The sequence below is a fragment of the Varanus komodoensis genome, unplaced genomic scaffold, assembly GCF_004798865.1.
Source record: "Varanus komodoensis strain SLA01 unplaced genomic scaffold, ASM479886v1 scaffold73, whole genome shotgun sequence".
NCBI lineage: Eukaryota > Metazoa > Chordata > Lepidosauria > Squamata > Varanidae > Varanus > Varanus komodoensis.
Window position 1 is genome coordinate 2,098,371 of NW_025336386.1, and position 105,646 is coordinate 2,204,016.

Consider the following 105,646-nt stretch of genomic DNA (forward strand, 5'->3'; position numbering starts at 1 on the left):
GCAGGATGATGGGGATGCTAGGCTGAAAGGTCTGCATCACCCCAAGCTCTCCACTCTTGGATTGGCAAACACGGGGGGGGGGGGGGGGGGGGGGGCAGAGCAGCTTTTATTCCAGAAGTGCAGTGTGAGGTTCCCCTCCAGTGAAAGGGTGGTGATGGGTGCAAGGTGTCCAAAACCGGTGCCATTCCGTGCAACCCCATTTTAAACCCTGAACTGCTGGGAAAGGTTTTCTCACATTTGGATTTTGCAAAGAAAATACATTTTGAAAGAACTGAAGGATGTGTTCCTCTGCAGCAGATCCAAAAGATGGCCATTAGGCATGCGAGAAAGCAGGAGAACATAGATTGATAGTAGCGTCTCATGCAGGTCTAAGCAGAAGTCCCGCTGAGTTCCGTGGGGAACTCTCAAGGAAATGTGCTGAAGAACCAGCAAAATGATCCTATGCATGTTTAGGTATGCATGTTTCCCAGAGCAGCTGGCTGGGAAATGCCGGAAGTTGTAGGATTGCCTAGGACTACATTGTAAAGGGGGCCATCCCATAGCACTGCTTCTGAATTAGTCTGGTGGTGTCCCAGATTTGGGGTCAGAGCTGCGTTTCTCCTGATCTTGGTGGGATGTGCAGAATTGGACTGGAAGCACTCTTGGCTTTTGCTTCTTTTTCTCATTTCCCACGGATTTGTTTGCAGCTTTGGAAGCCTGGACCGAGTCTACTCAGAGTTACCACAGAAGACATCCCTTCATATCTACAAGCTGATGAAAGCAATCATGGAAAAGCAACTCAATATCTCGGGTGATGATTTCACACTATTCAGGCCATAATACAACATCTCTCCTTGGAAGAGAGTTTGTGGCTGTGACTCAATTGTTCCGTTGGGAACTAGGAAAGGGGAAATTTTCAGTGTTCCTTGAAGGGCTGTTCTCTTGGTCAGAAATGGCCTCAGAGGTGATTGCCCAATGAGAAGGTCTACTCGTGAGCCAAATTGCACATGTTTGTTCTTGCACACATGTGCGCTAGATCCGAGCAGGCCATCGCCCCACTTATGGGGGAGCAGTGACTGGCTGCACAAGGCAAACTCTTGAGGTTCGGTTGTGCCATGAGGGTGGGGCATGATGTTCAGCTAAGGGGGCTTTCCGGCGAGCCCTTTGGGGCCCCCACTTATGCTTCCATGCTTTCGCGTGGCTTCTTCCATCTTCTTGCTTACCACAGAAAATCTTTTGAGAAAGAAAAGCTGGAATGGCTGCAAAACACTCATCACTGATTGATAATCTTCCCATGTTCTCAAAGCACTTCCCTAGATTTTTTCATGCCAGGAAAGAGGAAAATCTGGAATCGCTATAAATTGACTTAACTGGAATTGACAGAAGTCCTTCTGTCTGGAAGCATCTCCTACATAGTTTATTAATTTATTTTCAAATTTATAGGCCTCTGCAATGGCCCTGCTTTCTAAGCAGCTAACAACATTACGAAAACACACTGTTGTGGATAATGCATGTGCAATATGTATATTATGCATTTATTTATTATATTTATATCCTGCAATATTCCCAATACCCAGGACTCACTTGGACGCTCCCTGTGAAAACAGAGTATCTGTTCTTGCATGTAACTGTCTTGTGTAGTTTTTCCACACATTGTTTGCTACATAGAATATTTCTGAATTTCTGCTTTTCAGGAACACTGTTCCCCGGTACTTACAACAACAGCCAAAGTTTCCTGCAGCGACTCTTTTACAGATTCATACATTTTGCTACTTATGCTGAATTCCTTGCATTATATAAGGATTTTAATGGGGTAGGTAAATACAAGCAGTCTGCAGGAAACTATTTACATATCACTGGAAATGATTTTTCAAACATCCAACTTCCTCTTACTTTCTAGAGCACCCTTCAGTCTAAAAAGCAGATTGTAAAGAGCAGAATAGTTGTTGCTGTTGCCTTAGATCAGCCTTCCCCAACCTGCTGTCTTCTGGAGGACTCTCAACAGCCCTGGCTATTGGCCAATGCCGGCTGGACTGAGGGGAGCTGAAATCCAAAGCATGTAGAGGGCGCCAGGTTGGAGGATGCCCCAGATTGTTTTGTCGCTCGTGGTACTAATTTGAGTGTTTTGACTCTATTTCCAATCTGCCAAATTAAGATGTTTTGTTATTCCAACTGTTATTCAATTGAAATTGTTTCAATTTCTTTATACAAATTCATACAGGAGAATATGCTCCTCTTCTTCCTGCCTTCTATCCCCTGCAAAGTGAATTTATCTTTGTAATCCATTTATGCACTTTTTTCCCCCAGTATGAAGTCCTTTCCTTGCTGTCTCCGAAGCAAATGGGGGAGATGTTCGTTCTGACCGGTGCATTCAAAGATGAGCTCCGCGGTGTTCAGATCTTGGTAGAATTAGAGAAACGGCCATCACCTGGAATGAGGGACTTCACTATTGCATTCAACACTGCGGCAAAACAGGTAATGTTACTACATAGTCTGCATGCACAATGTACAAGCATGTCCCGTCTGAGGCTCCAGGCATGGGCGTGTGTGATTAGCACATGGTTAAACGCACGCTCATGTTTGCCTTGTTTCTAACTCCCAGTGCAATTTGCACGGATTTCCTAATTTGAGCCAATTTCCTCAGCAGACTGAATCTGCTCTGCGTTCACCTGTGGATGGAATTTGTGTGGATTTGGGGGGCCTGCATACATGTGCTCATCTCACATTCCTTGGCTGCTTAGTTTGCCTAAGTTTCCCAGTCACGCGGAGCGAGCAGGACTGCACACGCAAAGCAGGCGTGGCTCATGCGGCGAGTGGCTGCTCAGCAGCCCGTGGGGTTGGCCTGCTCCCTCACTGATCCCCCTGCCCTGGTCCTTCCTCCCACTTGGGCTTCCTTGAGCGGAGGCTTTCCAGCTCTACCCCCCCCCCCCCCCCCCCCCCCCCCCCCCCCCCCTGTTTGTTCCCCCCCCGGGGCCTCCTTGGGGGGGGCCCTTCCCCCCCCCCCCCCCCCCCCCCGCAAGGCTTCCTCTACCCCCATCTTTTGGATGCTGTCACGGGACAACTGCGTTTCCTAGCAAACTCATTTCCACTGCACTCACTGAACATGGGGAGAGGCTGCAGCTCAGTGGGGGGCATTTGCAGAAGGTTCTGACTTCAATCCCTAGCATTTCTCTGGCCAACAGTCAGGAACTCTGGGATTTGTAGTCTAAAATATCCAGGAGGTACCACCATGGGAAAGGCCAGAGGAGGCCATCTTGTGCGAGGTGGACCAATGAGGTGACGCAGTTCCCATGTCAGGGACCCCAGATTCTGGGCATACTTGGAGTTTTGAGAGGAGGCTCTGGGCACCGCGTCGGAGCAGTCCCGTGCTCTTCCTGACGGAAGATATGAGGGCCGTTCCGCTGGACGTGCTCCGCGATGGGTTTGCGCTACACAACACGCAACCGATCCCAGGCAAAGAGAAGGGGATTGCTTGCGGTGCTGCCTGAATCTTGTCCTGCTGGTTGCCGCTGGTGGCTCCTGGTTGTCGCCCGCCCCAGTGAGACACGGCGGTCTGTTCGAGGGCATCTTTCCCTGCGATGGCTGGCTGTGTCGCCCGAACTCAGACAACCCAACGACTTGTGGCAGAGGCAAGAGCTGGCTCCAGCGCGGGGGGCTCCCGGGCCATGCCTCCTTGCTCCTGCAGGGGAGAGCGGGGGGGGGGGGCAGCAGGTGAGGTGGGGGCCCTCTTCTCAGCCCTTCGCAGCCTCGTCCCTTTTGCCGCTCCTGCCTGAAGCACGGCCGGGCTCGGCGGGGAAGGGAGCATCCTTGCCTGGCCCACGCCGGCTTGAGACAGGAGTGGGGAATCAGTGGCCTGGTGCGGCGGGGGCTCCTCGGGGGCCGCAGTGGGGAAATTGGCCGATCGGCACCCCTCCTGCCTGAGAGCGGCTCCAGCGGTCCCCACCCCAACTCCCAGGGGCTCCTCGGAAGCGGGTGAGGGGCCTGTTGAGCTCCCCTGCCCTCTTTGCTGTGCTTTGGGGTGTCAGTCCTGCTTGCCCCACAGAGACTGCCTGACAGCCTCGGTGAGCCAAGCTCAGCCTGTGGCCGCGGGTGTCCAAGAGAGGAGGCGCGTTCCTCGCCGCAGTGTCCCCAGGATGGCCCTGTGTGAGGGAGGCGGCCGGGAGGAAGGACTCAGCGATGATGAGCCCGGCCGTCCGCAGGCTCGTTGCAGCTGCTCAGCACTTCCAGGCAACCCTTGGTGGCCGCTGGCCGGGCTGGAAGGCTGTGATGTGCAAAGCCCCTCTGTGTCCAGCCAAATTGGCACGGGGCCGTTCTGTAGGAAGATGCCAGCACCACACCGGCTGTGTCCTTTTAGCCTGGCAGAAAAGAGCAGGCCTCCTTCCTCGGTCTGGCAGTGAGTTGCGCGGTTTGCATTTTGGTAGCTGTGAGGATGGTCCTCTCCTCTCCTCTCCTCTCCTCTCCTCTCCTCTGCAGAAGCGCCTGACAGTCCTGCCGGACCGTCATCTCCGTGACCTGATGCTCAGGACGGTCTTCCGGGCCCTCCAGTTCCGCACATTCTCGGCCGAGCAGTACTCCTTCTGGTTTGGCACTCAGCTCCGGCTTTTCCTGGCCGGGCTCACCTCCAGGGACCTGCAATTGATTCCGCACGATATCGACTGCCAGTCTCACCAAAACCTGTAAGTGTGGGGAAAGTGCTTCTCTAGCCATGCAGATGATTTTGGGGTCCCGGGTTTTCTTATCTATTTGAATTGTTCAGTCGCTGCCTTTCGCTAACCAGCTGGTGGTGCACAAAATTAGTTAAAGCAACAATTAAAGGTGAAATTAAAGTCCACAGTTAAAGAAATAGTCTCACCCAGCTAGGCCTTCCACCCAGCCAATGGCTGATGCACAAGCTAGGCTTCATCACAGCCCCCTCAGAGAGGGCACCTGCCTGCTGGGGAGGGGAGGCACTTGCCCCGGTGCCCATCAAAAGCGCATGGGGACTTTGCTGCTCCGCTGGCGCAGCGTGGGCTTCGAGAGGCCCCTCTGCTCCCCATGAGGCCGTGCAGTCCAAGCTCTGCCAGCAGCTGGCTGCCTGCTGGTCCTGGGGGTTCTGTGCAGGCCACCCAGAAGCCTTGCAGGCGCTGCAGTGGGCTGGGCCGGAGGGCTTTCCTTCATATGTCTTTCCTCCACCAAGAGGGCATTTTTGAGCAGCTTCAGGTGGATCGGGACCTCTGCCTGGGGTTGCAGAGCTGCCTTTTGTGTGGCAGCAGGCTTAAGGCTCCCCAGCATGCTGCAGTCCTCCAGCGGAGTTGGGCCAAAGAGGCTTCCTAGCCCAGGCTTCATATCGCTCCAGATCGTCGTTCAAGCCCTGGCCTTTAATTTTGATGCAGGAGAGCCGAGAGGATGCACCTGAAGGCACATTCGATACATGCCAAAGGCGTCAGTGCCACCAGTGACAGGAATCGGGCTCCCTTTATATTCCTTCCAAGCATCAGGGGTCCTTATAATTACACGTTTGCAGCACAAGCACTAGTGAAAATCCTTTCCCAGTCCTGTGCATAGTGCTCAGGCCAGAAGTGCCACAGAAAGCCACCAGCTTGCTGTTCAGAAAAGCATCCCCTCCCTGCCTCTGCCCCTGCACACACATCCATCTTTACTGGTTGTGTCCAGCTGGGGGATTCCTAATTCTACCAATCAAAAGGCCGTGCATTGAGAGGAGACCAGGCGATTGCATTCAAAAGTTACTTCCTGGAAGCACCCTCCATCTCAGTTGTTGTTTAGTTGTGCCCAGCCCATCATGACCCCATGGACAACATTCCTCCAGTCTCTCCTGTCCTCCACCATCCCTTGGAGTCCAGAGAGTCCTTCCTTCTCATTAGGTGGCCAAAGTATTTGAGTTTCATCTTCAGGATCTGGCCTTCTAAAGAGCAGTCAGGGTTGATCTCCTCTAGGACTGACCGGTTTGATCGCCTTGCGGTCCAAGGGACTCGCAGGAGTCTCCTTCAGCACCGCAATTCAGAGGCCTCAATCCTTTTGCGCTCAGTCTTCCTTACGGTCCAGCTTTCACAGCCATTCATTGCAACTGGGAAAACCATAGCCTTGATTGTACACACTTTTGTTGGCAGGGTGATGTCTCTGCTTTTTAGTATGCTGTCTAGATTTGCCATAGCTTTCCTCCCCAGGAGCAAGCGTCTTTCAATTTCTTGGCTGCAGTCCCCGTCTGTGGTGATCTTGGAGCCCAGGAAAATAAAATCACGACCTCCATCTCAGTAGCGAGAAGCTTAACCCCTTGGTTCTTTTTGGCTTTGCAGGGGTATTCTTGTGTTGCACATCTGCATTCCAGTAAAACCCTTTCTCTTTAAAAGGGCATGAAGAATATTGGGATTTGAGAATGTTTTTTCATGCAAGCCACCCACTTTCTCTCCCTGCTTCAGGGTGAAAGCCTTGGATCAAGTGTATGACCATTTCACAGAAGAGCAGAAGGCAGCTATCCATGAGAGAATATTTAGCTACTTGGAATCTTATCAGATGGAACAAGGTATGGGGCAAGGAGGTATTTGCTCTGGAACTAAAGAATGAAAGGAAGAGCCATGATGAAATAGGATTTTGCAAAAACTGGCTTGTCTGCATTTATGAAAATACGGGGTTCCACAAGTTTGCTTTCCTGCAGTTGTGCAAATCCCCCCAGTACACATATCCCCCCAAATGTGCATTTTCACACTCAGACCATGGGGGAAATGTGCGTTTGTAGTCTGTTTTACATATTTGTTATGACTAAAATTGTGTAAAAAAAAAAAAAAGCTCCATGTGGAAACTTCCTGATTTGGGAAAAGCTGATCCACTGTGGGATCCTTGGGCTGGATGCTCAGAAGGCTGAACTCATCCGATTCCACTGTGGGTTTCTCTCTGTCCCTCACTGTGTTCTGCTGGAGCCCTTCCAAGTGTCTCTGCCGACACGCACAGGAGGCAGCAGCCTTCCTGCCAGAAGCAAGATGCCCAGATGCCTCTCCTTGCATCTGAGGTCCGAGAACCTTCCGGAGAGGTGCGCACGCTTCCAGCCACCTCCTCCCAGAAGCCATTCTCCCGGTGCTGCTGCACGGAAAGGCCAGGCTGGCTCCGCAGCGGTCCAACGCCTGTGTGGATGCCTTTCAGGTGCGACCTGCTCTCCGAATGCCAGCAGCAGCGAGTGGCTGCTCGACAACTACGGCCGTTTCAGTGCCTTTGGCAGCATTGCTGAGTTTTTGGCGGTGAATGCACGTTTCAGTGGGGTGAGTGAGCCGGCTGGGGCTTTGCTTTGGCTGCTGCCAGGCTGGGCACCTCTCGGGCCAGCGGCTGCGGACACGGCGGGGCCCGTCAGGAGGGAGGGAGTGTGGCTGGGGAACGCGGATGCTTCTCTGTCCTGCCCTGAGAGCGAAGCTAGGCTAGTGTCCTCTGAGCCGCTCACTCCTTGTGTTGCGGACCCTGCGCACACAGCAGCTTTTCCGCCTTGGAAGGGGATCCGCGTGTCAGTGCGCACTTAGCAAAGCGGCCTGTCCTGAACCTGAACACACATATATTTATTCAGCTATTTAGTTTTGTGTTTCTCTGCTGCCCTCTAATGGATACTCCTGGCGGCTTTCTTTTAAAAGTAACACTCTCATCAAAAAGTAAAAACTATCCAATGTAATAAAAGCTTTATGTAGTTAATATCACAACAACAATAAACAGGTTGTTACCATAAAATACTAAGACCACTGAGGGGGCAACCAAAATGGACAATTAATAGAAACATTGAAACTAGCTGGTAAAAATTTTATTGATTAAAATACCCAGAAAAGAAATGTTTTCACCTAGCCCTGGAAAGAGTAATGTTGGTGCCAGGCAAATTTCTCTTGGGAGTTCATTCCAGAAGTGGGGGTAGCCACTGAGAAGGTCCTTCTTATTTGCCATCTCTTTGAAGGATGGCTCCTTTAGAAGTACCTCCTGCCCAGATTTATTGGTCGGGCAGGCATATATAGGAGAAGGTATCCTTTAGGTAGCCAGGTCCTAAGCTGAGTGGATGTGCATTTCAAAAAATGCACTAGAGAAAGCACCTGTCTTTCCAAATGTAAATAAAACAAATGCATACACCTGGGGAAAGACACAGAAATGCAGATTTAAAAATAAAACAGCACAAAAAGGCACATGAGCTTTTGCATGGCCTTAAAGCAGCACTCATAGTCCTAGGCAGAACTTACATGGTAAAAATAAAAGCTTGCGCATAATCAAGCTTGGCAGGTTCAGCCTTTGGGAACGAACACTACAGCCCTTTCCAGATAAAGGGGTGAGGCACAGCTCTCCTGGCATCACCTGGGAGCCGGGTCCGTGGCTACGTGCCTGCTCCTGGGTAGCCATTCCCACCCTGGGGCTCTCCGGGGGTCGTTGTGCTGCAGCCCCTCCCTTCCCAGCCAGTGTGAGGACCCCCCTTGCCAGTTACAGCAAGCCAGTTCGCCCTGTAAAAGCAGCAGTCCCTAGTGAACGTAAGATGTGACTGTACATAACCAGCAAAATATGCCTGTTCAGATTTCAGCAATGGCAGAACTGTCTGCAGACCAGCTGGCGGATTTGGCAGTGGAGTCGGGAGCGCTGGCTGATGGGAGGGCCATTGCGACAATCATGAGCCACCTGGACACGGTGGTGGACCTGGGCAAATTCCTGGACCGGCTAAATGCGGTGGCTGCGGTTTGTGACTTTGCTGCTCCCTGGGAGCTTGCGGGAGGGATAAGAGCCATACAGAGAAGGCTGCCGCTCGAAGATCTAGGGTAGGGGTCCTCAAACTATGGCCTGCGGGCTGGATATGGCCTGCCATGGTCATTTATCCAGCCCACCTCAGAGCTTTCAGACTCATTCAGAGAAAACAATCTTTGAGCAAGTCTGAAAGCTCTGAGCCGGTGCGTGCATTCTCCGAAATTCTTTCGGTTTCGGAGATTAGCAGAGAGCCGGCGCACGTACCAAATTGTAACAGCTCCGTTCAACTGTGCTTGTGCCAGCTCTTCCCCCTATTGCACACATGTGTTAGCTCTGAATACAGAGTAGGAATATTGTTGTTGTTGTTGTTAGTCGCGAAGTCATGTCCGACCCATTGCAACCCCATGGACAACATTCCTCCAGGCCTTCCTGTCCTCCACCATCCACCGGAGTCCACTTAAGCTCACACCAACTGCTTCAGTGACTCCATCTAGCCACCTGATCCTCTGCTGTCCCCTTCTTCTTTTGCCCTCAATTGTTCACAGCATCAGGGTCTTCTCCAGGGAGTCCTTCCTTCTCATTAGGTGGCCAAAGTATTTGAGTTTCATCTTCAGGAACTGGCCTTCTAAAGAGCAGTCAGCGTTGATCTCCTCTAGGACTGACCGGTTTGATCACCTTGCTGTCCAAGGGACTTGCAGGAGTCTCCTCTAGCACCACAGTTCAAAGGCCTCAATTCTTTGGCGCTCAGCCTTCCTTATGGTCCAGCTTTCACAGCCATACATTGCAACTGGGAAAACCATCGCCTTGGCTATACGCACTTTTGTGGGCAGGGTGATGTCTCTGCTTTTTAGTATACTGTCTAGATTTGCCATAGCTTTCCTCCCCAGGAGCAAGCGTCTCTTAATTTCTTGGCTGCAGTCCCCGTCTGCGGTGATCTTGGAGCCCAAGAAAATGAAATCTGTCACTACCTCCATTTTTTCCCCATCTATTTGCCAGGAAGTGAGAGGACTGGATGCCATTATCTTAGTTTTCTTAATGTTGAGTTTCAAGCCAACTTTTGTGCTCTCCTCCTTCACCCGCATCAAGAGGCTCTTCAGTTCCTCTTCACTTTCTGCCATTTAGAGTGGTATCATCTGCATATCTGAGGTTGTTGATATTTCTCCCAGCAATCTTAATTCCAACTGGAGATTCATCTAGCCCCACCTTTCTTATGATGTGCTCTGCATATAAGTTAAATAGGCAGGGCAACAGTATACAGCCTTGCCGAACTCCCTTCTCAATTTTGAACCAATCAGTGGTTTTGTGTCCAGTTCTCACTGATGTTCTTGACCCACTTACAGGCTTCTCAAGAGACAAATAAGATGGTCTGGTACTCCAATCTCTTTAAGAACTTGCCACAATTTGTTGTGATCCACACAATCAAAGGCTTTAGCATAGTCAATGAAGCAGAAGTAGATGTTTTTCTGGAACTCCCTAGCTTTCTCCATGATCCAGCATATGTTGGCAATTTGATCTCTAGTTCCTCTGCCTCTTCGAAATCCTGCCTGTACTTCTGGTAGTTCTCGGTCCACAAACTGCTGGAACCTAGCTTGTAGGATTTTGAGCATAATTTTGCTAGCATGTGAAATGAGTGCAATGGTGCTGTAGTTTGAACATTCTTTGGCATTGCCCTTCTTTGGGATCGGAATGCAAACTGACCTTTTCCAATCCTGTGGCCACTGTTGAGTTTTCCAGGTTTGCTGGCATATTGAGTGTAGCACTTCTACTGCATCATCTTTTAAGATTTTGAATAGCTCAGCTGGAATACTGTCACCTCCACTAGCTTTGTTGTTGCTCAGACTTCCTAAGGCCCATTTGACTTCACATTCCAGGACGTCTGGCTCGAGGTCAGTGACCACCCCATCGTGGTTAACGGGGATGTTAAGCTCTTTCTTGTATAGTTCTTCTGTGTAATCTTGCCACCTCTTCTTAATCTCTGCTGCCTCTGTTAGGTCCCTGCCATTTTGGTCCTTTATCATGCCCATCTTTGCATGAAACATTGCCTTCATATCTCCAATTTTCTTGAAGAGATCTCTGGTCCTCCCTATTCTATTGTTTTCTTCTATTTCTTTGCACTGTTCATTTAAGAAGGCCTTCTTATCTCTTCTAGCTTTTCTCCGGAATTCTGCATTCAATTGGGTGTATCTTTCTCTTTCTCCCTTGCCTTTCACTTCCCTTCTTTCCTCAGCTATTTGTAAAGCTTCCTCAGACAGTCATTTTGCTTTCTTGCATTTCTTTTTCTTTGGGATGGTTTTAGTTGCTGCCTCTTGTACAATGTTGCGAACCTCCATCCATAGTTCTTCAGGCACTCAGATCTATTTCCTTAAATCTATTTGTCACCTCTACTGTATATTCATCAGGGATATGATTTAGGTCATACCTGAGTGGCCTAGTGCATTTTCCTACTTTCTTCAATTTAAGCCTAAATTTTGCAACAAGAAGCTCATGATCTGAGTCACAGTCAGCTCCTGGTCTAGTTTTTACTGACTGTATAGAGCTTCTCCATCTTTGGCTGCAGAGCACATAGTCAATCTGATTTCTGTGTTGACCATCTGGTGATGTCCATATGTAGAGTTGTCTCTTGGGTTGTTGGAAAAGAGTGTTTGCTATGACCATCGTATTCTCTTGACAAAATTCTATCAGCCTGTGCCCTGCTTCATTTTGTACTCCAAGGCCAAACTTTCCATTATTCCGGTTATCTTTTGGTTTCCTACTTTAGCATTTTAATCCCCCATGATTTGTTGGACATCATTTTTTGGTGTTAATTCTAGAAGGTGTTGTAGGCCCTCATAGAACTGGTCAACTTCAGCCTCTTCAGCACCAGTGGTTGGGGCATAGACTTGGGCTACTGTGATGCTGAATGGTTTGCCTTGGATTCGAACTGAGATCATTCTGTCATTTTGGAGATTGTATCCCAGTACTGCTTTTCCTACTCTTTTATTGACTGTGAAGGCTACTCCATTTCTTCTGAGGGATTCTTGCCCGCAGTAGTATACCTGATGGTCATCTGAATTAAATTCACCCATTCCTGTCCATTTTAGTTCACTGATTCCTCAGATGTCGATGTTCAGTCTTGTCATCTCTTGTTTACCACATCCAGCTTCCCTTGATTCATAGATCTTACATTCCAGGTTCCTACAGAGTATAGACCTTTACAGCATCGGACTCTCTTTTCACCACCAGATACATCAGCAACTGAGTGTCCTTTCGGCTTTGACCCAGTCGCTTCATTCTTTCTGGCGCTACTAGTACTAGCCCTCCGCTCTTCCCCTTCCCCAGTAGCATATTGGACACCTTCCGACCTGAGGGACTCATCTTCCAGCGTCATATCTTTCTGCCTTTTGGTGCTGTCCATGGGGTTTTCATGGCAAAGATACTGGAGTGGGTTGCCATTTCCTTCTCCAGTGGAATACAGAGTAGGAATATAGAGTGGGCATACAGAAGAGAGGAGGGCAGTGGGAAGAGAGTGAGACGAAGACACTAAAAAAAGATAGAAGCTAAGTAAAATATGATCAAATTTCCCCATAACGTTAAATGTAATAAGGGTAATCTATTTTTTTAACCACAAAAATGTAAGCCATATCCCTGGGCTGCAGGCCCTGCTGTGGCCCCCTCGCCAAGCCCAGGGCGGACGGGCCGCGGTGGAGAGGGCCACGGCCCCCGTGCCTCCGCCGTGGCCTTCTCTGGGCAAGCTGCCACTGCCGTCGAGCAACCGCCATGCTTCTTCCCCCCATGGCGGGGAGAGGTGGGATGCGCACTGCTCGGCCAGCCATGGCCCCATCCCACGCCCGCCCTCGCCTCGGCCCGCAGAAAGCGGCCACGACCTCCCTCCTCACTGCCCTGTCCCGGCTGGGGGAGCCGCCCCGCGCCCGCCTCTCTGGCCTCCCGCCCCTGCCCCCAGAGCCGGCAAGTGCCTGCGAGGGGCCCTTCCTCCGGCTGGGCAGTGCGGCTGCGAGGAGCCGGGAAGGCCCAGCGAGGCGAGCGCGCCCTCGTGGCTCCCCGTCGTGCCGTGCACTCCCTTTTGGCGGGCAGTGTGGCATCATCTTGGGCTTCTGCTGCAGCCCGAGCAAGCGGAGCAACTGTTTTTAGATTTTTAATTAATTTTTAATTTAGTTTTTAGATTGTAATTAATTTTGAAATTATTTTTTTAATTTTAATTAATGTTTAAATTATTTTTTACAATTTTAATTAATTTTTAATGTGCCACATGCATAGTAGTTCGTTCATATTTTGTTCAAAGAGTCTGAGGGACAGTGAACTGGCCCCCTGTTTAAAAAGTTTGAGGACCCCTGATCTGGGGCTGCTGCAGCTCAGCACAGTACCACCCTCCTCCCCTGTGCTGTGCCCTTGGACGCCAGGCCCCGGCCCTGCCCCTGCTTACTCCCACCAGCAGGTGGGCCCTTGACCAGGGGGCAGCAGATGAGCCTTCCGGGCTCCTCGCCACACTGGGCGGCGGGAGCGGACTCGGCAGGTCCCCTGCACATGTGCAGGAGCCGCCCTGCTCTGGGTTGAGCCCTGGCTGGCAGCAGCTCTCCGGGGTCGCAGGGAGGGCCCTCCATCCTCGGGCCGTCTGCGTGCAGAGCGTGCCTGCTGCCACCGAGCTGCGGCCTCGCCTTGAGCAGCACGGGGCTTGCTGGGGCTTCGCAGGCGAGCGCTGCTCCTCCACAGCAGCACCTCCTGCGCGGGAGGCAGCTCAGCCAAGGGGTCCCTGCCAGGAGCAGGCTGTTTCCTCCCCGATCTCCTCTGCGTGGATGTCGCCCCACCTCAGCTGCGCCTCCCTTTCCTGGAGTGCCTCCTCTCCAGGCCACCTGCCTGCTCTCCTGGGCCCCACGACCTGCGGAGCCTTGGCTCTGTCTCTCCCACTGCCCTTGCAGTAGGTCCTCTCACCCCCAGCCTCCCAACTTGGGCCTGCGATCTTAAATAAGGGCAGCAAGGGAGAAAGATCCTTGTTTAACGAATACTGAATGCCCCTTCTGTTTGCAGCTGGAATTGCAGAGCGGTGGGCTTCCCCTTGCTATCCTGAGCACGGCCTTCCAAAGGATAGCGGTTCATTTCCCCACGTTTAAAGCCAGCGACTTTGCGTATTGGTTCCAAGTGGCCTTCCGAAACGTGCTGCATGCCATGAACGAGACCCTTGTGGCCGAGCTCCCGCTCAGGATACCGTGCAGCTCCTACTGGCAGATGTGAGTGCCTCCTGCGCGTGGCAGCTGTGGCTGTCGTCCTGAGGCCCCGATCTACTCACGCGGTGGGCAAAGGCTGGGCACGTCTGCCCAGCCTAAAGGCAGGCGTGGACCCAGAATGGGAGCAAAGGGGGCAGCGGCCCGCGGGGGGAGCTGGTCTCCGGCCCACGTGTTGCCTTCCGGTAGGGGAAGTGAGCCGGGTTTCCTTCAAGCACAGCATCTCCGGTGCTCATTTGAAAAATGCACCCAGACCTGCTTCAGCTGACTGGAGAAAGATGCGTGTATTTCAGAAATGTGCACAAGCCATGCAGAAGCGTGCATGAAAATAGCTGCATTTTTGCTGTGGAAAAGAAACCCTGCACCTCAGCCTGGGGCAGACGCAAGGTGGAATGAGTTTCAAGGTGGAAACTGACTGACAGGCTGAAACATCCATTCCTCCTGGTTACCCTCTGAGCCTCTGCAGAAGCCAGGGAGCCAGGAAGGCCTTGCCATGGCAAGAGGGCAGAATGGCACAAGGGGCAAAATGCCTGATCACCACAGATGGGACCGCCCCCCCCCCCGGTTTGAGCACTGTCCCCACCCCACTGTAGATTTGCTGAGGTCTGTTACTTCTGAACAGGGTAAAACACCCCCTTATGAGTTCCAGGTGCATCTGTCTGTCTTCAAAGGCAGGCAGAAGCTCTAAAACCCCCTCAGGCAAAGCAGGTCGCCCCATCAGCTGCCCTCTGCATAAAAGAGGAAGAGTTCTGTGAAACTCCAAAGTCTGCCCAGTCTTTGGAGTACTGATTCCACTCACCTGTCATGGGGAAGCCCATCTGCTGGGCAGCTGCCTGGGTGCGTGTCACATTTTTCTGTCTCTTATATTCCCCAGACTGAAAGGTTTCAACAACGTCTTCATCAGCATCCTGCCCCAAACTGGCCCATCCATTTTTGGATTCAGCAAAGCTTTCCTGACATCAAACGTCAAGTCAGGTAATTGCCACCGTAAAGAAATTCAAGCCTGTTTTTTAAGAATACTTACCTTGCAGAACCGAGGTTGTGCAGCTGGCACGGTTCTTCCACATCAGGTGCAGCAGCCCAAATGGAAGGGGGTTGCTGCTTGCAGACGCGTCGGGCTCAGTCCCTTGGGGAGCACCCGCAAAAGCTGGAGCTCAGGCGCAGGGTTGCTGCCAAGTGGACTAGAAACCGGGAAGCCGGGCCCGGGGCATCCAGTGGATTCCCTCCCGCAAACGGGTTCCGCACACGTCCCTAGTGTGAAGCGCTTTCCGTGTTTGGAAGTGTTCTACAAGTCAGTTGCAGCCTTCCCGAGAGGGTGGGGTGGACGTAGACACACTCATACGGAGCAGAATGGCCAAGAGAAACGCACGCCAGGAGGTCAAAGGAAAGGCCTATCGAGTCAGGCTTTCCGGTCACTCAGAGGCCAACTGGATGCCCACGGGAAGCCCACGGCAGGCATGCTTGCCCCAGTGCGACCCAGCTCGTGTTCTCCGGCAGTGCCAGCACCAATACGGAGAGGCCTTTGGGCAGCCCAGTTCCACAATGGTGGCGAAAGAGTCACAGGAGCATGGCTTTCTCCCTCTTTCCAGGTACCGCGTGTGGGCAGGCAGCTCAGAGTGTTCAGGGCTGGCTGCAAAGCAATCTGGGTAACTTTAGCAGATACGCTGAGTACCAGGAGCTGCTCCGGTGGAACCAGCGTTTTGACGGAGTGAGTATTGGTTCAACGCCTCACCATTTTTCATGGTGATCATTGATGGGGACTTGCATTAAAGTTTGTGCGGCTAAAAGGGAAGAAGAAAGGAAGTTGCCCAAAACAACACCCAGAGTCCAAGACATCTGGAGTGAACCAGGCTGGGGGAGGCTGACCTGAGCCTTGGCTGAGCGTTTGACCTTGCAAAGCCAACATCCCACATATTTGAGAGTCCCACACATATTGTGCACGTTCCCTTGGTGACAGCTTTCCCTTGAACATTCGCATTCCTGGCATTCTGACCCACACTTTTTATTGCATACCATGGGCTCTAAACAAGACACGGGAAGCCAATGCGTCGCTATCACTTAATTTGCCCTTTGCTTTGTGCCCTTCCCTTCCCTGCAGATGGCTGTATTGGAGTATTTGTCTCCGTCACAACTTGCATCCCTCACTCTTGAATCTGATGCAATCAATGAGGAGCAGAAGATGTGCCAGATCCTCGCAAGACTGCAGAACAAGCCACTAGAAGAGGTCTATCAGTATCTGGACCGTTTTAATGCAGTGGCCCAGAAGGTATCACCTTCAAACACTCATGAAGAACAAATAAAACTTGGTTAATTTTCCCCAGCCAAACTGACCCTTCTGTTCTCTCAGAGAGCCAACATTGTGCTGGCAGTTTTTCCGGAGCAGTTAGAATGTTCATATATATTCTATGTATCCAAAGAGGAAAGCTGGGGAAGGGAAACACAGAATTAAGTCAGCAGTTCTTATAAAAAGATAAATCCAAAAAATTAAAGACATGCTATTCCTTCTTCCTGCCTGCAATCTGTAGCTTGCCATAACATCTCTCAAGGAGGAAGGCATACGGAAGAACATGCTCTCGCAGTTTCTCGAGGCGATTGGAACTGCGTTCTCAGCCTTCAGCCCTGGCAACTGGACCCACCTGCTGTCATCAAGGCTGGCCCTGCTCCTCCCAAGCGTCGGTGCAAAGGAAGCTGCAAAGATCTTGTCTGGCGTCTCCGGCTGCAACAGCTTCAGCGCTGTGTGAGTTGAGCTGCCCCTGGCACCTAGGTGTGCATCCCGGGTGGGTGAGAACCAGAACCCTGGCCCCGCAGTCCCCGGCTCAGGGCTCCACCCACCAGGCCACGTTGCCTCTCCTTGCCATGTTTACTTAAAGTAACACTCCCCTCACGCTACTCAGCAAGGAAAAAGCAGCCGGGGCTGCCGCTCTTGGTGGCGTTTGCATGCGCTGCGCTCCTGCAAGTGGGCTGGCTGGACTCGCGAAGCCTCCCCTGCTGTGCCCGGGCATGTGCCTTCTTCTGCTCCCTGAAATCTTCTGCGGGTATTCCAGGCTCCTTGATCTCGTGCTGCTTTCTCCAGCGCCAGGATGCTGCCAGGTGGGCATTTCTGACACGGTCCTTTTTGTTCAGGGTCTCCTCGCTGAGCCAGGTGTACCATGCCTTGCCACTGGCCGGCCAAGAAGCCGTCTATCGAGCCTTGTTTACCTTCCTTGACAACCAGCGCAAGGCCACAGGTAACTCTGGGGCCCTTTAAAGTTAGCTGGTCAGGAGCACATGTTGGAAAGCTGGGATGAGGGCAGCGCCAGAGGATGCTGGGGAAGGAAGGAGATGGCAGAGGTCCCTGGCACCAGACTCGGGGGGCGTCCAGCCAGCAGCCCGTAGAGCAAAGGCTTCTGTGAGCAGGAGCCAAGCAGCAAAGATCAGGGCTGAGCACAGGTAGCAGCAGAGCACAGCTCCAGAGCAGAATGGAGCCTGAAGTCCCGTGCTGTCATTTTCTTCCTTGTGTGAGATGAAAGAGAGAAAGAGAAATCCGGTGTGCTTGACCTGATGTGACGCCACCTGCAAATCTGCAGGCCCGCTCTTCACGGAGGTCTTTTCTGAATGTGCATTTTGTTTTGTCCTCTGGCGTTGCAGGCTCGGCATGTGCCTCTCGCGCTGGGGGAACTGAGGCTTGGCTGTGGGACAACCTGGGGGCATTTGCAGCCCAAGCTCCTTATGAGGACTTCACCACACTGATGGCTGATTTTGATGGGGTGTGTACCAGCAGCTACTCCGCATGTGACTCGCATTTTCAGGCTCTGACTTCATCCCTCGCACCTCCACATGTCCAAACTCCTGGCTGTGGGCCTAGGATGTTCACTGTCCATCGGCCTCCTCCTGGCAGGCCAATCCCGTGGAATTCCCTCCATCCCTCACCTGCAACAATTATTGCTCATTGGAGTGGGTGGGAGGAAGGAAGCAAATTCCCCGGTCCGCTGCAGTTGCGCGGTGAAGGAGGCCTGTCCCAGTTTGGGAAAGACCCTTCTCAAGACCCCTCTCTGCCCTCTTCTGTGTTGTAGCTCAGCATCCAAGGAAATCTTACCTCCACCCAGCTGGCTCATCTCTTTTTTGCCTCTGACATCTGGAATGACCCCGACATGGTCAGTACCCTTTTGAAGCCCTTGGAAGACAGACCTCTGGGCGACACGGTGGCTTTTGTGACAGAGTTTGCAGCGCTTGCCTCTCAGGTGAGTTACCTGCCACAAATCACACCCCTTTGCCAGCCCCTGGTCCAGCTCTAGGATGCAAAATGGGGGGGGGCTGTGCAATGCCCCCAGAAAAGGCATTTGCCCAGCCCCCTGCAAGTCATCGCCTGCAGCTAGCAATGGAGTTGGTTGGACCAGAACTCCTGCAAGTTTGGAGGGGCTGCCCAGGGACAAATCCGGCGCGGTTGCAGCTCAGCATTCTGAGCCACCTTGTGAGGACTTCTGGTCCATGGGTCACATCCTGCCCCCACCGCGGGCCAGCCATTACTGTTGGTGGCCAAGAGAGTCCCTTTTTAAAAGGTAAAGGTGCTGTTCTGCCTCCAAGAAACTTGGGGCAGTGACAGTGAAAGGGGCTCTTTTAAATTGTTCACTGTTCTGAGAGCTGTTGCTAAAGCTTGAGAGGGAGGGAGGGAGGGTGAATGCAGGTAGTGCAGCCTCCTGGCAGTTGCCCACCTGTGCTAGAAGAGCTGTGTGGGGTGGACCTCTCAGGTTTGGCAGTGTGGCAGCGTTTGCGGCTCACTATTTTTGTAAGCCCTAACGGAGCGCTGCGCAGTGGCGTGTTGCGTCGGCCCCCCTCTGCCGCCTTTTGCTGCTTGTGCCACTTCTCCATGGGGTTTTCATGGCAAAGATACTGGAGTGGGTTGCCATTTCCTTCTCCAGCTTTTACAACCCAGCCATCGTTGGCCTTTGTGTGTGTTTGGTCAGCAGAATGGTGTGACATTCCTGGCAAACAGCAAGGTGAGGGACACAATGTTTGAAGCTATCTTCAGCAAAGTGCAGATCTTGCTCCGTACCGCCAGTCCCTCCCAGTACAAGGACTGGTTCCAGAACAAGCTCACCCTGTGGCTTCCCAGCATCAGTGCATCTGCTCTGGCAGCCTTCCCGACGTCAGTGCCCTGCAGCGTCTTCAGAATCATGTGAGTGTGTGCCTGCAGATTTGCTGGGGAGAAGGTGTGGCACGAGCGACTCGGAGGATGGAAAGCATGCTTCCGGCAGGCATGTGGGAAAGAGGAGGTGGGGAGGTCCTGGAGTGCTAGAGGAGCTGAGCGCCTCAGTCCTGGTGCTCAGCCACAGGAGACCCTCTGCAGAGAGTACCGCAGTGGGAGGGAATCCTCTGCTCGATGCTTGTCCTGCCGAGGCCGGTCCTTGCCTGCCTGCTGCAGGGGCTTTTTAACTGAGCAGAAGGGGCCATCCAGAACACGGAGGAGGCAAGCCTGCTGCAGCCCCTCGTTCCGCCACCCATGGCACCACAGCGTTGGGAGTTTGTGGGGGACTAAGGGCACGATCCCATGCGTGCTTACACCCCCATGATGCTGGCTGGGGCCCGCTGGGAGGAGGGGCCTTTCACCTGTCTCAGCATGCCCAGGAGTGCACCTGCGAGAGCCCATGTGGTGCGGTGATCCAGGTTCTAGCCCACGCCCATCCATGGTGCTCCCAGGGTGGCTTTGGGCCAGTCACCGACTCGCAGCCCAACCCACCTCCCAGGGTCGATGTTGTCAGGAGAAGGTGGAGAGGAGGGGGAGCATTATGCAAGTTGCCTTGAGCTCCTTAGAAGGAAACAAGGCGGGATATAAATCTAATAAGTCACTAAATTAAAGAAATGAATGGACCACACCTGGTTTTGGCTACTCAGGGCAAAGTCTCACATAATGTTTGCCAGATTATTTTCCAGATGGGCTTATCACACCCCCTGTGGAGTGTCTGGAATGAGGCAAGCACGGCTTCTTGTCAAACTAACGCTTAATTGCCAGACTGGGTTTCCTGTCAAGCAAAGATTGGAAAGGCCTTAATCTTTGTGGTTTTTCTCCTCTTTGCCTTTTCCCCATCATGCAGAATCGCCAGCCTGGATGCCAGTTTTCAACGGATGCCACCCAAGAGCCGCCAAGATGTGTACAACTTTGCCAAAGACTACCTGGCCACCAAGCTGTCTCAGGGGGGTAAGCCTTGAAGCCGAAGAGCAGAACCTCTTACTACCCTGCTGTCCAATTCCATCTCAGAGAAGCTGGCAGGGGCACGTTCCAGCAATGGGTGGGGCAAAAGGGAAACAGGCGGGGCAGAGGGGAAGGAGGTGGAGCTGAGGCAAAAGAGCCCCAAGGTCCAGCATGTGAGAGCCTTCCCCTCCTTTGCTCATGGCCTCTGAGACGCTTCGCTGGCGCAGGTGGACCGTTGCAAGATGTGCCCACGGGGGAAGGATGCATCGATTGCGATTCTGCCCGTCACTTACAGCAAAAGAGGAGCTGACAGATCCGTCCTGCCCACTTAGATGCAGCTCTGATTCATTATGGCAATCTGCAGATTTGTGGCAGAAAAGGAGGCTGTTTTAAAAAGGAAAGGGGCCCCGGGACACAGGAAGCAGCTTCCCATGGCACCCTTCTTGCCTCCAGGTGACTCCTGCACTGAGAACACACAGGGCAGCTTGGCTTGGCTGCGCAGCACCCTCGGATCCTTCAGTTCATTGGCCAGCGTCGCAGACCTGGTTGGCATGAACGCGCATTTCAGCGCCGTGAGTAGCCCTGCTGGAAGGGAGCTGGCTTGGGGCGTGGCCGGCGCTTCCTGCGTCAAGACCCACTTCTGCTTGTGCCCTAGATGGATGCCGTGGCAGCGCTCACTCCCTCCCAGCTGGCTGACTGCACGCTGGCGAGCGGTGCTCTTCGGGACACTGAGAAGGCTGCGAAGGTCTTTGGCGCCCTCAGTTCACACGACATCGGAGAGTTCATGGATGCTTTCAACGCTGCTGCTGAGCAGGTGTGCAAGATGTCCCACGCTTCCTCTCCCCCTTCCTCTTTCCTTCCCCTGCCTCTTCCTATTGATCCACACCATTTGTGCTCCCTTAAATGCATAGATCTAGCCACAGATTAAACCAGGGGAACTTCGGAGGGCTGCTGATGAATCTGCAGTGGATGCCATGGTCGGCTTAAGCAGCAAAAGGCCAAGGTGGCACTGGACACAGATTTCAATATTCTTTTTAAAGTTTTAAAGTTCCTTTCTTTAATCAGGTGCTAGGTTTATTGCCACCTTTTGTACTCCTTTCAGTCATGTTTGCAAGCAGCCCTGAAGACCGAAATAGTGGCAGGGCAGGGCAGGGCAGGGACCTCTCAAACGCAGAGTGGCCCTGCCTTGGCAGGAGTCAGCCCTCATGCCCTGGGCTCTGCTTGGCAGCTGCTGGTGCAGGGCATGCATCTGAGGCGGGCATGGCTTGGCTTTCTCTTCCCCTCTCCCACAGCGCCACCTCACTCAGCTGCCCCACACAGAAACAAAGCGATTCATCCTGGGTGAGATCTTCTGCCACCTGAGCAGGACGCTCCAGCACTTTGCCGCGGAGGACTACGCCACGTGGTTTGGGCGACGGCTCCACCTCTTCCTGGGCAGCCTGGATGCCCGGAGCCTCAGCTACCTGCCCAGCGAGATGGCCTGCGACTCCCTGGCAGCCGTGTACGTGCCGGCTCCACGTATCTCCCGGCCTGCGGCTCGGGGTACTCTGAGCGCCACAGGCCGGGCAGCCACGCTGGCCGCCTCTCCCAAGGGTGGGTGAGCAGGCGGGAGGAGGGAGGCGGGCCCCTGCCTGGGGCCCAGCACGCCTGTCCTCCACGCCAGCCCCAGCCCGGGGGCGCTCGCCTCTGCCCACACAGAGAGTGGGCCACGCAGCCTTCGAGGGGAGGTGTGTTGAGCCACAGTGCTGCCCCACGCGTCTGCCCCACATTTCCCCTGGCTGCACTGCATTATTATCTGACTTGCAAGCCTCTCCGTGCTTTTGCAGGGTGAAGGCTTTAAAGGATCACCAGGCCAACAGCACATTTGAAAACCCCGAAGAGATCGTAACTTTTATAAAGAGGGTTCTGCATTTTCAGGTTGAAAATTCAGGTAAAAAAGCAACCCCCCCCCCCATCCCACGTCTCCAGCCCTGGTGATCGCCTTTTTTGACTCCAAATATCTGAGGAATCAGGCAGTCTCTGGTCACCCTAAGACAGGAGTCCTCAAACTTTTCCACCAGGGGGCCAGTTGAAAGGTGCAGTGCTGGGAAGGTGGTGCTGGCGGGGGGTGCGGGCCGGCGGGGGGAGGCGGGGGTGGGCACGTGCTGCAAGGCAGGTGCGCGAGGCACCAGCTTGCTTGCTTGGAGATCATTTTCTCCGAGTGTGTTCAAAATGATCTCCGGGTGAGCAAGCTGCCGCCTCCCCATGTGCATCTGCAAAACACCTGAGGCGGGCCAGATAAATGGGCGTGGTGGGCCAGATATAGCCCACGGGCCAGTTTGAGGACCCGTGGCCTAAGAGATGCCCTGAATGTGGGCATCAAAGGGATTGCGGTTAAGTCACGCGGGCAGTGCAGAATGCAGCGCTGACAGAATGATTTGGTAACTAACAACACATTGGTTTTAAGGAGGGAGGGTGACAAGAAGAAGGGCCTTTTCGGGAGTGGCACCCCAACTTTGGAAAGAGCTCCCCAAAGAGGTTTGTCTGGTGTCCTCTTTATATTCTTTTTGGCACCAGGCAAAACCTTTTTATTTTGCCAGAATTTTAATTGCAAACTCATTTTTAATTGTGTATATTTTAATGTGTTGTGTCTTTTCCACTGGTTCTGTTAAGATTGGATAGGGTGCACTTTTACTGTTATTTATCTGATTGTTTTTAAGGTTTTATATTGTTTTTATAATGTTTTTATTGCTTGTAATGCGCCCTGGGAGCCATGTGACTAATGGGTGGGCTAGAATTCAAATAATAAAATAAGCACATCCGCTGTGGGTGGAGTCCTGCATCCGACAATTGGGAGGTTAAGAGCTCCATCCACTTTAAGTTTGGACAGGAAAAAAGGGCCCACGACTCCTTGCATGTCTGTCTTGCTTCTTTGCAAGGCACGTTTAATGGATGTGCAAATCAGTAAACTCCAGCAGGACAAAGTTACACCTCAAAGTTTGTTCTGGCTCATATCTTACCAGATTGTAAGCTGGGGTTGCGGGGGGGGGGGGGGATTGCAAGTACTTTCCAAGTGTGTGCACTTTGCAGAACCATTTGATATGGCATGAACTGGATCGAGTGCTCAGGCGCTGGGTTGTGTCTTGGTCAGCACTGGGTTCCAGGGTGTGAATGGATGAATCCAGTGCAATGATTCAAGAACTGAACAAATTCTGGTGAAGCCGATGACCGGGAGCAAACGTTTCGGCCCTTCCTAGCACAGATCGATGCACCAGAAGAGCTGTCCCTGGTGCTGAACTGGCCTAGCCGGCGGCGGCATTTCGGCAGCCACCCCCGGCAGAGAGGCGCTCCTTTCTGCATGCGTGCCTCTCTAACCACTCTGTCTTTGCCACAGGCTCTGCCTGCACTCGCGGCGTCTCCACAGACAGAGAGTGGCTGGCGAAATATTTCGGACCCCTCGCGGCTCATGGCTCGTATGCCGATTTCGTTGCACTGAAGAGCAACTTCCAAGGGGTGAGAACTTCACGGGCTTCGGGTGCCGCTTCTGTACCGTTCTTGCTTGCAGAGCAAGCCTGGCTGATGCCACCTCTGCAGTGGGCCGGCTCCAGTCATGCTTGGACTGCTGCCACCTCTTAGCTGGGGTTCCTGGGTCTACCTGCATGTTTAGTGGGCAAACCAAGGATCCCCACGCCCAAGATCCCTGAAGGGTTGCAAGCGGATTCAGTCCGAGGAGCTGGGGAGCCTGAGTCTGGAAGGGTTCTATGCACCATCTGCTTTCTAGTGCCTTTTTGTTCTCTGTTCTCAAATGCAGAAAGATTCCCTTGACCTCCTGTCGGCTGCAGCCTTGGCTCATTTGACCATACAAAGCCACACTGTGTACAGCAGCTCAGCCGTAACACGGGTCTTCCAAGCCATTGGGGGAAAGGAGGATCCGGACCAGTTCCTCAGCACATACCTGGATGAGTTCAACGCCCTTCTGCTGAAGGTAATGGCAGCCACTTTGGCGAAACGGGCTTCCCCGTGGCTGGAGAGAGCCTAGATTCTGCTTGTGTGGCTTGGCCACTGAGGGCCCTTACAAAAAGGGGCTGACCCCACTGAGAAGAGGGTTTTCTCGGTGGAATCTATGACATGAAAAGACATGCAGATTCTTCTGGGGAAATCTTTTTCTCTTTCTGGTTCACCATTTATGACATTTGACCTCCAGTACAGTAGTCGAAAGGTGGAAATTCATACCTCCACTTCTGCTTTCCACTGCTTGAGCCATCTAGAAATGACTCTTCAGCAGTGGATTACAAACAGTGGATCCCTGCAGATCCCTTGGAAACTGATGAGGCTGCTCATGGAGAAGACCCATCAGAGAAGCTGGCCTTGCCTTGCTCTCTTACACATGACCATGCGGGAATCCTTGGGGCAGAATGAGACAGATGGTGAAAGGTGTGCCTGAAATTGCAATTGGGTTTGGTGTGTTTCAGGCTAATGCCTGCTGGGAGACATGATGGGCACTGCAGCCCCGGGGAGGGGAGGGGAGGGGAGGGGAGGAGCTTTTTCCCTCTCTGCTGGGGTCCTGGAAAGCACCTTGCTCCCAAGCAGCCGTTAGCCCCGCAAAGGGAAGCTGCCAGCACAGGCTTCCCCACTCCAGGGCCAGCAGCATCCTGTGCACACACACATCACTGTCATGGCACACACGCGTCAGGACGGCACATTGTGGCACCGTGATGGGCCACCGCGAGGTGCCGGGCAGCCGCGCTCGGGCTCACCCCAGTTGCCTCCCTCCAGGCTCTTCCCGGCGGCCTTCCAGGGAAGCACGGCTTCTCTCTGACAGCCAGGATCTTGTGCTGGCAGTCTCCGAGAGCATGGCCCTGATGTTCCGTGTTGCTCAGCAGCTCCTTGGCAGGAAAGCTGTTCTGGAAAAGCAGAAAGTTTGTAAATGGCTGCCCTGAGCCCATCAACCCTGCGAAACCTTTACCTCTGTCGCAGGGGCTCTCGGGGCTGCCAGCTGCAAACATCTCATTCAGAGGAACATCAGTAACCACCCTGGATATTAATTTTCTACTGAGGAGGGAAGATGGTGAATGGTGAATTATGTGACTCAATTACTTACATGCAAAAAAATGGGTGGATCACCACAGCCTCTTTACAGGTGGTTTAAAGCCACCCAGGCCGATGCCCTTCAAATACCCCAACCTCTCAAGGGATCCAGTTATTAGCCCATCATCCTCAGCTGTGTGAAAGGGAGTGAATTATTCTGCAACCCATTCGATACGTTCTTCTACCATCTCCCCATAAGTGCGGCTGCTTCCAGTTCTGCCTCTTCTTCCAGAACCAGGGCTTGCTGAATAGCATCAAAGTGCGGGACACGATGCTTCTGCTCTCGGCAGAGATCCTCTTCCCACAATTTGCTGCGCTCACCCTTGAAGAGGCAACCACCTGGTTGCAGAAGCTCAGCCCGCTGCTGCCGGGGACAAACGCAACCGTGCTGGAGCTGCTGCCCCCTGCCCTGCCCTGCCCGTATTACCAAGCAATGTAAGTACAGCAGCTCACTCGCCCCACCATCTCCCTAGTGGAAAGCACATCCAGGCAGCTTTCCGGTGGGTTTATGTCCTGGTGGGCACCTGCCCTGGCTCCAGCCCAACCCAGGCCTGCCTCCGAGAAGCGGCTCTTCCCTCCAGCAGTGCCGCCTGCTTGGCCGCTGCTTCTCCACGGTGGGGGCAGGAAGGAGCAGCAGCAGAAGCCGTCCTCTGCGGCACCTGATGCTCTACCACAAACGTGGAAAACTTCCTCGGCTGCACGCCAAGCTGCACGTCGGAGCCAAGGTTCACAAACGCCTGCCCAGCTCATTTTCTAGTACACGCCTGAACTCACAGTCTCTGCTGCTCACCATGGGGCCAGCCGGGTGACTTAGGGCCAGTCGCAGCCTCTCGGCCCAGCCTACCTCACAGGGCTGTTGTTGTGGGGATAAGATGGAGGGCAGCAGGAGGGAAATGATGCAAGCCCCTTGAGTTCTTTAAAAAAGAGAAAGGCCGGATATAAGTCTAAGGACAGACAAACTAACAGGAGTGAGTCTGCTGGTGCCAAACAGAAAGTTCACACCCCACACACTCCAGCACAGGCACACTCCAGAGGCCTTTCCCAGGCAGGCGGCGGCTTAGACTGTGAACCCGATCAACCCAGTTCAAACGTTACTTTGGCCACGGAGTCCCTCGACCATTGAGGCTGCCGCCCTGTGATGCCACGTAACTGGGAGCAGGTCCCACTGAATTCAGTGGACTGACTCCTCAGCCAGTGCATGGAGGACGGTGCTGCTGCTCAGCCCTTTCTCCTCAGGCCACTTCCACAGCTCCTGGGCAAGAACAGTGCCCGCTCGGCAGAGCTGAGATGCAGGTTGCTGTGGAGCCTCTGCAGAGCTGCTCAAACATCCGCCCTGGGTTGCATGAGGCCATTCACATTTGGGCTGGGCAAAGCGGGTGCGTGCAGCAGGCGGTGAGGGAGAGCGCGAGCAGCACCTGCGGCACGGATTCCTCGCACCGAGTGGCTCTGAGACGTGTTGTGGCTTTTCCAGCGTGAACGCTTTGGACAACGTCTATGCAGCGCTCTCGGCCCCGAAGAAGCAGGCTGTGTTTGAGTTTCAGAAGGCTTACCTGGCCACACAGTTTGCTGACTCAGGTGAGTAGCAGAGGGATCAGGGTCTCTGGATCATTTGTCGCAATGCAGAACACCAAGGAATCCTTACAGCTGGAGCAGGGCTCTGCCTCACGGGGTCCAGGATCCTAAAGGAGTGGCTGCCCAGTTCTGCTCATTTGTTTTATGGGAAGAATGTTGAGCCTTGGCCCCAGTAAGATTCAAATCCCAGCTCAGCCAGACATCCTCTAGATGTCCTTGGACAGGTCCTCTCTGTACAGACTCGGATCCTTGGCTGGAAAATGGGACTAAGAAGGAGGCCAAAGCAGCACTGCAGCTACAGAAAATATTTCTAAATATTGTTTCCAGAAAAGTTCACTCACTGGTTCTGCTTCTTGCAGGGTCGGCTTGTGGCCAAGGGACCATGGGCATCCGAGACTGGCTGATGAAGAATTTGGGGAGGTTTTGCTCAGGGGCTAAACTAAGTGAACTACAAGCATTTTACCCACAGCTCGATGGTGTAAGTTTTCCTGCTCAGTGTGCGTGAGACACCACTTGCTTGTTCCAAATTCCTGAGAATCCAGATGACTTTCCCACATTCCCAGCTTTCTCAAGCTTTATTCCACTGATGTTTTAAGTACTGGCTTGTAGCAATTGTGGAGTGGGGTGGGGGGTGGCCACACAGGAAGGCGGCTTCAATTAACAGCTTCGTTGCCCAGCCTGATAGCACGCAGCCTCAGCTGGCTGCAGGCAGGTCTCCCTACCGCTCCGCCCCACTTTCCCCTGCCCAGCCCGGCCCCAGCGCCACCGTCCCTCCCCTGCTTTGCCGGTCTTGGAGAAACCCCTTGTTGGCTGCAGCCGGCAGAGAATCCATGTGGCCCCACGCCCTGCAAATGTACCTGGAGAGCCTGTCCGGGCCGCCGCGCCTTACCTGGTCCAGAGCAGGACTGAGGAGGCGCTCCCGGACAGCTGCTCTCGCTTTCCTGAACCCAGGCGTCTTCCCTCACTACCAGCCGGGCGGCATCCCATCTGCCTTCCCGAAGAAAGCCCTCCCTCTGTGCGCACCTTCCCGCCCGCACGAGCGTGTGCCTGCACCCTCCTAAAGCAGGTGATGGTGGGCTTCCGAGAAGCAACGGGCAGGTGACCAGAGCCGCTCGCCCCAGACTGCCCCACAGGGAAGGCTCGCTTTCTTGGCTAGCGCTCATACAGAACTAGACCCACATCCCCCTTTCAGCTGATGGTTTGCAAGCGCAGGGAAAATGTGGAGTGCCTCCTGAATGTGGACAGTGGCTTCGAGCAGCTGACCGTCCAGGCAGGAAGGTGGCTGGTGTTCTTCCCCATCTCTGTGTTTGCCAGTTTGATTCTTCATTCCTCTGGAGTTTGCAATGTACAGCTTGCTTTAGAATGTGCATAGCGGAGGGACCAGGTGGAGGTCCTCAGCTCACACACTGAGCCAATTGACAACCAAATTCTCTTTCTTGTGTTTCGTTTAATCAGTAGCAAATTTCTTTCAAGGAGATTCAAATGACATGGAACAATAAAAAAAGAAAGGGCAAATACAAAAATGGGGAAACAGGCGAATGGAGCTGTGCATTTTTTTTCTAAAGCAAACATAAAATTGGACATAGACTGAGAAATGGTCTCATTCATAGTGTTGACCTCAAAACCCATGAATTTTGCCAACATTTCCAAGAGAAGGAAAAAAGAAGGCTTTTGTTTCTTCTTCTTCTTCTTCTCCTCTTTTTTTAAAAAGAAGATTGTACTTTAACAATGTAACTACTGTCTGTGTTACAGAAACTATTGCTGGCATGCACTTCTTGGTGTCTCCACAATTCTGTGATTGTACTCATCAATAAACATAGCATTAAAAATAGCTGACTTTGTCTATTTCATGGTGGTGTTTTCAGTAAACACACACACCTACACGCAATCATTTTAACTTCCCTCCAGTCCCCCCTCCCCAAAGGTGGCAAATGGCACAACAGTCAGAAAATCTGCTTGCTACTGGTTGAACTAAACCGTAATGGATTTTTCCACCTGCTTTGACATCATTTTGGAGACAATGTCTACCTCTTAAACTTAAGTTGGACCACCATCTGCTTCCTTGGGTCAGAGGCATTCTCAGAAATAAGATGGAGAGATGGTCTGTAAATAGTTTGGGTTAAGAAAAGAAGGGAAATAGAATCGGATGAGCATGGGTTTTGTTGTGACGGCTGCCTGAAATGGTACCTGCTGGAATCGGCAGCCACTCTCTTTCTTCCTGAGATCACAGGTAGTCAGTGTGTCTGTGTGAGCGCAGGAACATCCTTCTCGAGAATAAAAACCATTACCGGCATCATTCACGTATCTCTGTCACTCACCTTGCAAGGGCATAATGAGACCGTTGGCCTCAGTTGCCACCTTGGAAATCAGATGAAAACAGAAACATAGCAGGAGTGATGGAGGCCTCTAAGGCTGAAAGTGCTGAATTAGAAAGGAGCAGGCAGTCCAGACACAGCTGAGATCTGCATCTCTCTGTAAATGCCGTCCGAGATGGAAGATCAACATGGTCCTGTTAGCTGGGAGATTTGTTTTGTTTTGTTTTTTTTTTTGCTTAAGACCTTTGTGGGTGCTTCTATTAGAGCTGAATTAAAATGGCAAGGGTCATTTTTCAGCTGACTCACCCACTTAAAATGCTGTTTTCTTTCAGTTCCTTTTGGGAGTGAGGCAAAATTCTTCTGTCAGGGAAGGACATCCCAGTGGCTGACGGTTTTCCCAGAGAGTCATGTTCTCATCCCATTTTGTTGATTTGTCTAATAGCCAAAGCTCCCTGGGTGGTTGACAAATGTTAAAAGCTTAAAATACATCATAAAGCCTGCATATATACAAACATTGAAACATACAACAGAAAGCGAGGGAGAGAGTCTGAAAAGCATTTTTGACATGCTGCTTCTACGTATTTTGGGCTATCCAGAGCACTTGCTGCTATAAAATAAATGGCCACTGCCTTTGCCATTAATGGGGGGGGGCACCATTACCATGGGCAAGAGTTGGAAATCTACGCAAGACTCTGTGTTGTTCTTTTAAGAGCCTGTTTTATCTGAGAGGTGCAGAACAAAGCCAGTCCTCTGAAGAAACACCACTGGTGGAGGCAGGCTTGTAAAAATATGCAGTCATATCGAACTGTTCTGGGCAACTGTTTTTTTAAAATCCCAACCGCTAGGATATTTTTAGCCTTTTAAGAAGAAGGATGTCTTCAAAAGCCCCAAAGATGCTTTATTTAAAAGAAGATCCAAATGTTTTAAAGATGGCCCGTGCAGTTTTTGGGTGTGCTGGGTACGGGCGAGATGGACAACCCTACGAGTGTCGAACCAGGAGTGAGTTGCACACACGTGCAAGCTGCTGAACTGGCAAAATGGCAGGTGAAACGAGCTTCCCCCCTTGCAATTGCTGGCTGATTTCAAGAAAATCTAGTGAAAGTGCTGTTTCTCTGCCACTGGCTCAAAATATGCCCCCAGGAGCTATAACCATAGTATCTTTGAAGTTTGGTACTTATCTAATCAAAGACACCCTGAGTACCAAAGAAGACTGATGAGGGGGCATTTCTGCATCAAAATAAGAGCTCAAAGTGTCTCCCCAAATAATGAAAGAACTCCTAAAGCACAACCTTTGTTCTGTGCGCGCACACGTGCCAGAGGGGCGCGTCCCATCGCCCATGCCTGATGCTCTCCTGTGCAGTGGCGTCCCAGGCACGGAGGGGCCCGTGGACAGGCTGAACTGCTGCCAACGGTCTCCTCTCACGTGCTGCATCATCACTGGATGCGGCAGCCCCTCTTCTTCCAGCCTGAGGGCCAAACTGAATTTTAGGGAAGCTCTTGGGGGGCATCCCAGTGGTGGGTGGGCCCCAGGCAAAGGGGGCGGTCTGAAGCTTAGAGCCCCTCCTGCCAGCCTTAGGAGAGGCACTGAAGCCTTTCAGATATCTGGGGCGGGGGGCCTGTGCAAAACCAGTAAGCCCCAAACGATCCATGGTTGGGGAAAAGAGGCGGGGTCAGATAAAGGGTGGGGCCCACTGGGAGAGCGATGAGCATGTCTTCGTGACCTGAAGCTGCCTCGCACCATGAAAGCCGAGAGAGAATCTCTCCCTTGCCCTTCATCCACAGATGGAGAACCCTCGTGCCCTCAGCCCGGCCAAAGCGGCAGACCTGACCCTCGCTGCCCAGGCACTGCACAATGCCACCCTCACCAGCATGGCTGTTGGGCTGATCAAGGACTTTGACGGCTACGCCTCCCTGCGGGAGTATTTGTCCAGGCTGAGAGCGGCTTCTTGCCGGGTAAGCTTGAGCTGCGCTGACCCTGCTCCCCGCGCTCCCCCCAGAAGTGCCGCCTGGCACCTTCCCCTCAGCTCACGGCATTCCTGCCCCCCCCCCCCCACCCACAGGGCTCCAGGCCTGTGGCAACCCAGCCTGGGTGCGACGCCACCACTCCTTCAGCCGCTGCCCTCTCCCCCGAGACGCAGCGAGCGCTCTTGGAGAACGTGCTGCTCTTCCTCAAGAAAGAAGGGGGCGCCCTGAGCACCTCCCAGTGGGCAGAAGCCCTCCGCCTCTTGCTCGCCACCTTCATGCCAGCGCTCGAGACCTCCTCCGACGGGACGTGCGCGGCGTTCCAAGCGGCGTGAGTAGTTCTAATCAGATGGTCCGGTGGGTGTGGCGCGAGGGGTTGCTGATCTGCAGGAGAAGGCCTGCAATACGGCATATGAACGCATCCGGATTTACTCTTTTGGCAACCGCGTGGTACTGTGTTTCGGTATGAAGTGGAGGGCTGGAGGATTGTTAAGGTTTGCCAGGTAAAAAAAAAAAATCAAAGAGCATCCTCTGGCCTTCTCTAAACATCTGGCACCCTCCAGATGTTTTGGCCTATAACCCCATTTGTGACTTCTCATAAAGTCTCAACAAAAAAGAAAGGCAATTACATTCTCAGCAGCCAGACTGGGCAAATTCAGTCGCACAGCAGCTTTTCCCACCATGAAGAAGACCACTCTGAGCCAGATGGGTGTGCAGCTCTTAAAGGTAAGAAGCTGGCCAGAAAGAGAGACATGGCAACCTTGTTTCGGCACCAGAATCCTGGCTGTTCCACACAAGACTCTGAAGCTCCGAGTCCTCAAAGCCTCTGCCTAGGTGAACAAACCTTCCACATTTGTATTTTTTAACCAGAAGTTCTGCCCTGTTTATGGAGAAATTTGAAGATTTGGGTATAAATGATCCAAACAAATTAGCAAAAGTACATTTCACATTCTTATTTTTCCCCCAGAATGGAGATCATTGTGCTTCAACCCGGTCTTACAGAAGGGCAAGGAGAACTCGCGGAGTTGAACAGCTTCTGCATCCGCCACTGGAATCGCCAACTCAATTCCACAGGTAACTCTCGCACTTTCTGTTGTAAACCCTGTGCCAATGTTAGGAAAAACAAACAAACAAGTCCGAGAAGCTTTCTTGCAGAAGGCAAGTGGGAGAGTTTCAGATCTCCAACAGTAAAGATTTATGGAGGACAAATGAAACAAAGAAGAAATGTTGGGTTTCAGTAAAAATCAAAGTGCCAAAAGAGCAAAGAGTTACTAGCACAGGGAGGTGCAAAGAAAAAGCAGTGATAAGTGAGTGCAGCAGAATGATGAAACTGCTATTTGGGGCGCAGGTTAGAGTCACCCCCTAGAAGTCGAGTGCCCCTCAGGGCACTGGACATTACCAGGGTGCTGGGCCCTGACGGGTTACACCTGAGGGTACTTTGGAAGTTGGCGGGGGTACTCTTGTGCCCGCTGGCCTCCATTTTTGGGGCCTTGTGGAGAACAGGGGACGTTCCAGAGGACTGGAGGGAGGCGTCAGGGGTCCCGGTCTTCATAAAGGGTAGCAAAAGGGACATGGGGAATTACAGGCCAGCTAGCCTTACGTCCACTGTAGGAAAGACAATGGAAAGGCTCATAATAGGAAATGCTTTGGAGTCCCTAGGTAGGGAAGGGGGGTTGGTCTGCAGAGCATGAGCTTTGTAATCAGTTAATTAATCACTCAATCATTGCGGTCCAGTATGCACAGGTAACACCATTTGTACAACTGTCTTCTCAGCGAGCAGCAAGTCTCACTGAGTCTTAAGTTCAAGTCCAATCAAGATGCATGATGTGACTTTTGAAAGGATACAGACAGGATGCCCACTTAGGAACTTCCTCCTAATGTTTTACTCTGGCTCCGCTGTAAACTGCCCAGATACTTCAGCTAAGGGCCCGTATAGGAATGAAGTTATATACGTATGAACATACATACATAGCCTCATAACGGCTATATTTTTGAGGTGGCATTTTTCACATTACCAGGAGGCGTTTCTGCCCCGTGGCTAATGCTGGCTGTGTGACTGAGTTCTTCTGCGGCAGAAACACCCCTTTTGGCATTTCCAAACTGAATTTCTTCATTCTCATGTGCAGCGCCAGCTCAGGTCACCAGAGGAACCACAGAACACATTCCTGAAGGTGCCACACCAGACTCCCGTGGGAGCACGACGACACACATCACAGAACCGACTGCAGGCATGGCGGGGGGCTCCGCTACTCAAACCCTGGGAAGGGGCACACCCAGCACCCCAGAAAGTACCCACGGAGGCACCTTCACCATCCACACTGCTGGGAGCACCATTGGTGGCCTCCTTGGAAGTGCTGTGAGCTCCCCCACAGGAGGCAGAGCCACTCGCGTTCCTGGAGGTGCTACAAGCGACAGCTCTGCAGGTGCTGCTGCACATCGCCCTGGAGATGTGCCCTCCACCCAGGGCAGACCCGGAAACACCACAGGTGGCTCTCCTGGAAGTGCTGCAACAGATACTGCAGGAGAGGCCACAGGGGAGATCCCTGGAGGCACTGCAACGCTGATGCCTGGGGGTTCCACGGGAGACACCTCCAGTGGTTCTGCAGCAGACAACCCGGGAGGGACCATACGGCGCATCCCTCCAAGCACGCCCAGCAGCATCCCTGCAAGCTACGTATCTGCTAGTGCCACCACACACACCTCCAGAACAGCTGCAACTCACAGCTCTGGAGGGTCAGGCAGGGAGATCCCAGGAGGAACTGAGACGCACAGGCCAGGAGGCACCGCAGCTCACACACCTGGAAGTGTTCCTGGCAATATACTGGAAGGTACAGCAGATTATGTCCTTGGAAGGACCACTAGAAATATATTGGGAGGAGCCTCATATAGTATCCCCAAAGGCACCACTGGAAAATTTCCTGAAGATGGCACTGGCAGCATCCCTGGAGATGCTGCAGATGTCAGGCCTCAAAGCCCCGCAGGTGTTCCATCTCCAATGCCCCGAGTTTCCCCTGGCAACATCTCCAGAAGCACCTCTGGCAACTTCCCTGGAAGAACCACAGTCAACATTTCTAGAGGATCCATGGGCGACATTCCCAGAAGTATCACTGGCAACATCTCTGTGGGAGTCATGGTCAACGTCTCTGCAGGCCCCGCAGTCAACATCCCTGTTACCACACCTGGAAACATTCCTGGAGATGCCACTCAAAGCATCCCTGGACATGCTGCTCAAAGTACTGCTGGGGGTGTCACGACTCACAGCCCTGCAAATGTTCCATCCCCAATGCCCAGAGATACCACTGGCAACATTTCCAGAAGTAGCTCTGACAACTCCCCTAGAAGAACCACAGTCAACATCTCTGGTGGCACCATGGGCCCAATTCCCAAAGGCACAATTAGCAATGTTCCTGGAGGCCCCACAGCCAACATCCCCAGGGACATCACTGGAAACATCCCTGGAGAAGCCTCTGGAAGTATCACTGGAGGTATTAGAACTCTCAGCCCTGCAGATGTTCCAACTCCAATGCCCAGACATACCACTGGCAACATTGCTGGGATCATAGCTGGCAGCTTCTCCAGAAGTACCTCTGGCAACTTCCCCGGAAGATCTGCAGACCACATTCCCAGAGGCACAACTGGCAAAATTCCCAGAGGCATTACTGGTGACATCTCTGCAGGAACTATGGCCAACATCCCTGGAGGCACCACTGGCAGTGTCCCCAGGGGGTCTAATGGAAACACTGCTGGAGATCTCATGACTCACATCCCTAGGAATGTTCCCTCTCAACACCCTGGAGGTGCCACTGGCAACTTCTCTGCAGGCGTCCCTGGCAATATCCCTGGAGCTAGCCCTGGCAATGTTCCGAAAGGCACCATGGTCAGCATTGTGAGGGGATCCACATTCACTGTCCCCGGAGGGACTAAGGCCAACATCCCCAGGAGCACCACTAACAACGCCTTCACTGGCAAGGTCCCTGGAGGCACTGCTGAGCACATCCTTGGGCATGCCACAGTCAATCATCTGGAAGGTGCTGCAGCTCACATCCTTGGAAATGGCACCAGCGATACTCCAGGGGACGCCTCAAGTAACAGTCCTGAAGGCACCAGCAGCAGCATTGCCAGTGGCTTGCCAGGCAACAACCCTGATGGCAGTGCAACCAGTGTCCCTGGCGTCGCAAACCACAGCCCCACTGCTGGGGTGGGAACCAGTATGGCTGGTGCCACTACAGGTCCTAGCACTGGAAATGCCACCAATTCTATTCCTGGAGGTGCCATGACATTGACAAGAAACTGTCCGTTCCGGTTTACCTGCTGCATGCTCCTGATGTCTTTTTTTTGCAACATTCTTATCCTAGACGGCTGCCTTTTTTGTAATACCTAAGTAAATATGCCTAAATGACTTACACTGTTCAACATGGGACAGCAAATTTGCACATCCATTTATTTCCACATGGCTGATAGCAACCTGCCACCATGTTTCTCTTCTGGCATATTCGATTTCTATTTGATGCCACAGAGAACTAATCATCCAATGGCCTGTCCAGCCAGTGGTGCGCGCTGAAGGACTGAGAGCTCCTGAGAACTCCAGCTATTTGTGCATAGTGACTGGAAACTGTTACGTGGCACCAGCCCCTGTCTTTAAAAAGATTTGGTCCTTCCGTCCTTCCTTTGTTCCTGCTCAACAATTTTATCTTCCTGAGGATATTAGAAAAAGCAAGCAAGGCTAGCAGAAGTAGAGTATTGCTCCTAGAAGGGGAATACAACTGGAGAAGTTATTATAACATATTTAATAATTCTTGGCAAACTTCTGCTGAGCAGCTCATTGGCAGGGCAGGTGGATGTCTCTTGGTGTTGTTTCCTCCACTCCCTGGGCACAGGCTGGGTTCTTTGTGCTTTTGATCTGAATACCTGCTGAGTGAAGCTTTCCATTTGTGCCAAACTTAATAGGTTGATCTATGTCCTACACATCAGATCTGCAATGTGACTGTCAGGTGGGTGAGAGGCACTTAGTGGAATCAGTAACCTGGGATTTCCAGCTTGAGCCAGGCTTGAGAACAAGCAAAAAGTAAAATTTAAAAATGCAATTTTATTTCCCTACCATTCCTCTATCCTTTTAAAAATATGAAAGAAACAGTCATTCTTCATATGCCCAGAGACACATTCTCTTTGTTTAAATTACCATTTGCCATCCAAAAAAGGCACTGTCTGCACTGAGAATAAATGTCCTTGGGCCCTTAAAACCTGCTTGGGAAAAGGTACTTTGCAAATGTTCAGGAAGAGCTTCCTTTAGGTCCTTATGAGCGAATTGTTCCTTCACTGCTTCAGAAACAGGCTTGAAGTGGCAGCTTGAAGAAGTGGCAGCGTGATATCCCCAGGAATATGTTAACGCCGCGGCAGATTCTTGGTTTACTTGGCAAAAGCAGCCTGGACAAATAGCCGTTCTGGTCCATTTGCCTGGCATGGCCCGTATCATTCTCCACAGTCATCTGGAGCTGTTTTCAGAGAAAGGCAGCCTTGCACCTGTGGCTGCTTGCCACGTGGAACCGGCCCTTGCCGGGTGAAACAATGTGATGATTCTCACTTAAAATGTCAATAAAAATCTGTCTGGCAAAAAGAGTATGTGATCTGTAGTTTCTGCCATTTCCGCCATTCACACTGCTCCGGCTACAGGAATTGCAGGGGGCTGCTATTTATGTGGGTGAAAACGGGGAATCCTTCTGGCCCAAACCTTCATTTTTCAAGGTTCCCACCGGTGCAACGCACTGCTTACTTGGTTGCAAGCGCTTTTCCACGTCAGGGTTTTACTGTTTTCACCTGCCACCTTACCGAGGCTCCTTTGTGGCTCCTGTACACACTGCCCGCCCCCCGCCGCCGCTTCTTCATCTGCCCTTTTACGGACCTCCTCGTGAGGCACCGAGGGAGTGCTTGCGATTCCTCCCTCATCCTTCAGGGCTATGAAAAGCCCCGGAACCGCCGGGTCTCGCCTGATGGGGCGCACAAAAAGGCAGAGGAGCCTCGCGAGGGAAGCGGCGCGGCGGGGTCCCGCGAAGAGGCTGCGGGCCGGGGGCGCCCTGCCGGCTCGGGCTCTGCGGGGGCCGGAGCGCCCCGGGGCCTCCAGCGGCGGGCGCGCGCCGGCTCGCAGCCTCCCCTTGCGGCCGCCGCCCGGGCAGGCAAGGGCCCCGTCTCGGAGGGCCCGCACAGCGCCTGCCCCGCCGGAGAGCGCCGCCTGCGGAACTGACTCGCAAACGGAACTCGACCGACGGCGGGCGCGGCAGGAAAGCGGCCGTGGATCCGGCGCCGCTGCGCCCGGCCTGCCCCAGGAAGACGCCGCCTGGGTGAAGCTGGCTGCGGCGGCAGCTCGGCTTGCCCTCCAGGCCTGGCAGGCTCGCGGGGGCCCGGCCGCTCGTTCTGCGCCCGGGCTGGTCGCCGCCTCCTCAGAAGGGCCGCGGAGCGGGGAGCCCGCAGAGAAGGCGGCCGCCAGCCCCCCTCGCCCTCCCTCGCATTCGGGAGCTGCACGTGCCCGCGGCCGCGCCCGCGCGCGCTCTCCCGCCCCAGCATGGCGGCTCTGGCATCGGCGCCGAGGAAGCCGCGGGCTGCCAGCGGCCCCTCCCCACGGCCTGACACGAGGGGCCGGGCTCCGCCCTCTCGCCGCGCGGCACCAGCTGCGGCGTCGCTTTGCGGCAGGAAGGCGGGCCGTGGGCGGCGCGCTGCGGCCTTTCGCGGCAGTGCGGCCTGGCGCGCTCGCCCCGGCGCTTTACGGGAGTGTTGCGCGGGGGTGCCGGGCGCTCCGAGATGGCGTCGCCCTTCAGCGGGGCGCTGCAATTGACGGACCTGGACGACTATATCGGTCCCTCGCAGGTGGGCGCCGGGGGCCAAGCGGGACGCTCCGCTCCAGGCCGGCTTGCCTGAGATGCCCTGGCGAATTTGTGGCAGAGGCGATATTCTAACGGGGGCTTTTCTCCTGCGCCCCTCGACTGCATTCGTCCTGAGGACAGCAGCGCCTCTGGGCATGTGCAGAATGTGTCGATTACTTTCTGTTGGCTAACCGTTGCTAACCAAGACAATCCAGGCTTGGAGCAAAGGGGCGGGGAATTCAGAGAGCCCTTGTGAGTTCCCTTGGGAAGGGCTGATGACACGGCCGTGCAGATGGGGAGGTGGCAACTTCTTTCACGTTTTTAAAAAATTCCACCCTGCCCCCCATTTTTAGAGTGGCATTGCTTCTCCTCCTCCTCCCCTTCCCGTCAACAGGTGGGTCAGGCTGGGAGGGAGAGACTCACCCCATGAGTTTCATTGCTGAAGATTTCAATGCGTATCTCTGGAGCCCAGGGGTGGGAAAGTACACCCGTGGATTGATTCCAACATTCCAGGGTTCCTTAGTTGACCACACCTGTTTCCACCTCCTTTATTTATAAATCAGATTTATACCCTGCCATTTTTCCTTTCGAGGAACTCAAAGCATAATTCTCCTCCTCCTGGCAGTCATCCTAACAACAATCCTGTGAGGTGGACTGAGAGTCTGTGACTGGCCCAAGACCACCCAGTGAGCTCTGTGGCAGAGAGGGGACTAGGCCCCAGATCTGCAGTGCTCTTAACCACCACACCTCAGTGGTCTTTCCCCAGACTGTTAAGTGTTTGCTAGCTCCCCAGCTTTTGTGGTTTTCTTCTCAGTCTAAAAGGCTGAAATGCCCCCCCTGAAGTTTCATTTCTGGCAGCAAGAGCTTTAAGCTAACATTTGCTGGTCGCTTCCCTGGCTTTGGCCCTGCCCAGTTTTCAGTCGGCCCCACCCATGGCAGCTCCAGAGAGTTTCCGTGACATGGCATCTGGCCCTTGGGCTGAAAGAGGCTCCCCACACCTGGCTTAGTCCCTGGCCAACACTATCCATGTGCCACACTGGTTTTCCATAGGCTGCAGAGTATTTGGAAGTGTTGGGGGTGGGGGTGTTCTGTGAGCTTTGACCCAGTGTGCAGATTTGGAATGTCCTTTAATTCATACTCAAAATGGGCAGCCGCTGCACTAGATAGACCCCTCCTCCCCCCATCTGTTTTGGGAGTAGCTGATGGGTAGTCACAGAAAAGCAATATTTGCAACCCCATGCAAGAGCTGTACGGAGCTGTGCAGGTTGAGGCTTGAGGTGCCTATTTCTGTCAAAAGCCAGAGGGCAACTCATTGGGATTAATCATGGTCTACCGTGCCTTTGTAGGTAAGGGTAGGTACCTCTGTGGCTCACGTATCAGGATTTTTCCTAAAGAACTAAATAGCAGGCTGGAGGGAAGGCTGAGCATCACTCCAGTCTCTTGAGATGTCTGATGCAGGAATTTCAGGACTGTCAGGTGACTTCAGAGTGATGCAGCCTGGCAAAAAACCCCAAAAGCCTTTTTGCCTGGGTGCAGTTTGTCTGCAAGGTTTGCTTGCGCTGTTTCTTACGGGGGTTTTGCTGTGTTTGCCTTTGTCACCCGGTTTCTGTTTCAGGATTGCATAAAACCCATCAAGGTTGATAAGAAGCCTGGGCAAGGAGCAGCCAAGATCCGCATTGAAGATGACGGGACTTATGTTCAGATCAATCAGGTGAAGCTTTCTTCCTCCGTCAGATCATGCCATCGGTACAGAGTAAGGCTGCATCCCGCAGTTATGTCTCTGTTGGGGCCAGCCGTTCTGCAGCACCGCCCCAGTTTTGGCAGCCCTGAAAGGGAAGGGAGGCTGGGGTTGGAGAGCAGCTTTGCGGATGCCCTTTCAGGCACCGGGAGAAGTGCACCGTTGCTGTGGCTGTGTTGCTTCACCAAAAGGCAAGGCTTCTCTCCCACCCTCTTCCCTGTGGACCTCCTGTGTGTGGTCCTGTGGCGTGGAACCAAAGGACAGGACAGCAGGCCAGTGTTTCCAGTGTCCACACACTTACACAGCCTTCCTCGGCCTTGTGCCTTCCAGGTGTGCTTGAACTGCAGCACCCAGAATTCCCAGGTAGTGGCCATGCAGGATGGGGATTCTGGGAGTTGTGGTCCAATGCCTCTGAAGGCCACCAGGTTGGTGAAAGCTGATCTAACAGAAAGCGCTTTGTGAGACAGGATGAACGTTTCTTATTGTCTCCAATAAGTTTCAGGAGTAGGGACTGCCAGGAAAAGTTAAAGTGATTTTTCCCAATGGTTGCAGACTGGTCTGTCTCTCCCTTAGGATGGAGCATCACAAAAACTCGAGAAGGCCAAAATTACTCTGAATGATTGCTTGGCTTGTAGTGGCTGCATCACATCGGCTGAGAGTATCTTAATCACTCAGCAGAGCCATGAAGAATTCTCCAGAGCGTTAGACACCAAGATGGTAAGGGAGCCATGGATGGGCGTCAGCATATGAGTAGCAAGGGCTGAGGTCCTGGGTGGGGACTTTCTCATCCAGTTTCTGCAGGGGAAATCTGCAGTCGTGAGTCTGATCTCCCATTTTTCTGGGGATCCTGGAAGACTTGACTTTTTCTTTTGCCTAGGTTGTTTTTGTCTATTCCCTGCCAGGGAGGCTATAAGTGGTTCAGAGCAAATCATAGCGGAGTTTTTTAAAAGCTAGGTGTCACATGTTCAAAACATTTCTTCTGCTTTTCATCAGATTAGATCCCCAACATAATATATTCAAAAATAATCCAACCATCTTAGGCTACAAAATGCTGTTGAGCAGCCCAAGAAAGGTGCCAACAAATATTAATGTAATATGGGTGGTATTTTTTAAGTCCTCAGGTTCTGCTCAGAAGAAGTTGGTCGTCGTGTCGGTGTCTCCACAGTCCAGAGCTTCACTTGCTGCAAGATTTAAACTGACTCCATTAGACACGGCTAAGAAATTGACGGCGTTCTTGAAAGGGTTAGGTAAGCCATGCTTCCTCTGAAGCAGGTAGCTGAAGGAACCCAGACCTCCGCAGAGACTTTCCCTTCTCCTGCCAACAGGTTTATCTTTTGGATGCAAGTCCCAGTCTTTTCCCTCAGCATTTAGAAGCCTATGAGGCGGTTTTAATCATGTTTTCATTTTTCTTGCTGTTCAAAATTGCTTTTAGAGATGTGTGTGTCTTTCTGAGGGCTGTTTATTCCCATGTCCGTATGCATATGGTTCAGGGTTTTATAATGCATCTTTCTGGTTTTAATCTTTGTAGAGAGCTTTGGCGGTTGGGCAAGACAGAACAGTGAGACATGGGATGGTGGCTCAGTGGCTCGCCTCCCCAGGCCTGGCTGGGAAGGATTCTTGCCGGAGACGCTGGAGAGTTGTGGGGTTAGCAGGCTAGGTGGACCCAAGGCCCAACTTGGCACACGGCGGCTGCGGTGGGTGTCAGTCCAGACTGCCGACAGCTGCCTCTGCTTCCAGCCGGAAGGGCTCGGTATTTCTGCTGGCCAGTCCCCGTGTCCAGCGAACAGATGATCAGGACACACCCACCAGTGACCAGGTTTGCTTTCCCATCCAGCCACCTTCTTCTCTCACTTTTCAGTCTAGCCGTTCCAGTACTTGCGCCGGTTTTTCTTCTTTTCTGAGGAATATTTGGGGGTGGGGGGTTGTTCTGTGTGCAGAAGATATAAACATAGAAACAGAGCAAGTCGGAAGGGGCCTATTGGGCCATCTAGACTGACCCCAGCTCCAGCCGGCTCCACTCATGACATGCCCACCATGGGCATGTCTAGCCCATCCTTGAACACCCGCACCGATGGGGCCTCACAAGATGTGTGTTTGTTGTGGCGTGTCTTGTGGCATGCCTGTCAAGCCGAGCGTGGCATGTGAATTGGAGGAGTGGCTCTAGAGGACTGACGGGAGCTGGCCCCAGCCTCAGCGACCCCTGAGCAAGCCGCAGGCCATGCCTGACACCCGGGCAGTTGGCCTCTCCCACTCTTCCTTGCTAGGGGTGGACTTCGTCTTCGACACGACATTCTCGCGGAGCTTCAGCCTGCTCGAGAGCCAGCGCGAGTTTGTGAGGCGCTTTCGGAGGCAGGCGCAGGATAAGCAGGCCTTGCCTATGTTGGCAGCCGCCTGCCCAGGTGAGGCGTCCAGAGAGCGGGGCGGGATTGCCACCCGGGCCATGGCGGCGCATAGCGTCCCGCTCAGCTCAGGCGGTGCCTTGGGAGGGAGCTGCGGCACTGTGCTGAGCCCCCCCGATCGGCGCCCCTGGCGCGGGCAGTGCCAAGCTTGATGGGCCAGAGCTGGCTCCCGCTGCCCTCGGAGATGCTCCCCCCACTTCCGTTGGGATTGGGAGGCCTGGCCCGACCCGCCAAGTCGCAGTCTTTGTGGCGGTCGCTCCTGCAGCCGGCCTGGTGCTTGGCACCCCTCCCCGCCCCCCAGCTTTGCCGTGACCGGGCAGGCCCGCGGGAGGCTCCTGGGCTCCGCGCACTGGTGGGCGGTGGTGCTAGATGGTGGACCTGCACGAAGGACGGCCTTCCTCGCTCTCCTTCAGGCTGGATCTGCTATGCTGAGAAAACCCACGGGAGCTTCATCATTCCACACCTCAGCACGGCCAAGTCACCCCAGCAGGTTATGGGGTCCCTCGTCAAGGGCCACTTTGCCAGGCAGCACGTGAGTCTGTTTCTCAGTCTACCGGGGGGTGGGGTGCTTGACTGGAAGGTCTGGAGGCCAAAGCCGCTGCCGCAGGAGCTGGCGAAGGGCCGCCCGTCCCCTCCTCGCCCAGTGAGGCGCAGAGGCCCTGCCCCCCGCCCGCAGGAGGGCAGGGGACCTTGTCTGACAGGGCCGCTGAGCCAAACCGTAGCAGCTGCCCCGTGCTGTGGGAGTGCTGGCCGTGGCTGCGGGAGGAGCAGAGCCGCAGGGCAGCGGGCCGGGGGAGCGTCCGTTGTGCAGAGCGGTGGGGGCAGCTCTCGGCCACTCTTCGCATCGGTTGTTCGTGGCACCTCCCTGCCGCTCGCTCCAGGTCCTGGGCCAGTGCTGCTGGAGACTGCGCCTGCCCTGGCGGCTCGCTTGTGCGGTCTGGGGCAAAAGCGCTCACTGTTAAGGGAACAGGGATTTGGGCTGGAAGGCCTCTTGCTCGCTTCAGCGAAGCAGCCGTCCTTGCTAGCCAGGACTAGGGCGGGAGATGGCAAACTGAAGCTGCAGGAAGGCGAGTTTCAGTTGTCCCTCAGGTGGGTCCAGATGGTCCAACTGGGACCGGGGGAAGGGACCCCCTGTGCTGGGGGCGTTCACGCAGGGACGCCTTCAGCGGGATTCTGGCTCACAGCCGGGTTCAAGTTTCTGCAGTTCTTCTCTTCTAATTCTCGCTCCTAGCATGTGACGCCTGACCAGATTTACCACGCGACCATAATGCCTTGTTACGACAAAAAGCTAGAGGCTTCCAGGCCAGATTTCTTCCTCCAGGCACACCAGACACGGGAGGTGGACTGCGTGATCACCACAGGTGAGGCACGCTGGGAGCGGAGGCTTGGCCAGGGGCTGGATTAGATCTGCTTCCCTGGCCCCTTCTCTGCAGGGAGTGCTCGCTTGCAGTGCAGCCCTGCCCCCGGAGGAGCGTGGGGGGCTCAGGCCTGGGGGGCACAGCTGGCCTGCCAAGGGGCACGTGCTGAAGAGGAAGTCGGCCTCGCCACCTGATACAACCTCTAGGGTGGGGGGAAAGTTCCCCCATTCTTATTTGCCCCCTGCCTTATCCCAGCAGCGCAGGGCAGCTGAATGAGATTTTTCACAGCCAGAGTAGTGGACTTGTGGCATTCCAGCGATTCAGAAGGTGGCAAAATGGAAGCGTGGCCGGTATTTTTTTCCGCTGCTGTGCACTACAGCCCCATGAGAGGATCACGTGACTGCTGGTTATTGTTTGATGCTTCCTTTCTGGCACTTTCTCTTGCCTTCCTTTGGCTGCCGGAAGCAACATCTTGGCACGTGTGTTGTGTTTCAGGAGAGGTACTGAAGCTGCTGGACAAGAAGGGTGCTTCCCTTTCTGAAGTGGATCCTGCCCCTTTGGACAGCATGTGAGTTTCAAGTCTGGCTGAACTTGCACCTGGCCACTTGCTCAGTGTCTGGAGTTAGAGGGAGCCCTCTGCTCCCTCCCCGCCAGGGAGAAGGCACTGCTCTTGGTGGCGCTTGCCCAACAAAGGCCCCAGGTGGCTCGAATAAGTGAGCCAAGCCCTATGCCGCAGGAAGGGGAAGGCAGAAAATGCTCCTAGGGATTATCTAGGCTGATGGGTGGGGCAGATTTTTGCCTCAGATATGGCAGTAATGGACAGAAGTCTCCCCACACTTAAGTGCTTTGAAATGCTTGGCTGGCCCTTCCAAGCTTGGCAAGTTCTGCTTGAGAGGGGAGCATCTCTTGGGCCCAGCAGTGGGCCAGAGCGGCTGCTCATTTCTGGGGAAAGCACAGGATTGTGCACTGAATGCAACATGCCGAGCAAGTTCAGCTGCTTTGCTCTCTCTGGGGCCTGCTGCGACCCCAGAGTGCAGGTGAGGCGAGGGCTGAGCAGGCTCCTTGTGAGGGGTGGCAGTGCCTGCGTCCCCCGGGGGGCCGCAGTTCCGCTGGTGCGGTGCCTTCCTGCACGCACGTTCAGTGGCTGCGGGGCTCGCCTTGGCAGGCGCACCGCTGGGCCTCTGCTCTCCAGGCTGCTGGGCAACCTTCCTTCCCCTGCTCCTAGGTTCGGCAGCCTTCCTGCAGAGCAGCTGGCGGGGCATTCTGGGGGAGGTTCTGGGGGCTACCTGGAGCACACCTATAGGTATGCGGCGAGGGAGCTCTTTGGCGTGCAGGTGGAGCAGCTGCAGTACAAGGCGCTCAGGTAAGGCGCTTGGGACCCCATCCAGGCGAGCTGCTGCTCCCTTCTAAATGAGGACGCCACAAAGGCCGGCTTGTTCGCGTGGGGGGGAGCCTTGGCGGTGCCTGGCAGCAGTTCAGGCTGCAGTGCGGTTGCTGACACCCCGTTCCTCAGGGCCATGACGAAAAGCATTGGCAGCAGGGTGAGAAGCCAAGGGGGCTTGTGGTCAAGCGAAATCGGACCTGTTGGCCATTCTGCAGTGGCGGAGCTTTGCTTGCTTGCTTTTGTGTGGCTCCTGTGAATGGACAAAACAAGATCTAAATTGGCCTGCGCTGCTTCCAGGAGGTACTTTGATGATGCTAGCTCCCTGCCTCACTCCCAGAATTTTATGGTGGAGGCCCAGGTGCTCATACTCCTTTCGTAGCCCTTTCGAGGTTTCCCACAGCTTCTTCCAACCTTTTTTGTTACTGTGGAAAATTCATCAAGGAGGAAGAGCTTGAAGGACTGGTGGAATACATTTTGTGGGGCCATGGTCCATCCGGAAGCGTCTCAGGTGCAGGTGCTATGGGGACAGCTTGGGCCCCTGGACCTCATGGGCCTGGCATCACTGGAACCCGCAAACAAGTCTTTTCTCCCCCAGAAATTATGCGGGCCGTCCCATTCTGCCGCCACCCCCCACACCCCACGCTGAGGGCGCCTTTCAGGCTGCAGTGGCATAGCCGGCAGCTCGTGTCTGGGGGAAGAATTGGTGGTTTCATGTTACCGATTCCTTGTTGTGAGGGTTCCTTAATCTCCCCTCCCTGCAGAAACAAGGATTTTCAGGAAGTGATGCTGGAGAAGGATGGGGAAACAGTCTTGCATTTCGCTTTGGCATATGGATTTCGGAACATTCAGAACTTAGTGCAAAAACTGAAGCGGGGGAAACTGCCATATCACTACGTCGAGGTGATGGCCTGTCCTTCAGGTGAGAGTGCAGGTGGGCCTGGAAGGGTGGGCTGGAAAAAGGGGGGATGAAGAGGCCGTGTGCCGCACGGAGCTGCTCCAGGGCCTAGCACGTGTGTTCCCCCTGACTTCAGCCGCCACCCTTTTATTTTCCAGGGTGCCTAAATGGAGGAGGCCAGATCAAGGCTGAAGGGGAACCTGCTAAGGATCTGCTCCAGCGGGTGGAGCAGCTGTATGAATCCGTCCTGCCTGAAAACCCCGAGACGAGCAGGGCCACGGCAGAGCTTTACCAGCAGTGGCTGAACGGCCCCACCTCCGAGCAGGCGCGAGAAGCGCTGCACACACGGTACCACGCGGTGGAGAGGATCGGCACGGGTCTGAGCATCAAGTGGTGACCAGGGGCCAGTGCGGCTTGGAGCCAAAGGTGCTGAGGTGCCTCCAGCCCAGTCGTGTTTTTACACTTACAACTTTTAAAGGAGAGAACTTTTATACTTCGCAAATCTGTTGCAAACACACATTCGTACCAAAGATCTGAATAAAAATGATTGCGAGCTGTCCTTTTGCTCTGTGGAGGTCAATGTGTGCCCAGGGAGATGGCCTAGTTTGAGGTCGGCTAGCTGACCGAGTTTGTTGATCAGTGGGAGAGCTCAGTTTTGCACAGAAAACATTACAAATTCAATTCCTGGCATCTCGAGGCAGGATGGCAAAAAGCCGGCACTGGCAATACCGACCCAGTCTAAGCCCACTTCAAGTTTAACTTGTCTTGGGAAAAGCTGGACTTGCTGCCTCTTGGAAACAGGTGAGAGTCACAAAAAAGGTGCACGGGCTCTTGGCGCTGCCATCTGCCTTGGCTTGGGGCTTTCTGCAGGGCGGGGCTGTGGGGGGGTGGCAGAGCCCCTGCTCTGTTTCGAGAAGGTCCCTGACTCGCAGTTTCCCCACCTCTTTCTCCAGGCAGGGAAGGAAGAACCAGAAAGTCTGGAATCAGTGCCAGTAGCACCGGGCCAGGTAGAAGAGCAGGCCTGACTCACCGCCTCCCTTTCTGGCCCCTGTGCCGGCCCTTCCTTGTGGAGGACGCACTCCCTTGAACCACAGCTTACACAGTTCTCGGTTGTGCATAAAAGCTCTTTTAATTAAACTGACAGAAAACCAGGGCAGCTCTCCGAGGGCCTTGTGAGTGGACAACCCTGCACTGCCCCCCGCTTTCCCTCCGTGTGGCTCGTCGGGGTGCTCAGCCCCGGGCAGCTGCAGCTTGTGCACTGCGCCGCATCCAACACTCCCTCTGGAATCTCCTGGCCAGATTTTTTCGCCCAGCCCCGTTTGTTCTCCCTCCCACGTCACGGAATGCGGGGCCATGGCTCGGCTCGGCTCTGCACTGCGCTGGCCCGAGCTGCTCCTGGTGCAGGCGGTGCTGCTCATCACAGAAGACTGGCCGGGGGGCTGCCCCTCCTTGCCACAGGCAGGCAGCCAGCATGGCAGGAGGGGCACGTTCCAGCCAGAGCAGCCCGGTTCAGAGGTGCTGGAACGACTGGGCGACAGGTGGCCTGCAGCCCTGCCGGCTCTAGCTGCTGGGAGCTGGAGACCAAGACGGGGAGACTCCGCGATGCCCCCCAGTGTTAGGAGCCAAAATAGTTCTGGTAGCTGCGCAACTGGCCCTGCTTTGCCCAGAACCCCCTGCAGCTGCGGGGCACCATGCAGCCCTCCCTGTTGGCATAAAAGACCAGGCTCCCGCCGGACACACACGCTCTCCTCCAGCAGCTTCACTTCTCCAGGAGCGGATCAAAGAGCCCAAGTTTCAGTGCCAGCGTGGCCTGCGGGCTCAGCCTATCCTTGGGCTTCCGGGAGCTGTCCCTGGCCTAGCAGAGAGCCGCAATGACCTCGGTCGGGTCCATCTTGCCGGTGAACCTCTGGACGGGTTCTTCCCTGGAGTCAGATCACACGCAGATGTGAGAGGGGAACTGCGGGGCCACCTCAGGCCACCCTCCCTGGCCTGGGGCCACAGGTGCACTGCAGCTCCACCACCGGCACCTCCCCTCAGCTGCAGCAGCTCCCGGGACAAGGCCCCGTGAGGCCCTTTCCCAGGCGGGAGGGCCTTTCAGGCTGGCACCTGCTCCGTGGGACACTCTCCCCAGACACCTGCCGTCTGCCTGTGCAGCTCCACACAAACACCCCTTCATTCTCCCAGGCATTTAATAGCCACTTTTCGGGCTGGTTTTAACCCGCTTTTACACACCGGAATGGCTTTGTTCTCCAATACTGCATTGTATTTCATTTTCCTCTGCTTTATTGTTCTGTTTTATTTTTTCAACGTGTTGTGTACTGCCTGGTGAACTTCGATGAGGGATGGTCTGCGAGTCCAGCGACAAAGCCAGGCAGCAGGCTGCGCTCAGCCCTTGGAGCGCCAGCAGAGCCCAGGCAAGCACAGAACGCCGGGCCTGCACAGCCCAGCTGCCTCCCACGGCTCCCTCGATGCTGGCGCCTTATCTTCACAGAGTGCTTGGGGCTTATCCCCACATAGCTCGGTGTGGTGCTGCACATTTCTGCCCTGCCCTGCCCTGCCCTGCCCTGCCCGGGAAGTCTCTGGCTTGCCGCATGCTTCAAATGCTGCGCCTCTTGTGTCAGCACTGGATGCCGAAAAGATCAGAGGGGAGGCTCCTGCTTGCCTCCCGCCAACCTGACGGGCGCAGCATTTTACATGCAAGCCGAGGGCCCAATCCCATGCACGTTGAGGCAGAAAAGGTCCTACAACTCCCGCCGTGCCCCAGCCGGCCCTGCTTGTTGAGGAGCGCTGCAGACTGCAGGACTTTCTTACGTGTAAACATGAACTGGATTGCACCCTTGAAACAGAAAGGAAGCTAGACAGAGGCCATTTAGTTCCCACCTTTCCCCCACAAGACTTCCCAGAACACCAGTCCCAGCAACTGGGAACACAGGGCTGGGCTAGAAGGGAAGACAGTCCTTCGATTCCCAATAGCTGCAACCTGGACGCCGTTTGACAGACAGATGCTTGACAGACGGACTTTGCCTTAGCACTGGTGCGTCTGCTGTAAGGTTTAAGGCCCAGGTTTAAATCTGATCCGGGAAGCTGGCTGCTGTGGAAGCGAGTTGCGATGCCGGACTCATGCCCGCGGCGACGAAGGCAGGTAGAGCAGAGGCAGCCGGGGGGAGCTGGCCAGGCCTGACTGCACCAGGCGGAGGAATGTTTCTGGCTCAGAAACGGCCCATCTCGGGCTGAGGACGCGCAGCGCCCGGGGGCGGTGTTGCCACAGGCTGGCACAGGCAATCTGGCGCCACTGATTTGGTACCTGCATCCAAAGGAGCACAGGAAGCTGCCTTCTGCTAGGACCAGGCTACTGGTCCATCTAACCGAGTGCAGTCCACATGCGGATGACTCTCCAGCATCCCAAGTAGAGAGTGGTCTTTCAGTCACTTCCTGCCTGGTCCCTCTTTACCTGAAGGTGCTGCCAGGGACCTGGGACCTTGGCCAGGCAAAGCAGGTGCCCCCACCCACCGCACCCTGGATGTGCAGTGACTCTCCACAGCTTCAGACAGGGCTCCTTCTCAGCAGGGCTCTATCACAGTGGCATAGTCCTGCCACTGGAGTTTCCACTCTTCCCACAATTCCTAGGAGCCAAGGATATCCACCCAGCTGGGGACAAAACAGGTATGGTGAGTGCGGAGCGTCTCGTTCCATCCCTTTGCCGCTTCTTACCTTTAGCTCCTCGTTGTGGCTCATCAGATGGGTCAGCGCCCCCCCCGTTTGCCCCCCCCCCCATGGACTTCCAGGTTGGGATACAACTTTGCCAGCTCCTCATTGCCTCGGGCATGATCCCTTGAGAGAAAGCGTGGGGGGGGGGGGGCTCTGTTAAAAACGCCACGGAAGAACTGACACCTGTCCCTCTTCTTGGGATTGCAAGAATGACCAGGCCCGGGGCCCCAGCACCCCCGCCTGGAGCACCCCTTCCCCACCGAGGCTCCGCTCACCAGTGGCGGCCAGTTGTCAGGGTTGCTCTCAGTGACCCCTTCTTTTCGGGGGATTTCCACTAGCTGAACAGGGGAAGGACCGGTGGAGAAAGCGGTTAGGTGCAGCTGCGGGTCAGGTGGCGTGCCTGCCTAGGACCACGCTTCTCTTGAAAGTAAGAGGGCTGCCGGCAGGATGAGCTCCTGCACGCGAGAACCATCCCTCAGCGGCCGCCTCCCCGCAGGGGCGCCCGCTCGTCGGGGCGGAGGAGCCGTTCCTCAAAAGGTCGTCGCAGTTGCCGCCGTCTCCGGAAAAGCCCCTTTTCGGTAGGCAGCCGGTGCACGGGGCGGGGGGGCGCCGCGCGGGGAAGCGGCCCTCGGTACTGCTGCGCCACGAACGATGCCGTATTGGCCACTGGTTAATGATACGAAGGTCCGGGGGGAAATACCCCCCCCATTTTTCTGGAACAATCCGTTTCCTTAGGAATTTTCTGGGGGAAATCCCCGCCCCCCGCCCCCGCCCTCACAGCTCCGGCACGGCGTGCGGCATGCGGAGGGCCTTCCGGGACGGCCTGCTCCGCGGGACTCCTGGCCGCGGAGCGCAGGGCAAGGGGAAGGCGTCGCGGCCACGGCTGCTCCGGGCACAGGCGCCGGCGCCCCGTCGCTCGACTCGGCGCTTCGGGGGCTTGGGACGGCGACCTTCCCCACTGGCCCGAGACGATGGCTGGAATCGGAGCCCAGAATATCGGAAAGGTGCATAAAGGAGCCTGATGGCTAATGGGGCGGAATCAAAGGCTAACGGGTGAAGAACTATTTCTCAGGGCGGGTCTGCGGTGGAGCAAGGAGGCATTTGCGATGTAGCGCCACAGATGAGTAAGTGCGGCCTGCAAATCGCACAGAGAAGCAGGTTTAGGAGCTGGGGAGAGAAAGGGGCCTTCTCCCAGCGCTGGAACGACTCAGAATAGCCCTGGCCAGCCTTTCTGGGGAGGAGCGCGCAAAGGCAGGGTCGCCTCCCTTGCCCAAAGAGCTCGAGCGGGACGACCGGAGGGGCTCAGGCGTCCCTTGAGAGGACTGCCCATGTGGAGACTGGGGAGAGCGCAGCAGACGACACAGGCTTGTTCGCCAACGCTTCAAAAGGAGGGTTGAGAAATTCCTCCGAGGACAGGGATAGAAAAGGGCGGGCTCAGGCCGTTGCTGAACCCTGACTGCCGCCGGCCCAGCAAGGGGCGCTGGCGGGCAGAGGGAAACAAGGCTGGGCTCCCTTGTCCGGAAGATGCTGGACCACGGGGACCAGGGTCCGCTCTGCTTGCAGCACTTCCTCTCCGGCTGGTTACTTGCTCCAGATCAAAGGGCAGCGAAAACACGCCCCTCCTGGATTGTTCCTTCTTCAGGCTGATATTACAGGAAGGAGGACCAACAGAATGGAAAGTGACCTTCCATTGTAACTTGCAAGATTAAAGGCTGCAGCAATTTTATGTGCAACAAAGCCAGCCACGCTCGCGCCTTCCTAACTGCCTTGCATCCTTCTCTCTGGGGCTTTTCCAACTTTCAAAGCCACAGGAAGGCCAGCCTTTCCCCAGGAAGAGGGGCGAAGGCAAGGCCAAACCCTGCCACTGCCCCAGATGCCGACGGCGCGCGCGCGTGTGTGTACCCATGTGTGCACAGTCTTACAGCAGACAGGCTCATCCGAGAGGTGCTGTTCCCAACTCCCTCTGCCGTGTTACAAGGACTCCTGAACTGTGCTTGTGCCAAGGCAGGAAAAGGCCTGAGAGCGAAACAGTGGCTCCATTTAAAAATAAAGTGCAAAGCTGCAGACTGCTTTCTGCTTGTGCATATATTTGCAGAACAGTTCCCGCGTCCTTTGGGGGCAAATCGGCAGGTGATTGCAGGCATCTCTGGATGCGGCAAAAACTAGAATTGCAGAACAGACACACATCTGGCAACTCTGAGTTGCGCAATGTGGGGTTGTATGCTTGCTTTCTTCAAACAATTCAAATGCACACCTTTCAGCACAGTCTATCTAAATCAGGAATCCATATAGGATCAGGTCAGCCTTCCAGATGCTCTCCAGCTGTATTAGAACTGCCGTCCCCAGCATCAGCCAGCCATGGAGGATGCTAGGTTGGGGAAGGCGGTTTCAGTGAAAAGCCGCTGTCTTCTTACAGGAATATCTGATGATAAATACCTGATGCTGTAAACAAAAGAAGAATGCACAAATATTCCTATAATGCAAGAACATTTTCTTCTCGGCTCGGCCAGCGTAGACACCAGCCACTTGGCAGAAGTCATAACTCCATGGATCAGAGGCAGAACCGCAGTTTAGTGCAAGATATGTTTATTGACCACAGAGCGGACACAATCCTCTATTTAAAACAAAATCTGCACAATGGAGGCCAGCAGCAGTTTTGTTTTTGAAGTCCCTCTCTGGGCAGAGAAGCGTCACTGCAACAGGCCCACCCGCTTCTTGCTGCCTTGGCACCCGCACATGGCTGCAGAGTGCGCAAAAGCGTACTGGCAGCACGAGCTGTTTCATGCCAGGTGCAGCACGAAGCGGCTACTTCCGGTTCCTGCCATTTCAGCCTGCAAACGGGCCAAGTATCTGTTAAGAAGTTCTCCCACCAAAGCAAAACAATCCTCCTTTCTGGCAGCAAACAAGACTCAAAAAGGGCGACACGGAAACGTCCTCCCCATGCACTGCTCCAGCACCTTCTGTGCAAAGTGCAAGAAAGAGGCAGGCAGGGGCTAAGGCCCCACGCAACTGCAGTGGGGAGGGGGGGAAGGGCCCCCACACGCTGCCTTTCCTTTTGCGATCGGCGCAAGCCTCAGCTGTGTTCCGTGGCACTTCCGGAATCCCTCCCAGGTCTGGAGCACTGCGAGGCTGCGCTGAAAGTTGCGTGCTGGGGCCCCTCCCCCTTCCACAGAGCCCTGCTCCGGGGGCCCCAGGGCCAGGTGTGGAAGCCAAGGCGGTCTCAAAGCCCGCTGAAGCTTGGGACTCCTCCGTGCTCTGGCCCCGTCAGTCGCTCTTTTGCACTCTTGCATGTCTGCACGAAGGCATTAGCTGAATCAGCAGGGAATGACCATTCCAGCAGGTTATTAAACACTTGTTCATGCTGAAGGGTTAATAAGCAATAGTGGCCTTCAGACAGAGAAGGGACATGTCTAACTTTACATCCCTTTCAAGTTTCAGTCCACTCCCTACATCTACAGATCCCAGAGTTCCTTGGTTGGGAGCCATGACACTTAAAAAGGGCTGAAACTTATTTTTCAAAAGTGCATGTCTAAATAAACTCTACTGCTATCAGAAATTGCATCTTTCCTCTGCACAGAGATAAGGGGACAAAGGGCGAAGGGGTGGTCAGTTCATCCCCAGGCTCCAAAATCTCTGCAGCCATCCGTGTGCACAGCGCAACGGCCGTGCTTAGGCAGACAGAGAAACCCCCAGAACTCCCAGTATATCCCAGCCCGGCTGCAGGGCACCTGCCTGTCCAAGCGTGCAAAGTTCTGTGCCCTAAATTCGCTTGCTTGTTACGTCACGAGAAGCAATGGAGAAAGCAAGGGGCTCTGCTCAGCTTTCCAGCTAAAGCCCAGATTTGCATTCAGAGACACCCCAAATGCGGGGGCAGAGCTCATCCAGATTTTGTCCCAGCAAGAGAATTAGGGCAACTCTTCCAAATTCACATCCACAGTCGTTTTTCATGTATTACTGAAAAATAAAGAGAGCCAGTCCTACATCCTGGTTGAAATTCAGATTACAAGAATAATTAGATTTTAACATCTTTTAAATAGCATAAAGAACATCTCCATTAAGAGCAAAGAAAGTGCTTTGTTGGTTTGTTTTTCCTTTTAGGACAAAAATAAAATTACTTAACAAAATTTTAACAAAACACAGCAATGCATCTTCAGCTTCCTTAACTGAATCAGTTACGGACAAAAGCAGCTGAGCATCATGGTGGAGCTTACTCCTTTGGAACTCTGAAGTGGTCTTTTTCTTTCCGGAGGGCTCCCATGGTCCGGATGGGGTCTGTTTCCCTGGCATGCTGCTGCACCGTTGCCTCTCTGCCAACAGAGGGGTTGTGGGGGACAGGTTATATGGTACCCTGGAAATGGAGCCCCTACACCAACACCGCCTGCATCCTAGGGACCGTGCCCGTCCGCCTCCGTCTCGGACACACAACACACCCCACGCGGCAGACAAGGGTGCAGGAGAAAAATGAGGCAGCACCTGAATTCGCAGCAATTAGGACCACAAAAGGTGACCGAGTTGGTGCTTTCAGGTAAAGTGGTTCTCGTGGAATTTTGGCCAAGAACGCAAGCCTATTTTCCTACCACTTCTGTCAACCTTTTTCCACCATAAAGGAGGAAGAGGAGGAGGAGTGGCACTAACAGGGTCTGCAAGTACCCAGCCTATTGTTTCTATGGTGCTAAGAAGGTTTTTGCAAAGGGAGAGGCAAGCTATGCTATCCAATGGCATGAATTGCCTTCCCTCAGCAGTGGGGGGAGTCCCTGGTTAAGGTAGCATAACCAGAGCAGACTTTTAAACGGGTTTGCTCAAATTCTGGAACCTTTCTAAGAACTGTTCTGTGCACTTGATCAAAATGTTTCTCAATGCATATGCTTAGTTTTATGCAATGCGATCAACAGTTTTCAAAACGATCGGTAACCTAATTGTTGCATGTGAGCCCAAGCAATGAGGGAGCAGCTCCTCTCAGAAGCTGAACGCTCGTGTCACGAGGACACCACCCCGGGTCATCCACACACAACTGTTACCTCACTCTCATGAATGGGTTGTACGTGAACTCTTCGCCAATGGTTGATGGGATGGTCGGCTCCCCACTGTCATATTTTGCCTGGTGAAATAAGATAAGCGTGTCTAGAAATGCTTTGGATACTGAAATCCGCCAGCCCCACTTCCTTAAATGTTTGCCTTCCATTTACCAGAGAGGGAGAGGGAGAGGGAGAGCACCTCTCTCTCATTTGCGGGCCTGCCTGCCTCTAAGTTTTTGTTGCTCTTCATCAACTGAAGAAAGGGGGAGGCAACCCAAGGCCTTCCAGATTTTGGACTGCCACTCCTATCAGCCCCATCCAGCATGGCCAATACCCGTGTCTCATGGGAGTTGCGGTCCAACACAATATGTGGTCCCATATTTAGAGGCTGACCCCAAGTAAGGAGGCCCCCACTGTCCCCATAGCAGACCAACATTCCCCCACAAGGGGCAGGGGACTTTGCTCCCATGGAAGGATGCAGTAACCAGTCGGGAGCTGCACGGATCGCCCTGGCCGTCCTGCTTCCTTCTTTCTCTCGTCTTCCCTAAGCAGCAGCCTGCTGGGAAAGCAGCAGGTAGCTCCTGGGAGAAGTCCAAACTGCTCCCTTGCAGGGGGCTTCTGGAAGGGGCCAAAGGCCCCTTGGGCTGCAGGGGGTTCCCCCACGTACTGATGCCACTGGGGCAAGATCAAGCTCTCAGTGGAAAGCAGGATGTGGAAGGACATGGGGACTCCCCGGAAACCCTGATCTTGCCTTTGACCATGCGAGTTTTTGCTGGATCGCACTGCTGTTGGGTTCCACGTGCCGGGCAAACTTTAAATTGTTGATGGTATATTCGTGGCCACAGTAGACTTTCTAGGAAGGAAATAAGCAGAAGGAGAGTTACGAGTCCCTGAAATCAAAGCACGACTGCTCAAAGCCCAGTCCTGAGGTTTTGGGTAGGCTGCAAAGCTGAAGGTTAAGGAAATGGCAGGGATCGCGGGGGCCAAGTGGCCGCCCCCCCTGTGCACCAGTCCCCGCCCCAGGGACAGCACTCTCCTCCTCAGCATCAGCTGCGGCAGTGCTAGTTGGTGCACCATCCAGACGAGATGCCCTTCAGGGCACGTGCTGGGCCACCGGGGCATCTCGCACCTCCAGGTGAGCCAGGCTTGCCTCGCTCACAAGCCCAGGGACTCTCCAGCAGGGAGCCAACATCCCTGGCTGTGCGGGGAAGGGCTTTCCAGGAAACGCCGTCCGGCGGCATCTTTGTAATGACTTTGTTGCTTGCAGGGGAAAAGATCCCAGGTCTTTAACTTGTGCTATTTTAGCCAACGTGGCAAGATCCCCTAAATGCGTTCTAAGATGCATCCATTCATTCAACTTATATTCCACTATTAACTAGTCTGAGGACTCTTGAAGAAGATACATTTCACATTTTAAGCAGAAGAAGAGGCAAACTTAATCATAAACAGCTAGCGCTGGCTGCTGTGACCCCCGACTTGAATCACAGATGCATCTGGGTTAAAAGAGGTAAGGGGGGGTCACACGGCTCCCAGGTTCCTGCAGCCCATCTGCCACCCAGAGTGGGGAAACAGCGCTGTCTCCTCTGCATTCACCGTAAAGGCCGGAAGAGGGTCATGCCGGGGACGGGGAACGTGTCGACAACTACAGCAGACGGAAGCAATGGGTCCATGCATGTCTCCTGCCTGTATTCTGCCACAAAAGTTTCTTTTACTGGGAAAAGACAGGCACTTTTGCATTTGCCAGTTTGGAATTAACCGACATGTGCAAGGAACAAGGGCTGGGAAAGACTGCCAGACACCAAGGGTTTCACCACAGCTTGACCTCCCTCAAAACTCCTGAGAATCCTGCAGATGAACAAGTGTCAAGAGAGTTGTTGGTTACCGATCCCGAGCTGCCCCCCTCGCCCCCACAACGATTTCCAGGGCCTCCTGTGGAAATGGAATGATGGTGGAACCTGCAGTGAGCTGTCTTCTGCCAGCCCTGCCCCACCAAACCCGTTGGTGCAGTACCGTTTCAGGAGGGAGACGCCCCAAGATCTCAATCAGGGCTCTGTACATCTCCTCGGGGGTTCCTTCAAAGAACTTTCCACAGCCAGCCACAAACAGGGTGTCCCCTAAATTGGTGAGGGAGGAACATACCATGTTAGAAATGGAAAGCGGCAAGCTGCATTGCAGGCAGCCTTGGACTGAAAGTAAAGAGCAGTGAAGCCGTGGCCCTGCGTGTTTATCCGGCACTTGGAATGTGGTAGGTGCTGCACCAGGCATCCAAAGGGATGAGACACCAGCAAAAGGAGTTCTTGCTGTGTGCAAGGCAGAGGGTTAGTGGCCAAGGAAGTGCTCAGAAGCAGGGCTATGGTGGCTGAGGGGATGGCTTTGCTCAGGAGTACGTGTGAATGAGTACCTGTATAGCCTGGGGGAGGACAGGGGTAGGTCTTCACCTGAATCCTGGAGAAGGTGTGGGTGGGAGGGCGGGGGACTGACGAAAGAAGGGAGCCCTTGTGAGGGGTGATATGGACACAGATTTGTTTAGGGTAGCATTTCTGGTATACCTGCAAAAGGACTATGAAATGCAGCAGAGTTCCAAGACTGCTGGAGAGCACCCTCTTGAGAAAGCGGCATGAAAATCCAGTAAGAAAGTCATGAAGCCAACTGACAAATCAGAAAGTTAGGCAGGCACCAAACCAGTTGAACGCATTTGATGAAGCCCAAAGGGCAGAGGGAACAGCCCCGCCCTACAAAGCCACACCGCTGCACGATTTGTGGGATCTGGGCGTCTCAGAAGCTCCCTCACTGGAGCAGCAGCAGCAAGCCTAAGAGGAGCAGCGGGCGGAGGAGGCGGACGCCTGTGCGTGCAGCGCTGCACCCGCCTGTGAGCCCCCACAGCCCGCCCGAAGCCTCACCTGTGAACACAGCCGGGGGCTCCGAGCTGTTCGGCTTAGTCACAAAGTAGCAGATGTGTCCCGAGGTGTGGCAGGGGGTTGCAAGGCATTTCACATTCAGGGAGCCCACCTAGCAAAGGGAGAAAAGCTCCAGTCATTGGCTAAAGCAGCTGCAGCAGCCCGGCCGGAATGTGCTGCAGGTGCACCCTTTTCCAGCACACCGCGAAGCCCCACTGGCTGGGTGACCAAGAAGTGTGAGAAAGATCCTCCACAGCGGCCCGCTGAGCCGTCGGGCACCAATCTCATGGCCCGGGCTCTTTTCCACCGGCAGCCTATCACGCCGCAAAACCTCATCATCAAGTCACTCCTCTAAAAAGCAGCCATTCTAAGGCGGCAGCCTGATACTTGTCCGAACAGAAAGAGAACAGGCAACCCGGGGAGCAGCTGGGGAGAAGAGTGCCTCATTTCTGGGACAAACTACCAGAGTGTTTTGTCCGGGTGCATGGAAAACCTACGGAGAAACTATCCCAAAGGGCTTTGAAGGATGAAATGTAGTTCTAGAAAATAGCCAGGCATGCTTCAGACCTCACAGTTCCTTTCCAAGGGTGCTGATATTACAGAAATAGTTTTCATAAATGCACACAAAATGGAGATGAAATACGCATTCCCATTACCTTGATATAAAATTAAGTCGACAGGTGTATACACACAGTACAAACTGTTTATTCTCAAAAAATAAACACCCTGTGCCCACGTTCTCTAACCTGGCACACACATGAAATAATCAGGAGGTGCTTGCAGCCAGCCATGGCCGCGGTGGGCGAGCCAGAATCGGCATTCCAGGTGGACGCTTTTGCACTGGGCCCTGCTGGGGCCAATCTCTTCGTTACGGCTGGGGGCCAAACTAGCTGCACAGGTAACTGGGCAACTGGCCCCTTTCCGCCTGCTTTTTCTTCATTAAGTCGCAGTGTGATCTGAATGAGGACTAAGCAGTGTGTATGTGCACGTCTGTGTTCACACGTGTGCGTGTGTGTGCAGGGTGGGGTGGATCTAACTCTGCCCCTGCAGCAATCTGGTCCAGATTCTCTCCCTCCCGCTGGCACCCAGCTGCTCTCAGGGGATCAAAATAAGCACGCGAGGGCCAGCTGCATGAGCGGCGTGTCCCCCTGCCAAAAATACCAGCCTGCACACACACAGAATCATTTTCCTGCTCCTTCTGGAAATTCTGGCAGAAGCCGGGACCAAAGAGGGCCGCAGCATATTCCGCGCTTTGCTTGCAGGGGAGCGAGCACAAGACACACATCAGGTCTCTCTGAGGGCTTCCATTTGATGGTGCAAAATTATTTGCAGGAAAGCAATTTATGGGCAGAAAGGATAAAGCCGGCACAGTGAAGGCACTGGGATCACGGGGGAGTTTTCCCCTACTCTGATGCGTCGCACAGTTCCTACAGGAGGTGCTGGCCACCACCCGTCTTCACAAAGGCCTCGCGGCAGGACTGCCCAGCTCCCCGCGGATGCTCCCCGCTCTCTTCCCTGTGGCAGCTCCATGCAGGTGGCAGACTGGTCTGGCAAAGCGGTGGTTTGGAGCAGAACCAGAAACCCCTTCCATGTGCAGGATGTGGTCACGTGCTTGAGCAAAGGTCTCGGATGTTAAGCCAGATGGATGATGTGCCCCAAGCAGAGAGCTGCCACACGCAAGGGGCTGGGGGTGGCCATGCACTGGGCACTCATGTGCTGCAATGCTTGGATGGAGCACGCATGTCAGAGGGGGGTTGGGTGGATAGGTTGCTCCCACTTTTTTTTTTTACCTGAAATGACATAAGATGAGAGACTTTCTGGGTGAGGGCTCCAACCCTGCTATCTCCCCCGTACACTTGTAACCCCGGCGCCATCTTTACAAGTTTCTCATTGCCACCAGCATGGTCCCTAGAAAGGCCAAAATGTCAGACTTTGGAGGCTATGCAAACACACCAGATGCATTCTCTTTCATGCAGACCTGTCACTCCACTCCAGTTTCTTTCAAACCTATCATTCCATGAACTTTTGTTTTCACTGAATGCAACTCGTTCAGCTTTACCCTGCAGTCTGTTGCACGAAACAATCAAATAGTTTCCAGTGGAAATGGATTCTTGCACCATGTCCTATCTGGGTGTCTAAGATCAACTTCCTGCTATGTAGACCATGGCATGAGCCAGTAATAGAGAACAGGTGCAGAGCAAAACGAGGCAGGTGCAGGTGCTGTGATTGCTGAGCAAAAGGCTCAGGTGGAGGTGAGAAAATTAAGAGCACCCCTGTACAGTTTGACTCAAGAGGAAAACCCATCCTTAATTCCAAAAATATGCGGAAAGCACACAAAACTTGGCCATGGGTCCCATGTAGACTACAAGTTTGGTTCCAGAACAACTTCTACTCCAAGCTGCTTCATCTGCCACAACTTCCTCCAAACCCTCTGAATAACTGTTGATCTTCAGGGGGCCAACCATTTTTTCTTAGAACCTCATTTCACTCCAAAGAAGGCAAATTCTTAGGGTTCTTTGAATGGGAAGCCATGGCAGGTGAATAGGAAGGTAACTGGTTGAACTTTGTTGTGCAAATAGTTCCCAAATCATCCCAAATAAAATGTTACAGCCCTTGACCTCTGACTCTGGTTGGCACCCTAGAGGGAGGAGGAAACCTCTTCTTGATCCCACAACATCGTTTTCATATCCCAGGCTCAAGTCATTGGTTGACTGAATGGAAAAAGGGTTACCAGTGATGGTGTGTCGTGAGAACTGTGGTCAATTTCACACCGTGCTTTCTGACAGCGTCCAGAACCTGTACAAGTGGAGAAGAAAGGGAAAATACTAACCCTGATGCCAATTGACCTGGAGCAGGGCAGCTTGCCAAAACATGTCCCCAAAAGAAGAACAAGTCAACCACTAGTTCATAAGACAAGATTATCCCAACTGTGCTGGTGATAAGGATAAATGAGAGGTAACACCGCTGATGTACAGACACGTAGTCTCAGTACAATCTAGGAGACTAGGCTGCAACTAGAGATCAGCTCCCTTCCATGAATTCTAAAGTTTCACATTCTAATTACTTTCCTTGCTTCCTATTTTTTGACTAGGCATGCCTGCCTCTCCACAAATAAACCTGCTGCCACATTCCAACTTTCTTAGCCATCTCCTATAAGAAAAAAATAAATAGATGTCAGGGATTCAGTAGTGAATTTTGATTTCCAAAAATCTGAAGAGCTGAATTCAAATTCTCCGGATATGAACCTGAGACGTTAAATAGTGTTGTGCACAGATGACAAACCGCTGGAACAAGCAGAAAGGAAGACATCTGCGAAGAGTACCTTCTGGGGCTGCACAGGATCAATTATAGCAGCCTCCCTGGTTTCTTCGTCAACGAGGAGGTACATGTAGTTGTCCGTGAGGGCTGGAAGGAGCTCCACCTTCATGCTGGTGTGCAGGACTACCTTAGATGGTCGTCTGTCAAACTGTGTATGGACAAAGCTGGTCTGAAGGTGCAGAAAACCTTCAGAAGGCAAACAACAACACAAATGTTAGCCAAGATGAGGCAACAGGTGGAGCACCGAGGACCAAACTGTGGCGGTATCCACAATGCTTTGGGTCTGGTCACAGCTAGAATGTTTGTACGAGCCAATAAAAGACCAGCTTAGATAGTACAGAATTTTGGAAATGCATGGCAGTTGAACAGTCAAAAGACAGGCATGGATGCCTTGGAATTGATGACACGTTAGGAGATAAATTTCCAGTTTTAACAAAGATTAAAGAGGCCAGATTTCTTTCCTCCCAGAAACTCAAAAGATCAGTGTTCAAACTTTGGTTTTGGTTGGCCCAATTACAATTTAGGCAAGACAGGCACATTCTCAATGGACCAGGTGCTGAGGGTGACCAAGATGAGTTTCTTATTTCAAGCTATTGTGACAACCAGTGTAGTGGATTATCGTTGGTTTCCAAAAACTTTCCAGCTAGTGCAATCGTTCTGTGAAGGTCTTAGAACAGACAGTAAGGATCAGCTCTTGGTATTAAAAATGTCAGCTTGGCAGATTGGGGTGCACTTAACCCAGTCTCACCAAATTAATTCTGTAACAGAAAGCCCACTGACAGAGAACTCTTCTGTTACGGTGCCCTCTGGCTGTAGCAACTACTGGCTAGGTGATCTCTGCTGATCCCACTGCCTCAGACAACATCAATTCCAACCCTGAACTGCAAAAGCCAGGTAGCCACACAGCCCAGTATAGATTAACTGGCAGGAGGCAAAACAGCTATAAACCATTAACCACTCAGACGATCTGTTGACTGCAAGTATTTAACGATCTGAGCATGTCTGCATGCATAAGCAGACTCCTGCGGTCACAAGGGTTGTAGGAACTGGCCTCCTTCCAGGTGCCTCTTCACACAGGCAAGATAAATCACCTTGTTGGACAAGTGCAAACATTCTTGTGTTTCTGCTTGAAGAGTTACTCCATAATTAACCAAGTCAGGACTTTGGTCCCCAAGCCCAGGACTGTTGACCACTGACAATGACAACAGTTTTGTCCATCGACATTCCCTAGGACAAGAATTGCTAACTACAGATTGTTGCTGTCATGTAGAGTTGCGGCCTCCAGACTGTGGCGACCCCATGAGCGGAAGCCTCTGAAATGTGCTGTCCATGACAGCTCGCTCGGCTATTCTAAATCCAAGGCTGCTGCCTCCTCTATGCAATCCATCCGTCTCGGGGTCAGTCTTGCCCTTGTCCTAACAACAGCTTCTTAGTCCTGCTTTACCAGGACAATCAGACGCTGAGGCACCCCCACTTCTTTCAGGACTATCCATAGTTTCTTGCAATCCTGAGAGCCAAAGGCTTTCCTGCACTCTGTAAAGCACAGCCTGAGCTGCTTCTGACATTCTTTGATGTCCTCCAATGTGTATTTGTGATACCTGGAGTGCCTCCTGCTTACGGTCAGGATGACCCCTACAGGAATCCATCCTTCTAGCATCCCTGCACTTCTTCTCATGCTCGGCCTGGTGTTGCAAAGTAAGCAGAGTCCAGAGAACTGTTTATTATGTTTTCATATGACGTTTTTGTTGTTTTAAAGAATTGTGTTCTGATTACTGTTGCAAGGCACCTAGTGATCCCTGTTGGGGTAATTGCCGGCATATGAGGGCAAAACTAAATAACATAACATAACATACTACTCAAAGCATAAATTCAGGCTTGGACTTTGAGAAGCAAATCAGGCACATTTGTCTAGTTCCTAATCTTTGCAAATATTTGCTGCTGCTCGAGGAGTTTTGGAACATTAACCCCTTGACAGCAATTCATTTCAGGAGGGGGCAGGGGGAGGCACAGCATGCCTCATCTTGCTGCCTTACTGACGCAGTCAAGTGGTGCGTGCTTGCAGGGGAAAACCTGGCCCATAGGCCTTCAGCGTGGCCCCCAAATCCATCCATCCATTGGTGGACCAGTCTCACGTGGATGAGTGGCACCACCACATTTGTTATATGCAAACCGAGAGGTGGAAAGGCAGGGAAGGGAGGAGGAGAACGGTGGGGCCATGCCAACAACAGTTTTGTGGGGCCTCCTGGCAAGCCTCCCTCAGTGGGTCAACCTTCTCCATGCCGGTGTGACAGCTGCCCTTGCTCCTCAGCCTCCTCCTCACCCTTGCCGAGCCATGCAACCTGCTGCCCCTGCTTCTCAACAGCCCTGTGGTCTGGACCAGGGCGAAAGGCTGGGAAGAAGCAGGTGGCCATCCTGAGCAGGCCGGACCCCTGCAGAAGCGAGGGTCGTCGGGAAGCCCCCAACCATGCCAATCTTCGTCGCCCGCTCTGGAACGAGAGGACATCTCTGCTATATGGTGCATTTATACCGCCTCTGTACGAGCCAGGATCTCCTGTTCCACCCTGAGGAATCCTGGGAACTGTAGTCTAACACAGATACGAAAGATCTTCTGTTCCTGGTCTCGAACTGGCTACCCTACAGAAGCGAATTCTCAAAATTGCAATAAAACCTCTTCGTCTAAAACAACATTACCTATCTGGCGACCGCCAGACCTGCACTTTGACTACCGCTGGCTGAAGCTGATGGGAACTGGAATCCAACATGTCTGAAGAGCACCGGGGGGCGGGGGGAAGCCTGGTCTAAAGTGCACATAACCTCGTCCAGAGAGAGACGGGGGCGGCCGGGAGACAGCTGGACGGAAAGGGGCCTTTGCAGTAGCAACGCGTTTCTGCTTCCCTCGAGGGCAGGTGCGGGCTTTTTTGACAAGGGAAGACCCCCGGCCCTCGCAGAAAAAGCCGCGTCTGACTCAGCAGCGAAAAGCCGAATGCGGTGCAAGCAAGCGATCTGACAGGGCTGCCGGCTCATTCCGTGCGCCAAGGAGGGACCGAGCGCGTTTGTGCAGGCGGGCACGCCTGCTGCCCCGAGCAGTTCCCCTTCCAGAGGGGACGTCCAGCCCGAGCGCCTGCACCACAGCCAGCACCCGCCGTGGCAAGGGGAGATGCGAGGCTTTCTCAAGCTATCCCAGCCGGGAGCACGCCGCGCAATGCCGCGGCTGTGCCGGTCGCGGCGGAGGCAATCCGTCCCCGGCGACGCCGCCACTTACCCGATCGAAGCCCCGCCAAGATCGCAGCGACGCCGAGCCTCCCTCCTCCCCCGCAGACCATGGTCCGAGGAGGAGCCGCCGCCGAGCGTCGCCTTCCGTGCACGAGCGCCGGCGCGGCGCGGCGCTCTGTTTGGTGCAGGCGCCTCCCGGCCCCCTTCCCTTTCCTCCCTGACCCGCCTCCGACAGCCAATGGCTTTCCCGGCCTGCAAAGCCAGCCCTCCGCGGCCGCCTGGAAGGAGGCGGGACTGGGCGCCGCTGGCGGGGCACCGTTGCGAGAAAGGAGACGGGGCCGGGCGATTTCCGTCGGCGGACCTTCTCAGCAGCCCCGTCGGCCTTGTGAAAGGTAAGTAGCCGCTCTGCCCCTCTGCACTGCGCAGCTGAGAAAAGGAGCTCCGCGCTGCGCAAGTGACTCCGACTGGGCAGATGGTTTCTCCAACTTGGGCTCAGGCTTTCGAGGGCTCAGGCAGCACAGGGCTTCGGCAAGGCATCTCCGTGCTTTGTGTGTTTACTCAAGACCCCCCCCCCCCGCGTTCAAGAGGCTTTCCCTCGGCCCATATTTATATAGGTGCACAGTTTTAATCATACACGTGACCACCACACGCGTCGCGAAAAAGATATAGTAAATAACAGCGCCCCTTTCAGCATAAGGAGAACGTGAGTGTTAAAGATGAGATTTTCCCAAATGCCCTGGATTTTCCAGATCAGAGCCTGGAGTACGTGCAACTAGGAAGTGACTTTGACCTTGTGCTCCACTGCTGAGTAATACCAGTCAGCTGCCCTTCACGTTGACCCTGCTGGAAAGGGCTGCTTAGGCAGAGTGCCTTTCTCGCTCTTTTTCAAAGATTATATTTCTCAGCCCAAGGGACAGAGGGCATTTTGATTTGTATTTATTTTTATTGTATGTTTGTATGTGTTTAAAGTATTTATATGCCTTTCAGTACCACAGTCTCTGGACAAAATACCAACAAATTGGAACTCGTATTATTTGGAACTATTCAGTAACTATATGGAAGACAGGCTGATAGAAGGCTAGTTACTTCTGGCTAGTAGAAGGCTAGTAAGAGTTGTAAGAATGGTAAAGATCATGCATGTGAAACTTGCAGCTTACTGGAACTCTGGTAACATCTGAAGTGGATCTTCCGTGCCTGAAGATGAGGTCACTCTCAATGCAAATCACGGGAGGGGTCTTGCCTAGGTGCAGCTTAGTGGTAGAGCTGCTGCTTTGCATGCAGATGATCCCTGGTTCACTTCTCAGTAGTATATTCAGGTAGAGCCAGGGAAGCATCCTGCCTGAAACCCACCAGTGTTGGCCGTATTGGGCTAATAAACCAGTGGCCTAACTCTGTGCAAGGTAGCTTTGGCTGCTCTTAAATTCTGGGGCTGCCTTTTAGGAGATGAGTGCTGAGTTTTCACCTATATTTCTGCACATGCAAACTGCTATGTGTTGAGAAAGCAAGTGTGAGTATGAGCCTGTTTGTACAATTTCAGGTAGCAAAAGAAGCTGAACGGGAAGTGAATGTATAAATGCTATATGTTGGTCTGTGACTGGTTTGTTTTTGTCTCTCCCAGCCTGAGCAAGCAACCAGATCAACGTGAAGAAATTGTGCTCCTGCATGCCAGCTGCACTTGTCCTTCAGACCTCAGCATTTTGAAAAGGGGTTATCACAGTGTGGAAGCATGTCTTCTTCCAAGCCTTTCACCAGATTCTGGGAGTGGGGCAAGAATATCATTTGTGTAGGGAGGAATTATGCAGAACATGCCGAAGAGATGAAGAGCACACTCCCCACTGAGCCACTTTTCTTTCTCAAGCCTTCCTCTGCTTATGTCAGGGAAGGCTCTCCCATCATCCGGCCTGCCTACTGTACCAACCTGCACCATGAAGTAGAACTGGGAGTGGTGATTGGGAAGAGAACGCAGTCAGTTCATCAGGAAGTGGCAATGAACCAGGTGGCAGGCTATGCCCTCTGCTTGGACATGACAGCCAGGGATATCCAAGAGGAGTGCAAGAGGAAAGGACTTCCTTGGACATTGGCTAAAGGGTTCAATACTTCTTGTCCCGTCAGCAACTTCGTGCCCAAGGAGAAGGTACCAGACCCACATCAGCTAAAGATCTGGCTGAAGGTAAATGGGGAGCTGCGGCAGGAAGGGGATACATCAAACATGATATTTTCCATCCCCTACATCATCAGCTACATTAGTGGAATTATCTCACTGGAAGAAGGGGATATCATCCTGACAGGGACTCCCAAAGGGGTTTCTGCAGTAGAAGAGAATGATGAAATAGAAGCTGGGATCCAGGGGGTGCTCAGCATGCGGTTTCGAGTAGCACAGCAGAAGAACCAACACTGACATGAGATAGTCCCTTTTCCTGGAGAAGAGAGCTTTGCTAGTTCTGATTGGAGTGCAAAAGGATGTTGGCACCATTCTTTTCCTGTGGAATGTGAGATACTGGGAATGGAGCTTCTCAATGATTGCCCAATAGAACTGTCTTCTTGTCCAGATTCTCTTTTATTGCAGAGAGAGACAGGACAGAGAGGAGTGCTGAAATCCTGTGTTGTTGGATACTGTACATAAAGACCTGGTTCCATGTCACAGTCACCCACATTATTTTTAAGTTATGGGTTGTCATGAACAAGTACACACTGCCCCGCTGTTCCTGTTACAAGCTAGAACAGCTAAACAGCTCAAAGACGCTTTATCCCTGTTGTTGTTTGTGGGTGGGGTAGGGTGGCAGGGGGATTGTATCCAAACCCAGGTTTCTGGCTTGTTTCCCCTCAGGTTTGTTTTGTGGTTGTTCAAGAAAGCCTGGGGTTGTTGCGATTTCTGAACCAGGCCAATGGTGCCTCTCTTTTATATTTTAAAAAATGTAAAATTATATAGGGAAGGTGGTTGAACACAGCAAGTATTCCACTTTGCTTCAAAATGTTCTTAATCTAAATGTAACTGTGTCCTATCTGTAAAACTCAACCAATGAATGAAGGAATTGTTTTGTTCTGACAAGCTAGACCATGCCCATAGAAAAGAACAGGGAGAATGTTATTAAAATATTTTTATATGATGAAATTTAGAAAATATTTTGCAATGAAATCTGATAGAAATGAATACTAATGTGACAATAAAACAATTATTCTGTCTTTGGCCTGCCTTAATCAATGTTTACACAGTAGTATCACTTACCTACACTCTGCAAAATGAAAATTAGGGTTCGAAGCACTTTGACAGGACTGCAAGTGGGTTACATTATCTGCGCACTGCCTGCATATGTAATGGGGGGAGGTCAGAGAAAGGGGGTTCAGCCTTTGCCCACTTAGCAAGTTAATGACTTGAGATAGCTTTGAAACTGGAGTTTTTCCCCAAAGCTGTTATACACCAGCTTTCATGATTGAATGGGACTTAACTTTCCCTTCTTTTAAAGGGTAATTTGAAATTATAAGAAACACACAGAGAAAATTTTAAAACTTCATATGCATAATTTTCTCAAATGTATTATACCTAGAATGCAATTTTGCTTACACATTTTCAAAAGTAGAAAGTACATCTAGATCTTTGAGAGAGAAGCAGCATTACAAAAACCGACACACAAAACACAGGTTTTGGTAACTTTGCAATAAGATGTCTAGAAGATGTAATTTCACCAGTTCAAGAAAGTGAAACACACTTGTCTGCTTTTTGAAGCTGGGTATGGTATTTATTTTTCTTTTCTAGGCAGGTTTTGACTGGCCTCTATAGGATCTGCTAATTTGCAAGAAAGCAGACTCACTCTTAATCCAGTTCGTGAATTGGCTGAAATAACAACCTATGGAAGTAAGTGTGAAATAACACCTTTTGAAACAAATGTAAAGCTTAATCCCCTATCCCTCCTAAGAAAAGTGTTCAGTCTTATGCATGTTTCCTACAAACAAATCTGTAGAACTCTCAGACCTGGTAAGACCATCTCTCTGATATCTAACAGGTACCTGTCCTGACTGGGGGAAGGGGGTGGCAGGAAGGTGATGTTTCCCTGCTGTTTCACTTGTGTCTACACAAAATGGTGCCCAAGTGAGCAATGCATGGGAAGAGAGGAAAGAATGGGGGCATCCTACCTTCTTTCTACCTACTGAAAGCTTCTGTTGCTCCCACTCTTGGCCACAGAACCTGACTCCTTTATGACAACTTGCCTAACCCAACAGCAAAGCTCTGAGTGAAGGGCAGAACCTTCAATAATCATTAAGGGAGGGGAGCTCAACATGAGATCTCCAAAACTAACTCCAGTCACACCTGAGTCTGCTCCTTGTCTCCTTGTTGGGAGAGCCGAGCAGTAGATGGAATGCTATTACTAATATTTTATCTCTATGGGATCTAGGTATCTGAGAGTTTTCCCTGGGTGAGCCCGCCTCAGTCCTCTGATAGTCCCTCAAAGGTATCAATAGACAGCACATGGCTCTCTGCCCTTTTGGTTGGGAACATGGCCCTGCTTTTTTCTTAATGTTATGCCTGAAGAAATAGGGGAAAAGTTGGGAAGAATAGCTATAGTTAGAATGAATATACTACCCAGGATTTTGTTTTTATTTCAAACAATTCCCATAAAAATTGAGAAAAAGCTTTTTGATGATTCAAATACACAAATTTTGAGATTTATATGGCAAAAGAAGAAACCAAGAATTAAAATAAAAATGCTCCAGGAGGCCAAATGGAATGGAGGTTTTGGTCTCCCAGATTGGTTGTTGTATTATCAAGCATGTGTGCTAGTGTGGCTAAAAGAATTAAGGAACAAAAGGATTTTATATCATGAAGGTCACGACTTACAAATGGGCTGGCATGCTTTTATGTGGTATGAGAAGTGTAAAATTCATGGGTATTTTCAAAATCTCTACATTAGGAAGGCATTGATTTCGGTATGGGAAAAATAAAGATAGAAATTTATAATAAGATACCGAGATGGCTTTCTCCTATGGAAGCTTTTGTATACCCAACTGCATTAAATTTCAGTAAGATTGTGACTTATAATGACAGGTTGGACAATGAAGGAAAATTGAAATTAAATCAAGAACTTCAAGACCGGGGCATTGATCTTTCTTGGTAGCATCAAATGCAGATAAAATTGAGACACGTTAAAGATTTTAAAATGTATGGTTTCTATAAAGAACAAAACACTTTTGATCAGTTTTAAAATCAGATGAAAAAATGATTAAAAGATTGGAAAATGAACAAGTTAAAGAAACTATGATAACATAGGCACAAAACTTTGGGTATAACATTGAATTGCAGAGGTGGCAAAAGTTGTGGGAAAGAAATGTTAAGATAACTTTGGCAACTTCCTATAAAGAAAACTTGTATAAAATGTTTATAGATGGTATCTATCACCCAACAGACTAGCTAAAATGTTTCCGAATATGTCAAATAAGTGTTGGAAATGTAAACAGAAACCTGGTACATTTTATCACATGTGGACCTGTGATAAAGCAAATAAATAAATAAATAAATATTGGGTTAAAATAAACAGATGACTTGGGGGAAATGTTGCAAAGATCTGCAATGTTTAAATAAAAAATATTTTTGTTAGGCATTCTCCCCAGTGATCTCGATAAACAAAATATATATTTGACTTTGCATGTAATAACAGTGGCAAGGATCGCATATGCGCAGTGTTGGAGAAATGAAGAGCTACCAGCTGAAGATTTGATCTTGAACAAGATATTGGACTGTGCAGAAATGGATAAATTGACTTTATCTTTTAAGGAAAAAGAAGATACATTTTATTACCAAACATGGGACTTTTTCTATCAATGGCTACAGAATTGGAACTCTAATATGGGCTAAAATACATAACCTTTGTAGAGAAATAAGACTTTGTACACAGTATGTTTGACGTCTTCAGAATAATTATTTGTTTAGTGAGTAGAAAACAATAAAACTTTAGAACCTAAAGAAATACAGGAAAAGGTACAAGAAATAGTAACAAAAAAAAATAATTCTAAATTGGCAATGTTCTTTTGATACCTCACTTTTTGGAATGAAGGCATGACTGGAACTGGGAGGGAAGCTCTCCCACTGAAGGACATGCAAAGTCCATTTGTCTGACTCTGCCTTAAGTGAGTGGGATGAGCAACCCAGTATAGGATACTATCCTCTGCTGTTAAGAAAAAGGCTGTCCTCCTACAGATCTCAGCTCTTGACTCAGTAAAAGACAGTTTTCAAGCAGTTATGGGTGAGATTAATGGGAACAGTGCTTCCTCAGATAAGGGTTTTCTTTAAAACAATATTCATATACTTACTTTAAAATAAATTTTGCTTCGTTCCAAAAGAAAGTGCCATTTTAGGGTTGTCTTTTGAGCTTCTGTCAGAGACTGGAACTCCTGAACCTAGTAGAGTAACCACAGTTTAATTGGCCTCATAAATTGAGCACATAAACATTTAATTGGCACATAAACATGAAATGAAGCACATGCCAACAAGAAGAAATGCTTTTCCAGGAGAAAATCCAGTGACTGGCAACCTAATCTTCCTTCAAACCAAATAACAACTTAAGTATCCCACTGCAGTTTTTCATAATTCCTTGAAGTGGGGGAAAAAAGAGTACATGAAAAGAAAAACTGAATGGAAAAATGTATTTGTGAATAAATAGATAACCAAATTATAATTTTAGTATAAGTTTAGTATGGTGTAATTATCACAGTACTAACATATTTACTTAGAAGTAAGTCTCATTGCCTTCCACAGAGTGTTCATTCTGAAAAGTATACTCAAATCGGCAGCAAAACCAAGCTAGTCTTAAGGGATCAGCAAATGCATTGCAACATTTCTCTTTTTAGGTTAGTCTGCTTCATTGCAGGCAGGATTGTTGCCAAAAGTTACAGGCACTGATGCCACACATAGCTTGACTAGGCTATGAATAATATTTCTTGTTAGCACAACATAACCAGATGCAAAGTTATTTCTACTACAGTATTTCTCACCGTGTAACCAAAAGTTTCCTCAGCTACTGTGTCTGAGAGCTTACAGGAATGAAGAGTGCCTGTTTGGTCAGTTAGATCAACTAGCAGATCAAAGCTAGCAAAGCCTGGCATTACATCTGAGGAGGAAGCCAATCTGCTGCAGAAAGAACATGTGTTTGTGTTTTCATTGACCACATAGTGACACTTAACACTGCAAAAAAGATAATTTTTTTTGTTAATTAATGTGCACAGAGTTAATTGATTTTCAAACTGAACTTTTGTTATGGAACTTTTTTCCATATCCACTTCTGGAGCACACACCTCTTCTTAAACTAGAATTTACAGACTGTCCCCTTTATCTGCATAAAAACAAATAGTACCTGTAGTCATGTTGAATTGCTAGTAACCGAATTCTCTGTGAACAAGTTGCATTGTGTAAAGACATCTTATTCTTTACTACTAGAGTAAAATACCTTAAGTACTAGAAGCAAATAGAATACAAAGAGCCCATCATCTCTGCTTCAAGTCTTTAAATCATTAAATGGCATCCTAAATGTGAATGATGGAACCAAAGACCCTTGGAGTTAGATTCTGTTCTTTAACTGTGTGCTGAAAATTTCATGCATATGTTCTTACTAACAAGGATTCTACCAGTCTAAGCTGTAGGTAGAAGGGGCCAGAAGGGGCCACAATTTCATGCAGTTTTGCAGCTGTACTTTCAGAGTGTACCAGAACATGTTTTCTGGAAACCAGGGTAGAAACTCCCTCAGGGCCAGGAGACTGGCCAAACTCCAACTAGATGCTGCTGCAATAGATTTTTCCTTGTACCATGTGCCCCCCACCATATTTGGTTTACATCTATGGTCACTGTGATCTCAAATGAGAACTCTCCTATGGAGGAGCTCTGATAGCCACAGCCTGAGAAACCATAGCATATTTCCTCATACTTTTACTGGAATGTGCGTAACTGCCATCACCAACCCTGAGAATGTGTGTGTTCCACTGAATAGTCTATGCACATTATCATGCTTCAGTAGCAGGCTGGGAAGAATGATTGGGGAGCAGAGGATCCTACGACATTCATGTTAGGGGAGGTCACAGTAGTTCAGAAAAGGCTCTGATGCAAAATTAGAAGAGGAAAGGGATTTGATGAACAGAGAGATTTGACATAGAGAAAAGAACAAAGGTTCAGGACAGTGCTTTGAAGGTAATGGCATGCTTACCATCTGTTTCGTATTATTTTAGCAGTTTCATTATCAATATTCAATGTAGAAATGTAGGCAAAAATAATGCCATAAAAATGATCTACTTTCCCCTCATTCTGCAAAGCTTTCATCTTTAATTGCTCCACTGTGAAAACATCAACTATTGTCTGCACTAAAGAACAGGAAAAAATTAAGGTTGTCTTGAAAAACAAAAACCTAACATGATTTAAAGTCAAAAGACAGTTCAGTGGACTTTGGATTCAATACAAATGAATTTAACATGAAGACAAACACTTCAAATAATAAAAGGTAAATTATTTGAGTTGATATATTAAGTTAGAGCTGATTTATCTGCATGTTGCCTTTTGACACTGGTATTTGTATAATAAACAAAACTGTTAAAGTTTCTAGATTAATTATGGTTTCCCAGATTGAAGTCCAACTGTTGGTTCATTGGGCCAGAATGAGTGAATGCAACATTAATTTATATTATTATATTTATAACATTTTATCCCTCAACCATTCTTAGTTGCTATTTCTCAGATTGATATGTACATGAGGACAAAACAGACCTGGTAATCTTTTTTTTTTTTTTAGGACCGTATGATAGAACCAAGCAAACTACAACTTGGTTCTGAGGTTTTTAATTTAAAAGGAAAAAGCCAGAATCAAGGTCCCAAGGAACATATTTGTCAAAGCAGTCCCTTGCCTGAAGAACACTCACAATTTATGGACTCTCTGAATTGATCTCCCATGTCATCATCCAGATCTAACATTTCTGCATTTTCTCTTATAAAGCTGAGCAAAACATTTGCTTCTGGTGTATCTTTAAAAAGATATTTTAAAAATCAATATTAATGAAAGTTAGCCTTTATAGTGCAAAAATACTTAATACAAAAATTTACCTTAACTTGGCCTTGTGTATTATGGTCAACTTCTGCTACAAAATTAAACTTACAAAGGTGCTTTATGCATCTATCTCGGAATTGTCTACTCTTTCTGAAAGTTGCTGCTGAAGCTCTTGGACAAAGTCCTTTCCCTTTCTAGCATGTGGCCTATGAGTTTCTGTCAAGGCTTTATACACAAACAGGGTTTTGAGGAGAGATTTGAAAAGAGAGAGGGGAATGATACCATGCAGTTATGGTAGTTATATCAGATATGAGAAAGCATATATGAGAGGCAGTTTCAAACATAAGGGGCAGCAAGGAAACATAGAAACACAGAAACAGAGTGAGTCAGAAGGAGCCTCCCAGGCCATCTAGTCTGACCCGTGGCTCTAGCTGGCTCCGCTCACAACATGTCTGCCATGTGCATGTTCAGCCTATCCTTAAACATGCTCACCGATGGGGCATCAACCACTTCCCGTGGAAGCCCACTCCATACCCTAGGGGTCTTAACTGCCAGGAAATACTTCTTGGCATCCAAGTTGGACCTTGGTTCCTTGAGCTTGCCTTAATATAAAACCTTAATATAAAAACTTAAACTACTATTGTATTAAAACAGTAGACTATTATAATGCATTTTATGACAAATAAAAGTCTTAGCACTCTCTTACCAGGCTGAGTAGTAATTATAGTTTTTGAGATTACAGTTGCAACCATGCAGTTTCTAAATTTGTCAAAGTTTATTCTTAAATCTGATGCAAATATCACTAGGAAGGAATATTAGAGTTCTAGGTGTTAGTTTTGGTGAAGTTTTACTCTCAGATAAATACATTCTGCAATTAAAAATTAATAATACCTGTTTCTTGAGGTAGCCAGCTCTGTGCAAGTTGGATTGATTCATTATCCCAGCTAAAGATTTAATAGTGTTTAATTAATACAAACATGGCTTTTTTTTTAAATATCTGTTAATTTACAAGTTTCTATTTTGTAAAATCAGGAAAGTTACCAGATATTAAAAACATACAACATAATGACCTGGTTTACATGACAGACCGGGGTTAACAATGGAAATGTTAACAATGGTGAAATTGTACTATATGCAGCTATTTTGCATACTGAATTTCTGCTTGAGGGTTGTCACGTCATGGGAAACTGGCAAGCATAGTTTAAGTGGGTGGAGGGTTAAAGGAATCAGATCCTTTACCCATTCACTTTACCACATTCCTGCCCTCCCAACATTTCCAAAACATCTTTTCCCTTTCTTTTTACTCTGTCCAACGCTCACCTTCTCCTTCACGCTTCTGCAGCGCACTGCCCATCCCTTCTAGCGATGTGTCTCCCCACCCCTTACTGTGTTGCACAATCCTCTTTATTGGTAAGTTGCATGGTCAGAGAAAGCAGCTGGCATTGCTCTTCAAAGAGCCTGCCCAGCCAAAATGCACGATTCTAAGGGGTCCTTCTGCAGTGTCAGACATGGGAGGGATATCCCAGGAACTTGTCTGTGTCACTTAAGAACTTCTCCAAAATAAAATGGAATAAAATAAAAACCCCTTAGACTGACAGGGGTTCTGTATTCCTGAGCATAATGAACATTCTAGATTGAGAGGTAGTATGCTACTGAATGGCAGATACCAGGGATGGGCAGAAGAATGTTGAAAAATAGGAAAAGGCTTCAATCATGCTTTGCTCTGAGACTTCATGGAGGCACTTGCTGGTCACTGTTGCAAACAGGATGTTGGACTAGGTTGACCTTAAGTCTGCTCCACTAGAGCTCAGCTTATTAAATATTATTTACCTATAAATATCCTCATACTAACATTCATGCATACATTGATCTATGGATGGTGCTAGACAATATTTAGCTCTGAGCAAGTAAGATAATCAGTAGCCTAACTAAATGGCTTCTTTTATTTCCTCATCTCGATGATGACCTGTCATAATGGATTTGCAGCTCTGTTTCTCCCTGCCTCTCCTGAGAGGAAAATTTGTCAATAACTTATAGAAATAGGTAATATATTAAAAGCCATTTGATTCAGCAGCCTTATATATAATAGAGGTTAATGGATATTCCTGCCATTTAATGAACATTGGTGTATAATCACAGAGGGCACACAATTAACAAGCAGCTTCAGTTAATGGTAGCAATACATACTGACATTCCATGTAGTCATTTATATTAATGGGTATAGTGGAATTGTGATTTAGAATGCAGCTTACCATATCATTGCAAAGGAAGATTCTGTTTCATCATACAGCCATATTTCACATCTGTGACCTGTCCGTCTGTCTGAAGTGGTGAAAACCTTTGGCTCACCAACCTTAGTAAAGTGAAAAGACTAATTTTGATCTCAATTTTATATTCATGCATATCTTGTCAAACAGTCTACTGATCTGTGACGCCTGTGCAGGACAGTTTCCCAGTGGATTATGCCCTTAGCAAATGTTGTTGTTTTTTTTAAGATTAAAGAAATACAGGGAAATTTCAGCTAGACGTGAGTATGAGTATTAATTCAATAAACCAATTAAGGATAATATTTATCTGTGTGTAGATGTAAAAAAAAGCTTTAGGTAAGTCTCCTCATATTGCCATGCTGTGTCAGTACACCATTGCAGATATATGAAGCTTTTATTGAATATTACTTTAGAAACTTTTCATTCATGTTGCTTGTTAACTTTTCTTAGCACTAAATCATGCCATGCTGATTGAAATGAAAGAAGATCCAATAAATTCTTATCATACAGGAATCAATTAGATACTAATCTATGGCAGAAACTCTCCAAATTGTATGGTTTTTCTGACTTACTGACTTAATGGCTGCAAGAACATTAATTATTCTTCCATCCAGGTTCTGTCCATTGGCCACGATATCCCCCAGACAGTAAAAATCTTGAGGGTCCTTCACAGGTAGATTCAACACAGACAGCAGTTTGGGGTCTACCTCATAGCAGGAGCATATTCGGACAACAGAATGATTCTCGCTGACCAGTAGCTTGTAGCAGCTGACATACAGATATATAACACGTAATCCATCATTCTGATTTCTATACTATGAGCTGTTGTTATCCTTGTGTTATACTGATGTTGTGAAAATTACATGCAATACAAGTTTTATTGGTCTGTCAAGTCTAACACCTGAAAACAGGGACTCTGTTGTAGGCTGTAGTTCTATCAATACAAGTGTGTCATGGCTGAATGTTCAAATATAGGCCAACCTTTTGATTAACAGAGTTCCTACTAAAAACTCTGAAATGGCTTCCTGGTGTCTGGCAAAAGTATTCACCTACTCAAAGTTCCTCAGAAATTATGTAGAAGTAGAATGGTTTCCATAATCAAATTCTGCAAACATCCTGTTTTCAAAGCAACAATTCAGAGGTCTAGTTTGGTGACTAATTGAAGGTGCAATTGACTGTAATCCTGTACCCACTGACTGGGGACTACACCACATTGAACTCAGTGGGATTTATTTTCAAGTATGCATGTGTAAGATTGTGCTATAAGACACACCTAGCCAGGTGACCCCAGGCCACACACTAAGTCTCAGCCTAATCTATGTCATATAGCTAATATGGGGATAAAAGAGGAAGAAGGAGAGTAATGTAAGCTGCTTTGAGCTTGGCAGTAGACAAATACAGCAAAACGAACACCAAACAATTCTTTCCCATACACTTATTGTGGTAGGATACATCACAGGATATATTAAGCAGTGAGTATCTTTCAGGGCTCCTTCATGGATCACTGCCTTGTCATGGCGAAGGAGCTTGTGTAGCTCAATGAAGCTATGAGCTCTGCCGTGCAGGGCCACCGAAGATGGACAGGTCATAGCAGAGAGCTCTGACAAAGCGTGATCCACTGGAGAAGAAAATGGCAACCCACTCCAGTATCCTTGCCATGAAAACCCCATGGACAGCACCAAAAGGCAGAAAGATATGATGCTGGAAGATGAGTCCCTCAGGTCGGAAGGTGTCCAATATGCTACTGGGGAAGGGGAAGAGCGGAGGGCTAGTACTAGTAGCGCCAGAAAGAATGAAGCGACTGGGTCAAAGCCGAAAGGACACTCAGTTGCAGATGTATCTGGTGGTGAAAGGAAAGTCTGATGCTCCAAAGATCTATACTCAGAAACCTGGAATGTAAGATCCATGAATCAAGGGAAGCTGGATGTGGTAAACAAGAGATGACAAGACTGAACATCGACATCTGAGGAATCAGTGAACTAAAATGGACAGGAATGGGTGAATTTAATTCAGATGACCATCAGGTATACTACTGCGGGCAAGAATCCCTCAGAAGAAATGGAGTAGCTTTCATAGTCAACAAAAGAGTAGGAAAAGCAGTACTGGGATACAATCTCCAAAACGACAGAAATGATCTCAGTTCGAATCCAAGGCAAACCATTCAGCATCACAATAGTCCAAGTCTATGCCCCAACCACTGGTGCTGAAGAGGCTGAAGTTGACCGGTTCTATGAAGGCCTACAACCACTTCTAGAATTAACACCAAAAAATGATGTCCTTATCATCATTTAAATGCTAAAGTAGGAAGCCAAAAGATAACTGGAATAACAGGCAAGTTTGGCCTTGGAGTACAAAATGAAGCAGGGCACAGGCTGGTAGGAATTTGTCAAGAGAATACGATGTTCATAGCAAACACTCTTTTCCAACAACCCAAGAGACGACTCTACATATGGACATCACCAGATGGTCAACACAGAAATCAGATTGACTATGTGCTCTGCAGCCAAAGATGGAGAAGCTCTATACAGTCAGTAAAAACAAGACCAGGAACTGACTGTGGCTCAGATCATGAGCTTCTTGTTGCAAAATTTAGGCTTAAATTGAAGAAAGTAGGGAAAAGCACTAGACCACTCAGGTATGACCTAAATCATATCCCTGATGAATATACAGTAGAGGTGACAAATAGATTTAAGGAATTAGATCTTATAGACAGAGTGCCTGAAGAACTATGGACGGAGGTTCGCAGCATTGTACAAGAGGTAGCAGCTGTCCCAAAGAAAAAGAAATACAAGAAAGCAAAATGGCTGTCTGAGGAAGCTTTACAAATAGCTGAGGAAAGAAGGGAAGCGAAAGGCAAGGGAGAAAGAGAAAGATACACCCAATTGAATGCAGAATTCCAGAGAACAGCTAGAAGAGATAAGAAGGCCTTCTTAAATGACCAGTGCAAAGAAATAGAAGAAAACAATAGAATAGGGAGGACCAGAGATCTCTTCAAGAAAATTGGAGATATGAAGGGCAGGTTTCATGCAAAGATGGGCATGATAAAGGACCAAAATGGCAGGGACCTAACAGTGGCAGAATAGATTAAGAAGCGGTGGCAAGATTATTCAGAAGAACTATACAAGAAGGTGCTTAACATCCCCGATAACCACGATGGGGTGGTCACTGACCTCGAGCCAGACATCCTGGAATGTGAAGTCAAATGGGCCTTAGGAAGTCTGAGCAACAACAAAGCTAGTGGAGGTGACAGTATTCCAGCCGAGCTATTCAAAATCTTAAAAGATGATGCAGTAAAAGTGCTACACTCAATATGCCAGCAAATTTGGAAAACTCAACAGTGGCCACAGGATTGGAAAAGGTCAGTTTATATTCCTATCTCAAAGAAGGGCAATTCCAAAGAATGTTCAAACTACCGCACCATTGCACTCATTTCACATGCTAGCCAAGTTATGCTCAAAATCCTGCAAGCTGGGCTCCCGCAGTATGTGCACCGAGAACTACCAGAAGTTCAGGCAGGATTTCGAAGAGGCAGAGGAACTAGAGATCAAATTGCCAACATATGCTGGATCATGGAGAAAGCTAGTGAGTTCCAGAAAAACATCTACTTCTGCTTCATTGGCTATGCTAAAGCCTTTGATTGTGTGGATCACAACAAATTGTGGCAAGTTCTTAAAGAAATGGGAGTACCTGACCATCTTATTTGTCTCTTGAGAAACCTATATGTGGGTCAAGAAGCAATAGTGAGAACTGGACATGGAACCACTGATTGGTTCAAAATTGAGAAAGGAGTTTGGCAAGGCTGTATACTGTCGCCCTGCCTATTTAACTTATATGCAGAGCACATCATGAGAAAGGTGGGGCTAGATGAATCTCCAGTTGGAATTAAGATTGCTGGGAGAAATATCAACAACCTCAGATATGCAGATGATACCACTCTAAATGGCAGAAAGTGAAGAGGAACTAAAGAGTCTCTTGATGCGGGTGAAGGAGGAGAGTGCAAAAGTTGTTTTGAAACTCAACATTAAGAACACTAAGATCATGGCATCCGGTCCTCTCACTTCCTGGCATATAGGTGGGGAAGAAATGGAGGTAGGGACAGATTTTATTTTCCTGGGCTCCAAGATCACCACAGATGGGGACTGCAGCCAAGAAATTAAAAGATGCTTGCTCCTGGGGAGGAAAGCTATGGCAAATCTAGACAGCATACTAAGAAGCAGAGACATCACCCTGCCACCAAAAGTGCATACAGTCAAGGCCATGGTTCAGCCAGTTGCAATGTATGGCTGTGAAAGCTGGACCATAAGGAAGGCTGAGCGCTGAAGAATTGAGTACTTTGAATTGTGGTGCTGGCGGAGACTCCTGCAAGTCCCTTGGACTGCAAGGAGATCAAACCAGTCAGTCTTAGAGGAGATCAACCCTGACTGCACTTTAGAAGGCCAGACACTGAAGGTGAAACTCAAATATTTTGGCCACCTAATGAGAAGGAGGGACTCCCTGGAGAAGAGCCTGATGCTGGGAACATTGGAAGGCAAAAGGAGAAGGGGACAGCAGAGAATGAGGTGGCTAGATGGAGTCACTAGGGCATTGGGTGTGGGGTTGGGTGTACTCTGGGGGATGGCGGAGGAGGATGAATGTTGTCCATGGGGTTGCGATGGATCAGACACGACTTCGCGACTAACAACAACAGCAACAATCTTTCAGGGTTTGCAAAAATAATGGACAATAATTGAGAGAATTTTGTGCCTCAAATGCTTACAGCAAGTGCAGTTTGGATTCATACTATGACCTAGTTTGTGCAATATGACAATCCAACATGGGCAGTGAACCACAAAGTTGTCATGTCATCTGAACTCTGTCCAGTTGTCATTCAGTGTGTGTGTGTTTTTTTAAATAACAAGCAACCCCAAGGATCCATGGGCTGTTATAGGGTTTGTCTTTCTTATGGTGGGTTGTTGTGTTGTCTGAATCCAGATCACCATTCCCACCATGGGTAAAGACTAGCAGACACGACTTGCTTGGCAAGAGCAGCAAAAGCCCCTTGTTGTTCTTCCCAAGCTTGACCTGGCCCTTGTGGGGTGGCTTGCACTGTCCTGCTGTGCTCCCCATCATGATCAAGAACATTTTATGACTGCCCCACAGCTTTTTGCATTTTAAACCTTTTCCTCCAGTGATTGAGAAAGCCACCCTGAAAGCTGGCTTCTGTGATACCCATTTTGGCAGCCAACCAGAGCTCCCTCAAAGTGCCCCCTTGAAAAGGGACTGACAGTGGCTGGCTGATTCTTTAACAAACATTTTATTGCACACAAATGGCACAAATAAAATTATATTTAGATTTAGTTTAGATTTTTAACTTTGTTTAGCCACACTAGACAACTGTGGATGTTTAGAGTTGCACAAGTGTGGAAATCTGAAGCTTTAGCTGGGGCAGTGTCCTGGGGAAAAGGGGTACTGGCTGCCACGGTGCAGCATACAACATCCCTGGACACTGACTCAAAACAGTTTCAAAACATTCCCCCACCTTGTGTTTGTCTTGAAAGCTATCAAAAGGCAAGTGGGTTGTCAAAGTGCATTTCCTCAAAAAAGGTAAGAGGAAGCACTTTTGCACTTTCCCAAACACCACCAGTTTTGGCATGAAGGGCAAACTGTGCACTACTTTGTGGACTGTCAGGGTGAAAAGCAAAAGTTAAGGAAATTGCCACAAAGGTGGTGTAAATCACACCACCCTTTTTCCATAGCTGTCAAGAGAAATCAAAGGAGGGAAAAACCTATCTGAAGCCACTTCAGGCCAATATTCAGGGTTGGCACCTGCTGCACCTTCACAGCAGAATGTTAGGCTCGACCCTCCTGGCACTAGGTTAGCATAACAGGATTAGCATAACAGGATTAGCATAACAGGATGCTTATCAGCTGTCCCAGGGCGTTCTCTCAGAAAATGGGCAAGGCTCATCAAAGGCATAAAACTTAAAAAAAATAGACTAACCGCAAACCATTCTGCTTCTGTATCCAGCTTGCTTGCTCAACCTGATGCCGCTGCCTACGTGACTTTGTAATATACCATTGTTCGCTCATTTGACTGTAATCGATTGTAAAGGTATAAGAACCCCGTTGTTCTTCTGCTAGGGACCTGCACTCTTACCAGAGTGTTGGTCCCTGCGCAGGTAATAAACTCCTCTTAAAAAATACCAACTGGTCTCTGGTGTCATCTGTAAAACTGTGGGACACAACACAGATACTCTGAAGAAGATTGCTCTAGACAAGGCTTCAAATTCCCACTTACATAACTGAGCAACTGTAACAAAAAGTTTTAAAAATAATTATACAAACTTATTTGTGCAATTAAACTTTTGTTTGCCTAAAGGGGGAGAGGTGTTTCTGAAACCTCCTCCAAGGTGCAAGTAAGGCACTCTGCAGAGGCTGTCAGTGACTGACAAAATGGGGATTTCAAGATCTCGCTTCAAAAAGTTTAAAGTGCAAAAAAGCTGTAGAAAGCCAAAAACAGTCACTGATCACAGTGTTTTGGTCCTGTCAGGGTTTCCTCTGGGATATGTGTGGAGGACAAAGGCATAAGGAAGGGAGGGAGTGCACAACTCAGTTCAAGCCCAATGTCAAGCACATTGTGTGATGTTCACAGAACAACCAACCCACCATGGCTTTTGTGTTAAGGATTACCCTATTTTGTGCCTTTTTATCCACAGTAAATAAATGATAAACTGTACCAGATTATTCTTTGGAAAAGTACTAATGGAAATGTCTTAACTGGGCAACATTTCAGAGTTATATTAACATGCAAGTTTTTACAAGAGATGAACCATTGCACCTCTGCAATACAGTATTACCTATATACACAAGAATAACTTCTGTAAAGTGATGTGGATCTTAAGTAAGATGCTACATAACTCAGAACCTTAAGTAATAATTGAATGATATTGTAGTGTTGCCTAGCTGTTAGAGAGCTGTGCAGTATAGTGGAGATCATTAACTCCCTATCTTACTTATATAATTTTTAAATAGTGATGTCTACATATTTTGATAGCAATTCTCTGCGTATGCCACTTGTAACTACATGATTTTAACCTTACTGCAGGCACAAGAATCTTGCTTTACCTAGGAGTTGAAGGGCTGAATTTTTCTTCCTTTTCAACCTCCTTTGTGAGTACTAAAGGATTTTCAATTATGACTGTAACAGAAAAAAATGGAAGAAAGCTTTCAGTGACAGCAATCGATATATTAAACAGGTAACACTTGCAACTCAATCCTAAGGCTTTGTATAACATGTGTGATAACAAGTATGGAGTCCAACAGCAACTTTATACCAATCCAAGGCCTCAGAATTTAATGTTTTATCATAGTAGAATTAAATATTATGGAAAAATAACATTATTTTAGATTGTAAGCCTGCAAGCAAGTTTTTTGAAATATATAATGGTTTTAGCCATATAAATGTGGCACAATCAGGACAAAGTTAAGGCCCATTAATTTCATGGGAGATCCATTGAAATGAAGGAGCTATGCAGAGCATTGCAATCCTGTGCATATTTCTTAGAAGTAAATCCTACTGTGTTCAATGGTCCTTACTCCCTGGTATCTGATCATATGATTGCACCCTTAAATACTTAACTCTGGGTCTGACCTAAATTTTATTATTATTGCATACCATTCTTAGCAGAAGGAAACATAATAACAACTTAGGATCTTCAAGGAAATCTAGGAGATTTTGTTTTGTTCTATGTCTTTTGATGATAGTTTTGCTACATTTGAATATATTGTTAAGTTTACTTTTTCCCCTCTTGTTCAGACAATTTGAACATTTTGTTTCCAGTTAAACGGTAAGCAACTCCTAGGCCACAAAATCATATGAATTTGAAGAGTGGAACAGCAGTTAAATTGAAATATGTTCAGAATAAAGTTCAGCTTACCACAGTCACCAACTCGAAAGCTTTCTGTAAGTAATTTAATGTAGTCTTCTCTTCCCCAACAATTTACATTTATGAAGTAAGATGGCGAATCACGAACAGTAAAACCAAAAGTGTACCTTTCTGATCCAATGTCTGCAGAGAGAAGAGGGATTTTTTAAAAAATCAGTTAAAAGTTTGCATTTAGTGTCAGGCATGCGGTAATATAATCTATGCTTATTGTTACATTCTCCTTTTAAATCATGGCACAAATCAGTGCAAATAAAATGGAACACTGGTGCTGTCATCGATCCCAGCTACTTGCTGTTGTGCAGAGGAGGGGGGCTGTCAGCACCACAGTCTCAGGTGCTCTTGGAGGAAGGAGGGGTGCCCAATTTCTTTCTTTTTTTAAAATGTGTATATGACATACTGTTAGGGAATGTGGAGACTGGAGCAGCAACAAAAAAGAACCTTGGGATCAGAGACAAAGGGACATCTAGAAGCTCAACATGCTGGATATAGCTAATGGAGCATCTAAATTAGAAATACGTAAAAACATGCAATAAAGTAGAGCCATCTTGTTCATACCACTAGAGGTCACCAAATTAAAAAAAGAAAACAAACATGCAAAACTTCTTTTCATGAACGGAAAAATGGGCTAGAGTCACCTCAATTAAGTTTTATACAAAGAAGTTGATAGCAAGTGCTCTACTGCTTTGAAAATAAACTTTGCATTGAACTTATACATTGAACTAAGTATAAAATAGTTATTAGATGTCCCAGAAATAGTGGGAGAGGGCCAGTGCTCCAAACTTAGTTGAAGCATCTGCCTTTAAAAAGACTACAAGTGCAGGCAACAGTGAAAGGTAAACAGAGTTGAGAGGCTGCTTGTTCCCCTTAATTTCTTGTTACTTCTCTTATTCTGTGTAATCTTCATCAACATTTCAACGTCGTTTGTCCAGAAAAAATTACCATCCAATTATATGCATGCGGTTTAGTTAGAGGAATCACTGACAGAAAAATGAAGACTAAGCAACAGAGGTTTAATGCCTTAAAAAGAACTTTTACTTTTTCTGTCTGGAAAGGCTTTGGCATCTGTTTTCCTAATTACCACACCAATTATACTCTAGGAGAAAAAAAAGAGATTACAAAATATATACATAAAATTCAGATGTTCAGGATGGGTTTGATTTCACAGGTTTTGTATTCCTTCAATAATAAAAAGTACCACTGTTGCTATTTTTATGCAATTGCTCTACAGAAGTATTAACAGATTAACAATATAAGTAGTTCCCTCTGTATATGAAAGGATTGACAAGTTACATATGTTATTTAAAAAACACCCATATCTGTTTGCCTTTATATAAGGAGAAAGCTTACCTGAAAATGTATCTAGCTTTTTTTTCTCAGACCAGAAGTACAATGTACAAAGCTATTTGTACTAGTAATGAAGGCACAATGGGGAGTAAGATCATACCAGACCAGTTAGGGGAATGGTCTGTGAATCAACCTGATGAGGACCGTGTGATTTTCTCAGACCTTCCATGTTATAATTATAGGTAAGTGGCTGTATTTCTGTTGCTTTTTTTCACATTTTGAAAGCATCTCACATTAATTTCTATATCTCCATGAATTCTCCCCCAAGGTGGAGACAGCCAGCCTTCTCAAATCCTGTTTTGACAGCAACTGACAGTCCCTTCAAAGTATCAGAGTGGCACCTTAGGGATTCTGTCAAAGCATTTCTTTGTGCACAACATGTTTTATGTTCTTAAAAACAGTTTCTTCTTAAACATTAGGATGAATACAAAAAATATGGCTACACTATACAACTGCAGAGTGTAGTTTGCAGGTTTTTGATGGTGGGAATTTGAAACTTTAAATGGGGGAATGTTGGGGGAAGGGGTCCTGCTGTAAAGGAGCAGCCTTGGACATTGCCCCAAATAGGCTTCCTCACACCCTTTGCTTTATTTGGATGGTTTCCAAAAGATAAGCTGTCAAAAGAAACCAAAGGCATGAGTGATCTTGGCTCACAAAAGGGGATATTCTAATTTATACTACTTTTGCAGCAAGATACTTTTCTTTTTTCACCCTGACAATCCTTAAGGTAGCAATGCACATTTTGCACTTTCCCCCAAGACTCTAGGTGCTCAGGAAAGTGCAAAAGTGTATGTGCCTTTTTGTGCACTTTTTGTGAGGGAAAGGATTCTGACAGCTAGGTCTGATAATTCTGGGTTCCTTTCAAAGAGGGGGTTTGACAGGGAAATGGGCTTTTTTGACTGGGACACATGCAGGCAGATGCTGTTACCCACAATGGTGTATTGTGTTGTGCAAACTCAGACTATTTTCCACAGGGTGGCTTGTTTTATGTCCACAAGACACTCCAATAATTCATAGCTTGCTCTAGAAGTTTTTCTAGCCACAGTGAGTGTCTTGTTGTCTGAATCTGAGTGATAAAGCCTGTTGTGGGTGTCAGCAACTGGCTAGTAACTTCCTTGGCAAGATAAACAAAACCCCTTCCTACTTTTGCCAAGCTTGCCTGGATACCAACTAGCCCTTGTGTTGTGTGAACCCAATCACAGACAAACAAAATGAACAACCCACTTGTTGAAAAATAGGCTTTTAGAGTTCTGTTCCTTTCAGTCACTAGGTGGGGCAAGAAAACTATTCCTGTATTTATCTGGATGAGTTCCTTCAGAGTATGTGTGTAATGGAACATAATTTCTTTAAGCATCCAAAAGTTTTCTTTTAAAGTGAAATCTATTAATTCACAATCAAAATGTTAACTTCCCCGACTCACAGTAATTTAATTAGATGGCAACATATCCTGTGTATAACTCTGTTGATAATAGATAACTGGTTCCTGGAATTCAAAATGTCATTTAATGCCTTACAACCCTGTTTACAACAATATTTATTTCAAAGTCTTCTTAAAGTTTTATCTTTACAAAATTATTTAATTTAGAGTACTTTAATCGAGTGAAATTCCATAATTCTAAATTAAAAACAGATGAGCCATTCCTCAACCTCTTATAAATAGCCTTAATTCTGAGGGAATGATTCCCAAATGTGAAATGTTTGGGATTTTAGCCACACTGCTGAACTAATCAAATCAGAAAAGCGAAACTTTTGTGTCTATTTGACAGTACTTTGTGCTGACATTTTCCAAACTCCAGTTATTTTTTTCTATCTTCAGCTTAGCTCATTTAGAAGTTTGGCATTTGTATCACTTAGAACAGTGATATAGTTGTTCTTTTATATATCATTTCATGAAAATAATGTAGTGTCTAGTTTATTGGAGCTAGCTGTTTATGTCAAACACACACATTTCTGCTACTAGCTTCTTTTAAGATTGATAACTTAAATCCCTGGCATTAAATAAATTATATTTAAATTTACTTTCTAAATAGAAAGCAAGATTTGTTTGCCAAATTAAACTACAATAAAGTAAGTTCTAGCTCAGTCCATTTTAAAATGTTTAATCTTCTCACTGTGTTGTAAAATAAACCTTCTGTCCCACAAGAGAACCTTTGGAAAAGTTCACATGCTTTCTTTTAACTTTTCATAAAGGAAAGAACTAGTCTTATGATAAATCAGCAAAAGGTTCACAATATTTGTGTACCAGTTATATTTGATGAAAAGTGAAAACTGGAAGGTACACATTGCTACTGTCACTACTGTTTAAATAAACTGCATCTGACTTTCACATTCAAAGTTATCTATTATGAGTCCCTGAATTATTAATCTTTAGGCTGTTATCCTATATGCATTTACTTGAGAGTCAACCCTATTGAATGCCATGAGACTTACTTCTGAATAAACATTCATAAAACTCAGGTATACAATTCACACAACTACAACTAATTATAAGTAATCCATTAAACTATATCTAAAAGGAATGAGGGAACTGTAGAAATTTCAAAATGGTACCTACAGTGGAACCTTGGCTCACGAACTTAATCCATTCCAGGACTCTGGTTGTGACCCAAATTGGTCATGAGCCAAGTTAAATTTCCCCATAAGGTTCAATGTAAATAAGGTTAATCCGTTCTGTAACTATTTTGTTTAATCAGAAAAATGTGAAGCAAAGTGACAAAGAATAACAAAGATCACGGCCATCTCCCCGCCCTTCCAGCATCCCTGCACACACCCGTCATCCTGGCGCATCGGGGGCGGGGGGGAGATAGGCATGATCATGCTTGAGGGGAGATGGCAGAGATCGCAGTTGCGCTTGTGCAGGAAAGATGGCCGCAATCTGGCCATCTCCCCTCCCCCAGCACGATCGTGGCCATCTTCCCACTCAGGGGGGGGGGGGGGGAGATGGCCACAGTTGCTACCCAATGTGGAGTTCGTGACCTGAGTCAAAATGTTTATGAAATTTTTGTTCGTGACCCACTTTAGTCGTGAACTGAGGCATTCGTGAGCCGAGGTACCACTGTATTCTCTGTCTCTCTCTCTCATAAAACTTGCAACTCCACTTTTTTTTGTTAGATGTTGCATTATAGTTGTTGTCTCTTTTCCATATGGATTAGCTTTTTAAGTCTAAGGCTACAATCCTACACAGGTTTAGACAGTGAAAAACACCACACCACAAAACAAACTTCCACACATTCCAGCATTCTCCAGCCAGCCTTGCTGGGAGCTTTTGGACTTTTGTTCTGCCTAAACATACATAGGATTGCACTATAAGTCAGTTTTCTTAACATTTTGTATTCCAACAAACCAAGCTTAAGTTCTGTTGCATTCTGACAATATAGCATGGGACTCAGTAGCACAGTCTCAGCACCATTATCTTATCTCTGTGATATGGTTGTGATTTGGTCCTATCATATAAAATGGAGGGCAATAGATATAAGTACTAATGAACCAGGGTCCAGGAATTAGTCTTGCACAATGCACTATGTCAAGCCAAGGGGGGAATAATTCAGGTTAGAGTCCTTGCCTATAAAGGCAGTAAGCATATATGCAACAGTGCGAAGGATTTTCAGCCTGCTAATGCCATGCAAGCCAGCGAAGCATGGTTTTAGCTTCTCTACCTGTGGTAACATAAGCCACTAGTGCCATTACAGTAACTAGTTCGGCTGCATAATAGGCAACTCCAATATTCTACCTCTTCATTGTATTCTAGAAGTGACACCCACAAGTGCCACTGTGCCCATAAGGCCAGGCTGAGGTGCCTGCCAAGCTATTTCCCCATTATGCATGTGAATGGAATGATTCCTCCTTTCACTTGAAGGGGTGTGTTTGTGGGGAGCACTCCTTGCTGAGAAATGGCTTGTGTGAAATACACCCCTTCCCCACCACCAAGGACCTTTGAGGAAAAAGGATCCTTAATGGGAAGGGTGAGCCTTGCCCCTCTGTTGCATTTTTACTCCCTGTACAAGTGATCTCCACTGTCTCGTATAAGGAGCACTCCCCGTTCCCAGCTTTTTCTCACCCCATGCAAATGAATGGGGAAATTGCTTTATTCAGTCACACAGGGACTGAGAGACAAGTGAGAAACAAAGTGGGACTAGAGACAGACAGACAGACAGACAGACAGAAAGTGGGGCGGGGGAGAAAAGGGGACAATAGACAGGGAGCAGGAAGGAAGGAAACAAACCAGGGAGGGAGAGAAAGCATGAGAGAGGAAGGTAAGAAAGATGCCAGAGAGAAAGGCCAGAGGGCAAATGAAAAGGAAGGGAAGAGGAAGGCGAAAGAAAGGGAGCAAGCCAAAGAGAAAGAAGGAAAGAAGGAGGCATCATGTGGTGTGGGCAAGAGGAGAGACAGAAAGAAAAGAGCCAAAGAGAGCGAGAGAGAGGAACCTTGGTGGGTAGGACACACACAAGGTGCACATTCATGTACACGCAGAGTACTCCTTACATTTCTGTAAAGAGGTTTACAGCAGTCAATTTGTGTTGGTTCTCACAGCACTTTTTCAAAATGTCAAATGTGTCCATAGGCTCAGAAAGGTTGGTGACCCCTGCTCTAGCATGACTAAAATAGAGTCCAGGACCCAGAGGAGCCAATTCAACTATAAATTACCTTGTGGAATTTTGGGGAACTGGCATGTGGGTATGATGGTGGTAAAACCTCCCCAGGGTCAACTGAGCATCCCCTCCATAAATTGTGATAGAATTCAGGTAAGCAGACAAAGGATTATACCCTGGATGCGCTACTCTAATAAAGAAAAGGAGGATTCATGGAAAGGAATGCCGTTCTGATTCTGCATGTACAGAGCACACAAAGATGCAGTGGACATGCACATATGCTCCTTACAATATAGTTTTTTCCCCTTTTCTCTGGGATTATCTGATAGAGATATTCAGCAGTTAGGAAATAACAACCAGCAATGGAAAATATTGCCTTATTTAAAAATTGGTCAAGGGAAGCTGGGCATGAATGGGAATACCCATGTAAGTAAAGCTTCCAATCCATAGCCTAAAAGAATGCCTCTTCAATGTATTGTGATGATATAATGCAGACTCTGCAGAAATTATCAACTCAATGTCTATTTAAAGAAAATACAAAGAAGTCTCTGATGCTTCAGTCAATGAACTGCCCAGTCAACATTGATGGCTGTGATATCCATACTCCTTGGTCAAGAAAAGCATCAGTTTTCACTTTCTGAGGGAACACAAAGAGAAGCTAACATACTTTGTGCCTAATAATTATGCCAACACTGTGAATATATAAAGACAATTTTACAGTAACATAATACAGTTATATACAGTTTCAGTGAAGAACAAAAAGTACTTATATATCAAGACCTACAGGATGAGCAAGATTAGGGTGCACATCAGAAATGGCTACAAACTTTTGTGCTGAGAGGGAATAAGCCATTCTTTTTACCTGAAACTAGAGAAAACATGTTAGCATGTCATGAAATATTAAAACTATAGCAAATCACTTAGAGAACTCTATACAGACGTGATCAATAAAGCTATTTTTAATTGAAGATGTGTTGATATATAACACCTCTTTTCTGGGGAAAACTTAGGGTTCTGAAGTCTTTTGAATCTGTATGAGAGTCTGCTTCTTTTCTGTATGAGAATAATATAAAAATACATTCTTTCATTTAAATTTTACTTACATTTCATTTTAAATATTACATTTTGATATTTTATTGGCACTTTCACACATTATGAAATCTGCACATGAAACCTGCATTGTGCAAAGGCAGTTCAAAAACAGATTTTAGATTGTACAAAAAAGTAAATATAAGGCACAACAGTAACAAGCTATATAGATTTCACATGTCTACATTAAGACATTAAGGTTTTTATTTATATTCCTCTATGGATAGTCCCCCCCCACCCAGAAATTTGTTCCCTCAAAATTCAGCCCCAAGCCTATCAATTTTTGTTTAGTTCCATTTCTCAGAGTTGCATAAAAGGAACCAGTCAGGGTTGTGGATCCACTGTTGGATGTAAGATGAGAAAAGCCAGGGTTCAGGCTGACCATGAAGCTAAATGGCTCATTCCAGATCTCTTAGCAAGCATAGCTGATTCTTATTAATGATAAAAAGGAGGAACTTACTGAACACCTTGGAAGGACAGGATAAAAAAATATATCAATTATACAAAAATAAGAAACTGTGATTTTAAAAAATGAATCGTCTTTGAAGAAAATTAGCATAGCAAGCATGTGTACCCAGGACTCAAAGAATTTTTGTTAAGCCGTTAAAGCCCAAGAGAATTTGAATAAAACTCTGAAGCCACCGCCTCATATGCTGTAGCCCAAACTCATGAATTTTCTTTCAATTTATTAAAACCTAGATGTTTTGAAATCTTATTCCTTAAAGAGGCATTATTTCCAGTGCTGGCTCCAGGAAAACTAAATAAATAAAAATGAAGGTGAACTAAGAGACGATGAAATAAATTCTGGAGGCCTTTCTTCCTAGCCCTACCTACAAGCCAATCCTTTATTACTTATTCTAGTGGCATTTGCTTTTTCTAATAAGAAAAAGGATTAAGGAACTGCTGATGGTAGCAACAAGTGCTTTTTAGAAATGAACAGTAGCAACCAATAAAAATAGAAAATAATATTTTGGGGTTAACAAAACTTGGACTCTGAAAGAGTTTGCTCTAAGCCTGCAGCATCAAGAAGCCAAACAATTTTGTAGTTGCCTAAAGACTTTCTGGTTTGTTGCAAAACATTCATTTTAAAAACCAGATTGTAGAGTAAAAATGTCTTTACTGTGGAATGCTCAAAACTCCAGGCCTCACACACACTAGCATCAACAAGAAGTTATAATTCACAGTGTGTCTAAAAACTTTTTGTTAGTGGACAACATTATGTGAACAAACTGTCAACAGCTGGTGTTGCATAGCGATGAAGATGTTAGATGGAGACAGGAGACCCATGTTCTGGCCCTTAACCTCTCACCTACCTCACAGGGTTGTTGTGAGGATAAAATGGAAAGGAAGAGGACTTGTGTAAGCCACTCTGGTTGCTTAAAAGAGGAAAACATTTTGGATATAAATGTGATGATGAAGATAATTGTACTAATAGCTTGGTTTTATCCTCAACCCAGTGAGATTATTTTGAAAGTTATTTCTTTTAACCTACTCCTGCCCATAAATTCTTTGGTAGTTAAGTTGTCCTACTCGAATGTTTAAACATTCTAACAGGGAATCTTTCATCTGTCTAAGGTGGCAACATACACCCCAATTATGCCTCCCAGGCATCTATCAATAGTATATCTTCCCTCAAATACAGTGATAAATAATTCATTGCCCATTGGAAAAGAACTAGTATTTTTTAAAGACTGAATTAGATTACCTTGAAGAGGCATTTAAAAGACAATTTACCACAAAAACATTGTTAAGTATTTCATGTGCTACTGGTTGATTTGAATTTCTACTAAAATGACATTTGAATCGTAGGATTAAATGCTGTGCAATCACTAAAGGTCTTATGCTGTATGCAATGAGATTTTAAAGGAGTTGTAGGTGAGAAGCTGCTTCGTGCAAATGCCTCTGAGACAAAAAAACAAATGATGCCTCCAAAGCCAGTAAGAGGTTTGTAGCAGATTTTAATGTGGGTCCAGTATTTTCCTTAGGCATGCTATTACTCAGTGGCAAAAGCAACTTTAACATTAGAGGGGTTCTGCAGCCTTCACAGAACAATTACCAGGATGCTGTGCACAAAACTGCGTCAGTTAACCCCGTTTAAATTGATAGCGCAGAGACAGTCCTATCCTGACAACCTAGATCAGTTTAATAGGCATGGTGTCCTGCCAAGAAACCCTGGGAACTGCGAGGGTGTTAAGAATTCATACAAAGTTGCACCCCATACCCTTAGTTAATGGGATGGAATAACTACCAGTAGGATATGTTTCAGCAGCATTTAATTAAAAACAGAAAGGCCAGAAGATCCAGTCATAGATCTCCTGCTCTCTCATGCAGCCTGGCCTTGGAAAGCGCTCCTAGGAGAGGTGAGGCATATGGGGGAGCAGGCTTGAGGTGGCCCTGGCACTGCTGCCCAGTTTTGTAAGGGTCGTTATACGAGGCAATTTCAACGGCCACCCTCTGGCCGCCGGTTGACCAGAAATGAAAATAAGGGTGCTTGCTTCATAATGAAGATCACTTAATGTGGATTAGATCAACCTTTGCCCTAAGTCATATTCATTTGAAGGAGCTCATTAAAGACAATTCCCTCTGGGCAAAGCAGGGGTGCTATGCCATGGGAGATAGCATTATTTAAGCTTTTGGCGCTGTGACAGGATCGTAACTTGCCATCGATCTCAGAAATAAAATAAAATGAATGAGTTTGCCTGTACACAGATTTTAAACCTATCCTGGATGCAGACATGCCTGTTATGCCCTTCAAGTTCTTTGTATTTGAGTCGGAAGAGTCTGAGGTAAATTCCTCACAAGACTACCCGGGGCACGAGCCACTGCTTCACATTTCTGTGAGGGAAGGGAAGCGAGAATTGCAGCAAACATTCAGGGATTTGGGGCTACTTGTGAGTTGTGAGGAAAGAAAAGCAGCTTATTCGCACTGAATGTGTCTTGTGCCTAACGCCGCCATTAAAACCCGGGGGACATTCGCGTTCCTGACAGAACAAGCCTACGTGCTGTTGCCACAGAAGCGTGTGCGTCGTGCCTGGGGAGAGGACGCACACGCCTCTACGCCTTAAGAGGCAAAACCAGACGCTCCCTCATGACTCGTTGAAGGGACGGGAGAGAATACTGGAAAGCATGTTTTCAGGTGTATACCACTTCGGGGATCACGCGTTTCTGGAGGACAAGATTTGGGAACGTGCAAGACAAAGATCGTAAGATGGCCGGTCCCACGGGAGAAGAGAGACGCAGGAACAAGCGCAGCAGGGACCATCCTCAACCCCAGAAAGGCGGGAAAAGGCCGCGGCGCCAGGGCGCATGCGTGCACTCCGGGCGGGGAGGGCGCCCGCTCCCTCCCGCGGCTCCTGGGGGGGCCCGCAGTCCGAGCGCAGCTGCGGCGTCTCCGCGATGGCAGGGAGTGCGCGGGAGGCCCGGGCCTGCCTGCTGATTGGCTGGTTGGTTTTGGCTGGGTGGCTTTGGTCCAGTCACAGACTCCCAGCCCCGCCTACCTCGCAGGGTGGTTGTTGGTGAGGGTAAATGGAGAGAAGGCGGCGGAGAGCTCTTTAAGCTGCCTTGAGTTCTTTGGAAGGAAGAAGGTGGACTAGGAATACAAGGAATAATCATTTTAATCCCGGGTTGGTGAGAGCTGTGAGCGCTGCAGTAACTCGGTGATTAAGAATTTAAGAGCCATGTCACATCAACAGGAAAGCAGTCCTTCTCTCCAAGTGATAAGAACAGGCCACCTTGCCCAGCCTTCTGTTTGCACAGTGGCTGGTCAGCTGCCCACAGGGGCCCACAGCAGGGCTGGTGGACCCCCCCCCCACACACACACACTGCCCATGTTCCCCAGCAACTGGAGTCCATAGGCATACTGCTGCAGATACTGCAGGCAGCTTGAAGGCATCCAGTCTGGCAGACACAGATATCACCTTCCATGAATCTGGCCAGCCCGTCAAAGCCGTCCAGGTTGGTGGTCATCACAACTTGTGGAAGTGAATTCATTTATACTTATCTATTTATAACTGAATTTATAATCCTCATTAACCATAGTGCAGGAGGACTCTCTGGGCAGATTTACAAAATACAGGAAAACAAAACAATGCAAACAACAACCAGCCCCTATCATAAACACAAACAGTATATAACAAACATACAATAACATGCACAATAATATGCAGTGTACAACTGAGAGTTTACCTTGAAAATTAAAACAATGCAAAAATTTAAAACCAATATTTAATTCAATTAGACAATATACAAAATTAATTAAGGCCAATTATTAAAATATCTGGAACATAAACTTGTTTTGGCCTGGAGCCAAAAGGATTGTAAAGAATTTGCCAGGCAAATTGCATTAGGGAGGCTATTTCATAGATGGGGGGCAGCCCCTCTTCTCTTTGCCCTCCGCCTTACCTCCTTGGAGGACGGCTCCTTCAGAAGGGCCTCCAGACTGGATCTTAGAGGTCATGTAGGCACCTGTGGGAGCAGGTGGTCCTTCAGGTATCCCGGTCCCAAGCCATTCCCTTGTGGAACTATGTGCAGCGTACAGATTGCTCTGCAGATGCTCAGAGATATGCTCTTTAGTATTGTGAGAATGGGGGTTGAACAGGGGTCCAGGCACAATTGCCAGGTACTCTCCTTTCGCTGACCGAGCTCAACAGTTCTCTTTCTCAGTGGCTAGAATGCCTGCAAAGGGCTACCTTCCCTTCAGGTGCTTTTGCCCTAAGACCTCCAGCTACAGGACTTCTGAGAAAGCAGTTTTGGTTAGGAGGGGAGTCCATGTGGCATTCCCTGTAAGATTTTGTGCACTGCATTACTGTAATTAGGTGGGGAAGATTTGTTCTGGGACAGGATGCTAGCTGTGGAGCAATGGTCTAACTTGGCCCTTAGCTTTACTCACTTGATGCTTCCTAATGCACCACTCAGATTCACTGCCCCAAGTGCATTCATGGTGGCTGATAACTGAAGAGGGCTGTGGTCTAAACTAATCCTGTGCTGAGGCGTCCAGGGATGATATGAAGGTGCAGGCTTGTGTGCCAGTCCAAGGCAACAGACCACCTGTTTGTTGCCAAAAAGGAGGAAATGCATAATAAAAGAGATATCAAGTCACAATCAAATGTGCATGTGCAAATTATGCTTAGATACAGATTTTTTAGTTTAGTTGCTCTGTTTTGGTTTATTGTTTTGTTCTGTTTTATTAGTAGTATTTTTGTTTAATTGTCCTTTTAAAAATTGTAAGCCATCCTGAGATCTTGTATAATAGGACAGCATTAAAAAGCTTTTAATAAATAAATAAATAAATTAGGGATAATAATAATTATTAGACCACCTTCATGGATCACTACCTTGCCGTTGTGAAGGGGCTTGTGTAGCTCAATGAAGCTATGAACTATGCTGTGCAGGGGCACCCAAGATAGACAGGTCATAGCAGAGAGCTCTGACAAAATGTGATCCCCTGGAGAAGGAAATGGCAACCCACTCCAGTATCCTTGCCATGAAAACCCCGTGGACAGCACCAAAAAGCAGAAAGATATGACGCCGGAAGACGAGCCCCTCAGGTTGGAAGGTGTCCAATGTGCTACTGGGGAAGAGCGGAGGGCTAGTACTAGTAGCGCCAGAAAGAATGAAGCGACTGGGTCAAAGCCGAAAGGACACTCAGTTGCTGATGTATCTGGTGGTGAAAAGAGAGTCCGATGCTGCAAAGATCTATATTCTATAGGAACCTGGAATGTAAGATGCATGAATCAAGGGAAGCTGGATGTGGTAAACAAGAGATGACAAGACTGAACATTGACATCTGAGGAATCAGTGAACTAAAATGGACAGGAATGGGTGACTTTAATTCAGATGACCATCAGGTATACTACTGCGGGCAAGAATCCCTCAGAAGAAATGGAGTAGCCTTCATGGTCAATAAAAGAGTAGGAAGAGCAGTGCTGGGATACAAACTCCAAAATGACAGAATGATCTCAGTTCGAATCCAAGGCAAACCTTTCAACATTACAATAGTCCAAGTCTATGCCCCAACCACTGGTGCTGAAGAGGCTGAAGTTGACCGGTTCTATGAAGGTCTACAACCCCTTCTAGAATTAACACCAAAAAATGATGTCCTTATCATCATGGGGGATTGGAATGCTAAAGTAGGAAGCCAAAAGATAACTGGAATAACAGGCAAGTTTGGCCTTGGAGTACAAAATGAAGCAGGGCACAGGCTGGTAGGAATTTGTCAAGAGAATACGATGTTCATAGCAAACACTCTTTTCCAACAACCCAAGAGACGACTCTACACATGGACATCACCAGACGGTCAGCACAGATATCAGATTGACTATGTGTTCTGCACCCAAAGATGGAGAAGCTCTATACAGTCAGTAAAAACTGGACCAGGAACTGACTGTGGCTCAGATCATGAGCTTCTTGTTGCAAAATTTAGGCTTAAATTGAAGAAAGTAGGGAAAAGTACTAGGCCACTCAGCTATGACCTAAATCATAATATCCCTGATGAATATGCAGTAGAGGTGACAAATAGATTCAAGGAATTAGATCTGATCGACAGAGTGCCTGAAGAACTATGGACAGAGGTTCGCAGCATTGTACAAGAGGTAGCAACTAAAACCATCCCAAAGAAGAAGAAATGCAAGAAAGCAAAATGGCTGTCTGAGCAACCTTTACAAATAGCTGAGGAAAGAAGGGAAGCGAAAAGCAAGGGAGAAAGAGAAAGATACACCAAATTGGATGCAAAATTCCAGAGAATAGCTAGAAGAAGTAAGAATGCCTTCTTCAATGAACAGTGCAAAGAAATAGAAGAAAACAATAGAATAGGGAGGACCAGAGATCTCTTCAAGAAAATTGGAGATAAGAAGGGAACTCATGCAAAGATGTGCATGATAAAGGAGCAAAATGGCAGGGACCTAACAGAGGCAGAAGAGATTAAGAAGGGGTGGCAAGATTATACAGAAGAACTATACAAGAAAGAGCTTAACGTCCCGGATAACCACAATGGGGTGGTCACTGACCTCGAGCCAGACATCCTGGAATGTGAAGTCAAATGGGCCTTAGGAAGTCTGAGCAACAACAAAGCTAGTGAAGGCGACAGTATTCCAGCTGAGCGATTCAAAAGAGGAATAGCTCAGAAAGAGCTGAGTGCAAAAGTTTGCTTGAAACTCAACATTAAGAAAACTAATATCATGGCATCTGGTCCTGTCACTTTCTGGCAAATAGATGGGGAAGAGATGGAGGTAGTGCCAGATTTTATTTTCCTGGGCTCCAAGATCACTGCAGATGGGGACTGCAGCCAAGAAATTAAAAGACGCTTGCTTCTGGGGAGGAAAGCTATGGTAAATCTAGACTGCATACTAAAAAGCAGAGGCATCACCCTGCCAAAAAAAGGGTGTATAGTCAAGGTGATGGTTTTCCCAGTTACAATGTATGGCTATGAAAGCTGGACCATAAGGAAGGCTGAGCGCCGAAGAACTGAGGCCTTTGAATTGTGGTGCTGGAGGAGACTCCTGTGAGTCCCTTGGACCGCAAGGCGATCCTACCAGTCAGTCCTAGAGGAGATCAACCCGGACTGCTCTTTAGAAGGCCAGATGCTGAAGATGGAACTCAAATACTTTGGCCACTTAATGAGAAGGAAGGACTCACTGGAGAAGAGCCTAATGCTGGGAACAGTTGAGGGCAAAAGAAGAAAGGGACAACAGAGAATGATGTGGCTAGATGGAGTCACTGAAGCTGTCAGCATGAGCGTAGGTGGACTCCGGGAGATGGTGGAGGACAGGAAGGCCTGGAGGAATGTTGTCCATGGGGTCGCGATGGGTCGAACACGAGTTCGCGACTAACAACAACAACAGATTATTAGAAATAATTCCTGAAGATGTCTTCAAAGCAGGGCAGTCCTCCATAAAAGAGGATACCTGGCCACTGTGCAATGCAGAACAGTGATAAACCCCAAAGACATGAAAGCACTGCTTCAGATTAAAGTCCTTAAGCCTGGAGCATTTGTTTCCAGTTTGAGAAAGTCTATCACAGGTGTGTCTCATAGATCTGGAATGTAAGTGTGAGCAAGTTTAGCTGGATCAGGCCCTTAGTTTGGTGCAAGTAGTTGTTTGTAATGAAGGTGTGAATGGGCTGGTATGTGAAGTGTATCTTTTCAGAGCAAAGCTACTGTAAGTAAAATACAAGATTTACTTTTAGGTATCATCACAGAAAGCGGTTTGTTCAGCTCCACTTCTAGGTAAGGATGAGCCAACCTGCTTGATATGGTAAATTTTGCAGGATTGGGAAGCAAACTGTTATTTACTTGAACTTTTAAATATATATTTTTACCACCATAAGAGGGTTTCCCATGCCACTGGAATTTTCTGCCTCAGGTGGCAAAAGGTTTTTGGTCATAATCTGAAAGATTCGTTCCAGTTCTGCAAGAGCCAAACAGCTAAGATAGAAATGAGTCCTTTTGTTGCCTGTACAGTGGCCTAGTGTGGGCTTCATTTGAACTGCTGGAAGGCAGTTCCACAGGGCTGACTGATTCCCGACACCTCATCTTAACCAGCTTATGCATAAAACCCGTTCTGCTTCACTGCGCACCATGTTTGGGCTCCATAGATCAGCTGAGCTGTGGGAGGGACTCTGCCCTCTCCATCACAAAGACATCAGCCCTGATGCAGGAAGAAAATTGTTCCTGCTGTGTGTGTGTGTGTGTGTGTGTGTGTGTGGTGGTGGGGGGGGGGGGAGAAACAGTTGCATGAAACTGGTTTTTTTTTCCCTTTCCTTTAAATCTTGCTCAACAATAGCATTGACTTGTCAGAACTACCAGCCCGTGATGAATATGAACAGCTATGGAGGCGAGACACTGTGTGCCTCTTGCACTTGATAAAGAAGTCAAGGGTGAGTGCGCAAAGGTCACAGCTGGCATCCCTCACAATGAAAAACAATAGGAATGCTATCGGCCTGCCTCTGCCTCCTCCCAACAAGCCAGGTGTCAGATGCTTGGTGCTCAGCATGGTAACCATGTCCCGACACAGGTAATGTATCGTCAGCTCATTCCCATCCCTGTAACAACATGTGGGATGGCCCAAACAGACACAAAGAGGGCGGAGTTAAAATTGTTCAGAGGCGGATGTGTGCAGGGCATCCTCAAATGACCCCCTGCACTTGCCAACACCCTTGTATGGAATAGTAGAATATCTGGCCGGAGGACCCAGTAAAGCCATTGGGTTCAGCCATCCCTGCTCCGTGCAGGGCTCCATGTACACAGGCATAGCTCTATATTTTGGAGAGGCCTAAAGAAACCTGGCTTAGAAACTGAAGGTGGGGGCGGAGAGGCAGGCGCACGACCAGCGATAAACAGAGCAGCCAAGGACTGAAGCAAATAAGCAAAAGAGACACCCCCAGCGACTCTGGGTCACCTTTTCGGAGCCGAAAGCTGGCCAAGTGGTCATTAGTACATACCTCCAACTTACTCGGGTTGCACATCAAGTAGGAGTAACAATGAATTTCACATTAATATGACTAAACTAGGGTGTAGGACTGCTGGTTCTGTAATCCTTTACTATTGATTATAGTGGCACGGCTTATTGGTCCTCAGGGTAGGGAGCACTGCCTCTGATGCAAACTCCTGAGATTATTGACATCTGAAGAGGCACACCAGTGCACCTCTGAGTGCTCAGGTACAAAGGAGGGCTGTTCAAGAGGAAAGGACTGGTTGTGAACAGCGTCTTCCTCATCTGGGCTGTTGCCAGAGAGCTTGCAATGACCTGCAGCTGAGATGTGGGGGAGGCTGTGGAAGCTCTGCTATGCAAAACTTCCGCTGGCGTGGACTGTCTCACATCTAGCTACAGTGGCCTGCATCCCTGGCACTGGCCGCAGGCGGAACAATGCCCTGCAGCGGCCAGCGTGGCCGAGGCATAGTGGGGCTCATAAGGCTTTGGTGTGGTCTAAACTTGCCCAGAATCACACGTCTGGCGGCCGAGCCTCTAGGCTCCCGCTGGGCTCCGCTGTTTGGGTTATGTTCCTGTCTGGCTGTGCTCCCATATTGGGATCTTGGCCTAGCCTCACACCTGGAAAGCCCCGACTTGCCTTGTGACACACTTCTTCGGCAACTGCCTGCGCCCTGACCTTTCCTGCTCTAAGCTGATCGTGCGGCCAGCTGGGCGTGGGCGTCACTGCCTTACTAGTATTTGTACCTATAGGGTCAGTTCTGGAGAACGGAACTGGGCGATTTTGTCTTGGCCCATGGCAGTTGAGCTAAGGGGTGCCACAGGGCACGGTCTTATCCCCCGCACTATTTAATTTCTCTACTGAGTTGCTGGGAGAGGCTGTGAGGGTACCTGAGGCAGGATGGCACATCCAGCCTCTGTAACATCTGAATTGGAAAAGGCCAGGGACAGTCTGAATGGGTGCCTGGATTTGGGTTAATAAATGGAAGCAAAATTCTAGTAAGTCCTGGGGGTGGGCAGTTCCCCATCTCAGAACTGGACCCTTTGTCCTTTCCAGGTGGGATTGCACTCCCTTTGAAGGAGCTGGAGGCCCTGGTGAGCTCAGTGGCCTGGAGTGCCTTTTACCAGCTATCTTTGCTCCTGAGCACAGACAGCCTAGCCATGGTGAGTCTATTCACTGGTGATTCACTGGTAAAACTATTCTAATGTTTTGGGGGCTTGACTGGGGCTGTTCTTGTGCACTATCTGGAAGCTGCAGCTATTACAGAGCACAGCTGCAACGATGCTCATTCGGACATTCATGCAATGTGTGTTAAAAGAGCTACACTGGGTGCCTATGAACTGCTGAGCCATGCCAGAGTTGTACTGTCATTCAAAGCCCTAAACCATGGGTCCAAACTTACGCCCGGGGGCGGATCTGGCCCGCCACGCCCATTTGGACCTGCCATGCGTGCACCCGTGCCCACGTGGCCCGCGTGCGGGGAGGCAGCGGTTTGCGTGCTCAGAGAACACAATCTCCAAGTGAGCAAGCCGCTGCCTCATGCGCCCGCCTCGCGCTCTATGCCTGCCCCTGCGCGCACCGCCGGCACCACCTTTCTGGCCTGCTCCCAGCACTGGCAGCTTCCAACTGGCCCCCTGGTGGAAAAGTTTGAGGACCCCAACCCTAAACAACTGGGGCCCAGGTTATCTATCGGACTGTCCTTCTTTGTGTATCCCCAGCTGAGCTTTAAGAGTGTGAGAGGAATCCTCGCTTGTGCTTCTGCAACCAGCAGCAGGTCGCCATACCTCACCGCAGCCACAGACCAGCAGCAGCACTGACCTTCTGGGAAAGCCCATGCTGCTCAGGAGGCCAAACATGAGGCGTGTTTCAAATGGCTCCCAGAGACACGCTGGTTCACACAGGCTTTCCTCCAGCTTGTAATTAATCACGCTGCTCCATCTTCCTGTTTCCTTTATTGCTCTGTATTATCATTGCCCTGTACTGGAATCATTCAAGACTGAATTTTAAGTGTGATTTTACTATTTATACCTGAACCGTTTAGGGATTTTATTTTATTAAGCACTATAAAAATAACAATAATAAAATAAATCAAATATATGTACAGTAACCGTGCTTGACTATTGGATTAGTCTCTTTAGTATCAGCCTGTCATCAGGCTCAGATAGAGTAGGACACTCAGGTATGAAACTCTGGGTGGCTTTGAGCCACTCTTAGCCTCCCCTGCCTCACAGGGTTCTTGCAAGAGTGAAAGGAGAAGTGGGTGATTGTGAAAGGAGAAGCGGCTGGCTGGGTCCTTTGGGGGACAAAGGGCAAGCTATAAAAGTAATAAATACCTTCAAGAGTCTTTTGTCCACTACAGGGGAAGGGGGCTATTTGGTCATGCCCAGGCCCTTGAAATGGCAGTGTGGTAAGAGGACAGCTGCAGCAAGGGGCCAGTCTCTGAGGCAGCCAAGGCTCTATGCGTATCCCCTGCTCCCCGTAACCCGTCTCATGTCTGGGCTGCCATTTTCGCAGATCCCTCCCACCTGTGGCCCAGCAGAGCAAAACGCTCTGGGAGACTGTGCCCGTTGGACTCCCCCTGCCCAGTGAAATAGGAGGAAGCCAGCTGAAGCACCCAGGGATGCTTTTAGCCGTACTAGACCAGAGCAGGTCCAGTGGGACTCCTGCCTCTTCCACGGCCCTATGAGCAGCAAGAGAGGCTGCCGAGCTCAGCCCTTTCTTTGGCCTCACCTTCTCTTTGCTCCCCGCAGGGACCTAGTCTGACTGCGGCAGCGATTTTCTCTGCAGTGGAGGGTCCTGCCTGGCCTGTACGGGGGTGCCAAACTGTGCTTTGTCCTACCCTTGTAAATAAATAGCCCGTTGCCAGTGGCCAAATAGGCTTGTTTCACAGAGATTCGAGTTCATTTCTTTGGCTTTTGGAAGCGGACTGGAGGAAGGAGTGCGTGTAACCAAAGGAATGAAGGCATGCGGTGCATGGATCGAATGGAGCAGCTTGCATCAGAGAGAGGCGAGGACGGTAGATGGGAGATAGGGACAGCAGAACGAGGGGCTTCTTGGAGGGTGGGTTAAAAAGCAGCCTGGCGGTCTGTGGTCTCTTCAGGGGAACTGATGGCAAAAATGAGGTGCTGACAAGCACAGTGTTTACTTTGTCTGCAAGTGCTACTTTCAGCAAAACTGTTGGTCCTTCGGCTATGAGGTCCCACCACTGCAGGAACTCAGGTGAGGTGCCAGCTGATCCAGATTTAAGTTATCCAGTTGTCCTATTGTGCCCCCGCCCCTCCTCCAAGAACACTCAAGTGTGGTTGGATTGTGAGGTCGCCTGTGTTCCATATTTCTGCCTAACTGGTTATATGTTGTTCAAACTTGCGATCAACCTTTTGCATGGGTTCTCCTCACTTCCATGTTCTCAGGTTCATGTTCTTTGCAACCATTCCATCACTAAGTCCGAGGAGCAGGGCCCTTTCAAGAGAAAGGTGTAGTCTGGCTCAAGAGCAGAGTCTTCCTGCAATCTTATCTGGGAGGGTGCGAGTTCTTCGATTCCTCCCTGCCAAGTCCCCCTTGGCCCACGCTGGCCTATGGCTGCCGGTCTAGCTCGTCTTTGGACGGCTCCCTCTTTTGATCGCAGTAGGAGGACAGAACACGCGCAAGACCCCGTGGCAGACATTTGGCGGGCGCCACACCCAGGCCCTGTCGTGGCTTCGAGTCGTGCCCTGGCCCCGAAGGATTATTAGCCTTTGTTCACAGGCCCCCACCATGTGTGTGTATAGCAATTCACAGAGTAACATAAGCAAGAGGCCGCTCGCTGCCCAAAGGCTTATGGTGATTTTATTTATGTGTAGTGTCAGTGCACTGGATGCACTGAATAAGAATATAAACGACACACATTTTTTTAATGATAAAACAACACACTCGAAAAGAACCCACAGTAAACTTTTGCTGAAGTGTGTTTAGGGTGGGAGTCTTAGGGCAGTGTCCAGCTACAGCCTTCTCCTAGTGAAAAGGGTGTCACACCTGAAAAGGTAGGTCTCAAACTATGTACAAAAGAATCCAGCTAGTGTGGTTGCATTTGTGATTGTACAGCAACAGTTGCACAAGCGTAATGGACAAGGGCTTGTGCATGTAGAGGTTCATCAGAACTGCACTAACACTGAGTTTACCAAATGACACCACAGGACACTTTCCTTAGGCTTTGATCCTGAACACATTTACTCAATAGGATTTCTGAATAAAGGTGTATAGGACTGTGCAGTTGGTTAACAAAAACACTGGTGTTTTATAGTGGTTAGCGTGTTACACTGGGATTTGGAAGATCTGGGTTCTAGCTGCCACTTGGCCATGAAACTCACTGGGTCTCTGCCTAACCTACCTTACAGGGTTGCTATGAAGATAAAAATGAGAGGAGGAGGAGGAGGTGAGTTGCCCTGAGTTCCTAGCAGAAAAAATGAACCACCAGCAGCTTGCATAACAGGGACACAAATGCAGGAAACAAACCTTACAAGCAACCCAGATGGCAGCTTGGTCCCCACGTACTGTGACTACATGATCACCAGGGGCATTAATAGTGGCTATGACGTCAAGGATTCACACTCATCCAACTGCTCATCCCCTAATATAAGAGACGCCATTTTTATTCTAAAGAGTTTGCAGTGGGTCCATGCAGATTTTAAAGGTCCCTTCTCTGATGGCAGGGTCTTGAGTTCGACTGGGGGCCCTGCACCAAGACAGGGTGGAAAGGGGCGGGACAGGATAGGGAAAAGATGCAGCTACTACCAGATTTAAAGGCATGTATGTTTTGGCCCTGTGCAGCTGTATTCAGACTTCACAATCAGTGCATGCCTTTTGGTTTTAAGGGGTAGAAGAATCTTATGGAGTTCATGCTTCTGGGTGCTGTGTTTGGCAACTGAATGGTAATGCATCTTTGTACGCATTCATGTCCATCTGGACCCGGCATCTTTGGTTTCCTGAGAGGATGTTACAAGTGACTTCATCTTTTCATTTACTTTGCACTGAAAAATAAAAGAAATCAATAGCATTTCAGTTCTGCATCATTTTTTAAAACTCCTGATCAGTAATTTTATGACCCGAAGGTCATGGCTATTGAAAACAGAGGTCTAACTGGATTAATCTACCATGTCGACCTCGTATTACAAGATCTTTCATTGTCTTCAATTAATGCACTGAAAATGAATACCACCTGTGTGCTCATAGTTAAAATGTCAATAAAATCCATTATAATTACATACCACGTGATGATAAATGACATGCCAGAGGGGTGACAAACTTGTCTGGGCTGAGGGGGGCGGAATGTGTGGGGGCATTTTCTTACCTGGTCACATATATTTTTATCCAGTATTGGTCACATAAAAACAAGAAAATTGTCTATAACTGGACTTTTTCTGTGGTTTAAATTACCAGAAATATTTTTGGTAATTAGAGGTTCCCAAATGCAGCACCTTAAAGGGAAGAATGGATGAAGAAGAGTATTTGTTCTATCTCCTGGAAGAAAGATGAGGGCTGCCCACTGAGCAGCCTTAAACAAGGGGGGAAAGAACAAAACCACATCCAAATGAAGTTTTTTATTTATTTATGGATTTATATCCTGCCTTTTTCCTACAAAGGGCTCAAGGCAGCTTACATCTGCTCCTCCATCTTATCCCCACAACAACAACCCTGTGAGGTAGGTAGGGCTGAGAGTCTGTGACTGGCCCAAAGTCACCCAGTTGGCACCATGGCTGAGCGAGCACTAGAACCCAGATCCTCTGAGTCCCAGTTCCACGCTCTTAACCACTATGCCACAATGAAGTGTAGATGCTTGCAGAAAAAATATTTTAGGCAACTCAAGCAAGTAAGCCAAGCTACACAGCAAAGAGGAATTTTGGCATCGCTTTTCAGAGTCAGGTTGGGTATGGGGTGGCCATACTCAAATCTAAAACAGGATAGTTTGTTCTTCATCTCACAGAACTGAGCTTCAAGGGTTGGAATGTGACATGGTAGGACTGTTATCCAAAGATATATATTACATACAAAATATGAATATGCAAAATTTGCATAGGCAAAATACCTTTGTATTTCCCCAAGTTCTTAGCATGATGCAATATTTTACTTCTTTATTTTTAAACTAGATTTAACCTGCTCTTGGCCACCATGTCAGACCTCTGACTCTTGTTCAGCCTGCAGTCAACCAGCACCCCAAGGTCCCTTTCACAAGTGCTGCTCTCCAGCCACTGTCCCCTAACCTGTACTTA

The 105,646-nt window shown here is 49.2% G+C and overlaps 4 protein-coding genes across 4 annotated transcripts; 2 read left to right on the forward strand and 2 right to left on the reverse strand.

The window, feature by feature from the left end:
- The first annotated feature begins 37,721 nt into the window (after window positions 1-37,721).
- Window positions 37,722-46,155, forward strand: CIAO3 (cytosolic iron-sulfur assembly component 3). The gene is made up of 11 exons (XM_044452612.1): window positions 37,722-37,826; window positions 39,438-39,533; window positions 40,134-40,277; window positions 40,675-40,807; window positions 41,825-41,959; window positions 42,373-42,491; window positions 43,191-43,320; window positions 43,813-43,885; window positions 44,543-44,680; window positions 45,463-45,620; window positions 45,755-46,155. The coding sequence occupies exons 1-11, from the start codon at window positions 37,761-37,763 to the stop codon at window positions 45,991-45,993; spliced, it is 1,431 nt and encodes a 476-aa protein (XP_044308547.1). The 5' UTR covers window positions 37,722-37,760; the 3' UTR covers window positions 45,994-46,155.
- Window positions 46,156-51,873: 5,718 nt separating this feature from the next.
- LOC123034851 (hydroxyacylglutathione hydrolase, mitochondrial-like) lies at window positions 51,874-63,907 on the reverse strand. The gene is made up of 9 exons (XM_044452568.1): window positions 63,797-63,907; window positions 60,539-60,720; window positions 59,948-60,012; window positions 59,007-59,124; window positions 57,220-57,328; window positions 56,330-56,433; window positions 55,071-55,172; window positions 54,323-54,402; window positions 51,874-53,611 (listed from the first exon to the last, which is right to left on the reverse strand). The coding sequence occupies exons 1-9, from the start codon at window positions 63,855-63,857 to the stop codon at window positions 53,512-53,514; spliced, it is 921 nt and encodes a 306-aa protein (XP_044308503.1). The 5' UTR covers window positions 63,858-63,907; the 3' UTR covers window positions 51,874-53,511.
- Window positions 63,908-63,971: 64 nt separating this feature from the next.
- Window positions 63,972-66,930, forward strand: FAHD1 (fumarylacetoacetate hydrolase domain containing 1). Its single transcript, XM_044452569.1, has 2 exons — window positions 63,972-64,139; window positions 65,366-66,930. Exon 2 carries the CDS (start codon window positions 65,474-65,476, stop codon window positions 66,143-66,145), a length of 672 nt encoding a protein of 223 aa, XP_044308504.1. The 5' UTR covers window positions 63,972-64,139; window positions 65,366-65,473; the 3' UTR covers window positions 66,146-66,930.
- A 554-nt stretch (window positions 66,931-67,484) lies between these two features.
- On the reverse strand, window positions 67,485-89,742 carry MEIOB (meiosis specific with OB-fold). Its single transcript, XM_044452567.1, has 13 exons — window positions 89,674-89,742; window positions 83,992-84,049; window positions 82,948-83,079; window positions 82,136-82,208; window positions 75,604-75,799; window positions 75,017-75,117; window positions 73,656-73,708; window positions 73,471-73,566; window positions 72,640-72,741; window positions 71,934-72,087; window positions 70,732-70,921; window positions 70,051-70,137; window positions 67,485-67,592 (listed from the first exon to the last, which is right to left on the reverse strand). Exons 1-13 carry the CDS (start codon window positions 89,740-89,742, stop codon window positions 67,485-67,487), a joined length of 1,419 nt encoding a protein of 472 aa, XP_044308502.1.
- Between the last annotated feature and the right edge of the window lie 15,904 nt (window positions 89,743-105,646).

Excerpts from the sequence above, each read along its gene's own strand:
- LOC123034851 (XM_044452568.1), bottom strand. The coding sequence starts at position 63,857 with ATGGTCTGCGGGGGAGGAGGGAGGCTCGGCGTCGCTGCGATCTTGGCG. Across the intron at positions 56,434-57,219 it reads GCCCCCGGCTGTGTTCACAG|GGGACACCCTGTTTGTGGCT; the intron begins GTGAGGCTTCGG and ends TCACCAATTTAG. Across the intron at positions 54,403-55,070 it reads AAAAACTCGCATGGTCAAAG|GCAAAATATGACAGTGGGGA; the intron begins GCAAGATCAGGG and ends TTATTTCACCAG.
- MEIOB (XM_044452567.1), bottom strand. The coding sequence starts at position 89,742 with ATGGCTTATTCCCTCTCAGCACAAAAGTTTGTAGCCATTTCTGATGTG. Across the intron at positions 83,080-83,991 it reads AGCCTTTCCAGACAGAAAAA|ACATTGGATCAGAAAGGTAC; the intron begins GTAAAAGTTCTT and ends TTCTCTCTGCAG. Across the intron at positions 67,593-70,050 it reads GAAGCAAAATTTATTTTAAA|GTTGTTATTTCAGCCAATTC; the intron begins GTAAGTATATGA and ends TTACTTCCATAG.
- CIAO3 (XM_044452612.1), top strand. The coding sequence starts at position 37,761 with ATGGCGTCGCCCTTCAGCGGGGCGCTGCAATTGACGGACCTGGACGAC. Across the intron at positions 41,960-42,372 it reads GTTGGCAGCCGCCTGCCCAG|GCTGGATCTGCTATGCTGAG; the intron begins GTGAGGCGTCCA and ends GCTCTCCTTCAG. Across the intron at positions 45,621-45,754 it reads GGTGATGGCCTGTCCTTCAG|GGTGCCTAAATGGAGGAGGC; the intron begins GTGAGAGTGCAG and ends TTTATTTTCCAG.
- FAHD1 (XM_044452569.1), top strand. The coding sequence starts at position 65,474 with ATGTCTTCTTCCAAGCCTTTCACCAGATTCTGGGAGTGGGGCAAGAAT.